General features: G+C 47.1%; 2 protein-coding genes and 4 pseudogenes across 2 annotated transcripts; 3 read left to right on the top strand and 3 right to left on the bottom strand.

Moving 5' to 3' along the window:
* The first annotated feature begins 43,179 nt into the window (after positions 1–43,179).
* Positions 43,180–44,864, top strand: LOC149355915 (innexin inx2-like). Its single transcript, XM_089577716.1, has one exon. The coding sequence runs from the start codon at positions 43,510–43,512 to the stop codon at positions 44,593–44,595; it is 1,086 nt and encodes a 361-aa protein (XP_089433842.1). The 5' UTR covers positions 43,180–43,509; the 3' UTR covers positions 44,596–44,864.
* Positions 44,865–73,182: 28,318 nt separating this feature from the next.
* LOC149355914 (uncharacterized) lies at positions 73,183–81,109 on the top strand (annotated as a pseudogene).
* A 12,016-nt stretch (positions 81,110–93,125) lies between these two features.
* On the bottom strand, positions 93,126–101,803 carry LOC149355913 (uncharacterized; annotated as a pseudogene).
* Positions 101,804–108,074: 6,271 nt separating this feature from the next.
* On the top strand, positions 108,075–111,244 carry LOC149355912 (uncharacterized). The gene is made up of 5 exons (XM_089577715.1): positions 108,075–108,444; positions 109,003–109,164; positions 109,383–109,644; positions 109,813–109,923; positions 110,206–111,244. The coding sequence occupies exons 1-5, from the start codon at positions 108,263–108,265 to the stop codon at positions 111,112–111,114; spliced, it is 1,626 nt and encodes a 541-aa protein (XP_089433841.1). The 5' UTR covers positions 108,075–108,262; the 3' UTR covers positions 111,115–111,244.
* Positions 111,245–112,555: 1,311 nt separating this feature from the next.
* Positions 112,556–117,143, bottom strand: LOC149355911 (uncharacterized; annotated as a pseudogene).
* An 8,066-nt stretch (positions 117,144–125,209) lies between these two features.
* Positions 125,210–129,776, bottom strand: LOC149355910 (uncharacterized; annotated as a pseudogene).
* Positions 129,777–144,179: the final 14,403 nt, after the last annotated feature.

Below are 144,179 nucleotides of genomic sequence, written 5' to 3'. Positions count from 1 at the left end.
AAAGATAACTCTATCGAAGTGTGATTTCCAAACGGGTTCTTGCAGATATTGCCTGCCTCCAGTTGGTGTCTTGCCGCTCGCTTATGGGTCTGACCAATGCCAAAATTTTCTCGAAAGTTCCCGGAAGCATCTTCATGTAACTTAAATACAGTTAAATATATATTACTTAACTCACTACAAACGCCGAAACTTCTCTTACGCGAAAAAATATTGCGGGTCCGATTGTCGCAGCAACGGGATGAGCAGCCCGGAATGGCCGAAGTTCCGATGCCTGCACATGCTGCGCATCCACACCCTTCTCGGCCGTCGAGTAGGCTTGCATTTTGTTGTCTCCTCAAACGGAGCAGCACAAACGGAGAACCGCTGTCTTGGTGGCTTGTCATAGTCACATGAAGGGCACGAAGCACCACGCGCGATAGTTTGAAGCTGGAATATCTGGTGAGATATTACTTTGGGAAAACGGCACGGAAAACGTACTGTGAATCACACGACCCAGGCGGTGGCTAACAACTGAGGTTCACTCCACGCACAGAGAAATACAGAAAACGGCACGCCGGGTCAACGCCCTTGTTCACATTTAGCCCAGAAGGAAAAGCCTGTTCACAAACAGCGCCGACTGCAGCACTCCGCTTGCATGCTACAAGAAGCTCGCAAACCTAAGACACTCCAAATCAGGAAAGCCTGGGAAGGTGAAACGGTGAGGAACATGTGGCTCAACAGTTCAGAGGCGAGCCATAAGGTAGAAAAAACCTTGAAAAAAAAAACACGGCCCGTGGGCCATGGCGAACAGAGGGAGTTCGGGAGGGTAACGAAGTGGGGAACAGAAAGCCTGTTGCCAGGTTTAAACGAAGTGAAGGGGATGGCTGATGCAAAGGGAAACCATCCAGGTGAAGAAAAGAGAAAGGGGCGAGAGAGGTAACTGCGGAGATAAAAAGAGCAGAAAAAACAAAATTCTCTTCACCCGTTGCTAGCTCTTGATGCCTCATTGTTTTTATTAGCCGTTTAAATTGTTTTCCTAGCTTAATTCTTGAATGGTTGCATGACGACCAATCTGGCAAGCCATTGATAACAGAGTTCATTACCATCCTACATATGTTCAATTTCGTGCATATTGGCTTAAATACTGTGACTGCAGCACTCATTTCTGCAGCGGCTTTAAAAGTAGCTTGCTATACTCATATATATTTGTTTTGGTGCTGTACGCGTGGTGTTTCGCTGCAAAAACTGGGGGGTTGCGTAGAGTTAATAAACAAACTTCAAACTTTTTACACCGCTTGCGAGATCGCATCGATTTTTTTGTGCGATAAGAGCCAAGCGAACCAAAGCGCAAGCAGACGACAGACGACTTTCACCGCTACTTCGGCATGTCCTTCGGACACCGCTGAGCAGCGTTTTTTTAGCGCAGAAGGAAACATTTGCTGAGGTTTAGCTTTGGTTAAACCTGGTAGGTTGCATAAGCATCCATAGCGTTCCATTCGGGATCATCACCGGTTGTAGACGATTCGGTTTCGATAGAGGCGCGGTGCGCCCGTCTAGCAGCGTCTTGAGCGTGCCGCTTAGCAAGGCGCTGTTCGCGTTCTTCTCTCTCTCCGAAGCCCATTGTCGTTTCCTGGCTTCGTCAAGCCGACGTAGCCTCCCTTTCTGTTTATCAGGCGGCATAACGACGGAGCCGTCGTTGTTGCTACTGAGAGAAGGATGAAAAGGAAATTCCACGGGCCTGCCAACTGGCTCCAGCCGAGCCACCGCCGCTGCCACGTGCAGATAGAGGAGAGTTAAAAGATCAGAGGAAAGAGAAAAATAAAAGAAAAGACGCGCGTCGCAGAAGCAACTACCGCGTCCACCGAAGGGAACGCTGGCTGAAAAAAACATAAGCGGCCACGATTCGTTGTTGTTGTTGTTGTTGTGACTGAGAGAAGGATGAAGAGGAAATTGCACGGGCCTGCTACTGGCTCGAGCCAAGCCACCACCGCTGCCACGTGCAGATAGAGGAGAGTTAAAAGATCAGAGGAAAGAGAAAAAGGAAAGAAAAGACGCGCGTCGCAGCAACAACTGCGTCCGCCGGAGCGGACGCTGCTCAAAAAGAAGCGGCCGAAGCCGCGCTCGCCGAAGCGAGAACAGATACTCTCAGAATTCGTCACCAGTTGTTGTTGTTGTTGTTGTGACTGAGAGAAGGATGAAAAGGAAATTGCACGGGCCTGCTACTGGCTCTAGCCAAGCCACCACCGCTGCCAACGTGCAGATAGAGGAGAGGTAAGAGATCAGAGGAAAGAGAAAAAGGCACGAAAAGACGCGCGTCGCAGCAACAACTGCGTCCGCCGGAGCGGACGCTGCTGAAAAAATCAGATAAGCGGCCGAAGCCGCGCTCGCCGAAGCGAGAGCAGATACTCTGGCCTTCGTCACCAGCAAGCGAGCGAACGCATTTTATACCCCCCCCCCCGTTCTCCAGCCTCCTCTCCACACTACGTAGCTGGCAAGAGCGCGGCGAGGGCAGCGCCTCCACTCGGCAGCGTCGCGGCTACAGCTGTATAGTGCGCCGCGCCTCGCTCCGCCCTTCAAGGTCAAACGTGCCTCGCGCCGCCCCGACGCGAAGGGCTGAAACCTGTCGTAATATTGCTTACGTAATAAAAAAATGCACTCACGTAGAGTCACGTGGGAGCAGCGAGCGCCCGCCCAAACTGGTTTACCGGTGTCCGACGCCTCTTTCGATTAGAACACAAATCCGTCCCGTTGCGGCCGCGGTTTCCACCTCCGTCGCCACCGTGCCGTAGAGGAGGCCGAAGTTGGACGCGGCTTCGTAGGGTATGGGAATCGCGGGTAGGGCATAGAGTAACATAAAAGTAAAGAGCGGACACTCGGGCCCTTTCGCGGCCGAGTTCGACGCTTCCCCGTTTCCGCCAGATGGCACTGAACGTGCAAATAAAAAAAAAGAGTATGATCTTGGCATGTCTTGGCTTGCAGTGACGTGCGCTGCGCGCCTACGGCCGCAGTTACGTCAGCAACAGCGGCGTTTTTTAAGTGCGTCAAGCCAACGGGCAAGCACGCCCAGGCGGCAGTGAGCGACGGACCGACGGTGTGAGCGGCTGTATTTTTTTGCGGCGTCTGCAAGCTTCGTGGGCACGTCCGTTTTGTGTACTGCTGTGGTGCTGCGGTGGTTGTTTCTTCCACCCCGTGAACTGTCCAACAAGAAGCTGCAGCTGTCGGCCTTAAAGGCGGCGGGGGCGGCGGCTTTTCCTAAGCACTTCCAAAGAGGCAACAAAGCTGCGTCAAGGGCACATGCCCCCCACCAGGTTTTGAAAGTAGAGCCTCCAAGATTCATGTTATCGCCTCTCATCTCTGAGGCCAGTGCGTTTCCCCGAGTCCGCTAGGTGCGCTGTGCACAAAAGTCGGCCGCTGGGGCCTACGGGAGTGTCCGCTCTTTACTTCTATATTACTCTATGGGTAGGGCGTGTTGTACAAGCTTTTCTGGGTGGAGGCGTCGTTTTGAAGGCAGTTCGGATCGTGCTCGAGGTTGCCATTGCGTGCGGCGTCGGCGCTTAGGGTGTTGCGTCTTCATGCGTCATGGCTGTTGGATAATCTCAGGCGTTTCGCTCACGAGCAACCTAACCTCTAGAGGTTGCTGTTTTTAGTTCCCCCTACGGGGGCTGAGAGACCTTCCTCGTACCGCGGCTGCGTAACTGCGGCGTGGCACCGGAAAACGCTAGGCTGACGGCGATGGTGAGTGCGAAAGGCGGATCGGCCCATACTCCTCTCAACGAAGGTGCTCGTCGATTTCTCGAGGATGTTGGCCGAAGCGTGGCCGTGGTGTGTCAACGGCAAAGCCACGAAGACCGATACGGTGCTATGGGCAGTGACAAAGAATATTGCCTCGTTCACCGCAATGGCAGCACAGCGCAGCGGGTGGTTGTCTGAAGGCCTCCAGGCGTCGCATTTCCTCGGGCTTGAACGTCATTCATAGCTTGGACGGGCGGCGGCTGCGGGGCGACGATCGGGAACAGCTGGTTCACGTCGAAGAGGGTATGTCGCTGGGGCTGAGGACTGCGTACTGCAGCGGAACGCCTTGAGGAGCTCTCGCTTAAATTATTGCCACGTCGCCAGAGAGCCTTTGTGGTTTTCAAACCCAATTCTGGCTGGTCCTTCCAGGGCGCAGAAAATGTGGATTACTTTAGTCTGGTCATCCCAACTGTTGAATATGGTGACACGGTCAATCTGTTCCGCCAATCTTCAAGATCCTCGCCAGGTGAACCGTTGAACGTGGGCGGTAGTCGGGGCAGGTGCAAAATAAGGGGGCCTGGTGTCGTAGCGATGGTTGACGTCGGAATTGCGGAGTTTTTCTTTGCTGGCGTGCAGCCCAGGTAGTCCGTGTTCACTTGAACGCCTCTGGAGATGATGGCAGTGCTTCGAGCTCTGTTGGGACGGCTTCTGCGGCTTTCACGTGATCTGCTTCTTCGAGACGGCTCCGGCTGCTTTCGCAGCTCCCAGGGGATGAGGGCGACAAAGACATCCGTTAGCACCTCCACCAGATGTCAGTTTGTGGAGACTGCAGTTCGGCGAGCAGGGAGACAGCGAAAATAGCTTCTAAAGGGAAATATTTATTTGTTCTAACTTGTGCCCACAATAGACTGAATCACTCGGCGGCGGCGTAGCAGCAAGCGTGCTCGGAGGTTGTCGAACAGAATGCCCGCCGCTCTCGGCCATGCTCAATTTACAGCTGATAGCGAACTTTCGAAATAAAGCGTGCAACAGTATGAAACAACGTAGAAGCGGCTCCGGCTGGATGCGATCAATCGAGATAAATCTGGTCGTGTCTTGCGTTGCAAACAGTGCACGCGGCGTGCCGGCAGTATTGGTGAATGAACAAACACTAAAGATTCGCGTCAATATGTATCAAATACATACTGATGACAAGAACAGCATGTTCTTCTTGTAGAATTCTTTTCATATATTATAAGTGAAATTTTCCTGAACCATTCGTGGGAAAATTTTTTCGCAAGTTTTAGACGACTCGAAAAACCGCAGAAATTGCCCTCACGTAAATCCACTCGTATAGAGTATACTTTCTGTATGGCCTGGTTTTCTAGTCTCGTAAAACGAGGTCTAACAAAAGGTATGCTAATGATCTGTGGCAGTCAGTATCATTCTTCCACTAAAGTGCGCATTCAAATAATTTTATTGATACATTTTTATGTGTGATGGATTGTCCGGCCTATGAAGTCTTGTGTGTACACAATGTAATCCATTTTCTAATGTCAGGTCCAGTGTCGGGAATCTGCAGGTTACTCTCAATATTTAATTCAAAGTGCCCGTGAAAACATCCTACAGTAGCTGAACAACAGAGAAAGGTGCGATGCCGGCTCCAAAAATGATCGTTTCTCATGATGGGAGTATAGGACCTTTTGGGCGGAACCGAAAAAAGTAAACGATGAACCTTCGCCGAAATCAGTTTCCTGAATTCTGTTTTAACCGAAAAAGGTTGTTTCTTTATTATATACGCGCAACAACTCGTCGTCTATCCATGAGTGTTGCACTCGTATAAAGGAGAACATGAACAGGTTAATCAGCGCTGTTGCGCGTTTTCAGATATCAGTCCGCTACTTTACTCGCCTCTGCAAACTGGGAGCATCCAACAGTCAAGCCGATGGGCCTTTGTGCAGAGGATCAAAAAGCAGCTAAAGCACAGTGCTTCCTTTAGCTATTCCGTTAAAGGGCAACTGCAGCACTTTTTTGAGAATTTCGCGATATTCAAGGATTCAAGTCTACAGGGTGTCCCAGCTAACTTGGACCAAGATTTATAAAAAAAACTAAGCGTTCTTCAGAACTGAAATCGCGTGGATGTTGTTGAGGTTTATCTAAAGTTATAGTACCATTTTTTTGCTCCTCCTATTTGAATAATTAGTCGAGATAAATAAATTAACTTTTGAAATATAGCTTGAAACGTTCAGGCGTCAATAGGAAAGTTGTGGAGCATCACAAATATCGTCCAACCCAGGCACTTCCAACGAGCTAGACCCAGCGTGGCCATTTTTATTCGGGAAAAACGAAAGCCCGCGGAGTTTAAAAAATACCACGTGACAGCGCGCTGCATGCGCACGGTTACTCCGCGATTACAGCGCTCTCATCCGTGCTTCGTAAGAAAGATCACCCGCTTCGGGCCTTTCGTGCTGCCCAAGACAGGGCTTCGCGATGTGCTTGGTTCCAAGATCAGCGCCAGTGGGTACGGGCGGCAATGGAAAGAAAGCGCGGCTCCTGTTTTTCAGCGTAATTCACACGACGTTATCAGGCTTGTTATATGCGTCGTTGCTTGTTGGGATCTTGCTTGTCATTGTTCCTCCGCATGCATTGTGCTAACGTGAGTGTGCAGTTATTGCCTCAGAAACGGGAGCCGCGCTTTCTTTCAACTCCCGCCCGAACCCACTGGCGCTTATCTTGGAACCAAGCACATCGCGAAGCCCTGTCTTGGGCAGCACGAAAGGCCCGAAGCGGGTGATGTTTATAACAAAGCACGGATGAGAGCGCTGTAATCGCGGTGCATCCGGGCGCACGGAGCGCGCTGTCACGTGGTATTTTTTAAACTCCGCGGGCTTTCGTTTTTCCCGAATAAAAACGGCCACGCTAAGCCTGTCTCGTTGGAAGTGCCTGGGTTGGACGATATTTGTGGAGCTCCACAACTTTCCTATTGACGCCTGAACGTTTCAAGCTATATTTCAAAAGTTAATTTATTTATCTAGACTAATTATTCAAATAGTAGAAGGGAAAAAATGGTACTGTAACTTTAGATAAACCTCAACAACATCCACGAGATTTCAGTTCTGAAGAACGCTTAGTTTTTTTTATAAACCTTGGTCCAAGTTAGCTGGGACACCCTGTATATAGGCTGTAGGTAAAGCATGCCAAGTGTTTTTGCACTAGCATTTGAAATAGTGACGTAATCGACGATTTAATTTCGCGCTTCTCCTCAATGTTCCGGAGGAATGCAGGCAAATTCAGCGTGACGTCATGGAAGGTATTATTTAAAATTACCGCTGTCGTCAGCCGCACCCTGCCCTGACTCGTTAGACGCTGCTCGTTAGATATGACATGCTCGTTAGACATGACATGACTCGTTAGACATTGCACGCGGCACAGGCGCTATCAGCACAATTCCGTTAGCTTTATATCGCTTTTAGTGTCGTATAATATCAATTAGACACAATTGCTCCTTGAGAAAACGTGACTTTGTTTTGTAGTGCACTGCCAAAACAGGGGAATAGGTTCATATAGGGACAACAAACGTTTATTATTTCAGTGAAATCGAAATGAATGCTAATATGCTGACGGTATGTTCAATTTGACTTCTCGTCTTTTGCACGTCTCCTCTGCCTTGCTATATGAGCGTTGCTGCCAGATATCACCTGCTTATCAGCGCAGCCTGGTTTCGCTCTCCACACTACCCAGTTTTCGTTCGCACTTCTGATGGAAATGCAATTCGTTTTGCAGACACTATCTCGGCGTGACATAACCTCAATTCGAACGTTGTTTTACCTGCATGTGTGGATAGGACTTCTGCGTGCTGAAAGAGGAAGCACCCATGAGGAAACGGGCCATCCAAAACGAAAGGGAAAAGGTCATTTTGAATAATAGCTTCATAGGAAGCAGCAGTCAGCGTTCTCTCGACCCTGATAAGTGGCCCGAGCCCTTGGTGCGTAATGCAACCCCACACGTTAATGGAGCGACGTCCGCTGAATGCGACGGCCTGCGCGAACTGTGGGTCATACCTGCAAAAAATAAATACGACTGTGCAATTTGTCTGAGAAAAGCTGAGCACCTATTGCCCAAAGCTTCTCGTTAGAATCGAGTAAAGGTTGCAATTTCTATTAACTTAAGCATACTCATTCATAACTCTAAGTGTTGAAGATTAGAAAGCAGCACCTAAGTGCACCCAGATTAACTGTTAGCGATGAAACCGAATAAAAATAACTACAGAATATAATGCATTTCACTTGAAAAGGAGCACTAACCATACCCACTAGCCAGATCAAGTAAGTGCAGATAAGAAAGGATTGTCGTGCACCTACCACGCGCCAACCGGTCTCCAGACGCGCAGCTGCTGGTCCCAATTCGTGGAGAAAGTCGATTCTTCTGAGAATATGACTGCCCTCCAATCTTCTGCAGTCCAAGTGAGGTGGCTTGTGGCAAAGTCGAGACGGAGTCGTTTGTGATGTGCAGTAAGAAGTGGCCTGTGACAAGCGTCGCGACTATACAGTCCGTCTGACCGAAGGCGTTTCCTAATCGTCCACAAAGCGACTCTCTGGAGGCCCAGTTCCTGCTGTATCTCGGCAGTGGTAATATGAGGGCTGCGGAAGTCGCCGGCAATGATCAGCCGATCTTGCTCCTCAGATAGGGCTCTCGGACGTCCGCTACGCACCGCGTCACCAATCCCCTCTTCTTCTAAAAAGGCACGCACAATGCGGGTTACGGTCCCTACTGCGCACCCTACCTCGGCAGCAATGCTTCTCCGGGACTTACCTTCCTGGACTAATGTCCGGATTTCCGCTCTTGTAGCGAAGCCGACGCGTGGCATGTCTTTTTTCCTTCTGGCGAGATCTGTAGGGCATGGGTCTATTTTATAACACCTGTTATCGCCCAAAGCGAACATGGTGAACGATATCACCGTTTTTCTTCGCCTGGTCTATCGCTTAGGCAACATCCAAAAAGCCGTTCTTTTTCAGGCAATTGTTTCCTCTTCTTTCATAGTCGTTCTTCCGCAGCGCGGCTGAGGCTGCTCGCCAAAATAAAAGCCAAACAAGCAAAAAACAAACAACTATCCTATTCTTCACCAGTCGCCTCCGGGAGCAAGGCTGTATTAAAAAAGAAAGAGAGGGCGAGACAGAAAAATAAATTTTGCTTGACCGTGAAAGTCCGCTGAACCCCCCTAATACTGTAGAATGGGAATGACCCGGAACTGGTTATCAGCCTCTTCGTCGCGCGCAGCGCCACGCGTTGTCATTCCGGCGCTCCGGTGTTCCGTCTTGTGTGCTAATCTTTTTTACTCGCGACTTTACACGTGCCCTTAAAGTTCTTTTTATGCCTCGGAATCTGCTTACTTGGTGATTGTGCTTTTCTTTGCGCTGTTTTTGACCTTCATAAGTGCAGTAGTTTTCTGGCACTAAAATCAGTCTGCGTCATTGTGCGAGCGTGCTTGTGTTTGTGTGCGCTTTGTCCTCGTTCTATTTGCGCAGTTGTATTAATCTACAGCTGTTGCTTCAAATAGGGAGACTTGACGATGGAATAATCTTAATGACACGCTCCCTCCCCCTCTACGCCTCGCCCTGAGACCTCCTTCGTTTTGATGACAGTGTTGAATTTTCACGATGCAACGACAGCTTTGGCCGAAGAGCGCCATTGCACAAGGCATATTCGTCTACGCAAGGTAAGATCAAAGAACCATCTCCCAAGCAATTCACTCCTGAGAAGCTGAACATTGTATCAGCTGTGGGTACCCGTCACACTGAGCATTAAACTCCGCATCTCCGGCATGTGAAGTGGATGCTCAAACCACTACAGTCCATGGCTGCGGTGCCTCCTTCGCTACGTTGCCGACTATTTTTGTATAATCAGGAAGGCCGCTCTAGTAGCATTCCCATCGCATCTGAAAGAACATGGAACCCGCAGTACAGTTCACGAAATAAGAAAATGTCGCCTTGGTAGTTGAGAAAGAAACAGCGCGCAGACCTGTCATTTTGTGTATACACAAGCAGTATGCACGCCGGGACGTGCCTCGGGTTTCGGGTATGTGTTCCCTGCCTTTCCTGCAAATTCGGTGGTCGCTAATCTTGTACGACGTGCCGAGAAGTTTTCCTTAAGCCTGGAAGATCGATCAGCTGACCCGGCTACCATGCTCCGTGACGTTTCGCCATCGAGCTACCCGCATTTAACTTTCGCAAAAAAAAAAATGTGACGGTTCAGCTTGTGGCTTGACACGAATAATTCAGCGAGAAACCGACTCCGTTACTCTGCTTGGATAATGAAGTCTATCACATTCGCGCTTGGCTTCACGCACGGCTGGGCCGCTCACAATTTCGCTCCTGGTCAGAGAGGGAACTCCAGCCAGTTTTTATTTCTACCCTTGTTTTAAAAGGAAACATTACTGTGCATGCAGCATTTTTCTTTTCTTTTTAACACGCACATTGGTTTGCTCATTATAGTGCCAGCGCAGTGCTTTCACAGCTGCTGCGAGGAGAAGCATTGCTTAAACCTGGTTCCAAAAAGTGCCTAATACTGTTTCGGCTGCAAGCAAAACCAGACAATAATCTTTCACACACTCCAGTTTCTTTGTTTTTACATGCAACTGTGATCAGGACAAGTTCCCAGACTTCACTTTAACAGCACCGAGGAAGCACGAAGGCAGACAACACGCACACACAACACTGTTCTGACAGACTGTAAATATCAGGGCCTAGTTTTCCCCTTCGTCTTCCTTGTTCGGTCGGGCTTTTAACCAGTGACCGCCATCACTTTCGCAGTGGTGCATATTTTATGGCACTCTACACTGAAATCGTGCTACCATTTACAGTCGTTGCTTCGCAACCACAATTAACGCGCTCAGCTCCCCGTACTGTATGCGGTTGTGCTGTGGATTAGGCGGCAACATTTTGCACATCCCAGGCACCGCAACAACATTGGATGAACGTCGGGCTATCATCTGCAAAAATTGGAATGACGACGGTACTACACTTTCATTTAGGCAGAGCGCTACCATAGTGACACATTGGCCTGACTTTCAGGCCTGTTTCGGGGCAACATTCAACCGATCGAGCGGCCAACGCAGGCCTGGCGTTCGTTCTTGAACATTTGTATTAAGGTTTCAAACTCTGGCATCCAGCTTTCGAAAATTGACACATGCAACATAACCCACTGGCCAATGACTGGCACTGTGGATATACTACCTACCTAGCAAATATTCATGAATGAGCGTGCCAGAGAATTCCTGGAAAAAACCCTTTTATTGCATCGAGTTACAAGGATCAAGCATCTAGCGCATGCAGGATGCATTGCGCTACCACCAGCCATCCTGGGGAGAAAAAGGAAAGGAGGGCCCAAGAGCATGGCGGCAGAGGCTGTGGGAAAGTCATTTATTTTTCTTGTTTGCAGCGTGCCGATCGTTCAGGTTGGACAACGGAGCTCGGCAAGCTGCTTTGGCACGGCTAAGTCATCCACGAAGTGCGTAAGGGAGCTTTCTTCCAGCGAACTGATCAGTCATATCGAAAGTAACCGTTGTACTCCTCTTGCAAGAGGGCTGTTACTCTGCATTCAAATTCCTTGTCCACCTCTTGCACGATTACCTCACGATGCGTCGAGACTGCAAAGAGATGCATGATGTCATGATGAGCCTAATTATGGCCGGAACAGGACGAAAGCAAAAATGATTAAATAACACTGAATTTTTTTAGACAGTCTGCGCGAAGACACTTACAACATATTTTGCAGGATAATTTTTAGTTTATGCTTAGGAAACAACAACACGTTTGTTGCACAAAGTGAAATTTAGTTTACTAAACTTGGCTTGTACGAAATGGTTCATTTTTAGTTTAATGCGCCGTGTCGCACCCTCAGTGAACACAATCAATGCGACAAAACCGAGGTAGTGTGATATCGAAAACAAATTAATGTATTATTTTGTTTTAATATCATAATTCTTATCTAGCTTATTTTTTATTCAAGCTAAGATGCACAGTTTGCAGCATCTCTTCCACACGGATGTCAAAACAACATTTTTTAAGTTTTTTTTGCGAAATACGCTGAACGCAAGAAACTCAGGCCGCCCTTGTTTAAAAAAAAAAAATCTAACAGTTTATCTTAGTCGCTTCAATTGCATGCCGTATGGGACTCGAAACTGCGACTTGAAAACAACGCAAAAGCACTCATCTGATAGCCCAGGGTAATACCCTTTTTTCATTGAGATAACCTGGGCAAAGGCATTAACCAGAAATTGCGAATTTTCTGTTGCGCTTGCAAGTTTGGAAGCCAAAAAGAAACAGTACGGATGTATGACACATAAACTCACCGACTGGTCTGCAGTGAAAGAATAAGCGGTCCTGATTCCTGTCGTGCATAAGCGGTAAATGACAAACGTATTGCCGAATGCATCGAGTCTCAGGATAGATTGGATGCATTCCCGCTATTAGACAAAGTAGTGAATGTTTGGTAAATTCATCTCACCAAAGACGAAAAATAAAGTCTTTACCATTCGGGCAGATTTGCCCTGCGCACGACGTCAAGCCAGACATTTCGCAATGAGAGTAGGTACCCAGAAGTCATCCGCGTTCTTTGGCTCGCTGTCATTTCCTGCCGGAAAATTAAAACTGCATGTAGTCAAAACAACATTTACTCCTTAAACTACATTAATTTCTAGACTTGTATCAAGATAAAAGAATTGTAGTACTTACAAATAAAATCTTCCAGGCCAGGGTAAGAACCGCGTCGGAGCTCTTCTAACATATGAGATATGGCTTGTTGCTTGCACACACTATGAACGGTGCTAGCTGGAGTGGGCATGCTTTTTCATCGCGCTTGTTGTGTGGTTGGGCGCAGCCGTGCCAGCCAAGGCAACACCCGTCCAGTCAAGGACGTGCCATGGTGATGAACTCTAGTTTGGGCTAGTTGGTTTATGATTCAGGAGGAAAAAGGCGCAATAAAACGTGAACAAAAGAGAGACAAACACGACAGGACCAGCGCCAACTTGCAACTGAATTTAATTTCGCGCCAAACCAGCCTTTACATAAGCCAACACGCCGTAACATCCGTGTAATCACGCACACGAAGCAGAATAGATCACTGACAGATATCTAACACATGAAGCATGATAGCAACCACGTAAAATACTATCATGGCTATTCGAAAAAAAACAAAACAAATGTATAGCAAACAGCTCTACAACACTAAACAGTCATAACCAAGCAACTCTTAAAACACCGAAAACGATACAAACGCATGAGTGATACGAGACGACCAACAAGAAAAATGAAAGAAAGGTGAAGAATGAAGCGTTAAGACCAAAGTAGTATCAAAGGTAAAAAAGGGGGTCAAATGGATGATGAGTACAAAGCCTTAAAAATTGGTAACGAACAACCAGCAGCCATATGAATGATAACCGATGACCAACCAGAAACATGAAAAAGGATGAACGTGGAGCTCAGACCAAAGTCACGTCAAAGGTATAAAAACGAGAACATAAATCCGCGCAAACAACCGCACATCGTCGAAAAAGAATTGCACCCAATGTCAAAGGGAAGAGCGTGCACAACAAAACAAAACGAACAACCCACAAAAAACTTTCTAGAAAAGTGTACTCCGCGTTGCTAAGCGTGATGGGTGGCTTGCTGACGCATCTTCTCCCTTCTTTCCTGATGTAAAAGGCTTCGACCACCTCTCTCTCAAATCTTTCCTTTCAACTGCACAAAAAAAGAGTTTTCTTGAACTCCGGACCGCGATCCCTGCAGGCTTTGCAGTGATCCACTAGGAAACTTCCTTCGTTATTCCGCAGATTCCGGCTGTGCTCGCTGGCGCGCTCATTAAAACATCGACCGGTCTGGCCAATGTAGCTGAGCCCGCAAATTAAGGGAACTGGTAAACATCCAGCGTCCTGCACTGTGTGAACTTATTTTGATGTTTCACAGTACAAGCCGGTTGTTGTTTTTTCGTTAGTCATGGCGCAAAGCTTAGAAAGTTTGCAGGGGGCTGAGAATGCGACCTGATCATTATGTCTGCCTGCTACTTTTTAAGGTTGTGTGAAACCTTGTGGATGTGCGGTATTACCGCCACACGGTTGCGTGAAGCTGGATCTCTGCTTTTCGGATCTTGCTTCAGCTTTTGCAGTATGGCTTCACACACAGAAGAAACCATACAAGAGGGGTATCCTGCTTCTTTTAACCGCTGAACTTGAGCGTTGAAACTTGACGAGACCATAAGGGGGCATGACTTGTTCAAAGATGCTTACGAGGAGATCGAAACAATTTCCCGCTTCACAAGCTTTGAATGAGCACTGTCAAAGGGGAGCAAACCTTTCTTTTAACGCGGATTATACATCCAACACAAAAAAAAGAAAAAAAGATAAAAGAATTGTAGTACTTACAAATAAAATCTTCCAGGCCAGGGTAAGAACCGCGTCGGAGCTCTTCTAACATATGAGATATGGCTTGTTGCTTGCACACACTATGAACGGTGCTAGCTGGAGTGGGCATGCTTTTTCATCGCGCTTGTTGTGTGGTTGGGCGCAGCCGTGCCAGCCAAGGCAACACCCGTCCAGTCAAGGACGTGCCATGGTGATGAACTCTAGTTTGGGCTAGTTGGTTTATGATTCAGGAGGAAAAAGGCGCAATAAAACGTGAACAAAAGAGAGACAAACACGACAGGACCAGCGCCAACTTGCAACTGAATTTAATTTCGCGCCAAACCAGCCTTTACATAAGCCAACACGCCGTAACATCCGTGTAATCACGCACACGAAGCAGAATAGATCACTGACAGATATCTAACACATGAAGCATGATAGCAACCACGTAAAATACTATCATGGCTATTCGAAAAAAAAAAAAACAAATGTATAGCAAACAGCTCTACAACACTAAACAGTCATAACCAAGCAACTCTTAAAACACCGAAAACGATACAAACGCATGAGTGATACGAGACGACCAACAAGAAAAATGAAAGAAAGGTGAAGAATGAAGCGTTAAGACCAAAGTAGTATCAAAGTAGTATCACTTTTGCACTTCTGATCCAACACAAGCCATCTTTGCAAAACCGTATCCTAAGGTCCAATAACTGGAGTTCGCCATTTGTCGGGACCTCTTTAGTGAAACTGAGACCTTGGCTGTGTTCTGAAAACACGTACAGAGGGCAAAACGCATGCCTAGAACAACCAAGCTGTGTGTTCCGGAGCTCCCAATCCGCTGCGACCAAGAAAGCAAAAAATGACGATGAAATTCTATGAGTTTAACTTCACAAGTTTACATCCAAACCATTTTTAACCAAATCTTATCGCTAGTTATCGCGTGTTACGCACGAAACACGCTAAGCGCGTGTTCTAGACATGCGTTTTGCCCTCTGTACATAGTCCTTGCGACCGCAGCGTCTAGCTCATGCTCAGAAATGTCTTTAAGGATAACCAAGAAATCGTCCACATACCTGTGTACGGAGACTACGTGCGGATCAACAAGGTGGCATCTGATGTCGGCTCCTACAATGGAGAGAAAATATTACGAAGGGCGGGAGCTACAGATAGCCAATGCATATTCCCTTCTTCTGAACAAAGAACTTTTCATCATACAGAACAGCAGTCGAACTTAGGTAAAATTCTAACAATGATTTGCAACTGTCAACGCTCACTCCTGCTGTATTTTGAAAAGGGACTTCGCCGGTGGACTGGATGGTTTCCCTGACAGCCTTTAAAAGTCCTTGATGGGGAACGGAATAAAACAGCTCTTCAATGTCGATGGAAAACCCTGTGTAGTGCTTGGGGAGCAAAGACTCCAGGTGGTTTTGCAGCTCGCACGAACTGCGCACAAGAAAAGGGGCATTGCCTACCAGGCATCTAACGTGGGTTTGAAGGTAGCTACTGACAATACGTTGCCACTTCCCCCTTTCAGAAACGATGGTGCGCAGCGGTAAACCAGCCTTGTGGGTTTTCACGGTGAAGAAAACTTCGAGAGACCTTCCTTTTTCTTCCTGGGCCAGCCTTTTTTATGCCCTCTAGGTGCTTGTCTTCTAGGATCTGAAGAGCATGAGTTTTTTTTTGTTTCCGCACTTTGAACGGTACCTGCTTGAAGTTCTTATGTATTGCTGCTAAAGCCTTGTCACGAAATAAAACGGATGCCATAACTGCAAAGCCACCCCCCTTGTCAAACTGCAGCACAACGTGGTCCTTGTCTTTGAGAATGCTTCAAATCTTCTGTAGATGCGGCTTTTTAGGAAGACTGCAATTAATGCTCGCCTTCAAGAAGGCAACACCGTCGCTTATGATCCTGCCTTGTTCTTGGTCCGTGGCATGGCTAGCCACCCTTATAACTAGGGCTAAAAGTTCCTGCCGTTGTGCAGAAGGTGCGAGGCTGAACTTTGGTCCTTTTTCTAAGACCCGCTCGACCTCTTCTGGCAGCTCTGCTCCGCCTAGCACTGTCACCCGGTGAGGGCTTTCAACAGAGGGCTCATTTGAACGATGAAGCAGGTTCGAAAGCGCACGTTGCCAAAGAAACTCTGTAGAATTCGCTGCCAGCCGCTTCAGCTCCTGAAAGCGCCTGTTTTCTTTCACAGGTTCTTTACCTAGTACAGCAAGGAGACGAAGCCAATCTTGAAACATTCGGACTTGCTGCCAATACTCAGACTTGAGTATTCTTCAAACAAGCCTGTCGTGGCCCCAGGATGGCTCTAAAACACCAAAGAGAGAGTGGACTTCGAAGGGAACCAGTTTCCTTTTCGAGCAGTAGGAAACGACTCGGGACTGGCATGTAGACACGGCGATGAGGTTGACACACACAATGGCTGGTTCGGAACGAGAGCTTCGAAACAGTAAAGGGCCCATTGTAGAAGAAATATGCTCAAGAAGAACTATAGTTTGGGCTACTTGGTTCATGATTCAGGAGGAAAACGGCACAGAAAAACGTGGACAAAAGAGCGTAGAAAGAGAAGTTTATTTTTTCTAATGTCAACAAAAGTACAAAACAAAACGGCTGAACTCAAAGGTCTTATGTCACATGCACATGCGCAGTGCCGCTGCACTCAGCACGTCAGTAGGGCAATAAGAAAGCCGATACTCGACCGCCGCGCAGGACGATGAAGTATGTCGACCACTTGCGCAAAAACTCCGCCTCGCTCATTGACAGTGCGTCCACGCATGCTTGCTCAAAGAGGCGCGTGCGGAGGCGCTGCAACATCGGAAACATTGCTCTTTGCGGACGCCCATTTAAGGAAGCCGCTCCACGCTGCCGCCACATAACGAACATGCCGACACACAAAAGCACAAAAGAGCGACAAACACGACAGGACCAGCGCCAACTTTCAACTGAATTTTATTTCGCGCCAAACCCACCTTTATGTAAGCCCACACGCCGTAACATCCTTGTAATCACGCACACGCAGTAGAATAGATCACCAAAAGATATCTAACACATGAAGCACGATAGCAACCACGCAACATACTATCATGGCTATCAAAAAAAACAACAAATATATAACAACCAGATCTACAACACTAAACAGTCATGACCAAGCAACTCTTAAACACCGAAAATGGTACAAACGCATGACGGATGCAAGATGACCAACAAGAAACGTGGAAAAAAGGTGAAGAATGAAGAGTTAAGGCCAAAGTAGTGTCAAAGGTAAAAAAAAGGGGGTGAAATGGATGATGAGTGCAAAGCCTTAAAAATTGGAAACGAACAACCAGCAACCATATGAATGATAACCGATGACCAACCAGAAACATGAAAAAGGATGAACGCGGAGCTCAGACCAAAGTAAGCGTCACAGGTATAAAAACGAGCACATAAATCCGCGCAAACAACCGCACATTGTCAAAAAAAGAGTTGCATCCAATGCCATCCCATTTTTTGAGGAGTGGAAAGGACAGATTTGAGAGAGGTGGTCGAAGCCTTTTACATCAGGACAGCAGGGAGCAGATGCGTCAGCAAGCCATCCATTACGCTTAGCAACGAGGAGTACACTTTTCTAGAACGTTTCTTGTAGGTTGTTCGTTTTGTTTTGTTGTGCATGCTCTTCCCTTTGGCATTAGGTGCAATTCCTTTTTGACGATCTGCGGTTGTTTGCGCAGATTTATGTTCTCGTATTTATACCTTTGACGCTGACTTTGGTATGAGCTCCGCATTCATCCTTTTTCAAGTTTCTGGATGGTCATCGGTTATCATTCATATGGCTGCTGGTTGTTCGTTTCCAATTTTTCAGGCTTTGCACTCATCATCCATTTCACCCCCTTCTTTACCTTTGACACTACTTTGGTCTTAACGCTTCATTTTTCACCTTTTTTTCCATATTTCTTGTTGGTCATCTCGTATCACTCATGCGTTTGTATCATTTTCGGTGTTTAAGAGTTACTTGGTCATTACTGTTTAGGGTTGTAGAGCTGTTTGCTATGCATTTGTTGGGATTTTTTTTCGGATAGCCATAATAGTATGTGGTTGCTATCGTGCTTCATGGGTTAGATATCTTTCAGTGATCTTTTCTACAGCGTGTGCGTGATTACACGGATGTTACGGCGTGTTGGCTTACACAAAGGCGGGTTGGGCGCGAAATAAAATTCATTTGCAAGTTGGCGTTGGTCCTGTCGTGTTTGTCTCTCTTTTGTCCCCGTTTTTTTGCGCCGTTTTCCTCCTGAGTCATGGTGATGCTTCGCGCTGTTCCAAGACGAGTGGCAATAGGCCGACGGTGGAGGGTGGGGTGGAGTCATTATATCTTACACAGGTTTTGTGGTAGCGAGAAAAGGCCCCCAGCTGAAAGGGAGGTTGTGGGAGGATGCACGAACGGCGAAGCTCGTAGCTGCGCGCGAGAGAAATCAGCTTCGAGAAGTGAGCAACATAAAAAAACAATAAAATTGCTCTTCGCGGATTGATGGATAGGAGCGCCCCCTTTGAAACGGGGTGGTGGCAATTGCCACCATGCTCAGCTTTTCTTTCTTTATTATTTTTTGTTTACTGTGTGGGCAATTTTCATTAAGGTTCGCCATCATTTTTCTCTACGGTTTCCTACAATTCTAACCTTATTCCACATCTCTGCTTTTCAGCCACCAACCGTCCAATCGCTTTTTGCTAACTTCCACTGCAGATTTATTTACATGACCATTGTTATCTTTAAACTTTAGGGCCTCAGGAAGAGTGACTGTGCCTGCATCGACATCCGGATGGATACCATCACATTTGATTATGAGGTGTTCAATTATTTCCACAGATCTACCACACACTGCACATGTGTCATCTTCTTCATTAAATTTCTTTTTGTAGCTGCGCGTTCTAAGACACCCTGACCTAGCTTCAAAAAGTAGGGCACTGCCTCTTGAGTTATCATAGAAAAATTCTTTCCTGATATGCCTTTTTCAGTATATATATAGTTCTACACTATGTTTCTTTTCCATTGAATTCATCCAATTTTTAATTGTGCGTTTTTAACCTGTCGTTCAATGCTCTTTATTTCTCCGTCCTCATGACCGGCATACTTACTGGTTGGTTTTCTACTTCTTTTCCGCCACTGTGAGTCAACGCTCTTTTTGTATAAATATTTAAATACCTTAGCTTCCCACCTGTTATCGTCCAATTTCCTCAGGCGTTCTTCATATAGTATAGCTTCATGGGCTTCGAACGATGCCCAGCCCATATCCCCTTGTCCTGCCTCGTTTGTGGTTTTGCCGTGGGCACCTAGTGCTAATCTTCCAACAGCTTTCTGATTTACGTCTAATCTCGACTGAACTTCTGCCCTTAAGCACAGAACCGCATTGCCGAAAGTAAGTCCCGGCACAATTATTCCTTTCCAAATACCTCTCAGTACTTCATATTTGTTGTACCCCCATAATGCCCCATGTTTCATTATCCCGGTGTCTCTTCGTCCTTTTGCCCTAAGAGACTGTTCATGCTTTTCGGTCTATATCTATCTGCCCTTCGTTTAGCCATATCCCGAGGTATTTGTATTCGGCCACTTTGGGTATTTCGTGGCCTTGTATTGTAAGCACCTGATCAGCTGTAGCGTTAAAAATCATCACACCTGATGATTGGGTGGGTGGTTAGCGCGCTACTTAGAAAAAAGCGCGGCCGGGAAAAGAGGTGAGCAGATAGTGGACTTGAAAGGGAGAGGGGAGGGGGACCAAAACAAATGAAAGAGGTTTGGACTTTTTCAAGAATGAGTCACAGGCAGTTCAGAATACCTATAAGAAATAAGGCAATGACAAACGCGGAAGCGTCAAAGTATTGCTACAAAGGCGCAGAAAGAGTACCATCTTCGGCGCACTAAAACTTTGAAGAGAAAAACGTGGAGCTTCAAGATGGATTTTGCCAAAACGTCTTCAGACACTCGCGTATTTTGTGGGGCCGTGTGACGTGGCTGCTGTTAGTTCGGTGGCTTAAAATGTTACCACAAAACAACAAAAATATGAAGCAACCAAAAAACAATACGCAAGGAGAATGCGCGCTCTTTCATAGTTTCATATACGGCACATGTGACAAACAAGCTTGGTTAACATTCGTCTAACAGCAGTTGACAGTCTATTTATTCGCTGATCATCGACGAATCCTCAAGTTTTTTGTTGCGGTGGAAGTTTCACGCAATAAAAGGAAAACGCAAAAGAGTATTGAAGTTTTCTTTGCAACTACTCCCGGTGGTTTTCATCAAAAAGGCGATTTTCTAAAGCAAAAAAAATTTCCGAGTTGATAAGCAAAGACATGAGAAGAGTTATAGCCGTCAGTGCAAATTATGCAACACAAGAATAAAATGCACAAAAACAACAATTTGCTTCGTTACGATTTGCAGAAAAGGAAGCAAATAGCAAGTCGGAAAACACGGGAAAGACGCGATCAGAGGTCACGACGTAGGGAAGCGTAGGAATCTTAGCGCGTGGCTGCGTGCATTTATGAACCGCCGGGCTAATGTTTCGCGCGTGCGCAACGCATAACTCGAGAATACGAGGCGACTGCTTCGTTTCTGGGTGTTGCTAAAGCTGCGCAGAAAGTCGGTTCAGCGAATACACTTGCACTAAGCTATTACGTTTCTTTCGCGATCTCCATGAAGCCGACGCCCACTGCGCATTGCGACAGTGAATTCCTAGAGTGAACCAACAAAAGTGATTTTTTTCATTCAAAAATTGAATCAAAAGAAACATATTGGATTCCCCTAAACATTTGACCAATATTTGATTTTTATTTGATTTCAAATTTCAAACTTATTTGATTTCAAATACTCAATGTTCCATGACAAATAGGTGGGTGTAGAGCCATTGAGCTTAAGACCGCCACGCAGCAGCCGAAATATATGTGTTCTCGCCGGCCTGGAAGCTGTTAGTCGACGCGGTTGACACGGTCGCGCCGACGAGTGCCCGCGCCGAAGAGCTAGCCGGGTACGCGTTACGTGAATTACGGCGCGCCGGCAGTCTCGTCTCGGTCCCTTTGAAGGATCCCCGCCGCGAGAAACCCTAAACGACACTTGGGCCCGCACCGCTTTTCGGGGGAGCGCTCCTTTTTCTTTTGCTTGTGCGGGTGTGCGCCGACTCCGCGTATTCACCGTGAGGGAAACGGCGCCGCTTCTGGGCGACGCGCGGGAAGCCGGGAATACGGACTCTGCCTGGCCGGTGTCAGTGGCGCGCTTTCCGAACGCTGGCCTTTAGGTTTATTTTTCTTTAAAGCAACGGGCGGCTTCGGCGGCGGCATGCCATAGTTCCTGAGCTGCGCGCACAGATATACGCCTCAGCTACGTGCATTGCCCGAACCTGCGGCCTAACGGCGGCGCCAAGACGAGTTTTGTTTTGGCCGTGCGCTTTTGTTTCCGCTAGCTGGCGCCGCTTCGGGGAACAGGGGGCAAACGACGGTTCTGTTCGTGTGTTTGTGTGTATTCCAGCGCAGTCCGACTTCCTGAGGGGAAGATAGTCTGTTATGGTTTCGTTGCGTTTTGCTTGTGTTGTATCTTATATCAGTCACGTGCACTGTGAGCCCGCCTAAATACACGGCCACAGGCAACTGTTACGTCACGAGAAGGCCGGCCCAATCAGCGATGAGCTGAGGGGTTAAGAGGAGATGTTGGCGGGAATCTGGGGGTTCTCGCCAGGAGCTTTTGACCGGGAGAGCTCTGGCGGCTCCATTCTGTTGTTGCTCTCCCTTTGTTTCGATTCTGTCTACACTGTACCATCATGCTAATCTCATGTGTATAAAGTTTTTTTTGTTTGCTTCTACAACGAAAATCGTCGTCATCGTCCTTCGCGCTAATTAATGCCAATCACAAGACAGGGCCGTAACGACAACGAGACGGCCTAACCTCGCTAAGCAACAGCAAGCGAGGAGAAGAAAAAGAGAGAAGAGAACCTGAACTGTGGGCCATTAATTATGCCCAGAAATCCGACAAAGGCAACAGCGTGAGCACTGTCTATCCACTTCTCAAAGAATATATTTGGTGATTAGCGGCTTTGCTAGGCCATATATAATTACACAAATCATTACCATTGGGTCACGCCTGCGCGCATTGTTTGTTACTAAATTTACAGGACCTTTTAAATGAAAATTTTGTCTTTAGTCGCAGTCGCAGTTAGCCAGTATTAACGATAGAATTCTTTGCATCTGTGGTCGTTGGTCTGGATGGTGCCGTCGTCGGTCTTATGCGACAGACCGGTTCCTCCGTGGCGGAATAAGCACAGCTATATATGCTAGCAATTATTCTGTACACCAGCAAACTTAATAGTAACGAGCCACCGAAAAACAGTGCCTCCAATGGCTGCCTTTTCACGCGTCCATTCTATTCAGTCGCAATAATGAACTAACGATGTTTGCAACATGCAGCTTGATTCGTGTCATAACTCCTATATGATACGAGCGCGAGACGACGACTTCCAAGGCTGTGTGGTAGTCTCGCGAGCTCGAGAAGGGAATGCGCTAGTGGTAACCGTCACTTAAAGGGACTATGAAATAAATTTATTGAGATTACGTAAAGATAGGCAATCCATCACTCGTCACCCCAGCGCAAGAATTTTTGAGCTAGCATCAATAACAACGAAGTTATATTCGATTAAAAATCACGCTCCTCCTCTAGGAGCGTGAATACGTCATTCGCTGACGTTCGGTTTACGACTTCCGGTTGTCACACTCCCGAGGAGCAGCGTGCGTCGGCAGCGTCTCTCCTGTCTCTGCGCTTTCTTGGCTCCCGAACTCGCGACAGAAAGAGGCGGCAGAGGTAAATTGAAACTATACGCGCGAAGGCAATGCCTAGCTGGCTCGCGCTTGCCCGAGGGGGTCGCGCGGCGGCTCGAACAGACGATTTTCACCGCTACCGGAAGTGTGCCCGTGACGTCGTAGCTGCCGCGGCTCGAGCGAATGACAGCGTGTGGTGGCCTGCCGACGTCATGGGACTAGTGACGTCTGTTTTCCCGATTTTGGTTCCAAAATGGCTCCCTACGAAGACCCCAAACGGCCCGCGAATTTAAAAAAAACACGATTTTTAAAAATTCATAATAAATTGCCGGCTCAGTTCCGAAGACTCATACTTGGTGTCAATGCTTCTGAGCATCACTTCTAACATTTACAAGCGGCTTTTAATTCTTTGCATGGTCCCTTTAACACTCGCAGCGTCCAAATCACTGCGAAGAAGTTGTGACAAGAAGTTCAAATGCACTTGCAGCGCTTCAGTCATATTACGGAAATATGGTAGACTGTAGACAGTGGACCGTGTTGAATGTGTTCTCTGGCTTCTTTTCTTGTAAGTCTGCAGAGCGCTTGCAATGTACTGCAGTGTTCATAAACTGACCCAAACAAAAATTAGTCTGAAAAAGAGTAATTAAACACCTCCTCTCTAGCTTGTGTCTAAACGGAAGATTCTCCCACTTAGTCTAGCGAATTATCAAGCAATCGCTACCAAGGAGAGTGGTGAATGTAGACTCATGCACACTCTGGTCTGAGTGGGGACATCGCGGCCTATACGAGTGCCCGACAGATGGCTAACCGGGCCTCGCAAGAAAATGAAGCGTGCGGGTTCACACCCCTGATCACATTGCGAGATACCACGCAACAGTGCAGGCTATCACATGGAATAGATCCCTCTGAACACAGCTCAGTTGGCAATACACAACAAATAACATTACGACAGCTCAAAATAGCCATGCACTTCCAAGCAAAAAGATAACGTGCCACGTTTCCCACGCAACGCGAACCACACTGCCCCCTCCGAGGTCAAACTACCACATTATACCACATGGTTTGGGCATGTCAAAGAAATAAAGCAATAGATCCAAAAAAAAGCAAACTTCCGATCAGGCTGTTCGAAAGGGCCCGAAGGTGAGCAAGAACCAATCATTTCCTGAACTGATGACACCGCCCGCGTGATCGTATATAAACAAAGCTCCTTTTTCTCCCTAGAAGCGATGGACACGTTCTTCAGTCTTCACCCTAAATTTCGTCCCAGTCAACCATTCCTCTTTCCCTCTTCCTTCCTAAAGATAAGGCAACACCAAAAAAAAAAAACAAAGAAAGCAGAAGCATGACCGCACGCTCGTCGCTTTCATTGCACTCAAGACGGAAACTAGTTCCGAACACAGCACATTGACTTCCGTAGCTATCTCTATTGTTGGAAGCCGCCGAAGCGGATTATTTATTGCTTCGGTGGTCTAGGATCGACCTCGGCAGCCTGCGCTCAGTAATATTCGCGCCATGGGCATTTTCGCTTGCTCCCCCCTTGCCCTGTGGCGACGACCGTAACCAGGCACCGCTGTGCCCTCAATTGACGTAACCTCAAGGGGAGTGCCTGTGCGGGCTCCTAACTAGTGTTGAACTCCGACGTGCGCCATCCGGAGCACCAGCGCCCCAAACACAGGCTTACATCGTGCTACTTAGGGAATACCTGCTCGTGACATTTGCACCCCTGCCTGTCCATCGAATACCCGCAAACAACGTCCCGACAGCGCAGGACACCGGTAGTCTCAAACGCACAGTTCTAATGAATTGTCACCACTTGCACATTGGTTACACGCTGGCGCAGGCTTGCCGCACGTCTTTCCTGCTTTCGAGGCGCCGTATCGAGCGTACCGGAACCCAAAGCTTTGCCGACATGAAGAGATGTGGTGCATTTTAATGAAAGTAATTTCAACAGTAAATAACTACCCCGCCGCGGTGGCTAAGTGATTATGGCCCTCGGCTGCTGACCCGAAGGACACGGGTTCGATCCCGGCCGCGGCGGCCGAATTTCGAAGGAGGCGAAATTGTAGAGGCCCGTGTACTGTGCGATGTCAGTGCACGTTAAAGAACCCCAGGTGGGCGAAATTTCCGGAGCCCTCCACTACGGCGTCCCTCATAGCCTCAGTCGCTTTGAGACGTTAAACCCGCATAAGCCATAAACCAAACCAGTAAATAATTATTTGAAAAGTAAATAATTTTTTTCGGTGAGAAATTAAGGTAATTCATTGCAGTACAGAAGTACTAGACCAGCAAATTTATTTTACTCCATATTATCAATAAAGTTAATAAATTACTGCTATTTCACTACAGTAACTGAATTACTGTCATGTCTGTCCGGTATAATATGTAATTCGAATTCACTCTTCGTGCTCCATTGCCAACAATAAGGCTCCCAGCGGAGCCGAAGTGTTGTTTTAAGTTCTCAGTAATTGGTCACCTTTTCTTTTTTACTTTCGGCCGTCAGCGGGATGTTCACGGATAATGCGAAGCGGCTACTGAAAAATTTCAACCATGCGAGAGAGAGTGAGAATAAAGTTTATTTGCGCGAGAGACCGCTTGTGCTCGCCGAAAGTGCGTGCGTGCTTTTTTATGGGCACTGGAGCGCATGACCTCCACAGAGCCATTTCAGTTCATGTTGCTTATGAGTGCCATATTTTCCTCCGTTACTGGCTGTAAACTGTTGGACATGTGACGCAGGCGCCTTTATGTGTTTCGAATTTAACTTTCGCCAAGAAAACAGCGGTGTAATCAGGAGCGTGCTCTGAGCGCACGCTATGAGCACTCCCCCCTTGCTGCTGACAGTGCTCTGTGGCCCGGTATTTAGCTGCGGTCCGTGACTTTGCTTCGAACAGTTTCGCTTGTCTGGAGGAGTCCCGGGGCGGTCAACAGTCGCGACCGGTTCTGAGAGAGGGAAAGCAGTTCGCCGCCCCGTGAGCGCGGCAGCTGCGCCGAAGCTGTCGCCCGGCGAGACGCCCGGCAGCTTTCTTTTCTGCTCTCCAGCCGTTTCACTTCACTCTTCAACTCGGGCTACTTGCGTTGGCCATGACAGAAGCTTGCCAGATGGTGGTTGAGTGCGAGGTGCTGCGTTCTCAAAAAATTTCCCCCTCACATTGGCTGCGAAATTTAGTGGAAATCTCAGGTTAGAGGATAGCGACCTTGGTAGTCATTATTTTTCGAGGACATGCGGGCTGTTGCAGGTTAAGAATTACGAAGGAGTCCAGGTACGGGTGGCCTGACAATAACATGAACTGATTTCGCAAAAATATAATATTGGATTTCATCCACTGTTTTTCCATCTAGACTAGTTTCCTCTTTAAGAGGACGACTATTTTTTCATTAACGTCTACACTGCAATTAGAACTGCAGAGTGTGCCGCTTCTGGCCGGGGCATCGTTATCCGGATTGTCGTTTCCGACGCGTTGAGTATTTCAAATTTAAAACAACAGATGCTCTGACTAAACCACGATTAGCTGCTTGTGGACACGCATGAGAAAAGCCCTCCATCTAGGCTTGTCACTGCAGGTAAAGTAAGCGCAGAAATAGGCGGTCCTGACTATCTCTCTGCTCTTGTTTCGCGGCTGTCACGGCTCTGTGAAAGAAAAAGCTGCTTCTTCCGTGACCTTCAAAAAAGGAGTATGTTTTTCTTGCCACCTGCTTACGCACTCATTGTCGATACGGCGTTAACGGAATTTATTGACAGAATGCCAAACAGTCGTGGCCGTAAAGGCTTTAATCCCTAATACTTTATAGCTCAACGCTAGTACCATTTGCTTTAGCCTACTGCACCATGCCTTGTATATCGACGATCAACAGCTGCTATACAAAGCGGGTATTCAGGACACAAATCAAAGTATAGAAGGCAAATTTACACGCAATATTTGGTTTGGGTACTGCTACGAATAGAGTACTACTTAGATTTTACTTGCACCATAATTATTCCCATAATCGCTGTGAACTTGTTTTCATTCCTTATTAATGTTAGACGTATTCTTACAGTATTATAGGCACCTAATTTTAGTTGCATGTTTTCTTTTCTGAGTTGATGCATAACACATTAGAATACATGAATCACCACGTGGTATGCGCCAACAATCCCTAAATAATTTATCACCCTAAATTTTCTCAAGCACTTCGGTTTCACCAACCTAACGACGGCTGTGACGTGTAAGAAGTTTTAGGTTACGCGAGGCATAATAAAAACAAAATTATTATCACTGATAGCTAGTTTGAATTTATTGGCGTTTGTTGGTATTTCAACAGCTGAAATACAAACGCCCGACGTATCGGCGGTTACATTGTATAGTCTTTCCTTGTTTCACGTGGCCTCAACACTCCCTGAGCGTTACCACCACCGTTAGGTTAATGAAACCGAGACACCATAAAGAAGAAGTTGTTATGAATCATTTAGTAGCCGTAGGCGATTACTATGTGGTGATTCATATAATCTAATGTCTAACGCACTGTTTGTGCGAAGAAAAAACACAAGCAAAAGTTAGGCATCTATGCTATTTTAGTTCGAATTCAAACCTTTATGCTTCTGCACATTACCACAGAAATTAAACTGAAAACGATGCTTCTTTCTATTGCAGTCAATAGGTCACAGCTATAAATAATAATGTGCCAGTAATTAATAAAGATAACATTAGCACGTAGATATTCTGTCAAAACCGCTACGAAACCACTTCTCTAGTCTGTATACTACTTTGAATTGTTAGCTTTTCTGAGAAACACTGCGACATTTCCAATTTTTTAATCATTCCTTTTCCATCATGTTGCCGTTGTTTTCTGGCGCCTTTGTTTTGTAGCACCATCAGTTGGGAACCAATCTTTCTAAACCTTGTACTTGGCGCATGATAGCCTTAGCCGCTTATGCGCCATTAAACCGCACACAACACAACGCAACACAAAACCATCAGTTGGTTTGTTGTGTAACTGCTTCCTGGTCGAGTCAAGCTGCTATATTTGCACCTTTTAGCCCTGTCGACCGTCCAGTGCCCCCGGCAATAAATAATGATATTTAACTTTTTCGCTCGGACAAAATAAGAAATGTGTCTCAGGTATGGAAAGGGCCTCAGCGCAGTGAAATGCACGCAATTAGTGTGCTAACTTTGCTCTCGTGAGAACCTTCTTTCAGGCAGGTTGCAAATAGCCGCGCCCATCGCGGTGGCTTAGTAGCCATGGCCTCCGGAACGCCGAGTCTAAGGTGACGGGATCAAGTCCAGGCCGCTGTGACCGCATTTCGATAGAGGCAAAGTGCAAATTCGTCCATGTACTGCTCAATATTTGCGCATGCGAAGGAAACCTCGGGCGGTCAGGAATAATCCGAAGCCTTTCATTACGCCGACCCTCACAGGCCGCGTCCAGTTTCTGGGCGTTAAACCCTACATGCTGCCCGGCCAGCCACTATGAGCGCAGCTCGCCGTATCTGAGAAGGAGATCAGGCGGGCGCAACCAGCGGTCAAGAGCACCGGCAGGAGAGATGCGTTGCACTCGAAGCGTTCTTCCTGGGACGCAATTAGAGGGAAGGGCCGGTTTCGCTCGAGCACCCTCTCACCCCGCTGTCTGGCCCGGCCGCGCCCTCAGCCGCCTTCTCGGAGGCAGCAATTACGCGAGGCTGGCCGGCTCGTCTGCAGCGCCATCGGCGCGAACGGGGTGCCTTGGGATCAGCACAATTGTATAGATCTATGCCGTATTCTATAGGGAAAACAGCTGCTGTGAAGTTCTGTTCGGAGAACTTTCATTTAAATAAAACATTTTTAATTTCCATCACTTAGCGAATGAGGCGCTCTGTACGAAGCGCACCGTGCTGGGCCTTCACTCGTTGCAATAAAAATTACCCCGTCTTCACATCGGCTGCTTCGGCGACTTGTAGTGTCCTCTCTAGAAGGGCGAATTTCAAGACAAAATATATGGAATCCAACCAGATTATCGTTATGGCTTGCAACAAAGTACTGTACTCGAAAAACATGCTCCAAGCCTGCAGACGTAGTTGCCACGTCGAATAAACATTCACTACCGAGAGCACATGGGACGTCGGCTCATGTGAACAGAGGATCTCAACAAGTTTTACCATAACGAAGAACGCAGCCGCGATGCAGAACAGAACGACTACGCTGCATAACTTCGCGATGGCTACACTACCCAGCAAAGGAACGACGACGGCGCGAGTAATGTCAAGACAACGGGCCCCGGCGACGACTTGGAATGCGACGAAGTCGTAACCTAAATCGAGAGTCAAATATCAATCCGCTGATCAGGAAGTCGCTACGGTCGGGTGCAAGCCATTCTAAAAGTAGCCATGAGACTAGCCCCCGTATTCACAAACCACACTTGCCCTTATCTTTAGCGCCCCTTCACTTTTCTGCTCCTTAACGCGTTTCAGAAACAGACCTTACCCTTAACGGTCCCCTTTAGCCCAACTTAAAATTCAGGTAAAGGGAGCCATTTAAGGTGCCAACCCAGGCACCTTAAACTGCTCCTTACCACAATTCAACATGGCGGCGTGCTACGATGACGACTTCAGTGATGCTGAATTCCAATGGCAGATCGAGACCGCTCCGTCGGATCGCATACGGAGCGCGTCGGAGCGCGTAGATTTGCCACCTCCCATTTTGCGATTGGAATGCCAGTGCTCCCTCGGGAGCGCGATGCCAGCGCCGCAGCGGCGAGCCGCGGAAACTAGGCGCGCCACCGGAGCGGACGCCCTGCTAGCTTCGTGTTCGAGTGCGACAGGAGTTGCGCGAGGCGCGATCTCCGCGTTGACAGACGCCGTCTCGGCGAAACAAAAAGGAGGTAGTACGAAGGCCGTAATGTAAAACCAAAACCAAAGCGTATGTACAGAATGGTCCACTCTCCGTGAACACGCGAGTATGCGGCCGCGGTCTTCGGAGAGCCAGTGAGTCTGTCCCTACCGTTCACGAAAGAAGTGGCGGACGACGCGCAGGCAAGTTGCTCGCTGCTCGATTTTCCAGCCTTGCGACTGCGAGACGCAAGCCGCTGAACCAATCAGCGGGACTGTCGAGCTTTCGGCAACGACGCCGCCCGCGGACACGCCGAGCGACGAACTGCCGAGCGACGAACTGCGCTGCCCCCCGGCAAACGTTTCTCCCTGGCTGCCGTAGTCGTCGCTAAGCCTAACTGTTTTTCATCGATGCCGCAGCTGAGGGCGCTTCGGAATTGGTCAGCGTCCGGAGACCTTGTAAACGTGTTCCAGCCGACAGTTTCCCGGATTGTAACTCGATTGTCGAACATGATTGTCGAACCGACGTCGAGAAGCAAACACTCGCAAAAGAGGCGGGCGACGTGAAATCAACAAGCACATTATTGTGACGGCTACACTACAGGGTGGCCTGCAAAAGAAGAAAAAAATGTCAAAATTAGAAAATTGTTTGCCTAAAATCTCTGATGCTTACTTGCAAGCGTGCTAGGAGAAATTTTTATTCACTTTTTGTCGTAGGAATAAATTATACGTGTATCTCCAGATGATTCCAACATAAAAACGCGAGTAGCCTCGCTCCCATATCACCAACATTTTCGGATAGGAGCCCCTTTTCGTAAGGCGCCCTTAAAATCGCGTAAGGTTGGTTTTTGAGGCTGACTTCAGCCTTATCTTACGTTTCAACTTAGGCCGTCCTTGCCGAAGGCCCACTTAACGCTTTAAGGAAAGGAACATTTGTGAATACGGGGGTAGATCACTGTATCTTGCGCCGGGAATTTCAGTAATATTACGCGGATCTGGGACGACCCGCCACTTCGTTCTCTGGTGCTTTCTTTACAACACCGTCAGTATGCTGCGTAGCACGCGTAACGGTTGACGACCGTATTTCCCAAACTCAGCTCCATAGAGCCGGGAAAATGTTGCGCGGATGTAGCGTAAGCATGGTCATCTACCTGCTTCGATCGAAGCTGATGGCGTTCTCGATGAATCAGGCTGCCCCTTAGTACTGCCCACGAGCACTGCACTACCATCGAATAAACGGACTGTCGGACGGTATCAGCGTTCCTTTGAAACGGGGCGGTGGCGGGTTCCATCACTCTCGTTTTTTTTTTTTGCATTTTATTTCATTAACCCATCTTTAAAGCGCAAAAAGTCCTTACCAAAAAATTCACCCTTTTCGAATACGGATTCCACTTCTTTTCACGCTGTACGAACTCTGCATCATTACGTGGCTTGCCTAATCTTTCAACCATTACTATAGCGCATGCCTTCATCTTACCTCGTTATCCCGGAGCCACAGGGTTTCGGAGATATTAATTATGCCTGCCCCGACATCCTGATAAATACCACCGCATTCCTGAAAAATATGCTCAACTGTTTTATCGGCTGACATTGTACAAGAGTAATCATTCTGCACATATTTCCTTTTGTAGCTGCTCCTTATAATGCATCCAAATCTCGATTCCAACAGTGGCACCTTGTTTCTTGAATTGTTGCAGAAAGACTCTTTCCAGATTTTCCTTTTCCTCCTTCTATACAGGTGTAGAGTGACCTTGTTTCTTGTCGAATAGATCTTCATTTCCCCTTGTGCCTTTTCGACCTGCATTCGTTAAATGTTCTTTATTTTCACGTTTTAATGTCCTGAATACTTCCTCAATGTTCTCCACGAACGCCATCTTGTGCAGGCCGAGAATTTTCAAAAATTACTACCATTCTGCAGTTTTTTAGTTTCTACAGTGCTGCTGGCTCTAAACTTAAACATGAAAGCGAATTTTCATAAATCAGGACAACAAGCCTAACTGCCTCTATAGTAAGCAAGTTTTTTTTTTTCTGGAAGCTCCCGTACTATGCCAGTTGTGTGGACCAGAATTCAGTCATTTACCAAGACATCCGACTACTGGAAATGACCGTGATCGACCTCGAGGACAATTATTGTTATGTTGCCAATCTGTTGTCACCAGCATCTTGGTTTGTCCATTCTGGAAATGAGGGATGCCCCTTGAGATTCAAGATCCACGGTCGAATTGTAACGGCGCGTTTCCTTCGACGATGCCTTCGGTTGTTTTGAAAGTCACGGCGCCTACGGAGATTATATGACGTTTTACATGGCGGCGGGGGCGGGGGGAGGGGGGGAGGGGGGGGGGGCTCGTACAATTCTGTCTTGATTGCACTGAGGGCAGTAAATATTCGATATTCGTGTTCAATTGAAAGGTCGCTTTGGGAGAGAACGCGGTCGACTTCGATCATGCGTCAAAGACAGGTCGGGGCTAACAGTGAGAAAGTCCATGGCGAAAATCATGTCTCGTGAACAGTGTTGAAGTACTTCCATAGTTCTCAAGAATGATACGTATGACTATTTATCATCACTGTTGCAGTGCACCATCCTGTCGGTGATGACCTCCAGCGGGGAGGACCTTGGAGCCATCAGCTTTATGAAGCCCTTATGTTTCGGCCAAAAAGAAAAAAATTCCATCTATACCTATCCATCAAGATATTTCTATATATTCACGAAGCAATGAAACAGTAGAGCATTCCAAATGCCTGCGAGCACGTCTCCCTGCCTGACGACTTTTCTTATTAGAATTTTATTGCTGACTTTATGGATGACTATGGTAGCTGTGCACCCGCTATTATCTTCAGGCATTTTTTTAAGGATCGTCTACACCTTCATTCCGCGATGCCTCCATGAGTTTCGACTGAGTCAAATAATGTCTTGTAATATATAAGGGTTTGTTATAATATGGGCATTTCTCTACCACTTGATCGATACTGTGAAACTTGGTCTATGGTCCATTACTCTTTACAACAGCCAGCCTGATCATTTTGTTGATCGAAGTCTGATGTTCTCCTGGCTCTGCTAACGATTACCTTAGTAAATACCTTATAGACAACAGACAGTAATCTGATCGATGCATAATTTTTGAAGTCCTTGATGTCTCCTTTCTTATAGATTAAGATGATGTTAGCGTTCTTCCAAGCTTCTGGTACTCTCGAGGTCATTGGCATTGCGTGAACAGGGTAGCTAATTTTTCTAGCACAATCTCCCCTCCGTTTTTCAAATGATCTATTCTTACCTGATCTTCACCAGCTGCTTACCACCTTTCACGATTGAATGATTCGGGATACAATGATTCGTAATTAAGAGAAAATTGAAGAGCGCGATGAGGTGGTGCTAGTGTTAATACTGGTAGCCTACTGTACTACGCGCTGCGCGATCTGATTTATAAAATTCCCTGAGCTCGCACGGACTCATTCTGGCAGCCATAGGAAATAAAGGTTCCAAGTATTCAAAATACGTGCAGTAATTTTTAATGTCCAGTGCCATACAGTACGTGGTAGCCACCGCGCAAACTATAGTCGCATTGCTCCAGCTTTTCTGTGCTTGTGTGAAATATCAACAACTGGCTACTGACGACGACGTGATCGAATCGAGCACCCACAATACATAATACAATCGCTCTTAAAATAGTATGATTCGGACCACTTTAATCTGCTTAAGTCATCCTATAACGAACTCAGGCTTCTGCATGTATATGCAACTACAGACGCTGCGATATCTCAGGGGTTATGGTGCTTGTTTGTTTACCCAGAAGACTTGGGTTCGACCCTGCCCGTGGTGGCCGCATTTCGGTTGAGTCGAAATGCTAGAGGCCCGTGTACTGTCCGATGTCAGTGAACGGTAAAAAATCTTAAGTGGTGGAAATTATCCGAAGAACACTACGGCGTCCCTCACATCCTTGTAGTGCATGCGACGTTAGACCCGATAAACCAAACCATATGCATCTAAAATGAAACAATCTTGGCAGCGTGTTAGTTCTGCCTATTTATATTTGCTTGCATGATGACCTCAGGAATATCTGATTGATGTACAAACGCTTCATATTGCGAGAGCATAGGTGTCACCATACATCGTCACATGACCGCTCGGTATCACCGGCCTTCGGTCCTTCAATTTTCCGTGGATGTCGGCGTGCTGGCGCCCTGTTGCATGTCGCTCTCTGGCTGTGAATAACGAGGCGGCGGACGGCACAAAAATTTCTGTAAATGCGCAAAGTATGCGTTGGTGCTGCAAAATGTTTGATTTAATCATTTTATATGCTCCTCTCCTCGTGACTGCCGGCATCGCCCCAGATGTGGCGCAAAACTACTCAAGCTGCTACGAGTTTCTATTTGTTTAGAAATCAGTGAATCACAATTCATTTAAAAACTGCACGTATTGAAGACGCAGTATTTCTACTTGCTAGTTTTCCAGGACTCGGTATATTTACCGAAAGGAGGAATGTTGCACATAGTCAAGAAGATGTCCACCGCTTAGCACTCTACAAGATTTACGCCTGAACGTGGAAGCAGATGTGATTCTCTACTTATTGGCCAGTTAATATTGTATCTCTTGCTGATGTTCCAACCCCCAAGGAGAGCGTATACGTCTTCCTTAAAGGCCGATTCTAGCTCTCAGCGGCGCTCCTGCGCGGACGCAAGTCTTACTGGAAATTCCACAGTAGTTCATTTGCTGCAGCTGCGTAGACAGCAGGAATCATCTGAAATATACAAACCTTAACTTCAAAAACTTCGCCTCTATCCTATGCATCTGCGCAGATTTTCTACTACCGCCGCGGTGGCTCAGTGGCTATGGTGCTCGGCTGCTGTCCCGAAAGACGCGGGTTCGATCCCGGCCGCGGCGGTTGAATTTCTTTGGAGGAGAAATTCGAGGCCCGTGTACTGTGCGATGTCAGTGCACGTTAAAGAACCCCAGGTGGTCGAAATTTCCGGAGCCCTCCACTACGGCGTCTCTCATAGCCTTAGTCGCTTTGGGACGTTAAACTCCATAAACCAACCAACCAGATTTTCTACTAGCACCGATTAATAGAATTATCACATCGCTATCGTCGGTAGTGAGCAAGGTTACACGTCAGATTAATCTCCTTTTCTACACCACGACTGCACGGCATACACCTTAACAAAAAAAGGGGCTCAAAGGGGGTGAAAGGCTAGTCTTTTTGGGGAGTAAATGACCTTCCACTGCTATTTGTCCTTTTCGGGACTAACTGCAAGGGGTCAAACCGTTGGTCCCCTTGGAAAGGGTATAACAGTTAATCCCCGGGAGCAGCCATGTAAAGAAAATACCCAAACTAAGCATGACTTCCATCGTAGTTTAAAGCGGAATAGTTACCGACAACACATAACACCTAATAACGATGAAGGAAACAGAAATAAACACGCATGAAAGTACCGGGATTGAAACCCACAACCTTTGGACTGGGAACAGGGTGCAGATATGACTACGCCACCACAACAGACGTTGTGAACGGGAAAATAAAAGCCTTATATGCGAAGTACGTACATTGCCTGTCTTTACCGCTCGCATTTTTGTCAAACGTATTGCTGTTTAAACCAAAGTAAGATGATTTTACTTCCTTATGCATTTGAAACAAGCTACGGTATGCCTTATTGCGTACGCACTGCGGTCTACATCGCCTTTTTGGCCAAAAAGGATGTGCTCGACTGTGTATACATTACAACCAGTGCTGCAGAGCCACGACAGTTCTTTTTTTTTCTGGATAAGGTGGTCTTGTTTCTGGCAACTGGCAGCTGCTCATTAAAGTCTCTTAAAAACAAATACTATACAAGGCCGTGGTTCGCTTCGTTTCGCGGACAGCGGCGACAGGGAATTGGCTGCTTGTCACTCGCCGTTTCGCTAAGGTCGCCGATACTTAACACAGTATCACATAAGCTCGTAAACAAACGGCAACGAAATGAAACTACGTATACTTGCTTGACCCTAACATTTACAACTCATATCCGACACGTATTTAAGCTCGGAGAACTTGTTTATGCAGTGGCCAGCTGCCGGCCGCTTCGGTACCACGAAGTCCTGTTCTCAAGCAAAAACGTCTATCTGCCCAGCCACGGACAGCGGCGGTGCTCTGTCTGGCATAGACAACATAATGCGCTTCAAATATGGAGTACTATTGCAGTCGAGGTGTTCCGAGTGATTATCGCTTGCTGCTGTGCTGCCCCGCTAGTCTTTTTCTCAGCAGTTAGTCCGTTGAGTTCGCCCGCGGCTTGCATTTGTGGCAAGAGGAGTGCTGTGTGAAAATTTAGGAACTAATGGGGGTTTTGACGTCTAAAGATGTCATCGCTCCTCTCTAGGTCAGTTTTTTCTTAGAGTGTAAGTTTTCTCGCTATATTGATGAGAAGATTCTTTGTAATAGAGCCGCCGCGGTGGCTCAGTGGTTATGCTGCTCGGCTGCTGACCCGATAGACACAGGTTCGATCCCGGCCGCGGCGGTCGAATTTCGATGGAGGCGAAATTCTAGAGGCCCCTGTGCTGTGCGATGTCAATGCAGGGTAGAGAACCCCAGGTGGTCGAAATTTCCGGAGCTACGGCGCCCCTCATAGCCTGAGTCCCTTTGGGACGTTAAACCCCCATAAACCAAACCGTCTTTGTAATACACTGTGACAATAACGTGGTGACATTACTGCGGCAGAGTATGTTACTGCTGCGAAGATCAATAGCTCATTCCCGCATTCCCGCAGCTACTGTCGCCGATGAAAGCTGTCGCAGAGGGGTTGTAATATTTATGCACCTTTTTCGCTGTAGCGAAACTTATAAACCCTCTGTGTTCACAAAAACCTGTATAACTCGAGAAACAGCTCTCAAGAAAACGTGGACATGCGTCACGAAATTACCCGGACAGAAGCAGCCTCGTACAATTTACCACCAATGCAACAGATTTTTCTTTACTGCCCTGCATGTTGTTTTAAAACTACTCTTGGAACTCGTACCACAGAAGAGCTGTTAAGAGCAGTTTTGACATTTGTACAAAATTAAGCGACGACGCAAAATTTTTCCCTGGACACTAATGCTAACGGCAGCTGAGAAGCCCGGAAATTACGACTGTTTTTGAGGTGTTGTTCACAGCGAGCACTGCTCTCTGCAAACGATCTGAACGTATGCTGATGAATACAAGATATTACCTCTCTGCCGAAACATGACCTTCTGGACTGGACAATGTGTCAAAGGAAGTTTTTCCTTCCACATTCCGTGGTGTGTAATGTTGACAACGTCGTAAGTAAGCAATTTTAGGTTTTGGTTCCGATGTACTAGTCACATTGCAGAATTAGGTGGTGAAAGATCCGCTGTTGAGGCAATCTTCTGTTTTCACGTTGGTCAGCGCAGTAACGCTGTGTCCATCCATGACGTCTTCCAAGCCTGTTCTTGTCTATACGCGCTGCACACCCGTCTCTTTGTCGGGCCACTCCTTGGTCATTTACTCGTAACGTGAATGGGGAGGTTGGCGTTGACAGCACTGAGCTACGTAGCTGGTATTTTACAGGGTCGTATAGTCCTTGTCTTTGTCGTAGTGTGTGGCACGTTATCGTCGTTTCGCCGAGCAGCAGCTTCATCTCTAATGGGAGCACCCTTCAGTTTCACATGTGGGGCTGAGAGAGTATTCGGGTCACCTGGCGATACGCAGCGAGATGTGAATGGGAATGATGACTCAGGTAAGCGAGGCGGGCGGCACGCACACTCCTCGATGCGGGTAGTCGTCGATTTCTCGTGGTCATAGAGCGCAGGAAAATCACCGTCGCCTGTATGCAGGCAAGTAGGCAAGGGGGCGAGGGGCCCAAGAGGACCCGGGCTTACTCGCCCGAAGTCAAGCTCACCCCCTAGCCCCGCTGACCGTGCGCATACTCCGAAGGCACCCCCACATTAGTCCTTTTATTTCTGAACTATTGTTACCGAATTACTATGAACAAGCCTTCGAAGTGCCACCAAACCGGTGACCAGCTTACACCACGCAGCAGGCTCGGAGGCTCCCAAGAAGCGACCGCACATATAGCTGCCTTGAAATATATGGACTCTTTCTCCGGTTACAGGGGTATTATCACGTTGCCGTTCTTTTCTACCAACAAGAATAAAACTACAAGTCTACAATGCCTTGTTTGCCTCCTACACTAACTATTGCAATTTAGTTTGGTTGACTACATCACAAAGAAATGTCCAGAGGATATACGTACTCCAGAAAAAAAAAATATTCGTAACATCGCCAATATAGACTTCCTGCCGTCAACAGCAGAATATTTTCAGTCCTACAATATAATTAGCATCAAACGTGCTTACGAGTTTCGAGTCCTGCGATCATTTTATTTAGCAACGGATTCTTTCAGGCATTTCCTTAAGTCATTAGCCTCTTTAGAACTCAATAAAAACACTCATACACGGAACACTGATCTATGGTTCATACCTCGTTTCCGCACAAATTATAAAGTACAAACACTTCAGCATAATCTTCCAGTCATCCTAAATAAATACAAACACATAACTAAGCCTACACTAAAACAGTTACTTGACCAATTCTTGTCCACATATCTGTACCTTTCTTTACAAATTATACCAGATGTGCACAACTGTACTGATTTTAGCTATAATTGTATAATGTAGGTTTCGAGATTGTGTGTATTATGTGCTGCTTTTTCCTAGATATATTAGCGGTTAATTATTTGATGGATAGTTTGTTCATGCTATTATTTGCTTAGCCTTAATGTCTTTTATTTTTTGTATGCCACATAATTGTATTTCTAAAACAATATGTGTAAATTTCCTTTGAAGTTATAATCGATACTTCGTCAATACTGTTTTCTGTAAAACTGGTGTCAAGCTCTAAAATGTAATTCTTGTTAATGTATGTTCTTGTTAATGTATATTTTTCTACTCAGCTATTATCCATGTTTGTAGTCATACATTGTGTGTTAAACATATTTTATTCTTCTTCAATATTCTGCATCATCAGGTCATCACCTACTGCCTCGTAGGTGGTTTTGTAGGCCTTTGTCAAGCTGTCAGGAACAGCTTTTTGCCTATGAATCCGCCAAAATCTTTCTGGAAAATAAAATGAATTGAATTGAAAAATTGAAAAATACGTGAGACTGTGTATTGCCGTGCCCATTCCCGCTTCTTTCTCGCGGACAGGGGGCCATTGAGAAGGGCGCTCTAGGGCGCTTGCGGGTTTGATACGTCCATCGCTTCTAGGAAAAGACGCACCCTTTCCTCCATTATGAAACTTGCTGCTCGGCATTGGGGCCAGAACGGTACCTTGCTGATGTGTTTGCAGTGCGTATTATAGCTATACTGACGATTAGAAAGTATTGCCTTACAAAATAAGGATACGTTGTACTTTCTGCGCTGGGGTTCAGAGTCCCGAGTTAGGAATGCACCGCGAAGGGAGTCGTTGACTACGTTAATTTGTACTGACGCCTACCGGAGCGTGAAGGGCACGTGAGCGGAGGCGGAGACTCCCGAATCGTGAAGTGGTGCGCGGTGACCGGTGGCACCCCGTGGGAAAGCCTGGACACCCCAGGGGGCTAAGCGTCAGAAGTCCTGCCGCCCTCCATAGTGTCTTCAGTTCCGGCTCATGGGACGCGACCCGCCGAGCTTCTTGGAATAAATACTTTCTTTCTGGCCATCTAGCGCCTCCCTCTTGGCGCAGAAGTTGACTGCCGCTGGACCATCACTTGGGAACGGTGGAACACATGACGCTGGCAGTAATCCAGGAGCTTTTAGCGTCTGACGCTAAGACAAAAATATAAAATATTTTTATATTTATATATAAAAATGCAAAACCAGGCCATAAGCAACGAAATTTCTCCATGACTTGAAAGGACAAACGAAGCCTGTTGTGCCGCGTTCTCGCCAGTATCCAGCGCTGACGTCAGAGCTGCTTCTTTGGAGGTGGCCAAATGAGATCCCGCTGTACTACCACGCGGTTACTAAACACTGTGAGGTGGACAATGTGCACTAGGCCCCATGCAGAGGATCAGAGGGCAGCGTCGAAGCATAGACATTGCCGATTTGAGGAAAAAGGCGAGAAGAAGCCAGGAAATGCTGTTAATTACGCACGAGGTTTTAGTTCGAATCCTCCCCTCGGAGTTAATGTGAATAAATTTTAATTTACTTCGACTTTTATCTTTTCACTGTTCACTTTCATGCCGTCTCCTAGTCTTTATTCCTACGCATTATTCCTGAAAAAGCCACCTTCGATCCAGATTTACGAGTGAGCAGCGACAGCGCAAGCCGTGTTTTGGCAGCCAAGAAGCATCATGGTTCTTTGCTCGAAATAACAATCTTCCTTAAAGTGACAAAAACAAAGGGGTGAAGCTTGTTTGTTGTTTGTGCAAGCAGAACGCGATTTCCTGGCGGGGAGGTTTGGTTTATTCGGGTTTAACGTCCCAAAGCTACTGAGGCTATGAGAGACGCCGTAGTGAAAGGCTCCGGAAATTTCGACCACGTGGGGTTCTTTAACGTGCACTGACATCGCACAGCACACGGGCCTCTGGAATTGCGCCTTCATCGAAATTCAGCCGCCGCGGCCGGGATCGAACCCGCGTCTTTCGGGTCAGCAGCCGAGCGCCGCAACCACTGAGCCAACGCGCCGGGGCCCTGGCGGGGAGGTCTGCGTCGGTGGCGGTAGGAGTCTAACAAGTGAGTGGTAGAAAAAAGGCACGCTGCAAGCACGTGAAAACTAGGATATTCCCATGTAAGGTCATCCCATGGTAGCACCTGATGAGCGCAGTTAGGAAATGAGCATTAATTGGGGGACCTGTGTAGCGCGCGTAAAAACTTCCTGTTTTGTGGTCTCTCATTTCGGAGAGCACTGTTTCTCCATGTTAATACACCTGCATTGTTACCGTTGTATGTAGTGCACGTGTATATTTCTAAGCTGTCAGCATTATCATCAGCACCACTACAGGTCGAAGGCCTCTTTGATGAAGCTGGTCGGCCGAGTTGCAGCTGGACAGCGCCGCTTCCCACTGGTCCAGGGAAAGGTTAGGAATCGGGGGCACCACAGGATTGTGTGGGCACCCCCAGATGAGGTGGTATAGGGTAGGGTGATCGTGACACCACAGGCATGAGGGGGATTTGCCTCCTTACAAACCCTGTCAGCCTAAGTTACCTAGCACGATAAGCTTAGATATTTTTTAGGGCCAATCCAGCTGCCAAGTTTCACCTTGTCCACTGCCCTGACTTCTCTGTGTATCGCCTAGTTAATCTCTCTGCTTTGAATTATTCGGTCCCTCTCTTAACTAACATCCTTGGTCATTCTCTTGTTCGCTCATTATCCCACAAAATCGCTTCCCGTGCGAGGTTTGGTGATTACCACATACGAGAGGTTGAGTCTGCTACCCGATGAAGGCCCTGCCTGCGAGAAACAAGGGAAACAAAACAAGTCAGGAGCACTAGCATCCACCGGCAGTTGACTCCGCTATGAATGACACTTCAGAAGCGGTCGCGGCGTGCGGTCAACGAAGGATCGTCGCAGCAGCGGTAAGGTGATTTCTTGTTGCACTCCTGCGCCCACCCTAATAGTTCCTTCAACGGCTGCCCATAGTAGCGGCTTGCTTTCGGAATATGGGGTGCCTTTCTTCCTATCCGCTGAGTGACGCGCCTTTCACTGCGAAGACACGCGCAACAAAATAGCGCCTCTTTGTCCGCGCAAATAGTGCCAAACCGTTCGTCCCAGCTCCGCGCTGATAAAATGCGACTCAGCGCAACAGCACAAAGTAATCACGAGATTTGCGGTAAAATTTGAACAATAGCCAATAAAAGAGTGCATAGGACATGAATGTGATGTTTCCAGACAACGTTTACACAGAACCGAAAGTATGACAATGTGCCAATTATTTTGGCGATTTACGTTATACACTCCTGTGCTTAACGGAAACGAAATTATCTGTTTGCTTAATAATTTGAGGGATATTATGATGAATATATGGCTGACAGTCAAGTAGTGTTAAATTGTGTCGTCGCGAACGCTGCCAACAAATTACTGTGCCTTAATATGAATATGCATGTTAGATATCAAAGTTCTCAGTGGTGTAGATCGTTTCTTCTACAGAGTGATACCGCATTGCTTGCGAAATAAAAAATTGATATATTAATTTCCATTTTATGCCAAGAAATTTGACGATATTCAAGAACATCATCTATCAGAGTGATTTTGTCTGCAAAAAAGTGGGGCAGAAAAATGATCATGAGATGCAATACGCCATTATCTGTAAGTTTTTTCAGTCATACGCGCAACTTTGGAGTGTTTGTGAGGGAAGCGTTTCCTGTACTACCAAAGTGACAACAATTTGGATGAGAACGTAACAATGAAGTATGCAACAAAGCTTTTTTTTCGCGCCGTTCACTCCTCTTTTTTTCTTTAGTTTGTAACGCTGCATGCAAACATATTAGGACACTCGCCAGTTATCCGTTCTCGCCATGACAATCTCTGTCTATATAGCTCTGCTGCGCATAACGGCTGATTTGACAGACTGGTCTATAGTAGTATATTAAATATTACCTCTCTAGCTATCAAATTCCCAATATCCAATTGTGGCCACTGAAATTTACTCTAATCGCGATACTATAGTAGCTTTTATTATATTTTGATCCTTTTCGGAACGAAGAGCGGTAATATACAGAATATATTGGAAGCATGCTCATCCAGGATGCATAGAAGTGCATCCTGAATAAATACTAAAGAGAAGTGCAGTGTGCATTCTGTAATGCTAAGGCTGAACATCCGTTTTTGTGAAGGACAGCGTCGATAAGTAGCCTTTAATGGGCATGGTGCCTTGTACTTTTCTTTATTGGCTGTGTCTGATACGCATGCTTTGTCCGACTATCTAGCTTATGGTCTCTTGGAGAAAATATTACTCGCCAGTGCTGTACTGCCCTGTCTCCATCTAGAGGTGTTCTTGTTTTCCTTTTATTTTTCCCCCGTTGCGCCTTATTGTACTCACAGTGAACGCATTATACTCGTCTGTTCACGAGGGTCCTGTCAGGCTCGTGCTTGCAATTCTAATTTAGTTTGAATAAAAACAAACAGCTTATCTGGATTTGAAAACATCTTAGCAACGTATACGTCATGCGAGACGCACTTGCTACCGTGCGCGCTATCTGTCTTCTCAAAACCAACGAAAATGACAGCAACACACCCCCCATAGTCTTCGCAGTCGAGGTGCTCGCTCCTCGAGCGTCGGAGTGCTCTGCTCCGAGTCGACCTTGTTCCTGCCGACGACCGCTCGTTTCTCGTGTGTGCCAATGTACGCGGATGCCGTCGCAAAGGCCCTGCGGCGGTGTTCTCCAGCCCCACTCTGAGAAGACGAATCACCTGCTTTTTGGCGTGGATGTTGCAGTTAGCCGTCGCCGGGCTCCACCGCGAAAACTGCTCGTTAGTTCGGAGACGACCCCTCCGCGCAGTCAATGCCTTTTCTTGGAAAAGGCGTCGAATTGTCTTCCTAGGCCCGGCCGGCCGCCCCCTACAGGGTCGGGGGAATCCCGCTGACAAGAGCGCCGGGTCCGGTGCGTTCCAGCGCTCGCCTCCTCTCTCGAAGCTGGTGAGGAGGCAACAAGTACCTGGGGCAGCAGGAGTTGAAAGCGCGCATCGCGCCTCTACTAGCCAATAGCTTTCACGTGGTCCGGTTACAGCCGTTCCGGTTGGCTCCACATGGTCACGCCCTGACGCATCAACACTGTCGGCGCCGCTCTTTTGAAAGCAGCGCCTGCAGCGAGGGATCTGAGCTTCTCCCGCCAGTGCTTCTGAGAGCCGGCGGCTAGCGGGGATTGTGCGCCGGCGCGCCGCTTAGTCCAACGCTCTTCTGCAACGAGTGAAGCAGTTTGACGTCGCTATGGATAAGATATTTGGAGGGCTCAAGAGCCTCGTCAAGATCGACGCCATCGTCACAGACAACCATGTATTCCGGCTGCACTACAAGGTGACGTGCGCCCTTCTAATCGCCTTCAGTATTCTGGTCACCAGCCGGCAGTACATCGGCGACCCCATCGACTGCATCACCAAGGACAGCGTGCCGACGCGGGTGCTGGACACCTTCTGTTGGATCCACTCCACGTTCAGCGTCAAGGATGCCTGGAACAAGAAGGTCGGCGTGCAGGTGCCCTACCCCGGAGTAGACAAGTACACGCCGGGAGAGCAGCGAGTGTACCACGCCTACTACCAGTGGGTGTGCTTCGTGCTCTTCCTGCAAGCTGTGCTCTTCTACGTGCCCCGATACCTCTGGAAGGCATGCGAAGGAAACAAAATCAGAACCATTGTGCTCGACCTCGATTCGCCAATCCTGAACGACGACAAACGAAAATGCAACCGAAAACTCCTGGTCGACTACTTTGTGAACAACCTCGGCCAGCACAAAATGTACACCTGTTACTATTTCCTCTGTGAGATCCTCAACTTCGTCAACGTTATCGGCCAGATCTACCTAATGGATGAGTTCCTGGGAGGCGAATTCTCCACGTACGGTACCAAGGTACTCGAGTTCACAGAGTGGGATTGGTCTGTTCGCTTTGACCCAATGGTCAAGGTTTTCCCGAGGCTCACCAAATGCACCTTCCACATATACGGTTCTTCTGGAGACGTGCAAAAGCACGATGCAATGTGTGTTCTCCCAATCAACATCATCAACGAGAAGATTTATGTGTTCTTGTGGTTCTGGTTCGTCATCTTGGCCGTGGTGTCCGGATTTGTGCTGGTGTACCGTGCGGTGCTGTTCATTTGGCCCCCAGCCAGGTTCTACGTTCTCAGATCTAAGGCACGTCTTGTAAACGTCACTTACCTGGAGCGGGTACTTGATCGTTGCAACGTAGGCGAGTGGTTTTTACTAGATCTTCTTGTCAAGAACCTGGACCCCGTCCATTATAGAGACCTTATCTCTGACTTGGAGAAGCACCTTGAAGGCAAAGGCCTGGAGCTCGCCTGATGGGACTCCTCCCTACTCGCTGCGATTTTCCCGTGGCCATCAAACTCTTCTCTACTTTTCGTCAGTTATCATCATTTCGTACTTTTTTGTACTGGACTGGTTCCTGTATTTTTTTTTCATCCGTAGCTGATTAATGATAGCTGGTGTCGTGTATGCCGAAGTGTTCGCTCTGGAACTTCTCATTGCGTTTCAACTCTCGTACCTTTCGTGTCTGTGCCAATCAGATATTACCCACGAATTAAAGTGCCTCTCAGCAGTTCAAAAGTCGATTTGCCGGAGGAGGAATACTTGAACAATCTAAATACTTGCGCACTGTTTGCCGCAATAGAACTGAAGACATCTTGGTGCCGCACAGAGGAGACAGAGGCACAGAGACACTAAGTCTCTGTCTCATCAAAGCTGGCGTCAAGTTTGTCGTCATCGTTTTTGAAGTCATGTCAATGTAAAAAATCGCTTTGCCTCTATCGCTGTATGACGTTTTTTGGAAGCTCATATAATTTGTCCAAAAACCTACATTCGGTCACCCTCAGGGTAAGGCGAGTACAGCGCTAGCTCGCGGAGTCACGGATGACGCAACGCGTGACTACCACTGGCCCTGAACTCGCTTGCCACTGAGCTGCCACTGAACAAACGCTGTAAGCGCTGTTGTCTGAATGATTTTTCCGATCAGTGACCGATGAGAAATGTACAGTACTCTATATCTCCTTTTGAGTGAGTGCTCTGGTTGGAATTCGGTTCCCGAAGATGGCATTCGCCGTATACGGTCGAGTGAGGGGTATGGCATCTCTGTACGTACATGTATTCTTGCCTAACGTTTTGCTGTGCAATGACATATGGACTGGCGACAGCAACCAGCGAAACCAAGGAAACTACGTAGTAATACAAAAGCGTAGTAATATATCACGCGGTTAGAGATCAGTGTTGTCAGATGCTTCGATCCGCGGCGTTCCTGTAATTGACCGCTTTGCATGCATGTTCAGAAAGGTATTCCATGGCCTAATCTGCCAAGCTGCTATACAGAGGCTCGTTCTCCCAACTGAACTCGTTTTAAGTGTCGCATACACTTCAGCTCGCGCTCTTTAAGCGAACTTCCGCCAGACAGATGGGTGAAGTAGGGGGGGCCAGTCGAAGAGCGTCTGAAGAACATACTACGTTGCCGTAACTAATCTCTCGACTGGGCCTCCCTGCACTCTTAAAGGGGTACAGACACAAACTTTCTAACGCCAATAAATAATATGATTTGTTTGGTGGGCTTGTAACGAGACGCGTTTGAGAAAGTTTCAGTCGCGGGCGTTAACATGATTCACCTCTCTTCTGACGTCCGTCAACGCCGCTGTTACTGTATCCATCTTGTTTACTCAAAAATCCTTGTTTTAAAAATTAGTGTCGTGCATCCCTGAGGACCTGGTGTAAATGGTTCGTCCTATAAAATTCTGAACACGTACTGCTATCATGGGCGTACAAGAATTCTTGTAGCAAGTTTCAGTCTCTGGCGTTGAGTGGAACAAAATTAAAATTATTGTAAATGCTGTCGAAGGAGCCGCTCGGCGATTCCACTCGCATCCATGATGTCAAAGTGCACTCGCCTCAATTACTGCGACATCCCACATCAGACCTTTAGAAGTACATGAGCAAAGTTTTATATCGAATCGTTTACAGCAGATGCTTCAGGCAAGCCGCCACTAAGTTTTAAAACTTGGCTTTTCGAGCAAACAAGGCGGCATCTGCGATATAGTAATGTCAGTGCTGGCGGACGCCAGAAGAGAGAGGAGTCATGCTAACTAGTAAGCTGGTTAACAAAGTTCAAATAGTTAGCATTTTAACTATTATAGATGGGATCCTCGTTGCAAAAAAGAGATTTGTGGCTGGCCGTCAGTAACAGCCGTATCAGTTTTCGGAATTTTTAAGCGTAATTATCCAAGGCGCTGTGGCTCCATACATTTTGGAAATTTCAATCGCGATTCGAAATCGCAGAATGGTGATGAGCGCGCATTGACACCCACCTGTTACATCTCTCCATGGCGCACTTGCCACGTGACCGCCTCTGTCTCGCCCGGGCTTTGCTGCCGCCGCTGCTCCAGCCAAGGGGGGGAAGGGGGGGGGGGGGGAGGTCACGTCACACTTGGGCCACGGAGTGACGTAACTGGTGGGCGTCAATGCGCGTTCATCACCCGCGCGCGATTTTGAATCACGCATGAAATTGCCTAGATGTATTGAGCCGCAGCGCCTAGGATAATCCCGTTTCAAAACTGCGACAACTGATACGGCTGATACTGATATACTGATGGCAAGTTACAAAACTCTAATTGCATTCGGAGTCCTATCTGTATTGGTTAAAAAGTTCAAGTAGTAGAATTGTGTTCACCAAGTCAATATTTAATATGAGTAACATGACTGAACTCATTTCTGACGTCCGCCGACACTTGTATTACTGTATCGCAGAAGATATATTTCAGCTTAGAAAGAAAGTTTTTAGAAATTAGTGGCGTGCTACTCTGCAACACCTGGTATAAGTTTTACATGGGATATTGATCTTGCAACTCTCTGCACTACAGTGCAATGCATCAAAATGCTACAGCCATAAGTTTAGCATGAAGTAGCCACCGATACCAAACAACGCGTCAAAAATTAACCTTTGCCTTGTTGCTTGAAAAAAAAAAAGCGCTTCAGGGATGGGGATCGCGGGAATTTTCGATTTTAAATTGTGCATGTATGGTAATATTTTTTTATGCTTAGCAAGAATAGCAAAAAATACTGGCTGGCATAACAAACCAAAGTAATATTGAAGGGCAAAAGAACAGGTGTAAAAACGAAAATAGACTAGAAGTGTGCGAATATTCTAATTTGCGGAAAGCGAATCGAATATCCTCCTATTCGATTCGCTGAACCATAGTCCTTCTCCGTAACGCTATGGGAGAGCTTCATATGTTGACCGCGCGTTACACGAGGCGGCGCTAAGAGTCCTGTGAGGGCAACGACGCGAGCAAGCCAGCGTCCTAATGGCCGCGAGGCTACGGGCATAATGGGACGCCGGTGTTGTGGCAGCAACTATTTTCACTTATGATCTTGCCTTCGTTTGCAAACAAGTACAGTGCACGTGAAGCGCAAGCCTGCGGTGCCGAATACTTGCTGCGTAACGGGTTGCCGCTGCGGCTACGGATGTGCGCAGGAAAGGACTCCGTGTTCTGTCTGCCCAGCGACGCCGAGCAGCGCGTAAAATATGGAAGCGGGCGATACTCCGACAGGAAAGCGGTGGATTCAGCTTCGACTCCAATCAAGTCCGTCTCTGCGAGAGGCATTTTGCCCCACGGATTTATTTCGGCCTGTCGAATTTGTGGTCAAAGGAGAAGCATTGTCACTGCAAGGCTAGAAGCTGAAACTCACGCCCGGCGCCATCCCCCGGATATTCGAAGGCCTACCGGGGTACCTGAGCAAGAGAATCTGTGACGAATGACGATGTTGCATTTCAGACAGCTGTACTCTTCAATGTACTTATATATGGCTTTTGGTGAGAAAGCACTACTTCACAGGGTAAGACCGAGCAAAGAATCTTGTGGCGTCCCTGACTATGAAGGTGCAGAAATAAAATAAGTATTGCCCCGACTGCGTTTCGAACCCACGGCGGCGCGAGCAGGTCAGCTTCGCTGGCCACTGCACGAGAGCACTGCGCTATCGCCATATTTGTTTTCTTTATTGCATAGAAATAGTGCCGAACAGAAAAATCTAAGCATGCCATCGCCGCAGCCAATCACGCATCGTGTGAAACTGCAACACACTCTCGCTCTGCGCGTTGCACGTCATCGTCTTTATCAACTTCCACCTGTGGAGCGAACAGATCAGATCAGCTCAACCTAGGTAAGAGGTTAACCTGAGTCGAATATCGTCTCCAGACGTGCCGACGAGCCAGCAAAGCAAAACCATGCGCCAAACAGGCTAAACACATGCGTTCGCACGTCTACTCGGTTTAACAACGTAACCCCCTACCACTTTTTATTTTGTACATGTTGCTCAGTGCTTCCTGTCATTGCTCATTTTTGGCTTATTGCTTGGCCGCTCACAGCTTGTCTCTCATTTTGGTAGCGACAGTCAGTACATGAGCAATGAAAAAAAAATTCAAAATTTCCTTGCACTCGTCAGCGCCACCGTCGTCACATCGTGACAAAGTGTAAATAAATATCTTATGTTGCAAGAGTCTTCAGCAGCTGGCTTTGCCACCTTCGAATGTGTCGGCAAACAAAACAAAAAAAGAGATAGCACCATCAAACTGCCGTTGTACTCGTTATGCGATCGCTTCTGTTCTTGAAATGCCGTCATAACGTCTTGTTTCCAGCATTAGTGAGATTGCTGTATTTCTGACAATGTAAGTGCCAGCCGAAAGCAGTCTTATGCACTTGGATTAAAGCAAGGACTCGGCCGAGAAACGGTCCCACTGTGACGGTGAGCGGGAACCATTTTTGGTGATATTTGTACTTCGACTGTACCTCGCTCATTCGCTTCATAAATATGGTTCAGATATTTCCGAAAAGCTACTTTTCTCTACTTTCAAAAGATGCATTTTGTTTAACGGTAGCTGCAAATTTGTTTCAACTGTAAAAGAAAACGCAAAGATGAAAACTGGCAGTTGAGCTCAACTTGTCTCAGGAAATGCAAAATTGTAAAAAACCTCTTGCACCTAGAGAAATATCTTTCGAGATGCTTTGAGATCGGATGCTAATGAACATATTTAAGTATTTAGAAATACGTGTATAGATTAGTTTATTAGCCATGCATGTTTGAAAAGCATAGAAAACAGAACAATGTAATCTGCAATAACTTTTGGAATATGCATTTCACTGCGGCGAATTTTTGTACAGTTTGAGATCGTCTAATCGCTCTTCCATTCTGAAAATTTGATCCGTCTGCCTTGTTTAGTTTAAAAGTTATTCCTGATCAAATTTAGCGTTTTTTCGAAATAGTTAAAAACGGAATGCAATACTGTTCAGGTAAGCAGCGCGTGGCAGTTTTGAGATTTTGCGTGAAGAAACTTAATACTTCGCTCTACGCGGCTAAGCATCGGCTTTACTCTACGGCTTTTGGGGAATGCGCAATGTCTAGTTTATTTTGGCTACTTTTTTTTCTCCTCATGAAGGACACACGCTCTTGAAACGTTCCGCGGCTTCTTTTTTTCTGGCAAATATAGTCTTAAAATGTCGGTCTCTCATTCTTTTAATCAACTTGTAACAATAGACGATATGCGAAATTGCTTGGAGGTCTGGCAACACCGCGCCCACAACTTCCGGTTTCCATCTTGGTTCGGTCGAGCTCGTCGAGCTGGTGCATCGTTTGATATGCGTACTATCTTCTTGCGAGTGGAATTTCAACAGGTAAGCTTCAGCTGCTGCGTTGTTTTCACAGCTGATCTTTGACCAAATGTAGGCGCTTTCAATAAGCGCCAGCTTACTCCTACCGCGTCCTCAGCTTCGCTTGAAGTCTGGCGCTGATGACCGCAATAATCGGCACTCGAAAGTGGGTTGGAAAGTCGAACCGTGACCGTGTGCCGTTGTCGTTTTAATGCTCGCATTAAAGCCCAGTTCAAGCATCACGCATTATCATGGCTATTTTATTCCCAGGTGGCCGAGAATTCATCTGGTAGAGTAGCGAGCGGTTATTTTGCGCTGAGTGCGCACGTGTGTTGACAAACTTCTGTGACAGTGCGAACTTTCGTTCGCGCCGACGCCAGGAGCTTCGTGCATTGCAGTATAATTACACAAGACCCTCGACCAGCTGCGTAATTCGATTCCTTTACTGTAATGTGCAATGCGCATCCGCGGTTTTCAACGTCACCGTTTCAGAGCCCGGCGTCGGCTGATTTTCGCCACAATTCGTTGAAACCGCGTCCTGCTTAAGACACAGTCAGTCAGTCGACATTAACAAGAGGAAAGTAGGCATGCACATATAATTCAAAATATGGTTAGCAAAGACGCAGATTTTTTTTTTTTCAGATAAGCACTGAGCCACCGCGGCGGCTTGATTAGAGAAAGATGCTACAGCTGTAGGTGCATGCACGGACTCGATACGCTGGTCAAGCTGTGTGTGCAGGGGCGAAATTAGCATGTTCGGTTGCTTCCGAAACTAAATTAGCTTACTCCCAAACTTGGACAAATGGCTTTGTTGCGAAGCAAGCTGTTGGAGCTTGCTTGCTATATCGAAGGTATAGGAATCCTCAAGTAATAAAGCATTCGCGCCTGATTTTTTATACGTAGGGTGTATTGCTTCACAAAGACTCCTTAACGCGTATAACATATGCGTATGGTCCAGAGAGTTTGCTCGCCCTTCTAAAACTAATTGAACACGGGAAAAACTTAACTGAACACGTAGCAAACTAAGCAGTAATCGGCATATGGTTCTTCGAGTGAACTTATTTCGCCACGGCACGAGCGATTGGCCCGCTCAAAAAAATTACGTTCTCTATTACGTTGTTCAAGTATGCGTCTATATATATTCACGCCCGACCGGAGAGTTGATAAATGCACGAAATCGGCTTCTAATTTTGATCAGAGACAACAAAGGCTGTGGTCCCTATCTTAATTTAAACGCAAATCACCTCGAAAGCTTTGTCAAAAATCAGCGCATAAAGCGAAAGCTGCTCACTGATCCGCGTGCTGACACATGATACCTCGCATGGCGTTTTGTGTTACTATAACGTTTTTTTTTTATAAAACGTTGGGACGGAGTAAAAAAATAGAAAAGCGAAAAGCTGGAACGCACCTAGTTCTGGCACGCATCGTAGTGTCTTTTCACAGTGGAGAGGGTAGCGCAACACTGCATCGGCATTTTACTTTTCAAACGAAGCGCAGCCGTTTTAACCCAACGCTGGGCAGCAGTTTCGTTTTCGGTACCGAACCAACATGGAGGACTTAGTTCTCGGAGCGCCGAGAGATGGCGCTGCGCATTTCGCATATCGTCTATTGCCAATAACAAAGTCCACAGAATACAAACAATAATAGCAATAACACAGCTACATGCGATAAATGTAGATAAATGTAGTAGGTAGCGCCATCTACACACATGCACGTGTACTAAATAATCACAGTTCAAAAAAATAACGAGTGTGGCGCTGCTAAACATTTACAATCAGGAGGTGTTCACGAGAGGGAACGATACCTCTACGATGTTTGCACATTTCCCTCGATTTTGCCTTATGTAGTGTGTGTCGAACTTCCAAGCAGATTTCCGCCATATTGTTTTGCTGGATTGTTTTGTAGCGTAAAGCTAGTAAAGCCACACTACGCGGGTCAGAGCCGAGTTTTGCGCGAGTGAGCGCCGCCTGTTATGCGCATGAGCGAGAACCGCGTGACGTCACGAGAGACGCAGGTCCGCAGGTGCGTCGCCTCCTCGCCACAGCCGGTGCGAGCTCCTCGCTGCCGGCGCCGCCGGCGTGCGCTCCTCTCCTACGCGTGACCTCGTGTTTACGACAGTTGCGCCGCGCGCTACTGCGCATGCGCGAGGAGGGTGCGCGGAGAAATGACGGTCGCGCTCAACATGTAAGCTCTGGTGAGCTAAGGAGAGTCAAGCCGCTGCCAAACGGCGCAGAAGACTGGAAAATGTAAATTCTTCCGATCCCGAGGTTGTCGCCTGGCAGTTCGCCGTCGAGCAGCCAAGGCGAAACGTGCGGCCGGAACACCGGAGCGGTTTACGCTACGTCTATCCAGGCATAGCAGAGCTAAGCCACTGCCAATTTTTTTCACCTGACGCTACGAAATGCATTCTGGGCGCCGTATTATTTTTCGAGGACAGCTTTGGCATTGCTAAAGCGACAGGAAAGAGATGAGACAGGCTTTCGCTTCATGCTGCCGGTTGTTCGTTGTTCCGGCTAGCGCTGTGGAGGGGAAGTTGGAGAGCGCTCGATTCGCCTGCACTAAATGCACCAGTTAGGCAAAGTTCTGCGGCAGCGGCGGTGCGGCGGGTGTGTACCGCTAGTTCCGGCACTTTGAGCGCAGTTTGGCACTGTCTGCTTCCAAAACGGATGGTCGAGTGCACGCCTGGTCGTCGCTGGCCTTTGCGATGCCAATGAATTGCAGCCAGCTGTTTACAGCCTACATCAGCGCAGCCAACATCTCGTATCTCATGAAGAAATGTGCAAACAGCACATCACAATAACATGTTGCCATGAACCAGCCTCGATCCGTTTCTTTGGACAACTCGAGCAGCGTTCTAGCTTGTCGACGAGTGAAAGTTACTTGAGTCTCCGCCGTTTATCACCAACCCGTAAACCATCACCTGCTTCCATGGCGGCTGCAGCTGCACTATTTCAGCACTAACCATCGAGAAGGAGCAGTTTTCCTGAACTAGACTCGCACTTCTTTCAAACGAATGCCGTGGTTCAGATGGCGCCATGTTCCACCGCTTAAATGAATCCATGTGGCATACAAGTCGGGTACAACTCGAGAACGAAGCAGCACATGCCCATCAAAGGAGACCGCCCAGCCAAGCGCGTCGACCGAAGTTTTCTGTTCGGTCTCCACAGGTGCGCCGCGACAGCACCGGTGGAGACTGAAGCTGCCACGACCGTCTGTTGCCGAATATGACCCCACCTGTAAGATTCAGCGCTTTTGCGCAAAAGATGCTCTCGCGCGGACATATGCGAAAGGTGAGCACCCCAGCCCTCCCCCCCCTCTCTTTAGTGGCCAGTGCAGCTGAGACAATAAACGGGGCTCCACACCTACTAGTACCTTCGCCTTTCTCCCTGTCTTTTCCCCTGCTCCAGCTCAGGTGCTCCTAGAGACGATGGCAGATGCGGGGGCAGCAAAATCTTTTCCTTTCTTTTTGCGTTATTATTCTTTTAGCCTTATCCCGAACAAAGGACATCCACCGTCGGCGACACGGGAACAAAGCGTCGACTCGTTCGCTCTATTTCGCAGGCTTGGCTGCATGCACAGCCACACAAATCGACGTGATTGGCTGGAGAGCTCCCTCTGAGTTGCGTGTGCTGCTTCGTTCTTTAGTTGTAACCGACTATAGTGCTGAGAAGTCCCCTCTTCAGGAACTGGCACAAAGGAGAGCCCGCTCCCCTTGCTGCGCGCCCCTCCGGCAGGCGGGGTAGACTAGTGCCGCAGGAAAAGGAATTCTCGGAAAATGATTACAAGCACGTTATAAGCGGAGTTTACATGACGGGTTGAGTTGAGGATTTGAGCTGAAAACCGGTTACTGGTTTCATGTAAACACCTAAGAGTCGGGTCCGGGAGTCGAGGGAGCGAGTCCAGTCAACTCCGCTGCAGGGGGTGGGTTGACCCACTCGACCCCAACAGCAGATAGCACGTAAACCGGTCTGAGTCGGGTTAGTGGAAGGAGTGGTGATAAATGCGAACCTGTTATTCGCATGCGCCGTAGCGCCTCCGGCTCCGAGGCAGCCGTGCAAGCCGCAATCTTCCCGGCTGCCACTGCCCTTTCCCGCTGCGCCGCTCGACGCTTGGTGCCGCTGCTGTTGAACCGGTCGCGACTCGCTAAAATCGAGTTCATGTTAACATGCAGTCAAGTTGGGCTGACCTTGCTCAACTCGATCTCCTGGCTCGACCCGCTGAAGTCGGGTTCATGTTGTTAAGGTCCTAGTACACGGGCCTGGAAAGACTACTTCCCGACGTGTGTCATCGGGAAGTCAGATGCGGTGTCAGGGTCGAAGAACGCGGGTCTGGGAGAAATTACCACCAAACGTGGGTCGTCGTTAAGCAAGGTACGGCGAAGGCTAAGCAGCGGCGGAAGCAGCCAGCACACATATGTCTCCTGGGTGGCTGAGAGTACCTGCTTTCTACTCGGCGACCGTTGCCCCAAGCCTGCCGTCATGGACCACACACGGGACCCAGGTGACAGCTGATTCCATTTACCGAGCCCTTCCCGGTCGGAGTACAGAACCATAAAGAAGGGGTTGAAGTTTTAGCAAAAACAGACCGCCTTTCCGAAATCTCTTCAAGTGTCGCCGCCGCCGCCGCGGGGAGACCGATGTTATCTTCCCCAATTGCTGTGAGCATGCCGGGGGAACAAAGGGCTTCGTTGGCTGTGGCTCTTTGGCGTGCCAAGCGCCGCGACGAGCTGGTGGGCAAGGACAAAGGAGCACTTTCCGGCTTTTCATGACCTCTTCGTTCCGGCCTCGAGCGGCGGGTACCAGTTGATGAACCACAGATGTCGGTGACCCGCGGGGCTTTCAGCTGGCCAGAAACCACCACCTACCGCATTCAACGTCTCGACGGCAATCTTCTTTCCCTCGGAATCAACACGTGACAGGGGCGTGACCCTAAGTGCGGTGTTGTGTTTGAGCGCAGAGGTGAAAGTTATAGGCCCCTCCCACTCCGGCGTGGGCGTCCTCAACCTAGGGAATTTGGGGACCAAGAAGGGTATAAAAGTCGACAACGAATGCGGCAGAATCGTCTCCCACTTCAGTCTCCCACTTCGGTCTCTCACTTCTCTTACGCTTGTAAATATGTGAATAAACCTTCTGTACACTTTCCTCCTAAATGGAGTTCGCCATCGTCCTTCCGAGTCGGGACCTGCTGCCCTGAACGACACCCTCTACAACTCGCTGGGCCCCTCCGTCCTCAACAACTGGTTGGCAGCGGTTGGATCGACCATGCTTCGTGGTGCTGCTTCTTTGGGTGAGTGCTCGGACTTTGCTTGAGATTTGCCAGGCTTCAAATGTTTGGGTTAATACTTTTGAACTGCTGGGAATCGAGGGAAGTTGTTCGGTGAGGCGTGTGTGTGTTAACCTCACGACAACAGTGGAGCAGCAAAGCCGGGGCTAGGAGCAGCAAGCATGGATCTCATGACATGGCCGGAGGCGGATTTGCTAGCGCTGTGCGAGGAGTTGGGTGCGGTTGTTCAGGAGGAGATGGAGAAAGCCGATATTTGTAAGTCGCTTTTAGAAACTGCCGATGAGGAAACAATCAGGTTTACGTGGGAACTACTCAAACCCGAGCTGAAGAAAGCAGAGGATGAGCGGAAAAGGGTCGAAGAGCAACGGCTAAAGGCAGAGCAACGGAAGCGGGAAATAGAGAAACAGGAACGGGAAATAGAGGAACAGGAGCGGGAGTTAAAAAGATTGCAGCTTAGAGTTGAGATGCTACGAGGCGCAGTGAAGAATGAAGGATGCAGAAATTCGACAAAGGCAGAGAGCGAGAAAGCAGAGTGCCAAGAACATGCACGAGAAGGTAGTCATGAACTGCGCAAAAAGGCTCAACAGGCAGACCACAAGCGCATAATAGCAAAAGTCGACCAAAGCATTGTCAAGGGAGACTGGGATGTGACGCGATCTCGGCTGCGAGCTTTCAAGACAGGCGAAAGCATTTCAAAATTTCTTGACATATTTGAAAGCATCTGTGAGAAGACTAAATTAGACAATGAGATTTGGAGCCACATGCTTGTGTCCCTTTTGCCAACTCAACCTGCTTATGTCGTACTGAGCCTGTCCGATGAGGAGATGGATGACTACAAAATAGTGAAGGCAGCTCTCTTCCGTCACTTCAGAGTTAGGACAGAGTGCCTAAACGGCCGGATGCGCTCCAATGCTAGAGTGAAGGAACCATTTAGGCGCGCTGCGGCTTCTGTCCAGAGAAAGCCCGATAAGCATCAGACTGTCTCGGAATGCAAAGATCTCAACGCTGCGAAAACGAAACAGGCACGTGATCGGCCCGAGTGGGAACAAAACGCGAAAACTCCAGAGAAACGTTCCAAAGAGGCCAGAGACCGTTGCCGAGCTGGATCGACGCGACGCTCGGATAGAGGGAGAAGGTGCAGGAAAAGGGGAGAACCTGACACCAGAGTATAAGAAAAAGGCACGCGAAACCGTTGCCGAGCCGGGTCAGCGCGTTGACATGAAACGGGGGTCAGTGCAAGCGTGTGACCGGCAAAGAGGTAAAGCTGAAAAAAGGGAACACCCGACCCGACAGCTTAAGGAAAAGGCATGCCAGACCGTGGCCGAGTTGGACAAGCACGACGCCACGAGAGAGAAGTTGGTTTGGGCGTCCAAGCGGCACGGGCGTGAGAAGGAAAAGGTAGAGGTGCCCGAATTTACAGGTTCTAAATGTAAAGTCGAGGCCAGCCTTAAAAAGTGTGCACAAAACAGTGCAGAGCGGTGTCACCGCAAGGTGTGTGACAGAGATGAGCCAGGCGAGCTCGAAGGCAGTGAAGACGCGGAAACGACAGAGGACAATACTCAGGGGAATGAGTCGCCTAAACCAGAGGCAGTGAAACGTCCCGCGGTCGATTGCGTAGAGGTAGTGCGTAGCTGCGACGCCAGCGAGATAGCGCGACAACCCGGAGAGAAGTGTACCCTTAGTGAGTGCGGGGAACCTAAAGAAATGGTTGTTGATCCCGAGGTGCACGCGGGAGGCTCGCAGCTAGGAGAAAAGAGCGCACCACTGCCGGAGCAGAAAGAAATGAAAGGCTCTCATCTTGCAGTGCTATCTGTCACTAGCGTAAAGAGAGATGGGGTTGGTTTAAAACCTAAAGGAAAGAACCGCATTGCGTATAAGAAAGCAAATTCTGATCGTGCGACGCGTGCGGATAGGTCAGAGAACAACCCCTCCAAAATTGCCAGGAAGTTGTCATCCAAAGATGAAAGTGGCAGTAAGCCCACAAAAAGGCCGCGACGTGCGAAAGAAGCAAAATCGTGTTGTCTAGAGACAAGTGCGGTCAGCTCTCGAAGGGGGAGAGAAGTAAAAGTAAAGTACTCTCGCTGCAGAAATATCCGACCACACGATTCCCTGAAAATGAGCGGAACGATCCCCAGGCGAAAAAAACGACGTCGAAAGCTATCACGGCAAGTTTGTGGTGCCAGGCTACTGAAAAGGGCGCGCAAAACTCGTTTGCGTCTGCCGTGTCAACAGACGAGTAAGAAGGGGCACACTGCAGCGGGCTCAAAGTGGGAAGGGGGGACAAGCAATCCCCTCGCCGGAAGACCATTGTTGTGTAGTCGGGTTCGGCACTACACGCGCTACCGAGGCTGTCACAGTGTCTCGAAGGAGCACGGAGACAGAGACAGAAACGCGAGGGGTGGCTTCATTCGTCACGCTTCCGCAACTCGAGGGAAGGTTAGACGGACGCGACCACGCAGGGCGCGGCTGAAAGGATAATCCTTGAGCGCAAAGGAGAGGGAAATTTTGCTTATCCTTTTCTTTTTTTTTGTGAGCTTTTTTAAAAGCTGTTTGTTTGGTTCGAACATAAGAGGACAGGCTACGACTCAATGAGAGTGAAAGTTTATGCTGGATCCTGGAGAGTGATTTGTTCGGACCAAGAGCTTCCTTTTTTGTTGTGTATGATTTTGCCGTAGAAAGAAAGGCAGACAACTGTGAAAAGTAAATTTACTTCAATTTGTCAAAAGCTTAGATCCCTCTCACATGTATAGTGAACTGTCATGCTAAGACAGAATGTGATGTTATGGCAAATCAGGGAAATTGAGAATAAATTGTGTCTGGCGAGTGCATTTCAGGTGCAGTTTTGCAACACTGCTTTTACAACTTGTAGCCGATAGTGTAGCCATGGACTCTAACGGAAGGAAACCGGCAGAGCATAGTGTACGGGCACGTGGCTTCCATGACAGGGCGCAGAATTATATCTGCATGCTTCAAGGTACTCTCAACTCGAGACAGCAAGCTTTTCGACAGTGTTTCCTCGAAAAGCTCGAGTAGGACAAACTGGGCAAAATTTTGAACTTAGACAGAACCTTTTTGTTGACAGAGGATATTGGGGTGGTTTAAGCTTTGCAGTTTTGAACGAAATTTTAGTTGTGGGTCAAAGCTTTGAGAGATCACGCCTAAATCGTGCTACGTGGCGGTTTGACTTCGGCCGTTATGAGGTTACATGTAGTTTCGCTTTATGGCCACGACTGTTGTTGTCAACTACAAAATTTTGAGTTCAATTTTAGGCTTCCCATTTGTATTGCTGAACAGCCTGGTGGATCTCGGGTGAAGTTCCTTGCACTGCCTGGGGAGTGGCGCTATGTTGTGTGGTTGTTTTCGACTAATGCCTCCCTTGTGCGAGGATTAGGACTCTGCTGTGTGCTGTGTGCAGAGAAAATCAAGAGAGGCATCCCACTCTACCACTCAAGCCCATCTCTCCTCGGCGAGTGATTGTGACCACTGGCCGGTCGAGATTCTCCTGGCCGCGGAGGAGCTGTTAAGGTCCTAGTACACGGGCCTGGAAAGACTACTTCCCGACGTGTGTCATCGGGAAGTCAGATGCGGTGTCAGGGTCGAAGAACGCGGGTCTGGGAGAAATTACCACCAAACGTGGGTCGTCGTTAAGCAAGGTACGGCGAAGGCTAAGCAGCGGCGGAAGCAGCCAGCACACATATGTCTCCTGGGTGGCTGAGAGTACCTGCTTTCTACTCGGCGACCGTTGCCCCAAGCCTGCCGTCATGGACCACACACGGGACCCAGGTGACAGCTGATTCCATTTACCGAGCCCTTCCCGGTCGGAGTACAGAACCATAAAGAAGGGGTTGAAGTTTTAGCAAAAACAGACCGCCTTTCCGAAATCTCTTCAAGTGTCGCCGCCGCCGCCGCGGGGAGACCGATGTTATCTTCCCCAATTGCTGTGAGCATGCCGGGGGAACAAAGGGCTTCGTTGGCTGTGGCTCTTTGGCGTGCCAAGCGCCGCGACGAGCTGGTGGGCAAGGACAAAGGAGCACTTTCCGGCTTTTCATGACCTCTTCGTTCCGGCCTCGAGCGGCGGGTACCAGTTGATGAACCACAGATGTCGGTGACCCGCGGGGCTTTCAGCTGGCCAGAAACCACCACCTACCGCATTCAACGTCTCGACGGCAATCTTCTTTCCCTCGGAATCAACACGTGACAGGGGCGTGACCCTAAGTGCGGTGTTGTGTTTGAGCGCAGAGGTGAAAGTTATAGGCCCCTCCCACTCCGGCGTGGGCGTCCTCAACCTAGGGAATTTGGGGACCAAGAAGGGTATAAAAGTCGACAACGAATGCGGCAGAATCGTCTCCCACTTCAGTCTCCCACTTCGGTCTCTCACTTCTCTTACGCTTGTAAATATGTGAATAAACCTTCTGTACACTTTCCTCCTAAATGGAGTTCGCCATCGTCCTTCCGAGTCGGGACCTGCTGCCCTGAACGACACCCTCTACAACTCGCTGGGCCCCTCCGTCCTCAACAATGTAAACGAGGCTATAGCTTCCTGACAATAGACGGTGTGAAAATAGCAGCTGTTCCTTCAGTTTCCAGGCACGCGCGCGTGGACACGCACGCATACACACGCACATACGCGGGCGCACTTTTTAAATCTTTGATCCAACCAAATCGAAGCAAATCGACGCAAGGCAAGAAAGATATACATTTCAGCACACGATGGAAAATTCTGGAGGGAATAAGCAACCTAATGATGCAAACTGGATACAAGAAAGACGTACGTCTAAAATGAATAAGAACACGCAGTTGAGGGTCCAAACGAGAGAGGGGAGGGGGTCGCCCTAAGTGCCTACAGAACTATCGCTATGTAGCCGACCCCTTTTTTTTGGCAGCATTCCTGCACACCTCGCCCCCCCCCCCCCCCCTTCTTCTTCGTACAATGTCTATAAAAAAGTCTCGAGTCCGCCTCGTGAATGGTATGCATCTGTATACTGCATTTTTGTAAGCCTTGGCAAAATTCCGTCTATGTTGATCGGAATTGGTTGCAAGGTGCCGCCGCATGTACGACGAATATTTGTTTCTGAGGTAAACACATTCCGACACCCTGCGGTGCTAACCCTCTCAATAGCAATTTCACGTCTCTTGCACAATGTCGATTCATCTCAAGGGTAAACAGAAATTGACAATTGCCCACTTCTCTCTGCCTTTTTTCTTTACCAACCATAGTTTATAAGATTGGACAGGCATACGCTGAGCGTTGACTGAATTGTGTAGCTGTCTTTGTTATAGTTTTCTTATCATAGATGCAATTATCATTTGATAAAAAAATATATTTTTTTCAGCGCTAGAGTTTGCAGGTTACACTCTAGACCAGGAGTGTTCCGACTACTACTAATATTACTATGCATCAACAGTGACGAAGTGATTGAACGCGCAAAAGACCAGGGCAGAAGGAAGGACACAAGAAAGGCACCGATTTCAACTATAAGGTTCATTGAAAAAAAAAAAAAAACGCTAGAAATATATACATGGGACATAAACATAATTAATTTTCTTTATTTCACACCTTCCTTATTTTTGGCGTCCGCTTCCTCTTTTCGCTTACTTACTAATTTGCGCTGTGCAATTATGTCGACAATTATCACTAACTCTCCCAAGTTTCCACTGTATCGACGTTGTGCCTTTTGCGATGCGGGCTGGGCAGCATTATTTTTTTCTTTTTCTTTGCTCCCACTAATATATGTCACGACATGAAAACAGGAAAGTCTGTAGTCGGGTAAAACACAAGAACGAAACGGCACATTCCCTCAAAGGAGGCCCTCCAGATAGTAACATCGACGGTACAGCTTTCTGCGGCTACTTAGCCAAGGCTAAACAAGAGAGAGAAGGAAATGGTCCTCTGTTCCCTTGCTGGGCATCCTTATCCCGAACAAGGATCACCCCACCTCTGACGCCGCTTGGACAAAGACGGTACCCTCTTTGCCCCGGCTCTCCAACTTTTTCCCTTCACCCTTCCGGAACCATAGACCGAATAAAGGAAGCCCCCCTCTCTTTGGCTTTGGCAAGGGACAGGCAGAGAAAGAAGCATGCGGAACCACCCCAGCCAACACCTCCCCCCTCGCACGACGGGGACTAGCAGCCGGGTTTGCCATGGTTCGTTTGTAATCCTCTGAAGGCAGGCGCAGCAGCAAAAGAAAAGCCTTCACGCAGCAAGAGTGCACAGGTCAAGAAAGGACCGGACACGTATCTCAACATCTCAACCAAAACCAGTCTCGGGTCGCTGGGGGCTAGACGGGTAGACACTTTCTCAGTGATGGATCAGTGTCGTAGCCTGGTGGCAGAATATGAACTACTCGCAAGATGGCGGCAGTGGAACCGCCACCTTAAATATGTTACTGATCGCTACGCTAGATATTCCAGGGTCGCATAGCAGGCATGTTGCAGTGAAAATGAATGCGCAGGCTGGATCCATGTACAAAAATCGCTGAACAACGACTGAAAGTAAGCAAGGTAATTGTTAGTCGGAAAAAACCGCTAGCAGGGTTTACTCACAGCCGCCCTCGATCGCACAAGGTTTTTAGTGTCTAGATGTTGTAGCCAAGCATTCAGATGATAGCCGTTAAAGTAGCGTCCATGCTAAGCGCAAATATCGATCCTCACAAAGCACAAATGCCAAGCGAATAAGAGCCTGCTGGCCGCAAAACCGCCGCTGCGAACAGGGCTCACGCAGCCATTCGTGCCCCCTCTCCGACAGTTGCGCCACTAGCGGCGCGCGCTGTCTCCATATGAAAGTTTGGCCGGAGTTTCATGACCAGAAAAAAAAAACATTGAAAGACTATGGCTGAACAAATCAAGCAGGGCGTGTTCAAAATCATTGAAAACTTTTCGAATAGCATTTCAACAAGTGGCACAAAAAAGCGTCGCAGTTTTCTTCGACGGCTGTTATAAAAAGGGAACAATTCCGACGCCGAATAGCATGGCAGGTTCTGAGCTTCGATGAGGCCGATTCGTGTAGAGGAATCCAGAAAGCTCTTACACGTGTGACCACCGCCAAGTGTTGCGCGCAGCGCCGGCTGAGCGCTTTGCCTGACGTGGTCCGGAGAGATGCGCAAGTACATCGTACTCTTGTGCACCAACACTAGATGGAGGCTTTGAACGCGGAGGCTGGCATCGAAGTATTAAATTCAGCAAGCCGGCCTGTCAGAGGTAGTCCATCCCGTGTCGACAAAAGTTCCGCGACCAGTTCCGGGAAGCGGAAACAGATCGCCCAGCAAAGCACGGGCGAAATCAACCCTGGCGGTGTACTGCAGTGCAACAGATGACATAGCTAAAAAGACCATCTATGACAATACACCAGGGAGCGGCCTTCTGTGCGAGGCACGGAGCGGTGTTCTGCGCAGACAACAAAGGCCAAATACACAGAAGGCTTAGATACCTAGTGCCTCAGGTGCGGTGCGGCCAATGATACCATCCAGAAGATTGTAATAGAGTGCCCAAAACTGCGGCTGGACACTCTTTTGATAACACTCGGTCTGCGGTCGACGACAAGACCCCAAGAGTCTAGGGCAGTGGAGATGTGACAAAGCGCCACCTTGAGGACCGGTGGTGTAACCAAGAAGCCTGTTGAGAGACTCCCCACCCCTTTATTTCTTGACTGTTTGATCAACGCAGAGCATTCGGTATAGTGTTTTCATACCTTCTACTTTTAATCTTTATATTTTCCTTGGCCTGATTGAGAACACTGTGTTCCTCCACGTCTAAGGGGAATGGCGTACCATGGTACGCCATCAACGTCGCCTCCAAGATTATGCATGTGACACGGAACGGTTCACCCGTGTTTAGAACGGTTCACCCGTGGTAAATTTCCTATCCGTATCACACGACGTTCAGTCGAACAGGAAATAGGAATACATCGATTGCTTGTTGCATCCCCCCACTGGAGGTCAGTGTTGAGCGTTTTGATAGCTATCGCTACAACTACAACAGCGTTGACATGGGCTCTTGAGTGTCTTTTCTCAGTGCCACTCGTACCGAACATTCTATTCGTATTGGGTTAGGTTCTTTCTGCTATTTTATTCTTTTACTCGGTTCCGTTTTCGTCTACACATTTCGCATTTCATTTTGGTTTGAATAAGTATAGTACTGGGAAAACATTAACGAAGGGTATTTTTGCATGTTCTACCAAATTGCATAAAGCGGAAGAAACATTCAGACCCAATTTTTTTGCAACAATTAATGCTGAGGTTCTTTAGCAGCTTTGCAGTAAACTTAATGGTTGCCAAGAATCTGCATAAGGACGAGCCCCATTTCGAGCAGGTTAATAAGCACTGCTCAATCCTTAAGGCCGTCTGCTTCAAAAAAAAAATGCGCTGTTTTAGTTCTCCGTAGCTAATCAAGATATTAAGATCCCATAACGCAATTTCTGGCGCTGCTTTTGCGTTTTCTCTATAAAACCTCGTTATATGCAGACACAAAACCAATGCTGCAAAAAGTGAAGCAATTAAAACTCGCCACCCAGTACGGGTTACGCAAGCCGGTTTTTGAAGACAGCTGTGGGAGCTCTCTGTATACTCGCTCTTCCACCCAGAGTAGTTGAAGTATGTGAGGCAATAAAGATGCACATCGTCAATGTTCCCTCCTTCAGGTGGGGCTTCCTGGGCGCCTCGTTTTCTCGCTGCTCAGCCCGAGCAGGAGCATATATAGGGGGATGGGGGAGAATGGAGCGCTGAAGCGATAAATTTACGTATAAAAAACGCGGTTAACCCAGCTTTTTTCGACGCGGAAGACCAAGAAATGCACAGTTCAAATGGCACCGCCTTTCAAAAGCCGCGTCCAGAAAGGCCCGGCCCAGTACACCAGCCTCTGTATACTTCTGCCACAAATTGCGCGCAATGTGCAGGATCTGCGGAGTAATTTCATCCGGCAGCGTTTTCAGGATCGCGTAACAATCGAGCTCTGAGCATTTGCCCATGCCGCATTTCTTCTCCTATATGATATTGAGCAAACACGTCCTCTTGCGATCGGTTTGTACTTTACCTGGCCTGACCGTGGCAGAATAGCCGGTAACTATACCATTTCAGTTCCTGAATTGCAACTGACCACATCGAGCACTTCTTCCTGCCGCCATTTCTTGTTCTTCGCCACCACGCAGCGCGACTCCCAGAGTGGCCCACAGTAACATATCGAGCTGTGGTGTGGGTTTGTGTTTAGATAGCCGACGCGCGTGCCGAGCAGTGTTGGCCATACGGCTATAAGAGTAAAAATATTTGAAAGGGCCTCTTAGCGAAAGCACATACAATTCTTCCAATTCAACTACCATAAAAAGGCGCCTCGCAATAGGAAGACTGTACTAACATAAAAACTCTAAGATCGGTCTTTCCCCTGTGTACTAACGGGACTCCTTACACGGCTCCTTTTGGATCTATGTTTAGCATGGGGTCAAGAAAACGCTTTAAATTCTACTTATTATATTTTCAAGAAACTGTATTGACCCTATATAACTCATCTCAAAAATAAGTTCTTTAAGCAAGCGTTTTATACTTTCAAAACATCGCGATTGTAGCTATTGATAGAGATGTTAGGATCACTGTTCTTTTCCAGTGTGAATAAACTCTTACATATGAACGCAGGCCAGTGTCAACAGTCTCCGAGCACAAATGGATTATTTATTCCAGAGCACCACGTGCAAATCCAACGGCATGAGCACGTGTCTGCATTTGCGGATAGTACATAGAATGGTCACTGCACGGCACGTATCACTTCTCCGTCCGTCGGTATGTCCTGCGTCCCCTTGCGTCCTGCGTTCTGCTTCCCTCGGTACGTCCGTCGTAGTGCCTAGAAAAGCATCGTGTCTCATCCATAAACAGTCAAATCACGCAAAAAAAAAGAGGGAGCAGGGAAGAAAATTAAATGGCAACTTCTCACCGTTCATAATTCCACTCTTGACACCATCTAGTACACAAAGAAGTATAAGGGAACAGGCAGGTATACTAGGGGAGCACTTCACTGCAATTTCTAGTTCGGTACACTATACCCAGTCATTTCTAAAACACAAAAATATAGCCGAAAAGCAGAGACTCCCAACCAGCGGAGGTAGTAACCAACCATACAATAGCTTAATTGCCCTCCAGGAAATCAATAGACTACTGTCTGCCGGCCAAAGAACTGCGCCATTACCCGACCAAATACAGTATGAAATGCTAGCAAATCTTTCCCATCCTGTCGTAGAGGCACTTTTAAGATTCTTTAACAAAGTTCGTGCATCGGGGAAAATACCTGAAGCCTGGAAAAAAAAACCAATATTGTACCATTTCTTAAACTTGGGAAACCGCCACCCCTACTAGCAGTTATATACACATAGCCCTGACCACTTGCCTCGAAAAATACTTTGAAAGTGGCCTTAATATAAGAATAACTTTTGTCCTTCAATCCTGTGAACTTCTTGACAGGCATGAGTGTGGTTTTAAAAAGGAATGCTCCACTACAGATCACCTAGTTCGTCTTGAAACTAGTGTCCGAGAAGCTTTCGTTCATAAAGAACACTGTCTTGCTGTATGTTTCCATTTCAAGGAGGCATATGACACAACGTGAAGGTTCAGGATTCTTCAGGACCTTGCTGAGCTTGGCATCCGAGGCAGATTGCTGAACTGCCTAAAAAACTTCTTATCTAACTATTCATTCAATGCACGGCTAGGTTCAGCCCTTTTGAAGAATTTCATATAGGAGAATGGGGTACCTGAGGGGTGCATTTTAAGCTCCACGCTATTTATTGTAAGAATGAACTCTGTAGGTAAAATAATTCTAAGGTCAATTATGAACTCAATTGATATAGATGACCTCCAGATAGCCTGCACATCCTCCAACATATTAACATGTGATAGACAAATACAGTTAACAATATATAAACTGGCAACATGGGCAGACAGAAATGGTTTCCGGTTTTCTCCACAAAAAACAGTGGCCATTTTTTTCTGGCTAAAACGAGGTTTACCGGCAGATCACACCCTATACCTGAATGAAATAGAGTTACCTGTAAAAAACGAGCATAAATTTCTAGGCATAACATTTGACAGAAAACTCACTTTCCTGCCTCACATAAACACATTGAAAAAGAAAGCCTCCCGATCCCTCAATATACTTAAAGTACTCTCCCGGAAACACTAGGGTTCCGATAGGACATGCCTTTTACAAATTTGTCGCTCTGTAGTGCGCCCTTGACTAGATTATGGATGGATAGTATATGGGTCAGCGAGACCATGGTACCTGAAACGACTGGACCCAACACATAATTTAGGTTTACGTCTTTCCACTGGTGCATACAGGACGTCGCCCATAAAAAGTCTTTGTCTAGAAACCAACGAACCATCAGTTAAAGACAGAGGAACAACGCTCACGTGTTCATACATTTTAAAACTCCGTTCACAACCTAAACAAATCTGTCACCAAATAGTCATAAAGTGCCCATTAAGAACACTATTTAACAACTAACCGCAGACTACTAGGCCAGTGCTCTTGCGTTTTGAAGAGATGTGCGAAAACCTCGGCATACTAGACACATTACCTGGCATTGCTCCAAGACGAGATCTATTACCTCCATGGTACCTTATTCCTTCAATCTGTGCTTTCACTATTAGACAGTTCCGTACAAAACAAACTGCACACACAGCAGCATATAATAAAATAATTTTTTGCACTCAAGGATAAATACAGTACTTTCACATCTTTTTATACAGATGGCTCAAAAACGGATGTTTACGTTGGAAGCGCAGTGGTACAAGGGAATTGGAATGAAATAATAAGGCTTCAGCAATGTGCATGAATCTAAACTGCCGAATGTTACGCCGTCTCTGTAGCCTCTCATAAATAGTAAACGAGAAGTTCACAAACAATATTATTTACGCAGACTCCCTAAGTTTACTTACTGCTCTCCACTCTAGAAATGCAATCACTCCTATACTTGGGGACATCATACATAACACTGTAATAGCTACAGGTCAAGGACATAAAACTCTGCTGGGTGCAGAGTCATGTTGGAATAAAAGGAAACGAGAGAGCAGACTTCTGCGCTGTTCCAGCTCGTGACAAGCAAATCAGTAAAGCAAATGTACCGTTTAAAGATTGCATTAGCTTAGTTCACCTAAACATAAGAAAAAAAATGGCAGTCAGTATGGAACAACGAAGCAAATAAACTACACTTAGTAAACCCAGTTTTATGTTAGTGGAAGACCTGCACCCACCAGGAACATTTCAAAGAAGTGATTATCTTCCGTCTTAGCACAGGACACACGCACCTCACACATAATTTCCTACTAACAAAACAAGACAAGCCACAATGTGAATTATGCGAAGATGAGCTAACAATGAGCCATGTTTTATTTTCATGCAGAAAACTCGGAACACTGAGGAAGGAGCATGTTACAGTTTTTAATAATGAACACATGCCAATCAATCGAACTTTGCTCTTAGGTAAACATGCACTTCTTGACAACTCACAGGTTTTTCTGTTTTTAAACATAGCAGGGGTTTTAAACAAATTTTAGATTTAATAAAATATATTCAATTTATTAAAACAAGCACACTGCCTCAGCCTTCATGCCTCAGCCACTCTCTCGTCCTGAGAAGAAGTCTGAGGTCTTTATTCGGTTTGTTGGGAGCCTCGACATCCTTGGCCAGCCAAGGATGGTTTCAGAGGTTATCCGACTTTCTTTAAAGGGATACTGAAGCAAAATGATAAAATTGAGCCAAGACACTGAAAATAGATTCTCGGAATGCGATTACACCGACATCTAGTCGTCACTGCGCATATTTTTCTGCGGATGGTTTTATTTTCGATGTTTCACGAGCGCGCGCCAAGCGGCCAAGCCATCCCTGCCGGCGCGAGGCGAAGAGCGTGACGTCATGACACCCCCCCCCCCCCCCCCCCGTGCATTCCCGCGGCGACAAATATGGCGGCGCCCTTCGATGCATGAAGCCTCGCTTGGGACTGGTTGCGTCGTTGTAACTGCCTACTTCAGCGCGTTCAGTGGCCATAAATGGGCAATTGGTCTTTCGCTTGGTCTCCTGTCGCCGAAAAGAAGACGTACGAGTAATAAATTTGCTTTATTTTTTATTTAGAGCGACGATTCTGCCCCCTTTAGGCTTGAGGGGCGTCGGTTTGTTGACAAAAATGGTTCCTCTCCTAACCACCAGATGGCGCCACTAGTCTAAACATCGTCGCGCCTCTGTTTTAAAAGTGAGAATGTTAGAAATGGCGTAAGGTACGAAAAAATAGGGGCATTTAGCGTATCGTAACCGTGCATACGGTTATGGTATTTAGACAGCATCGATTAACGTCTTGACATATCTGTGTACGCCGTGAGCAGACGACAGACAGACGACGAGCGGCCGACGCGATGGCAATCGTGCTTCTGCGGGAACGGTGGGCGCGCGGGTGTAATGACCTCTATAGTCGGATACAACTTAAGTCTGCAGTGAAGCTCCGCCCACAGTCAGCCTCCGCGCACAGAATTCTTCCACGACGAAAAAATAGTGCACTGCTTAAGAGTTTCTTGTTACGTAAACAAGAAGCTTAGCACAAGAAAAAAGTTATGAGCACTAGAATTTTGTTACGTGCAGTGTTTGATATAGTCAAACATTAAAAAACTGGTTTCGTTTACTTTTTCGATTGGCCAGCGGAGTAATACAGGACGCCGCGGACCGCGGCCCAATGTTAGCAACTGCTGTTTTTTAAAGTTGTATCCTACTATAGTCGCAGCTTCCACAGGCGGCGGCCAGGTGCAACGATGCGCAATCAATCGCAAAAAAAACGTGTTATTCACCTTCTTCGCTAAAATGCTTGTCAGATTTATCAATTTTAGCAGTCAAGCTCTTGTATACATGTAAAAGGGCACCTCCAAAAGTTTGGTTCAGTATCCCTTTAAGGCTTTTACTAGTGGCCATTTTTAAAATATCATTCTGTTGATGTCGCTAAGCAGTGAAAATAACATTTTAGGCCCTCTGCACCACCGATCACTTCATTCTGTATAGAATTCCGCAGAAAACTTTCCTATACCTTGTGATCGGCACATGATGGCCTTAGCTGCCTATGTGCCATTGTCACGGCTTAGTACGAGACGCCCCGCCAAGAAAGGAAACGAAGATAGAAACTGTGGCACGCAGCGGACGAAACCGACGTAGCCACGGGGACAGCCCTAGGCGCAGTGCTGATGCAGGAGGAAGACGGAATACTTCACCCTGTGGCCTATGCTAGCAAGAAGCTCAGGGCATGCGAACAAAACTACTCGACTGTAGAAAAGGAGTGTTTAGCACTTGTGTGGGCCATAAAGAAGTTTCATTTGTACCTGTATGGAAAGCATTTTAGGGTGCAAACAGACCACCAGCCCCTACAGTGTTTGACAAAAACCAAATGGTCGAACGGAAGATTGATGAGATGGAGCTTAACACTCCAGGAGTACGAGTTCCATATCGAATACATAAAAGGAAGAGAAAACTTGGGAGCAGACTTCCTTAGTAGGCTGAACTAAGGGTGGCTTTCAGCGTGTTTAGCATGCATATATATCCGCAGGAAAGAAGTATCTATATATGTTCGTGCTTTGCTGTTCTTTGTGTGCATACTGTGTGAACTGTGCGGTTTCTTGTGACTTTTGTGTGTGCGTGTTTGTGCATATTACGCGAGTGAGCAGTTTTCCTTCGTAGGAAAACTCTTAAGTGGGGGGGGGGGTACTTGTCACGGCTGAGTACGAGACGCCTCGCCAAGAAAGGAAACGAAGATAGAAACTGTGGCACGCAGCGGACGAAACCGACGTAGCCACGGGGAAAGAGCGAAGCAGACGGTGCAAAGTGCGCGCGTTTGCGCGGAAGCAATAATCGTTTACACGGAGACCGAAGAAAACCAGACGGCGTGGGCGCGCGGCTTTGGGGACCGCAAGTGCGTGTGAAACCACGGCCGCGAAGATACATGGGCGCAACGCACCCGCGGGGCGAGGAGGTCGGTATGCCACGGCGTCCCCTCCGTGCGGCCGCCCCGAGGGTAGACAAAGGGACTCGAGTTTTGACGCCGGTGAAGGAAACACGCTCTGAGGCTGCCCTCCCAGGCCGACACACCCCGGCAACGATCCGGACCGTCGTGACGCTCCTTCGGCTACGCACCGCAGGCCCCGGCGAGGTCTCCTCTGGCGACATTCCTCACCATCATCCACCTTGAGTACTGATTGGACTGTTTTCATTATCATTCATTCGATTTCTACATGGACTCAAAAGACTCTAATTAGAACTATTTGATGTTGTTCTTTAAACCACCTGCGTGTGGGAACTCTGCCTGATTGTTGCATGTTTATCTATGTGATGTAACCTCTGCTTTTTAGTTTTGTAGTTGATTTTTATTCTTGCAGTAAACATTGTTTTTGGAGACGTACACCTCTCTGGTTTTTTGACTCACGTCCTAGACAGACAGTGACATGAAATTAATGGCGAGCCTGCCAGGATCCTCATTCGTCACTCTGTCGTAACGTTAATGTCAACACGCTTGTGCTCGTGCTGAAGCCAGAGAGATGGACCTCCACAAGCTTATGTTGAGAGCCGAAAAGCTCGGGTTCACGAAAGAGGAAACGATGGCTCTTTATGAGGAGGAGAAAACGAGACACAAAGAGGAAAGGGAGTTGGCGCATAAGCAGGCGCTTGAAGAGAGCGACAGGGCTCGTGAACAGGCAGTTGAAGCTGAAGAGAGAGCTAAGCGAATGGCAGAACTAGAAGAAAAGAGAATGGCAAAGGAGAAAGAAGTGCTTGAGCTCAAGTTACGCCTTGCTAACACTAGCGTGGAAGCTGTGTCAGAGGCGACGGGAGTTTTGTCAGGTGTTGTGGCACCGCGATCAACAGCTGTTTGTCCAAGAAAGCTGATGGCCCCTTTTGACGATAAGCGAGACGATTTGGATGCTTATTTGCATCGCTTTGAGAGAATAGCAGTAGGACAAGGATGGGATAAGAGCGAGTGGGCAACAGCTTTGAGCCTTTGTCTGGTGGGCGAGGCCTTAACAGTTTTTGGGAGAATGCCCGCATCAGAGTCGACAGACTATGATAATGTGAAGAAGAGACTTCTGCAGAGGTTCCGCTTAACCGCAGAAGGCTTTCGTGAAAGGTTTCGAGGTAGCAAACCTAACGATGCGGAAACAGCTAAGCAGTTCGCATCTAGATTGTCGAACTACTTTGAACGATGGCTGGAAATGGCCGAGGTAGAAAAGTCGTACGAAGGGGTGGAAGACCGCATGGTGGCAGAGCAGTTTTTGTCCTGCTGTCACCCAAGGCTGGCCGTATTTCTAAAAGAGAGGAAGTTGAAGAAAGTGGAAGAATTGACTGAGTACGCAGATCAGTTCATGGAAGCCCAAGGCCATAGAAACCTAAGCAAGGTTAATGAAGACGTCGGCAGAAGTTCCGATGCAGACGCGGTAAAGCGAGGAGTACAAAGTGGCGCATTCAAGCAGCCCCCGAGGTGGTTCCTGTGCAATCGTATTGGACACCGCGCCGCGGATTGTAGGTTTGGAGGAAAGAGTGGGCAGACACAATTAATCTGCCAAAACTGCAACAAAAGAGGCCACCGAGCTGAAGAATGCAGATTGCGAACGCAAGAGAAGGCCGCGTGTATCGTACGTCCCAGAGAAGGTGACACGGGCGCCGAGGAAGCCCGAAAGACAGACGCAAAGGCCGAGCGGGAGATGCCGGAAAGTAAAACAGCTAAGCACGAAGCTGTCAAAGAGTTGTCGATGCCAGTGGTCGAGGGCGAAATTCATGGACAGCGCATCACCGTTTTGAGAGACAGTGGCACAAATACTGTCCTAGTGAGAAGGAGCCTCGTTGAAGAGGAGGAGCTTACTGGTCAGTTGGCGTCAGTCCTACTGGTGGACAGCACGGTTCGCTACCTTCCGGAGGCAATTATTTGCATTTCTACTCCGTACTATTCGGGACCTGTGGTAGCAAAATGCTTAGACGAACCGCTGTACGACTTAGTGCTAGGGAATATCAAGGGCGTAAGAAAGCTTGACGACCCAGATGCCAACTGGACCCCCAGTGCGGAACAAGACCCAGGCCTGAGGGAGAGAAGTGAAGAGGAAACACTTGTAAAGACCCGCGCGTACGAAGTTTCGCTCGTGGGAAATGGCAGCTTGGAGCCCACGGAAGAAAAAAGGGACGAAACACCGATGATTTCGTCAGCTGTACAGACCAGAGCAGGAAAAGCAGCGCAGGGAAAGACATCTAAACTGAAGGTACCCGCGGCAGAGCTGCTGAAGGTTACTCCCGAGAGTGTAGCGGAGGGGCAAAGAGACGACTCGTCACTGGCGGACTGTTTCAAAAGGGTTGGAGAAATTCTAAAAAGAAAGAAATGCCGAACGACATTTCAGTTTCTCATACGAGACGGCATTTTATACAGAAACTGTCAGTTCAGCTCAGGAAGAGAAGTGCTGCAGCTAGTGATACCCAAAGAATTGCGACCGGCTGTCATGTGTCTAGGCCATGATTCGATTATGGCTGGTCACCAAGGGGCCAAGAACACGACAAACAGAATAACAGAAGAATTCTACTGGCCAGGCATTCAAAGTGACGTGAAGCGATATGTCAAATCTTGTGACATATGCCAAAAGACGATACCCAAAGGAAAAGTCGGGAAGGCGCCACTTGGAACTATGCCTACCATTGAAATGCCATTCCAGAGTGGCAGTCAATATTATTGGACCCATAGCTCCTGCATCGAGGAAAGGAAATCGCTACATCATCACCCTGGTGGACGTGGCGACAAGATATCCAGACGCCATCGCGCTAAAATCTATTGAGACAGTCGAAGTCGCAGAAGCGCTGCTTGAAATGTTCTCGCGGTACGGAGTACCGAAAGAGATGCTCACGGACCGGGGATCAAATTTCACTTCAGACTTAGGAAATTAGTCGTCTCCTGTCAGTGAAGCAGCTGCTGACAACCCCATACCACCCGATGTGTAATGGCTTGGTTGAACGCTTCAACGGGACCATCAAGCACATGTTGAAGAAAATGTGCCAGGAAAGACCTGCTGATTGGAATCGTTACCTTCCAGCACTGCTATTTGCATACCGAGAGGTTCCGCAGTCAAGTTTGGGCTTCTCGCCATTCGAAATGCTGTACGGCAGAGCCGTCAGAGGACCACTGACTATCCTTCGAGAGCTTTGGTCAAATAAGGAATTGGAAGCCGAACAGAAAACCACGTATACTTACGTGCTGGAGCTGAGAGAGAGGTTGGATAAAACATGCGAGATTGCGCACCGCAACCTTGATGCTGCCAAGGAGAAGTACAGGAAATTTTATAACCGCAAGTCGGTGAATCGACAGCTAAAGCCAGGTGAAAAGGCCTTGATCCTGCTGCCGAGTGACAAGAACAAGCTCACTATGCAGTGGAAAGGTCCATTTCCAGTAACAAGGAAGAAGAATGAAGTAGACTACGAGCTGCTAGTGAACGGAAACAAGAAGATCTTCCACATAAATATGCTGAAGAGATATGAAGAAAGGAGCCCTAATGCCGACCAGATGATCGCCTGCATGGTCATCAGTGAAGAGCCGGATGGAGAGGAAGTGCCCACTTTCAATGCAAGGAAGACATCGGGACCAGAGGACGCGATGATTAACCCCGCCCTAGAAGTAGAAAAGACGGCGCAACTCAAGCGTCTTCTCGAACGATACGACACCGTTTTCTCAGACCTGCCTGGAAAGACGAAGGTTCTTGAGTGCAAGCTGCGCCTGACCACTGAGCAGCCTATACACGTCAGGCAGTACCCTTTGCCACTGGTTACACATAAGACAGTCGAGAAAGAAGTAGAGGAAATGCTTAGACTGGGCATAATTGAGCGCACGGAGTCCGCCTATAACTCACCCCTCGTAGTCGTCAAGAAGACAGATGGCTCCAATCTACTGTGTGTCGACTTCAGGCGGCTCAACAACGTCTTAATCCCCGATAGTGAGCCCATTCCAAGAATTGACGTGGTGTTTGCGAGCGTCGCACAAAAGAAATTTTTCTCGAAGTTCGACCTCGCGAAAGGGTATTGGCAGATACCTATGGAGGAAGGTTCCAAGGAAAAAACAGCTTTCTCATGCGCTAACGGCCTATTTCAGTTTCGATTCATGCCATTTGGCCTGAAGACTGCAGCGGCCACGTTCACAAAGCTAATGAGACTGGTACTGGGTGGTCTTCACTATATACACCACTACATAGACGACATTCTGGTTGCCACAGACACGTGGGAGGAACATTTGATGGCGCTTGAAACCCTTTTTGAGAGACTTCGTGAGGCGAACCTGACGGTGAAGCCCACAAAGTGCGAGGTCGGATTTGAATCGGTATCCTTTCTAGGACACGAGATAGGGATGGGGCGGATAGCGACGAAGCCAGATATCGTAGAAAAAATCCAGGTGGCACCAAGGCCGACAACCAAAAAGCAGGTGCAGTCCTTTTTGGGATTAACTGGATTCTACAGAGAATTCATTCCACATTATGCAGACATAGCTCTCCCACTGGTGGAGACGACAAAGAAAGGGGCACCAAATACAGTAAACTGAAGTGACCGACAGCAGGAAGCATTCAACAAGCTTAAAGAAAGAATGGCGCAACCGCCCGTCTTGCTGGCCCCTAATGTAAACAAAGAATTTGTTTTACGCACAGACGCATCAGGGACAGCCCTAGGCGCAGTGCTGATGCAGGAGGAAGACGGAATACTTCACCCTGTGGCCTATGCTAGCAAGAAGCTCAGGGCATGCGAACAAAACTACTCGACTGTAGAAAAGGAGTGTTTAGCACTTGTGTGGGCCATAAAGAAGTTTCATTTGTACCTGTATGGAACGCATTTTAGGGTGCAAACAGACCACCAGCCCCTACAGTGTTTGACAAAAACCAAATGGTCGAACGGAAGATTGATGAGATGGAGCTTAACACTCCAGGAGTACGAGTTCCATATCGAATACATAAAAGGAAGAGAAAACTTGGGAGCAGACTTCCTTAGTAGGCTGAACTAAGGGTGGCTTTCAGCGTGTTTAGCATGCATATATATCCGCAGGAAAGAAGTATCTATATATGTTCGTGCTTTGCTGTTCTTTGTGTGCATACAGTGTGAACTGTGCGGTTTCTTGTGACTTTTGTGTGTGCGTGTTTGTGCATATTACGCGAGTGAGCAGTTTTCCTTCGTAGGAAAACTCTTAAGTGGGGGGGGGGTACTTGTCACGGCTGAGTACGAGACGCCTCGCCAAGAAAGGAAACGAAGATAGAAACTGTGGCACGCAGCGGATGAAACCGACGTAGCCACGGGGAAAGAGCGAAGCAGACGGTGCAAAGTGCGCGCGTTTGCGCGGAAGCAATAATCGTTTACACGGAGACCGAAGAAAACCAGACGGCGTGGGCGCGCGGCTTTGGGGACCGCAAGTGCGTGTGAAACCACGGCCGCGAAGATACATGGGCGCAACGCACCCGCGGGGCGAGGAGGTCGGTATGCCACGGCGTCCCCTCCGTGCGGCCGCCCCGAGGGTAGACAAAGGGACTCGAGTTTTGACGCCGGTGAAGGAAACACGCTCTGAGGCTGCCCTCCCAGGCCGACGCACCCCGGCAACGATCCGGACCGTCGTGACGCTCCTTCGGCTACGCACCGCAGGCCCCGGCGAGGTCTCCTCTGGCGACATTCCTCACCATCATCCACCTTGAGTACTGATTGGACTGTTTTCATTATCAATCATTCGATTTCTACATGGACTCAAAAGACTCTAATTAGAACTATTTGATGTTGTTCTTTAAACCACCTGCGTGTGGGAACTCTGCCTGATTGTTCCATGTTTATCCATGTGATGTAACCTCTGCTTTTTAGTTTTGTAGTTGATTTTTATTGTTGCAGTAAACATTGTTTTTGGAGACGTACACCTCTCTGGTTTTTTGACTCACGTCCTAGACAGACAGTGACAGCCATTAAACCCAACACAACACAACCATTTACTTTGTAAAATCACCTCGTTAAATGGGAAATCTGAGGTTTAGAAGCCGCCACGCTAACCGGCTTCTACGAGGCTAACGAAAGTAACCTGCCCCGGCATGGATGCAGATATGCTTAAAGAAGACTGAACAACGAGCTTTTAAGCTTCCATGAGGGAGCACAACATTCCCACAATATATCGGCTCCATGAGAGTTTGCACAGCTAGGAAGTCTCATCGAGACCAGCAGCCGTTTGCCAACGCGTCTTTAACATGCCCGGCTGGAGTTGTGTTTACAAATGCTACTAAACCGTCTTGTTTCATTAATACAAAAGAGATGAAGGCGAAATCTACGTTTGTATTCCTTAAATACGTTTTTGTACGCACGCGAGCCACCGCCTGCTGCGCTCCTGAGGGTAGCAGACGATGCGCCCATCCTAAACCGACCGCAGCGCCATCGCCTAGGCGGCGATCTCATGGGTCTGCGCCGCTCCCTCACGTGCTCCTTTGCTCGCCGCGGCTGTTTTCTAACTGTCCTTATCTAAAAACTTTGGTTCGTTTTGACGGCGGCAAGTTTGCTAAGTTCTGTGCTTTGATTTCTAATCTTAGGTGTGGATCACGGGGGTTTGTCGAAGGTGAGCGCATTATACCTGCCAACCGCTTCTGCCAAATCGCATTGGAGTACCAAGCTGATGACCACGCCGAAATTGTCGCCCTGTGCAGCTTTGCGCGTAGGGACGTCAGGATCGCGGCGTTAACCGCGTCAGATCGCTCTCAAGATACAATACCTCTTCAGAGAGTCCGACGTGTTAGAATGCCAGCGCACGTGCACTACTAGCTTTTCTGAAAGCTGTGGCTCCCTGTTCACTGCGGTATTTACTGCGATATATATTCACTGCGATAGGCAAGTCTGCGGTTTTGACCAACCTGCGCAACGATAAACGTTCACTTTCCACTGTTCTCAGCCGCTTGATTGATGAGACGCTGAATTTTTGTGCAGCTAGCTGTGGTTGCCTTATTAGAGCAGCATGGAATGATGGCAAGAGAAATAGCAAACTTGGTCCGCTTGCTGCAAATCTGCAGTTCCGTAAGCTAGGCATTGAAGCCCACAATTCTAAACCATGTTTTGCCGCCTTCTGTGGGGGTCCGAGCCTCGTCGGCCTTCAGCCACACGCTGTTCCGTGGAAACACCGGCCCTCGTATAGCTTTTTTTTTTCTTAGGGAAACTGGTGCCATGCCCGATACAGCATTATAAGGTAAACGACTGTTTGTTGAGGGGAACGTATGGAGAAGTCGGTTTGCGTTGGTACTTGTTTACATGGACCAATGTGCCTCCGCAGTAACCGCTATTTGAGTATTGCGTGAGCCATGCGAGATTGAGAAAGGCAGGCGTGTGGGCAGTTTGCAACTTCCTCGTGCATGTCCAAAACAAGAGTGGATTTCGAAGGAAGTCAGCAGGGGCTGGGGAGGGGTCGGCAGGAGGTCGAAAAAACAAAATAAAGATAACTCTGGAGGTATCGCCTATTAACGCGCTATATACTTGCGCCCCTCTAATCATTTCATTTCTTACTTGTTCTCCATTACATCGGCCCAGTTCTGCGCTCGCCGTCGCTCATACGGCCGTGCTAAATGTTTGTTAGCATGATGGCATTTTGTCGAGGGCAAGCATCAATTACAGCAAGGTAAAAACAGCTGTAGATACTTCCGAAAGCTCTAGAACAAGTTCCATTAGAGGCTTTTAGTATAGCATATGCGCGTTTACGTACGTTATACGCAAGCATTTAGCGGGAGGTTACTGTGGTAGTCGCAAGAGCACTTTTTGTTTAGCTCACAACAATCCGAACGCAACAATAGCCAACGCCGCAGTGGCGCCATCTGGTGTTATAATGTAAAAACATTTTCTGCCTCATTTTTCGCTCTTAGCCAAGGTATTGGCCAAGCTTATCCAAGTCGTATCACGTAGATAGCCGGTTGCATGGCGTCCCCATAGGGGTCGCGCACTGCGCAGTCGAGGCAGGGACTAGCTTTTTTATTTTTTTTAGGTAACCGAATCGAGCAAGCTGTGATGATGCGTGAGCGTGAACAGCAGTGCCGACAATATGCATCCAGACACGGCCTCCTGAACCTGGACACCGTGCCCGACAGCACGTTGGGAAGGCACTTTAGGTTCGAGAAGGTGGACTTACGGAAACTTGTAAAAGCTTCAGAATTGCCCGAATACATGATCATGAATTGCAGTTTACCAGTATCCCTCAAGACAAAAGTATACAACAGCTGTATCTTACCGGTACTCACCTATGTGGCAGAAACGTGGAGGCTAACAAAGAGGCGTCAGCTTAAGTTAAGGACAACGCAGCGAGCTATGGAAAGAAGAATGATAGGTGTAAGGTTAAGAGATCGGAAGAGGGCGGTGTGGGTGAGCGAACAAACGCGGGTTAATGATATCCTAGTTGAAATCAAAAGGAACAAATGGGCTTGGGCAGGGCATGTAATGCGAAGGCAAGATAACCGCGGGTCATTGAGGGTAACAGAGTGGATTCCAAGAGAAGGCAAACGTAGCAGGGGACGGCAGAAAGTTAGGTGGGCGGATGAGATTAAATAGTTTGTGGGGATGCAGTGGCCGCAACTGGCGAAGGACAGGGTTAATTGGAGAGACATGGGAGAGGCCTTTGCCCTGCAGTGGGCATAGTCAGGCTGATGATGATGATGATGAATACGTAACAAGCGCTCAGGGAGTGCGAGTGTCTGGGCAAGAACCCTTCTGCATCTTTTTGCGGCGATTGGCCTAACCGAGCAGGCTGTGCCATTTGCAGGAAATATTTGGCCGTCACTACTAAGTGATATTGAGCATTTCAAACAAAACAGTGCTGCACATTGAGCAGAGATTTGGATTCATACTTGAAAACCGGCCGTGTCAGAAGTGGCTGACCCCGTCTCGTTTGAAAGAAATGAGCAACATAAGTTTTTCAGTTTGCTGGTTTATTCTGCATATCGCATGACATTCGCAGTAGAAGGAAAGAGAAAGTAATTTACATGGAACTGTGAGCAGAAGTCACAATATATAATGGAGGAGTTGCAGAAGTCAGATCCCTCACTGCGAAAAGTGCTCGATTGTTGTGACATCAAATATACTCAGGCGAAAACAACTCAGGTCTCCCTTATTTCTGTTTTGTTCCTTAAAAGGTGGTCGTACGGGAACAGATTACGTTTGCCATTTTCGTCGGATAATGTAAAACTAGAGGCCCGTGTACTGTGCGATGTGAGTGCATGTTAAAGGTGCTCAAAATTATTCGGAGCCCTCCGCTACGACGCCTCTCATAGCCAGAGTCACTTTGGGACGTTAAATCCCATAAAAACAAAACCAAATCTGTAATGAAAAAGACAGAACACGCGCTGTTGCCCCCGTAAAGTCTGATGTTGTGGTTGTGTGTCAACACTTCAGCAGTTCTGATATCTCAGCTGCGTCTCACGTGACGTGGTGAATGAGCAAGGCAAGAAAAATTGACAGACGATAGTAGCGCTCACCAAGCTGTGTGTGATACTACTGCATGCCACTGCACTAACTCAATTGTCACTACTTAGTACTTGCCATCTCTTTCCGTGGTTATCACTTACCATAACTTTTTTACTTTGGTTACCAAGGTTTAAACAATAACATGACACTCCTTGAAGTCCATCATAAAGTCCATAAAGTCCATAAGCTTAAACACTTTACACTGTGTCTAACTGATTTTAGGCGGTTCACTTAAAAGGCGCCCCCCTGGACCACTGCTGGGCATTTATTGACGGAACAGCACCGCCTATATGTCGCCCGTCAGATGGTCAAAGAGTGTACTTCTCTGGGCACAAGAGGGTCCACGCACTGAAATATCAAGCCCTCATGTGCCTCAATGGGCTCATCTGTCAGCTTGAGGGGCCATATCCGGGCAGCAGGCATGATGCTGTTAAGTTTCATTGCGATAAAGTAATTCCTGTCAGCATGCTTGTTGTATCTCAGTTTTGCACATGTTTGTCTTGTGACGATTTCCAATTCCTCTTTGTCTCCTTTCTCTTCCTTTGTTTCCCGTTCCACTGTCGGGTAGCATACTCGGTGTCACCTAGTTAACCTGCCTGCCTTCCCGTTCTTGTGTTTTCTCTGTTGCTACCTCATAACATTGAAAACATAAAGAAAGCATGGCGTGTTTATAACTCAACATTAATTTTACTCTGATTTAATATGCAATAATATTATTGCATGATGGCCAGCCAAACAATGAGACAAGATGACCGATGGCTATGAGATGATTTGATGAGACGAGCGCTCAGTCCCGTGCCACTGCCAGCCTCGTCTCCTATATTACGTAACCAAGTGTTACGTAATGGCTATATGCAGAAGTAATCTGCTAGGCAGGGGATCGACGGCTTGGGACATCCGAACAGCACACAAGCGCACACTTCCAGCTCCGTCTTATTCGTCACAGTATTATTACAAACTGTTCTACTCAGTGTCTGCTTGCCATTTGTGCTGCTGTGAACATTGTTTTGGTGACATTACAGAACATGGTATGCGCTAGTTTTTTTTTTTTTCATTTCAAGAATCTGGAGGCGCTGGTCCCAAGAAATGATGCAGTGATATATGGGGACCCTGCATATCCCCTGCGGCCGCTTCTGATGAAACAATATTGAGGTGCATGGCTCACAATTGCTAAAGAAAACTTCATTGCTGCCATGAGTAGAGTTAGGCAGGCCGTAGATTAGGGATTATGGAGAGTAATTTCCCTGTTTGCTTTTCTCGAATTCTTCAAAAATCAAAGGCTGCTTTTGCAGGCTGTGCATAGTATTTGCAGGGCTGCCGTCATTCTCACCAACTGCCATGCTTGCATGTATGGTAACCAAGCCTCTAATTACTTTGACTTGGAGCCACCATGTCTGTTTGATTACCTCCACCAAAAGCAGTCATAGATAAAAATGACGAGGATTGGTCCAAAGCTTAATAACTGAACATTTTTTTATCGTGCACAGTGCTTGCTTAACTTTAAACCCTTGTTTTTTTTTACGTGAACTAAATGAGCTGTCTTAGTATTAATAAAGTGCTTCATCTTGTTTTTCGCGAGCAACTTCCCGAAGCCACTTGAGCTATGAGAGACGCTGAAGTCCATTAAGGGCTCCAGGTAAATTTAGACTCCCTGGGGTTCCTTAATATGCACTTCCATTGTACAGTACAGGTTAGAGTACAGTGCTTGCATTCTAGGAGTCAGCCACTGAGCGCTATAACTACTGAGCGGCCGCAGTGGGCTATTTATTTATTTTATTTATTTATTGATACTGTTCACCCTCGCTTGAGGGCCGTTACAGAGAGGGTATACAATGCAATGTACAACAGACAAATTTCACATCTCATAACATCATGTTGGACGCCCTCGACACAAAATATCGATTGAACTTTCGAACTTGTGCACGTCGGATTGCTCGACAACTTCAACAGGCAAAGCATTCCAAATTTCGATCACATCAGGAAAAAAGTAGTAACGAAAAACGTCAACACGCGAGTCGTAAGGCTTAATTTATCGAGTGTGGTTTGTTCTAGCGCTCCGTCTTCCCGGGGACTGAACATATCTATCTGTTTTTATCTTAAAGTGCCCTTGAATTATTTGAAAGAAAAGATTGTCTTGATTTTTGCCTTCGATTTTCAAGTGACTCGAGACAACATGAGTTTAGAATTTCCGTCACTGAGTCCCTTCTCTATCTTGACGAAATAAAACGAGCGTCCATTCTTTGAATTCGTTCCAGTTTATATTTTAGAACTTTTTGGTGCGGGCTCCAGACAACACAAGCATACTCCAAGGATGGCCGGATGAATGTTTTGTATGCCGTTAATTTGACATCTTTTGTTGCATGTTCCAATTTCTTCCTCAGAAAGTAAAGTTTTGGGAAGCTGTCGAGCACACGCATGTTTATGTCACTGCAGGTTATGTGTAATTGTGAAGCCTAAATACTTGAAGGTATCAACACTTTATAGATTATTTTCTCCAACATTGTAAGAAAATAACATCACAATCTTCTTATTAATATATGCGTAAAAGTTGATTTTGTGTAGTTAATTTTCATGCCTCATTTTTCGCACCAAAGATGCAAGGAAGGAAGGACACGGTTTATTCTAATCTGGTCGGCAGCTTGTGTTATTCGAGAATAATTTAAACAGTCGTCTGCAAAAAGCTTAAATTCTACAGGAGACTCGATAACCTTGTTAATATCATTAATATAAATTGGGAACAATAATAGAGCTAAAACCGATCCTTGAGAAACGCCAGAAAACACTTCTAATGCAGAAGAGAAACAGTCACCCACATGCACTACCTGCCTGCGATTGGCTTGATTACCTATAATAGTCTGTAACAGCTCAGCTGTCTTAGGTCCGGGATTTTCTTCTGTCTCCCGACATTAGCAGTATCAGCACAGACAAACAGTCAACAACAATGCAATGAAGCCGACCACGGCACGGCAGGACAACTAAAAATCTATTGTCACTCCGGTAACAGCAGTCTGTGGACGGAGAACCAACCTGCACAAACAGCAGCAGCGGGTGAGCCATGCTGTCCGCAGGCCAGATGCCTTGCCCTCTGATCTGGTCGGTGTCGCGTTGTTCCTTAAGTAGTTCGGCTGCAGATGACTTCACACCTCGTCGTCGAAATCCTTCGAATGTGCCATTGCTTGTGACGTGGTCCGAGGAAAGCATGGGGGTTGTATCGCGCTGATGTTGGTTGTTGATACCGGGGTGGGCGTCGCATGCAAAATCAGCGGCAGAACCTGCGCAAACAACAGCAGCGGGTGAGAGATGCTGTCCGCAGGTCAGATGCCATGCCCTCTCAAGAAGCAGCTTTGGCATGTATTGGCTGCTGGAAGTGCTTAGTCAGCTTGCAGTGTGATATGTGGACCAATTTCATCGCACTTCGAGGAGCAGTGACGTGTTCATTTCTTGCATTCAATTTGTATAGGCGAGTTCTGATCGATGCAGTTACGAGCATGTAGTTCTGTCAAATAATGATTTTATTCTCTTTTGATATTACTCTTTGTACAATTTCTGTGCAATCACATTCAAAAAGTGTACTAGTGTTGTTTGTGTTATGTTCGGTTTAATGGCGCATAAGCGGCTCAGACTCTCATGCGCCAAGCTCAGGGTATAGAAAAATGTTTTGTATAGGATGTTATACGAAAGTGTAAATCAACAGTGGTGTAAGGGGCCCAAAAAGTCATTTCGTTCAACCCAGTAAAATAAGACAAAATTTTAGAAGTCACTTACGGTAAAAGCTTTAAAGAAGGTCAGGTAACCTCTGCAACCATCCTTGGCGGCGCAAGAATGTCGAGGATCCCGACAAATCGAATAAAGACCTCAGCCTTCTTCTCAGGACGAGAGAGTGGCTGAGGTGTGGTTAAAAAAATCTGCTTGTTGTGAAAAACTTATCATTCATTACCTCTACAACTTGTCTAAAACACCTGCTATGTTTAAAAACTTAAAAACCTGCGAAATGTCAACAAGTGCATGTTCACCTAGGAGCAAAGTTCGGTGGAATGGTATGTGTTCATTATAAAAAACTGTAAAATGCTTCTTCCTCAGTCTTTCTAGTTTTATGCATGACAATAAACTATGATTTATTGTTAGCTCATCTTGACATAATTCACATTGTGGCTTGTCTTGTTTTGTTATTAGGAAATTATGCGTGAGGTGCGTGTGCCCTATACGAAGACGACATATAATGACTTCTTTGAAACGTTCCTGGTGGGTGCAGGACTGCCACTCACCTAAAACTGGCTTTACTAAGTGTAGTTTGTTTTTACCTCATTGCTCCAAGATGACTGCCATTTTTCTCGTAATTTACGCTGTATTAAGTTCACGCAATCCATATAGGGCATATTTACTTTCTTTATTTCCTTGCCACGACCTTGAGCAGCGTAGAAGTCTGCTCTCTCGTTTCCTTTTATTCCGACATGACTCGGGACCCAGCAGAGTTTAATGTTCTGTCCTTGACCTGTGGCTATTAATATGTTATGTATGATGTCAATAAGTAGCGGAGTGATTGCATTTCTAGAGTGGAGAGCTGTAAGTAAACTTAGTGAGTCTGTGTAAATAATACTCTTTGTGGGCTTCTTGTTTACTATTTTCTGAGTAGCTAAACAGACAGCGTAACATTCAGCAGTGAAGATTGATGCACATTGCGGAAGCCTTGCTGTTTGATTCCAGTTCCCTCGTACCACTGCGCTTCCAACATAAGAATCTGTTTTTGAGACATCTATATAAAAAGGTATGAAAGTGCTGTATTTTTCCTCGAGTGCAAAAAATTCTTGTAATGTATGCTGCTGTGGCGTTTGTTTTTTACGGAACTTTCTAAGAGTTAAATCGCAGATTGAAGGAAAAAGGTACCATGGAGGCAATGGATCTCGTCTTGGAGCAATGCCAGGTAATGTGTCTAGTATGGCGAGGTTTTCGCACATCTCTTCGAAACGCAAGAGCAGTGGCCTAGTAGTCTGTGGTTTGTTATTAAATAGTGTTCTTGATGGGCACTTTGTGAATATTTGGTGACAGATGCGTTTAAGGAGGAAACGGATTTTTGAAATGTATGAACACGTGGGCATCGTTCTCCTGTCTCCAAGCGATGGTTCGTTAGTTTATACATAATGACGATTTATGGGTGAAGTCCTGTATGCACCAGTGGAAAGTCGCAAACCTAAGTTATGTACGGGGTCCAGTCGTTTCAGGTACGATGGTCTCGCTAACCCATATAGTATAAATCCATAATCCAGGGAAGAGCGCACTACAGAGCGATAAATTTGCAAAAGACATGTCCTTTCGGGAGAGTACTTTGAGTATGTTAAGGGATCGGGCCGCTTTCTTATTTAATGCGTTTATGTCAGGCAGGAAAGGGAGTTTTCTGTCAAATGTTATACCTAGAAATTTATGTTCATTTTTTACGGGTAGCTCTATTTCGCTCAGCTGTAGGGTGGGGTTGAGTTGAGCTGGGTTTAATGGCGCATAAGCGACTAAGGCTATCATGCACCAAGCTCGGGGTATAGATAAATCTTTTAAACAGCTGTTATACTAAACTCTAAATGAACGGCGGTGTAAAGGGCCTAAAAAGTTAATTCGTGCAACCTAGTAAAAATATAAGACAAAATTTTAAAAGAGACTTATGGTAAATGGTTTAAAAAGGATTGGCAACCTCAGCAGCCATCCTTGGCTGTGCAAGGATCTCGAGGTCCCCAACCGATAGAAGAGTGACCTCGGCCGTGTTCTCACGACGAGAGGGTGGCTGAGGTGTGTGGTTCGAAAAAAAATCGCAAGTTGTAAAAACCTGACCATTACTCAGAGTTTCGAGAGTACACTGGCGTCTTTTAAAAAGTTAAAAACGCTTTACTTATCAATAAGAGCTTCTTCACCTAAAATCAATGACGGATGAAAAGGGATCTGCTGGTTGTAAAACGGGGTAAAAAACTTGTTCTTGAGTGTTTCAAGTACTATGCATGAGATTATGATATGAGTTACTGTCAGTTAATCTCCGCATTTTTCACAGGTAGGTTTGTGTTGTTTTGTTAGTAGGAAGTTGTGGATAAGGTGTGCGTGTCCGATACGTAAACGACAAAAAAAACTTCAAAAATGCGTTCCTGATGTGTGCATGATTTCCATTCTCCTAATATTGGTTTTATTAAGTGTAGCTTGTTATTTATCGGACTATTCCATGTGCTCTGCCATTTGTTCCTCAGTCTGCTCTGAACTAGCTTCATACGATCATTGTGGGGCATTCTTATTTTCTGTATTTCCTTGTTGTGTGCTTGAGCAGCACATGCGTCCGCTGTCTCGTTACCATGAATTTCAACATGGTTTGGTTTGGTTTGGTTTATGGGGTTTAACGTCCCAAAGCGACTAAGGCTATGAGAGACGCCGTAGTGGAGGGCTCCGGAAATTTCGACCACCTGGGGTTCTTTAACGTGCACTGACATCGCACAGTACACGGGCCTCTAGAATTTCTCCTCCAAAGAAATTCCAGCCGCCGCGGCCGGGATCGAACCCACGTCTTTCGGGTCAGTAGCCGAGCACCATAGCCACTGAGCCACCGCGGCGGCGAATTTCAACATGGCTTGGAACCCTTACTTTAAGTATATTACTTTAAGTTCTTTAACCCCCATATTCACAAACCTGACTTTTCCTTAACTTTCCCCTCTAGCCACTTAAAACCTCCTTAAGCTGTTTCATAAACTGCACTTATGAGCAAATCTGTCCTTTCCTTATACTTTACTTATCCAAAGATGTAGGTAGGTTCATGGTGGAAAAAACAGCGCAAACTTAGACAGAAAACACAGAAAAGAGGGGAGACACTACAAGCGCTGACTCGCAACTAAGGTTTGTTAGAAAGAACAGAACACAATATATACAAAAACCAGCCACGACTGCGTACGTCATAACAGATTACGTGCAAGCGTGCAAGATAATCTAAACAGAAGCATCGCGCGTGTGCACCCGGTTATTTAAGTACCTAAATTCCAATTCTGACAAGGCCACTGAAGGATCACTCACGCACCGTTTGCCGGTTTTTCGGATAAAGAACGCTTCCATCAGCTCCCGGGTCACCTTATCTTGGTGGAAAAAAAGCACGTCAGTTTTTGGGAAAAGGGGTGTGCATTTGCAAACCCGGCAATGTGCGGGAAGGTTGTCTCGCGAGTCACTGCCGAGTAGGTTGCGGTGCTCAAAGAGCCTTACATTTACACAGCGCCCCGTTTGCCCGATGTACACCTTACCGCAAGACAGTGGCAACCGATATACAACACCCTTTTTGCAAGGAATGAAAGGCGCCACATGTTTTGTTGTACAGGCCTTGCGATTCTTGTGGACACCAGCCGCCAGTTTTTTGTCCACCTGTGGGCAAATTGCAGCGAGCTTCTTAGGAGCCGAGAACACCACCCTAACATCGTACCTCTTTGCCACGCTCTTTAACCCATGGGAAAGCCTGTGAGCGTACGGAATGACGGCTGGCCTACGGCGCTCACTGTCAACACGGCCTCTTCCGTTGGCTCGTCTTAACCCACCTCAGAACTTTTTCTCCTGCCCTGGAGATGACGTGGTCGGGAAAACCGCTGCTTTTCAATCGTACCACTTGCTCTGACACACTTTCCGCAACACGGTGGTGGCACGACCTAGATGTGGCGGCTTTAAGGCACGAAACCGCGATACCGTCCTTGATTAGTTTTGAGTGCCCTGACTCATAACCGAGGAGTGGCTTGACGGTGCGCGGGCGATACATCCAGCAAAGGTGTCCCGGAGTAGCTCTCAAAGACAAGTCAAGAAAGCGTACACCCTGAACACCCTCAGAACGTCAGCCATTTTCGCTGCAGGGTCAGACCCTTCCACGATGACTAAAAAATCATCCACGTATCTGAAAGCCCTCAAGAACAATCCCGCCGAGGCCGCAGCTACCTTCCTATCCATGTCGCTCAGAAAAATGTTCCTAAGCACAGGTGCAACCCTCGACCCAATGCACACGCCTGCCTTCTGTACAAAAAATGAACCGTTCCATCCGATGACCGTCGATTTAAGGTAAAAAGACAAGATTTCGCAAAACGTTTCAATGGACACGCCGCATTTGCTTATAAAGCTGACAGCATCATTGTCGTCGGTGATGCACGCTTGAACGCTTTTCATCAGTTCATTGTGCGGCAACGAGTAAAAAAGGTACTCAATATCAATGCTAAACATGCCGCACGTTCCCGGATTGTCGTCCAACAACACTTCAGCCAATGCTCCAGAGTTCGGCACCAGAAAGGGATCAGGCACTTTTAGAGACGACAAGTGCGACTGCAGATATCCTGCAACAGCATACTGCCAAGTATCCTTCTCCGTCAGAATGCAGCGGAACGGTGAGCCCTGCTTATGGGTCTTGGCAGTGAAAAAAGGCTCTAACTCGAAGCCCTTTGCCTTCTTCACTCACGAAGCCAACCGCTCAAGGTTTGAGCTCAAAAGAAGGGCGACCGCCTTATCTCTCACTTTGGAACCGCGGAAGTCCACTTGCCGAAAGTTCTTGTTGATCGCTGAACACGCCTTCTCCTCAAACAAGGTATTCGGAAGGAGGACAAAGCAGCCTTCCTTCTCCGACAAAAGCACTCGAGTCTTATTCGACTGCAAGAAGTCCACCAGTGGACGCGTGTCACGGCGCATACGAGGCCTACCTTCTGTCTTTTCCAGTACGGAAACACATTCCGTGGAGCATCTTGGCTGGTCTTCCCCAGAGGCAAGTCGGCAGATGGACTTCGAAACGGCAAGTTTTTCCGCAGGGTGAAGGGCCGGTTCAAACCCGAACTTAGGTCCCAGTCGAAGCAGCTCTTCGTGTTTGCTGGGAATGTCGATGTCACCCAGAGTCACAATCCTGCCGTTAGCCTTGGGAGGAGCCTTCTTGGAAGGAAGCCTTGGACGCGTCGTGTTCCAGAAGAACTCGGTCACCCTATCAGCCGTTGCGCACCAGTCACGGTAGAACCTCTCATTTCCGCTTGTACTGCAGGCCAGCCACAAGTGATCCTTGAAGAAGCGTGCTTGACGCCAGTACTCAGCGCGAAGGATTCGTGACAGCCTTCTCGTGTGGCCTCTGGAAGGGACGAGCAGCCCGCAAGCCACCTGAACATCCACCGGGCATAGTCCACGCTTGACATGCCAAGAAAGCAGCCGCGCCTTGCACACACACACACAGCTATTAGCGACGCGACTACAGCAGGGTTGGTTACGTTGAAGTTATAACAAAAAGGAGAGCCCACTGTACAAGAAATTAACTGTAGCAAAGCAGACATTTGGGCTAGTTGGTGTGAATTCATGGTACTTAAATAACCGGGTGCACACGCGCGATGCTTCTGTTTAGATTATCTTACACGCTTGCACGTAATCTGTTATGACGTACGCAGTCGTGGGTGGTTTTTGCATATATTGTGTTCTGTTCTTTCTAATAAACCTTAGTTGCGAGTCAGCGCTTGTAGTGTCTCCCCTCTTTTCTGTGTTTTCTGTCTAAGTTTGCGCTGTTTTTTCCACCATGAATTCACACCAACTAGCCCAAATGTCTGCTTTGCTATAATGTAGGTAGGGGCCTGCCTACCTTAAGCTGTACTTTAGCTGCTTTTCCAACATGGCGGACTACGATCAGATGGACGACAGCATGAGTGAGTTCCTGGAGTTCTACGCCCGTGTTGAATAAGTAGAGGAGCGAAGAGCGTATGTGTACGCGCCATCGACAGGGCGAATGATAAGGGACCGCCAGAATCCAATGGAAGTGTTTGGCGAGATCGAGTTCACCTGCCGCTACCGTTTTTCGAAGCGAGCTGTGCTACGCCTACTCGAGATGCTGCCCTTCCGCGCCAGCGCGGACCAACGCGGCAATCCCCTGCCGCCGCTCCTACAACTTCTGGTCGCGCTCCGCTTCTACGGAGCCGGGTGCTTCCAGATCGTGACCAGCGACCTCGTTGGCATTTCCCAGCCCACCGTGTCGCGGATCATCGGACGAGTGTCGCGTATGATAGCCGCAACTCTCTTCCCTGCTCTCGTTAAACTACCGAGTGCTGCGCAAGCTCCAGCCGTAATGCTTGCATTCTACAGAATCGCAAGTTTCCCCGGCGTGACAGGGTGTATAGATTGTACACACTTACCGATCAAGAGCCCGGGTGGCGAAAACGCCGAAGTTTTCAGGAACAGGAAAGGATATTTCTCCTACAATGTGCAGGTAAGTGCACATCACATGATGAATGTATTCACTATCAGGTTAACCATGCTGTGCCTCGGCGCGGTGGCTCAGTGGTTAGGGCGCTCGATTGCTGAGCATGAAGATGCAGGTTTGATCGCGGCCACATTCGGGAGGCAGCGCCCGGGTGGGAGTGGTGAACGGGAGAGCACATTACTGTTGTGTCGCTGTGAAACACCCTCTATAAAACTTGCCGTTCCTGCAATTGTTTGAGTACTCGCCTTGGCTATGTTAACCGGACAGGTATGGCTAACTTTACAAGGTGGTAGTTTGATTCTAACATTGTGTACAAACACTTAAAAAGTTTCAGTAGCAAAAAAAATCCATAGAACGTCATTTCGTCTAGGTGATGCCTATCAACTAATTTTTTAACTTTTTCTCATTCTATTGCGTCCCATGCAAGCTATGCGAGCCAGTGGGAAAACTTGAGTGCAGTAAAGTTCTTTCTAGTAATCTGTTCAAGAAAATCTGCAGCAGAACTTTTGGGTATATGTTTATTGCATGTAAACATACAGCATAGCTTAATATTGAATAGTTTACATTTTTATGCCCAATCTCAGGCCATAACAGGACCGAATTTAGAGTTCTTCGACATTGTGGCGAGCTGGCCTGGGTCAGCTCACGACAGCCGTATCTTCGACAGCAGCAGTGCCTGTGTACAGTATGAGAGTGGGAGTATGCCCGGCCTGCTGCTTAGAGACCACGGCTATGCCTGCCGCTCCTATCTTATCACGCCAACAAGAGACCCTGGACAAGTGGGCAGCCCAGAACACAAGTAAGCTGATGCGATCGATAGTGTTTGCTGTTAAATCGTGCATAAAAATATTTTGGAAAGGTATCTGCACAAGATAAAGATGAACATACCAACCAGCAACTGAAGCGTGTAAATATAGCACTCTCCAGGCTTTAACCATTTAGCTGAGTGAAGTGTTGCACAGTTTTGCAGTATGTTTTCTCCCTTCTCTGTTGATATGGTTCTAACTGAAATGCCGCATCATGTGCAAGTTACTCTAGTTTAACATGCAAGCAACCAATCCATATAAATGACAGTGCATGTTAATGAAAATGCAACAGTGCTGAAATAAATGAAGCCAGACACTCAACCTGCCACCTAAGTACGTGAGTCGAGTTATTCCCTTTTCTACATGCACGTACAACAAGTCTCAAATCAAGACAAGAAACACGGTTGAAAGAACGTTCGGCATTTGGAAGAGGAGGTTTCCATGCCTGGACATGACACTACAAATCAAGACGACAACAACACCCATCCTGATAACTGCCTGTGCTGCCCTACATAACTTGAGCCGGCTACTCAGCGATCCATACCCACCTGCACCACAGCAGCCTCCTCCGGCCAACCACAATCAGCCATCGGGTCACCGGCAGTCATCAGATGGCTTCGGAGCACGCACAAGGCTCATTCAAGAGCATTTTGCATGAGGCTATGCCAAGCAGTAACTGGAACCTACAGAATCCGTGCAGCCTGTATAACGTTTCACAAGCTCTTCGCAGTAAGCAAGGGCAACATGAGGCAATGAAGATGGCGCACACTGCATGATTGTACTCGCTCTCCTGTTCCGCCGACAGTGACAGGAGCAGGATCGTGTAGTGCTAAAAACAGCTTGTGAAACAGAGTATAACTTAAATGTAACAGCAGTGTCATTGTCACTATCATCACCAGCCTGACTCTGCGCACTGCACTGCAAAGGCTTCTCCAAAATCTCTTCAATTAACCTGGTCACATGCCACCTGCTGCCACCTTACCCAGTAAGCTTCCTGATCCCGTCCCCTGCTACACTTGGCTTCTTTTCGAACTCCAATTACCTACTGCCACCATCAGTCGTCCTGCCTTTGCGCTTACGTGGCCTGCCCGAGCCCAATTACTTTTACTGATTGTGGTTTAAATATTATTAACTGCTTGACATTGTATTAGTTTTCCGCATATTAATTTTTAGATCCATCGTTCTCCTTTGTTTGTTGAGGTCGGTAACCATGCGCTTCAATCCATCCCCTGAGTTACTAATCCAGGGAATGACATCAGCAAATCGCAGTGTTCTTCATATACTCTTTTGTCACTAATTGTTCCGAATCCAAGCCTATCTATGCCTTTGTTTACGTAAATAATAAAAATAACCCAGAATGCTTCCTTTATTTATTTATTATCAATACCTCAAATTCCCCAGGAATGTGGTATTACATGAGGGATGGGCTGAGTTCCACTAATGAGAGATTGGATGGCAGCCTTGAAGTGCAGTGGATCGGAGTGGTGCACGGAGTCGATTAGCAGGCTGTTCCAGTCTTGAGCAGTTTGCACGAAGAATGAGCGCAGATGAGCTCGGGGAGGGTAGACTGCTTTGGGGTAGACTTGCTGTATACATTGCAAGAAACCTGAATAGCTTTCAGTAAAAGCCACCTATATCTAAAATTTGCTATTTTTTCATGAATGTTAAAATTTACCCCCAGCTTTTCCCAGCCCAGATATCTGAAAACATCCTGTAAACAAGTTGTAAATAGTGCTGAAGAGATTGTGTCTGCCTGCCTAACACCCTTCCTTACCCGTAAAGTCGCTAAGCAGCCACTGCAGATACTTTAAGACTTTTCGATACTTTAGTTCCATAACGCCTGCATGACTGCAGAAGTTTCGACTGAATCAAATGCAGACTCACTCTATGAAGGCTATATATAGGGTTAGTTGTATTCTGTGCATTCGTCTGTCACCTGCTTGATGGCATGAATATGGATCACTGTCAAGCAAACTTAACAAAAACCTGCATGCTCTTTTGGATGACTGAAGCGCTTACCTTAGTAAAAACCTTGAAATAAATGGACATTAAGCCAATCGGTCTTCAAGCCTGCATCATCATTGTACGCAGCATTGTACTGTGCATATAAATAAAGTTTTTTGTCTAACTACCAATAGATTCAAAATGAATTCAGCAGTAAAAAGCCTCTTCTGTATATTTCCAGGTGACGTCTGGCTATGCAGACGCTCACAAGTGAGACCATGTGCATGCTAAAGCTACCAAAAATTACTGAAACTGCACCAGACATAGCATGAAACAAAACAGACCAAAATGTTTTTGACAGAAACTTTTGAAAGCTTTATTCTTTTTCCCCTCCCTCCAAGAGAGCGCTTTTCGTCCGCAGGAGCTGGAGCTTTGCTTGCTTTATTTCGATATTTAATTTGTGCTCCTTCAGCTGCCCCCTCAACAACTTCATACGGAGCACATGCTCCTTTTTTTTCTCTGATTTTCATTGGAAAGCCCCAGCAATCGAGCCTGGAGCTCTGCCTCTCCAAAGGCAGTGCTGATCCGCTTTCGCGCTTGTGGCACCTCTGGGGGTGGGACCACTTTGGATGGGACCTCTGGGGATGGTACCACGGGGGGTGAGGCAACTGCGGGTGCAGCATCTTGAGATGAGACCACAGATTGTGTTTCAGGCCCACCTGTGGTCTCCTCGGCTCCACATTCTATCTGTGCCTCATTCTGCGTAATTGCCTCATCGCTGAGGCTCACGCTATGGTCTTGCCAGTCAGCCTCTGCAAAGATGTTAGCTATTTTCATATCACAACGCACCTTTCTCGCTAAGTTTTGCTGCAAAGAAGCAGCACCAACACCAACAAACAGTAGGATGCCACAAATAGTAACTCGTAAAAACAAGTGTGCGATTTACAGAATTTTAGAACAAGGAAAGAAAGGAATGCAAGTAATCTTTCCTGGTTTCAGAGTGTACAAGCAAATGAAAGAATATATATGGAAGTGTGAAAACCAAACATACCAAACACAGCTGTTTAGCTTAATAACTGCAGGTGGTCATGTATTTTCTTAAATTTGTTTTGTTTTGTAGCTCAAGAGCACAGACTGTTCGGTGGGTTGGTTTCGGATTGGAGATCACGTAAAAATGCACACAGGAGCTTTTTTTTAACTATTGCTTTGTATTTTTCTTCAAGATTGTAGTCAATTGTAACCAGAGTGGCTTGACGAAAAAAAAAGCAGAAGGAAAAGCATATGCGCAGTGTGGTAAATAAACGACATGGACAGTAGAGGCAGCGAGTAATGTATATTGACAGCTTGCATTAGTGGCCAGACCGAAAGGAGAAGTCGCTCATGTCAGCTGCTAAAGCTATACATAGCTTGCACGTGACGTCAACTCCGCCTCCAAGAGATTGCGGCCATGCTGCCGAACCATTCGGCCGTTTCCGCCCGTCTCCCCGGCGACGCCTGACCACACCTCGGACGCTTTGGATTATTTTCTCATCTTTCGGCCGCGATGACTACTCCACAGATGAGTGAACCATTCAGTGCCTTCTAATCAATGGAGGCACACAACGAGTTCTACAGTAGATAGGTGAGAAGCCTGTCTGCGACGCGCCTACGAGACGAAAAGCTCAGCCTCGGCACACCGCTTTCTCTGCCGTCATTGCTCGCTGCAGTCGTGGCGATCCGAACCGGCTTGCCTAGTGCTGTAGCTAGGATGCAGCGACGCGGGACCCAGTCTGGGTTTGTGTTGTCAGACAAATCGGATGGGGTCAATCAAAACAGCAACATTCACTTCAGGGTGTAACCATTGCTTCCCACGTTTTCGCAAACATTTAGTTGACGACACAAGCCTCTTACCTGTCACAAAGTGCGCTGCGCACACAAGTAAATTTGAGTTATTGGGGTCCAAATTGTCGCGCTTAATGCCAGCCAGGCACAGCTCGCGCAGATTCGTACCGAGTCATGGAGCGCTCGCACTTGCATGCCTGCGATTATGTGACGGATGCAGATGAAGTTCGTGTTAATCGGCTTCTTGTTTCACCTGGACCTGTCGCTACGGTTGGAGCAGCCAAGGGTGGCACACAAAACCATACTGAATCTACGGATGGACGAGAACCAACACGATGCGAGCTAACATAGGCAGCGGTAAGCTAGAGGCGGTCTGGCGGTGGTTCGGCAGCATGGCCGACTAGCAGCCGACGGCCACCGGATGGGGAAGACGGTAATGCAAGTAATATGAGTAATAAAGAGGATTGAAGCAAATGAAAACATAAGTATGGAGGAGTGAAAACCAAAAATAGCAACAAAATAAAGGCGCATGGCAAACTGAACTTTAGATGAACGATGAACTTGAACAAACCTTCAAACTAGTGCAATGGTAATACAACAAACAAGCAGTTCTGTTCCTGTTCCCAGTATCTCTTTCTCTATTCGTTTGTGTGCACTCGTAAGTGCTCTCCAATGCAAAACCAACTCATCCGACAGTCTACGCTCTTGAGCTATAAAACAAAACAAATTGCAAAGAAAATGCAAGACCAGCTGCAGTTTTTGACCCAAACAGCTTTGAAGCACTTGTCAAGAGCGTACACAACTCGCTGCGTGTACACTTGAGCATAAGGCACGAAGTATTTGTATCCATGCTACTTGTGAAATACCTAGCATGGCATAACTGATAGGGCTTATGCTGCATGGCTAGAAGGCACACATCTAGTGTGGCAGGATTTTAGCAACAGGTCGATGTGAAGATGCATTGGCCACAATGTTTTGTAAATTTATATGGTGTGCTTTGACATTGTGGCAGAAGCTCAAGCTCATAATGTTTGAAGGGCGCACATTTCGGAATGAAGTGAAAAGGGGGACCACGCAGCTCAGCAAGGAGCACACGAAAAGCTTACCATTCGCCTCTTGGGTCGCTTGTAAGAGGGCCACGACGCCAGGAGTGAAACTGCTGTTGCTGCTGCTGCTGCTGCAAGGGTTGGTGCCATGCCGTGCGCGGTCACTGTCGTAACAGTTGACCACTCTCACATTCATGTCAGATGCCACAGCACCAACACGTTGCAGCTCGTCGGTCATCTCGCTGCGTTGTGGGCTCCCACCACCTGGCACAGTGCATGTTTTACAAGATTAGCAACCGCATGGCAGCATCTGCCACAAACATTGTGACACAAATACATTCACCACAGACCAGTGATGTGATTTCAATATTTCATGCACAGCTACATGTTTCATCGTTGAAGCAGTAGCAACACTGAAAAATGTTCAGTGGCCTAAATGCTGTTTACATTTGTTCCATCAATGTAGATTTATCAGGTTCCTGAATGCACAGTCGGAAGCAGTTTGTACAGAAAGTGGTCCCACAGTGAGAGACTAAACCAGGACCCCCCGTATTGGCAAGTACCAATGGGTGTCAAAATATGCAGGACAAAAATGCAATCAGATGTTCACCGTAAATTTTTCTGAACCTGGTATAGGAGCACATAAAAACATAACAACGTGCTAATGCCGTAATGAATTCCTTTTCCGATATTTGCATTAGTTGTACCTCAGCCACACGCCCGTCATAAAATATAAGCAAACATCGTCACCACTCCTGCTCTACATGTACCGCTTCCGTTCATACCCGCCGTGCGTGGCCACTGAGTCTTTCCAGCCCTGTCGCTATTAAATCGTACCGTTTTCCTTCGAACGTGCTTGGCGGCGGCAAGACGACCGATCGGGTACTGCGTAATCAACATGCAACAAACTTGTTCAGGTCTTCACACTGCGCTAACACATTTTGCATCCTGTCTTTTCATATCTGCCGACCCAGGTACTGCACTGTGATCTCAATCACAAGAGATCGCAGTCTGCAAAGAAAAAAACGGGACACACGCGCAACGGCCTTTCATCTGGTGGCGATCTCTCGTGTGCGTGATACGGTAATCAACAAATCACTAATCGGCACATCCGTGGAGAACACAGCGATCAGACTAGATGAAGCGGCAACCACGAGGGACACATCTGACGGCAGATGCGAGCAGGATCTTGAGCGCCCGTGGCTGAAGGCCAGATAAGCAGCGCTTTGCTCATAGCAGTACTCGTCGCTCGCTCTTGTAGCCGCTCGCGTCCTTCATTTGCCGCTTCATACGTTTTAAAACAAAATGAGAGCGTGCAAACATACCTGTAGCAAAAACTTCACGTGTATCAGCGGCATTCTCTTTCCTCCACTTCTCTTTGAGGTTATCCCAACATTTCTTGAGTTGTTTCCCGTCGCGCTTCGAAACACCGTGACGGCTGTTGAATTCCTGCTCGATCGTGAGCCACGCTGGCCTCTTCCTGCTCGCGCTAACGGCATCAGTTTTTTTTATTTTCTATTATTGGCTTCTGTTTCTTGACAAGGTCCAGAAGGATTGCGCGCTCTGCCTCGGTAAAATTAACTTTCTTCCTTTCCATTTTCGGTGCACAAAATTGTGTTTAATTATAAGTAGAGCGATCGACGTGAAAAAAGAAAAAGCAGGACGAAAAAAGCACGTGCAGACTGCAACAAACAAACAAACGAGAAGGACGGTAGACGCAGCAAGCGACGTTATATTGACGGCTTGCAATGGTGGCCAGACCAAAAGAAAAACTCGCTTTATGGCAGCAGCTAAAATAGCTAAAAGTATACTGCTGGCTGCGAAACTGTTTTTAAATCGCTTTTTCTGCATTTTGTTAGCCGCTATTCTCATATAAAGTGTATAATAGGTGTGTAATCTTTGAATCGCTGAGAGTAAAACATCATAACCTCGCTCCCATGCTATTTTCTTAGCCAGAAAAGTGCTCCTTCTGAAAGGTCGCTTTAAGGTGGCGTGCGGGGCATTTCTGAAATCCACGTCGCCCTTTTCTTTTGCTTATACTTTAGTTCTCCTTACCAAAGGTCTCTTTGCGTGTTAAGATAAGAAACGTTCTTGAATATGGGGGTAAGTATATTAAGGGATTGGGATGCTTTCTTTTTCAATGCATTTATATGAGGCAGGAAAGTAAGTTTTCTGTCAAATGTTATGCCTAGAAATGTGTGTTCATTTTTTACGGGTAACTTTATTTCGTTCAACTGTAGGGTTGGATCTGCCTGTAAACCTCGTTTGAGCGAGAAAAAAATGGCCACTGTTTTCTGTGGAGAAAACCGGAAACCATTTCTGTCCGCCCATGTTGCCAGTATTGTTAACTGTATTTGTCTTTCACATGTTGATATGATGTGCAAGTTATCTTGAGGTCATCTACATACACTGAATACATAACGGATTTGGGGATTACTTTACCAAGAAAGTTCATTTTTACAACACAGAGTGTTGTGCTTAAAATACACCCCCTTTGGTACCCCATTCTCCTGGACGAAGTTCTTCGAAAGGGTTTCACCTAGGTGTACATGGAATGAGCGGATGGACAGGAAGTCTTTTAGGCAGTTCAACATTCTGCCTCGGATGCCAAGCTCTGCAAGGTCTTGAAGAATCCCGAACCTCCAGGCCGTGTCATATGCCCTCTCCAAATCGAAAAATACAGTAAGACATTGCTGCTTGTGAACAAAAGCTTCTCAAACAGTGTTTTCTAGACGAACTAAGTGATCTGTAGTGGAGCATCCCTTTGTAAAACCACACTGATGGCTGTCAAGAAGTTCAGACGAATGAAGGATAAAATTTAATCGTATGTTAAGGACACTTTCGAAGGATTTGGCGAGGCAACTGGTCAGGGCTATGGGTCTACAACTGCTAGCAGAGGTTGGCGGTTTCTCAGGTTTAAGGAATGGTACTATAACGGCTCTCTTCCACTCCTTAGGTATTTTACCTTCTATGAATATTTTGCTAAAGAAATTTAAGAATGCCTCAACGGCATGCTGGGAAAGATGTACAAGTATTTCGTAGTGTATCTCGTCGGGTCCCGGTGCAGTTTTTTTTCCGGTATACAGTACTCTATTGATTTCTTGGAGGGTAATAAGATTATTGTACTTTTCGTTAGCACCTCCACTTGTTGGGAGTCTTTTTCTTGGCTGTGTTTTTGTATTTTAAAAAAGACTGCGTATAGTGTGGTGAACTTGAAACTGTAGGGAAATGTTCCCCTAATATGTCTGCCTGTTCCCCTATGCTTGTTTGTGTGCCAGGTGCTGCGAAAAGGGGAATTGTGAACGGTGAGAAGTTGCGATTTAATTTCGGACCTGCTACCACAATCATTTAAACGTGATTTGACTGTTAATAGATGAAACATAACTCTGCCATGAGGTTTTCTCAGCACTCCGGCGGACATACCGAGCTTTAGCTCTTGTCTTTTTAAAACTTAAGAGGTTATCATGTGTCGGATACCTTCGAAACTTACCCCAAGCTCCATTTTGTTGCTTTTTGGCTTCCTTGAAGTCTTTTGTCCACCACACTGCGCGGTTTGGTGACACCACTCCTGACGACTGCGGAATAGATGACTGTGGGGCAGTTACGGTACAACTCGTGAACATTTAGATTATCTCATCGATGCTCAAATTTTCTAACACTATAATTTCTAAAGTGGCTTTTGATCTAAAAAGTTGCCAGTCTGCTAAATGCAGCTTCCAGCGTCGCGGCCTTGTGGGGATTATTTCCGATGGAGATGATAAAGTGATTAGTTAGGGAGGTTATCGCTGCCATGTGGGTTGTCAATGGCATCCCATTTAAAATCTTTAAAAAGAGAAGGTGAACTCAACGACAAATCTAAGCCGGTCATTATTCACGAGGTAGGGGAACAGTATCTGGCCTTTTCTCTGTTTAAAAGACATACATTATTTGTAAAAATACAAGTGTACTAGTGCTTGTTGACCTGCACTATTGACCTCATTTTGTTTATGCCTTTCTCTCAGTTCAGTGGCACGAGCCTCCAATTCTAGCTCGCGCTGCTTGAATTTCTTTTCCATTTTTAAGGCCTTCATTTCCTACCTCTTCTCCCAGCGTCTGTTTCGTTTCGACGCGCATCTTTTCAAGCGCTGACATCTTTCTCTTTGAGCGCCCTTTCGTGGCTCCGTCTTTTTCCAAAACCTCGTGATATTCGTCACCTGGTGCCTTTGGCTTCCGTTTTCCTGCAAAAGCATATTTCCCAAAATGAAATTATTGCATGACAATGCATCAAATGAACAAAAGCAAGGCCGGAGAGCAATACTGATCAACGTTTTTCAGTTGGCAAAAGAATTTAGCACATGCGAGTAGCACAAACTGATCTACTGATGACACTGTTTGAATATGCAACCTGGTACGATACAGCTGAAATGAAAAGTGCCCTTACTTGGCTTCATTACAGTCATGGATGCAGGCTCACGTTCCTCAGTCTGCTGTTCTTCCTCTGGTGTTACAGCACTTGCACAAGGCATTTGCTCTGCGCTGAGTGCGCACTGAAAAATGTCAGCATCAGTGCTGAAATATTCATCTTCGACAGCGTCACTGCCCTCGCACATTTGTTGGTTGCAGCAAATATGATGCAGTTGCGGCAGTGTTGTTGAGAGTCCCAGATGGTGTTGGATCTGAAAAGAGCATAAAATGTGAACCCTCTGTTAGACCACTTATAGGCTGTTTTCCAATACGCTGCATTTCACCCCAAATACGCCACGACCCTTGCCACTTGCTACCCATGAAGCGCTGACATTGGTTTGACTTATATACACCTTTAAAAAATAACACCACCAAAATGGAGTTTGCTGCATACTTCCAGCCAGTTCTACTTTTTCTTTTATTTATATATGTCACTTTTATTTCCTTGTTGTTCATTTAGTCCAGTGCGCATTGTTTATCTGCCACATTAAAGCAAAATAACTCTCGCTTACATCATGTTTAGCAAAATGATGTTGAGCAAGCGAATAGAAAACGAAATTGGTGTATTCTCACAGGAGTCGCTGTGATGTGGTGACACTCCTGCAGCAGCGGCGCAGGCATTGTCGCGCACTCCTGTAGCAAAAGTTTTGCATGCAGCTGCTTGTGCCCTGCGGGGTTCAAAATTCTTCCCAAATTATCTTACGATGACACAGATCTCCTGCAGGAGCCTCTCCTTCTCTTCATAGTCTTGTTCTCTACCTAACCTGTGAGGATTCATATTACAGTACAAAATAAACTTGCTGATTCATACTGTAACCTTGCTGATTCATACAGAGAAAAATGGTGAGCACCATCAATACACACTTCACAAGTGATTCAAGGCTTTCAGGAGCAATGTTTTGTTCTCACTCAATTTCGATTTTAAACATTGCAAACAGTGTACTCAGGCGTCACGAAACACAATTAGTTCTTTTCTAGAAGAAAACAGCTAGAAGTTTTCTTAGGCCCACGCACAAAATTGATTATGAACTGTTTGTACTCTGAGAAACAGTAGAAATCACATAATTTATGTAATGAACACTTTGGGTATAGTGGACCTATTTCCAGTTTCAAAGGATGCTGAGGACAAAAGTAACCAAGATAAAAAAAAAATGTTATTGGTTGCAAAATCTACCTACAAGAAAATGGTAGAGGACAAGTTGCCAAACGCAACGTTGTATGAAATATTTGCTGTTTTCGCTAGCATTAAAAAACACCCTATCTGCTAAGTGAGGCGTGCTATGATCTCTTGACGCAAGAGTCGGTGCTGGGTACACTGAAGACCGAGAAAAAAACCGCCTCCGCAATTTACACAATTGTGTACAGAGCACTAGAAAGGGTTAATAACAATGCACAAGAGTTCTTTCGGCGAAAAACGTCGGTTACAAAAATCGGAAAGGGGCAGTAAACTGTTTATCGCATAGTGGGCACTCTGATCACGCCGGTATTGAAGCGACGCAGTAAGCAGTGAAAAAGTGGCCGTAGTGGAGAGCTTCAGGGGTTGGGTGCATCTACTGAACTGCGAGTATGGTAGGGTATAAACATTACATCAATGAAATCGGCTACTTACTTGCGCAGGGTCGTTCTGTCGTTTGCAATGAACTGGGCTAAGAGAAGCTCGAGCTTTTCTCTCAAGGCACGGACAGAGAATACCGTCCCACTGGCGAAATGCACGTTCTTCAAAATGGTTTGCCACTGTGTGGGGTCCTTGAATGAATTTTCAAGGCTGACTCCTCTAAGTAGCTCTAAATCGTCTGCTAATATAAAACGCGGGCGAGGAGCGGAATTTGTCCGCTCTGTCGACACGGTGGCTGCCATTTCGCAAAGCACGAGGACGATGTCAGCACCAACACTTACTACGAGCACTGCGACGATGTCAGCACCAACACGAGCACTGCGACGGGCCAGCCACAACCGGTCGTGGGGCACCTGACCGCCGAAGCGGTTACTTTTGGCAAGGCTATGACTACCTTGGCGGGAAAATCCAAATCAAGCCAATCCACAGTCAGCGGTGTTTTGTTAGCGTTAGGAACGGCTGAATCGTTACACAGAATCCAAAATAGGGCAAGTTTATCACTCATTTGTTCTGCTGTCGGCGAAGGGAGGCAAAGCGAATATCACGCGTACCATTTAAAGTAATTGAATATGCTTAAAAACCGAATAGCATTGACAATTTCTCTCCGAAGCGGGGTTGACAACGCTATTCTTCCTAGCGTACGCAAGAGCACGCACGCTAAATTCGAAAAATATCGTACGTAACGCGAACGTACGTAAAACCTAGATTTGAAATAGCGTTTGGCGCATACGCAATATGATGACGCTATTTTATAGCGTTCGCTATGCCTTTGCGTACGCGCGACGCGCGTGCCACCAACGGCACCGCGCGCGTCCCTGTCAGGTTGGCGGGGGCAGTCTGACAGCTCCCGTTGTGTTGAGCGCGCCGTCCCGAAGCAGTTGTGCGCCTCCTTCCCGAGCACAAAATGGCACATAACAGCAGGACACACTGCTGTTTTGCAGAATGCGCAATAATACATACATAAATTTGCCTGGGACACGGTTTTATGGATTTCCAACGCGACATTGGGAGACGGCCCTCCCTTCGCGACGCTCAACGCGCGCGCGCGGTTCCTCGTCAAACAAAGTCAAACCCATGCGGAACCTCCTGGACAGGTTTTTAACTCTAGGCACATTCAACAGACGCGGAGGAATGATAATGGCTCTCTGGGAACCCTTCCCTCGTCTTGCACCCACGATTTCCAGTCATTGACTTGGATGTCAAGCCACGCCGCAACTAGCCCGCAGTCACACCTGAGGAAGAAGCCCAAATTTTACGCAGCAAAGAATCGTTTACCTTTGTTCTAGTTATGCGCGGAATCCTTGCTAGCTTCCACTGCGCCTTGTCGTCCAGTGTCTTTTTGCAACAGCAACATGTTCCTGATAAATCTTTGCCTCCACGTTTGAACAGCTAGGTGATAATATAATACAATAATCATATATTTTAATGTCGAAGATTCAAAGCACTTGTACTAAATGTGTAGAAATTAATCAAACCTTGCAATGAAATTCCGCTGTTTGAGCATGAGCTTTCTGCTAGAATCCTGCATGAAATAGGTGGGATACTCCTTTTTTGCATAATCCCAGTAAAAAAGTTTCTTTTACAAAGGAGTTTCAGTGCGCACATACGCTTCGTCGCAGCTTGCATACCCTTTTGCTTGCAAAAGCTGATTCATTGTACACCCTCCCACTTTTTCAACCTGAACGCGCGAGCGTCGACTGCCCGGCGCTGCGGCGCCAGAAGAAGAAGGAGAGGAGAACGCCTGCGAGGGCAACGGCACGCCCACAATTCATGCTGCTGGAGTAAGGTTCGTCTGTTAGGCTGTTCTGAATAGTGCGAAGCAACCCCTGCTGCCCATCATCGGCTGTTATGCATTGGAGCCCCAAGAAGCTGCGAGCGATTGATTTATCCGCTGCATGTAGCGTGGGTGATTCTGAAAAGAGCATATATTTGGGAACAGCCTAGAATGCCCAAGAAACCAGTTGCAATCGTTGCTTTAAAAAAACTGACTGAAGAGGACCCTCGCTATTGACGCTTTAATTTCGCTCTTTAAAGCAAATGCTCTCGAGATGCTACCCGCAAATGCAAGACGGGTCTAGAGTCGTGCCTGGAACGCTACGCATTTGCACCATCCCAGAGACATATGTACAGGTGCCCCAAAAGTAATACGGAGCATGCGAGCGGTGGCAGAAATGGAAAAAACTGCATGCCAGCGCGCTCTATCAGCAGATGCGCGGCAAAGAACTAAGGGGCGTCGGCACATCCGGCTGACCCATCTCGATAACTTGATGCTCGCGTTATCGCCGGCACGAGCGAAGTGGCGCTGCTACCGTCAGTGCTCGCCAGGGGCCCTTTCAATACATTGTGCAAGCGTTTGTTGTTTGTCCGCGCCGTGTAGAAAGTGGCGTTCGGCAGGTTGCACTTTTTGCTTTTTCAGGAATGCCACCATTTTCGGCCTGCGAGACCGCCGTGGTTCGCTCTTCGCTTCGCGGCGAGTCTGTGACAGTGAAAACTGAGCAAACTTCACGAAGGACACAAGAAGGGAAGACGAGACACAGACGCTGATATAACCATGGAACGTCTTACTCTGATCGTCTTCTCTTTCTGCGTTCGTCATGAAGTTCGCGCTGCTTTTATCGTGATGAACAAGCTCATGATGTGTTCGTCGAGTTTGTGCGCAACTGAACTAATTAAAGATCACTTCCGCTGGCACAAATTTGCTTTCTTAGAATGGAGGAAAAAAAGACAAACAAAAAACGAGCTTGTCTCTCATTTAGTCGTCCCCTATCGGCTATATTTTGCAAACATGCAAAGAAGAAAAGGCAAAAAAAACAACTTCCAAAGGCACTTTTCATGCAAACTTAAACTTTAATGACGGATGAAGCTCCCGCTCACGTTAATGACATCGACCATGCGTCGATGAAGGGACCCGTATAATAAGTCGACGTATCCGGGTTGCTCTCGAAGGTTGTCCAGTGTAAGAAAGTGAATTTGTGTGGAAGAAAATGGTCTTGAATTATTAGCCCACTTGCTATGCCGTTCAGCACCTATTTTTATGAGACAGCACATACATGCCACTGTTTTTGGTTTTTTTTTGTTTGTCATGCGTTCCCTAGAGCGAAGCAAAGTTGTCACCGCATTTGCCGAAACGTTGCTGGAGTGGTTATACTCGTCAGCGCACAAACTCGCCGCCATGTGTAGCACAAACTTCGGCTGCTCCACAGACAAAGATAATGAAGGACCTGACGAAGCGTAAAGCGCACGGTGCCGATGGCAAATATTTTTTTCACGGCCCGGACGAACAGCAAACCATGAGGTATTGAAAGCGCCCCTGACGGGCAGGGATGGTAGCAGCGCAGCTTCCCTCGTGGCGGCGATAACGCGAGCGTGAAGTTATCGAGATGGGTCAGCCGGATGTGCCGACGCCCCTTAGTTCTTTGCCGCGCATCTGCTGATAGAGCGCGCTGGCATGCAGTTTTTTCGATTTCTGCCACCGCTCGCATGCTCCGTATTACTTTTGGGGCACCTGTACGCGTCAGACAGAACATGAAACAAACGCCCTCAAAACCCTGCCTCATAAATTGCTTCGCAGGGGTTGCTTCGCACGCAGCAGAAGAGCCAAGCAGACGACGATAGCTGCAGCGACATGATCGGCGCGCATGCTCGTCCTCTCTCCCAATTTCCGCTCTGCTTCGCCTGTGCACCGCTGCACCGGGTAGTCGACGCTCGCGCGTTCAGGTTAAAAAAGTGGGAGGGTGTACAGCTGCAACGGAAAAAGAATGACACAAGTGAATCATGACCGGAGCGAAAAAATCGCGACACGCGGCGCTATTGTGGCCGAGTACACCGATAGCGAGAGTGCCAGGAACATTCCATTTCCTAAAGCGGGGGTGGCCGGCAGAAAGCAACCCACCTAGACATTCGCCCATCAGAAATGCAACATCTTAAACGAACGCCTGTAGATGTCTTATCAGCCAAACCATGTGCTAAGGTGGCTAAGCACATAATCTCGTTTTATTTCTTAATTTTTTTTTTACGCTGGCGTGGCGACGAACGTGATCTTCATCACCGTTTTCCTTTAAAAATCTGCTGGGGATGCACTGTCAAAAGTAATGTATGGCAGTGGCTGCTTTCGGATGGGCTGCTTTCTGTCGGCCACCCCCCCTATGGAAAGTGGAATGTGCCACGCACTCTCGCTATCTGCGCATACGGCAACAATAGCGCCGCGTCTCGCAATTTTTCCGCTCCGGTCATGAGTCACTTGTGCTAATCTTTTTCCGTTGCAGCTGTACATCTCATAACAAAATACTGATGCACATGTTGGAGCGATAATGACCTGACAGTTGCTGAAAAAATGAGAAAATGAGTGCCAGATTACGCAATGGGCACATTATTTCAAGGCGTAGTTTGAACAGGGCATTTCACATCGAGCACCGAAGGTGCGATAAACGAGAATGTTAAGTCAGGTTTGCGCCGTTCGCTCGAAACCTGGAGTTTTCTAGTTACCTTCAATCTTATGCCACCTGGCCGTCTTTGAAAGTGCATGGTAAGCCTTTTGAAACGCCGGAATACTCCAGGCTTGCGGGTGGCTTGTTTTGGAGAGCGTTTCACACCGCTCCAAAAACACGGCAACGGCAGCAGCGTGTTTCCATTTGCCTGATGCATGCCTTGCAACTGCAGCTCGCGGCAACAAGCTGTCTACTGAAAGATAGCTACATGATAAAAAGTGAGTGAGTGTGCAGTGCTAACAGGTATTAGGTACAAATATTTCTTACCGTTAATTTGATGATTTTCGATGGCGCAGTGATGCTTGTGAGCGCAATGCTCCGGGCATCTACTTCACTCCCGTCGCACGACACCAGCTCTTTCACGTTGTGTACACGGTCGTCCACTTCTAGTTTGAACACGGCTCCGGGCAGCCGGCGTAGGGTGCCTCGATGCCAGCGCTGCTTTAGGCACCCCGGCTTAGGCACCCTAAGCCGGCGCTCCGCGCAGCGCCTCTCTCGGGCGCCTGGGTAACTAGCGCGCAGTAGCAGTGGAATCCATAGGCGCGGCTTTCGCTGCGTCGTCTGCTACAGCACGCCAGCACCGCCGGGTTAAACTCGCCTTGCGCTGAAGGGCACTGAGCACGCAAAGCGCCCGGATGATCACTCTTTCCGCCACAGCAGCTTCGAAGCACACCACCTGCGCGTGGTCGAGAGCTGCATCCGCGGTGGCTAAGGCTTTTCCTTATCGTTTCTTCTCGCAATCAACACGTAATATAACCTGATACGGAGAAAGACATCGTCCAAGTGGGAGTTCAAGCGGTTTACCCTGAGGCCACTGCCATTACTTAGCTGCAATATTTTATCATTTTAAGCTATTCGTGCCCAGCAGCCAGAATAAGCCGGCGACTCACGGGTGCTTTCATCCGCTCAAATTGCCATTCTGCAATGTCAGTACTAAATGTATGGCGCGCTACGCTGGAGGGAGATTAACACAAAGCCAGTATGAACACGTGCACTTCACGGTAAGAATCGTGAAAAAGAGTGAACGAACGAACGGAAAACATGGTCATGTTTTGCTCATATGCCCAGAAGAGTGGTTGCATATGAGCAGCAACCAAGGCCGGCGTAGAGACCATTGAAAATTATTTCCAGAATGCATCGGTGTGCGAAATCTTCAGGCTTTATTTTAACAAATTCGAGAAAATCTTTACCAACTTAGCTCCTTCTGAGTTAAGCTAAAGAACCGAACAAGCGGATTAAAGCACCCGTTAGCGGATTAAAACACTTGAGCGGATTAAAGCACCCGTGAGTCGAAGGCTCATTCGGGCTGCTGTGCACGAATAGCTTCAAATGATAAAATATTGGAGCTAAGTAATGGTGGTGGCCTCAGAGTAAACGGCTTGAACTCCCTCTTGGACGATGTCTTTCGCCGTATCAGCTTATTGTTACGTGTTGATTGCAAGAAGGAACGATAAGGAAAAGCCTTAGCCAGCCCGGATGCAGCTCTCGACCATGCGCAGGTGCTGGGCTTCTAAGCTGCTGTGTCGGAAACAGTAATCATGCGGGCGCTGTGCGCGCTCAGTGCGAAAGTGCTCTTCACCGCAAGGCGAGTTTAACCCTTTTACCCTTTTATTGGTCCTCTAAAAAAAAGGTAAAAAAACATAACCCGGCGACGCTGGCTAGCTGTAGCAGACGACGCGGCGAAAGCCACGCCTATGGATTCCACTGCGACTGCGCGCTAGTTACCCAGGCGCCCGAGAGAGGCGCTGCGCGGAGCGCCGGCTTAGGGGTTTTACGCCGGCTGCCCGGAGCCGGTTTCAAACTAGAAGTGGATGACCGTGTACATGCCCTTCCAATTTTTTAACGGTATCACGCGGGCGTCGACCGTTCGCTTGATCAGCACCCTATCACGGAACAAATCGTCAAACGCTGAGAGTTGCCGCATGCGAACGAAGACCAGCTCACGGTGGCTGTCGTCTGCTAAATTGTTGCAGGAGCTGCGCGCAGCCCCCAACCCTTTTCTTCGTTCGTAATAGGGCTCCGCGGCTCAAGTTTGCTGGCCATCTGGCGGCGACAATGTGAACTACTGGGGAGAGAAGCTGCCAGCGCGCGCCGTTGCGCGCCGGCAGACAAGTGTGTGCGCACGCGATCCGAGGGCGTCCTGAGCGCAGCAGGGTGCTGCGGCGTCGCCAGTTTTGTGCTCTTGTTCGGCGAGCGTGTTGTACAATTTGCACAATGGCAGAAGCGGCCCTACCTAAGCGGAAACGGGGCCCGAAGTATTGCTGTGTTGTCGGCTGCCACAACAGTGCTGAAAACACCAAGGGGCTTGATCCACCAGTAAAACTCTACCGATTTCCGGGGCGATGGTATGAAAAAGAAAGACGTCAAGCGTGGATCAAGGCAGTGAGGAGGGTTAGGTAAGTCCCTACAGCCATGCCGTGCTTTCGGCTGCGGCCGTTTGTATTTTGTGTTCGTTCGTTCAGGTTACAAGCCGGTACTCAACGCTGAGCATGCACGCGACGACTGCACTGACGATTACGGGTACTTGTTGCGTTCTCGCAAGCACAAGTGTAGTGGGTTTTGATTTTTCGTATTGTTTTTTTTAGGTGTGGCCGTCGTTGTTGCATGTTCGAACATGAATATGCTAGCGTGGTTTAACAAACATTGCGCTGTTAGGTGATTACAGTTAGGTGCTGTGAGAGCAGTTTTATCACTTCTAACGCCCGAAACCAGCTCAGGCAGTATGATAGACGCCGTAGTGATAGAACATGCACGCTTGCTTTGTTTTGTTGTGAATTTATATCCTATTTTAACCTGTGAATGACACTCGTACTTAATATTATGCTGTACTCGAGGAGCTCGTGAATTCTTTGAGTTGCTACCTTCGGAACTTGCGCGATGTCGTCTGTGTCTGTGCGTGTGTTTGTGTGTGTCTTGGCAATTGCTAATATACAATACTATTCTTTCTTATGCAGTCCTGATGGAACTGTTTGGTTGCCTAAGGAGCACACACGAATTTGCAGCAGACATTTTGTAGGCAACTGCAAGAGTGACATTAGCCAACATCCAGCCTACATCCCTACCGTTTTCCCTCCGATCTACAGAAAAAAAGCACCTGACAAGGAAAGGATGCAAAGGTATGAAACGAAAAAGTGAAACTGCCAATGTAAAATGCAGCTTTGTGTTTTTAATAAGTTCTGCTTTTTTATTTGATACTTTCAATCCCGTCATGGATTGTTACTGGGAGGGCATTCAAAATGGCAATGAGATGCAAATATAAAAATTAATTGCACGATGAGTTTGGCTGCACCCTTTTAAGGTTGGTAGTAATGTTACTTTTACCGGTTCAGTGCAGGTGGCAAAGGCGTCTCAACCAGGCAATATCATCTAGAGAGCTTGGAGCAGGAAGTGAAAATCCATCACGAAGTACAGACGATGAAGCGACAATGCATAAACCAGGAACCTCCATTACAGAGGACATTCACATGATGGATCTCAGCCATGCACCTCTGGAGATGAGTGCAGCTGCGGCTTCGACGATCAGCACAAGTTACTCGCATACTTCAATGAGTGTGTGTGGCGCAGGAGAAAGTCATTTCATTGCAAAGACAGATGCTGTGAGGACACCTTTTAATTATGGGATCATATTTCTGTGTATACAAAAAACGACACAAATTCAACTTTAATTTTCTATTAATACTGCCCTTTCAACACTGTTCACATGTAGCACTGAAAACATGTCAGTGCAATACAACACAGTCATTTATACATAATGTTTTTTCCAGGCATGCCAAACCAAAGAGTGTGTGGCTCAAGGAAAGCTTACTATACTTCTTTCTGGGACAAATGGAACTGATGCATCTACTCAAGTTGTGCATGCAGAAATGAGTCACAAGGTAGGACTATGCTGCGGTTTTCCCTTATCAGTTGTGCTAAATTGTAGCTAACAATTTATTAGGGCTAACAGAGGAGTTCTGGATTCAGTGCGATTACATTTGTTGTTAATTTTTATTCCTGTATAACATTCTCTTATTTTATAGTGGTGGTGCTTATTTTCTTTTTTTAATGAATGAGCATAGTTGCAGGGAGATGTAAATACCAATTTTCATTGGTTAGTCCTCTTGCTAAAGTATATTTGCCTGTGAATTTCACCGTGTTCTCTGTTTATTCTGCTGAAGGTTGCAAGTACGGATGGCAACTGGAAGAAAAACTGTGGGTTTCAAGGCTTTCAGTCTCTAAAGCAAAAAGAAAAAGCGCTGCAAGATTTGTGTGGAGTGACGCTACAAGTATTCTGCCTTCTCTTGAACCTGCTGCCTCCTCCGAAGTACAGGCGCAATACTATGTCAAAGGAAGATAGGCTGTGCTTGTTTCTCGCCAAGCTACGTCTTGGGATAACATATAATGCACTAGGGGTAATTTTCAGTGTTGCACCCTCAACAGCATCCACTGTTTTTAGGAAAACACTTGGTATTTTAAGCATCGCTCTGAAGGATTGGGTCTTCATGCCTTCCCGGAAAGCGATCAAACTTTCTTTGCCTGCCCCATTTAAGGAAAACTACCCGAACTGCACCTTAATAATAGATTGTACCGAGATCCGCACTGAAGCACCCTCAAACCCTGACTGTCAACATATTTTGTATTCACATTATAAGGGAGGATACACGCTGAAATTCTTGATTGGCATAATTCCTAATGGTATGATAAGCTTCGTATCCAAAGTTTATGGAGGGCGACACACTGACTCATTCATTACCCAAGACTCTGGCTTTCTGGAGCTTGTTAGACCAGGCGATTTAATTTTAAGTGATAAAGGATTTCCAAGCATCCGCACAACGGTAGAAGGGAAAGGTGCGGTGCTCCTTATGCCTCCTTTTAATTCAACGGGTGGTCAAATGTCTGATGATGACATAGACATGACTTACAAGATTGCCTCTGTACGTATCCATGTTGAGAGAGTAATCCAAAGGTTGAAAATTTTTCATGTTCTAAAGAACAGGGAACCGCTTAGCCTGATCCCACACATGAAGAAAGTATTTTCAGTGTGTGCTGCCCTAGTAAATTTGCAACCTCCAATAATTAAGCAGTAGGCCTGCTTTGCTTGATGTAGTCCATACATTACTTTCTATGAATTACATTCATAACAGTTCATGTTAGCATTCAAATGAGTTCATAACTCTTTAATTGTATGCATCCTAGCCAATAAATGGGTATGCTAATCACAGCACTGAGGACTTCTGTTTGACTTTCATTTGTTGTAAAAGGTTCTGTGTTGGTCACCATGTGTTTTGCACAGCTGATCTGTGCTTTTCACTTTTTATTCTCCCATAGATGGCAGCAAAAGAGTGAAAGCAGTGGACGCAAGCCAGTATACGGCACTGAAATGATATCACAGAAATATGGTTTATTGAACATTGCTTCATATCACCTCATCGTAGGTGTAATGTTAAGAGATAGGAAGCGTACAGAGTGGGTAACAGGACAAACTTCAGTTAATGACATTCTAGTTGAAATAAAGAACAGGAATGGGCAGGACATGTAATGTGAAGAAAGGGTAACCGGTGGTCACTGATGGTAACAACATGAATTCCAAGGGAAGTAAACCGTAGTGGGGGGTGGCAGATAATTAGATGACATTAAGAAGTTTGCAGGCAAAGGGTGGATGCAGCTGGCAAAGGACAGGGTTAATTGGAGAGACATGGGAGAGGCCTTTGCCCTGCAGTGGGTGTAGTAAGGCTGATGATGTTGATGACTTCATATTACAGAACTCTGATTTATTGAACATGAGCTACACCCGACTAAACTTAAATGAGACATCTTAAACTTAGACATCTGGCTAGCCTGAACAGTGCGACACATCTGGGCTGTCAGCCTGATGTACAATGAAAATGCAAAACAATGCACTGAAATTTAGTGCAGTTAACGCTTGTGACTGTTGTTCTTTGGACATAAAGCTCTTGCAAACCAACGCTTGACACTTCCCCTAATTGGTCATGTGGTCTTTGCATGCTACTTTCAGTGGTATATTATTGATAACTTACATTTTTCAGTTTCACTATTGCTTTGTTAAAAGTTTATTTCATGCATTACTCTGCTTTTTTATTGAAATGCAATTTTATTATGGATGAATTATGTTAGAGCTTTATCTGGCGAATTTTTCTATGCTATGACTAGGGGACACTAGGGCTAACAAATGAAAAAGCTACCATTAGAACAAAAATTCATGCTCAAACACTTAAAATCTCCAGGTGTTCTAAATTAACATGGCACGTCCTTTCAAAAGCCACCTGTTATAGCCAGACTTGCTTCATGGCAATAAATATCACATAATGTAACACATTTTAAATACATAACTCCTGAACACAAAATTCTTAAATATGGTTAATTACTGGATATTCCTGGAATAAAAAATGCATAGGTGTTCAAATTAATACAGAATTCGGCACGTACATGATAAAAATGGTGGTTATATAATCTAAAATAACTTGAACAAAGCGTCTTGAATCAGCTAAAGAAATAAAGTATTGAGGCCTAGAACAACAACTGAATTAAGAACTTAAAATAAAAATAATCCATCTTTGGAATCAGATTCCACAGAAAGGCCTCATCCCGGTTTACTTTTACTATCACTGAGTGTTTAGGACTGTAAACATACAGAATGGCCTTGTGAAGGTTCATTATATACATTTGGACTTGGATTTGAGTGTAGTAGCTATGTGTGGTTTTCAATACAATCTCATCCCCGCTGAAAACTAAGTAAGGCAGTAGGCTGCGCCTTTCTTCATACAGGATGAAAGGTTCATCTCTGAACTTATATGTGCACTTAATCTCAATGACCACAGTTTCGTCATCAATTTTGGCTATACCGTCTGGGCTGCAGCAAAGCCATGGTTGCTCTGGAAGTACGATGAGTCCTGTCTGAAAATAACGAATGGGATTAATTATTGCTTTATTTGAAAGAGCCAAGAAAGAGAAGACTTGACGTACAAAGAGAGACTCATGGAAGGCAAAACAGCAAGCAAACTTACTTGTACAATGCAAATACTAAGTTTTTGTTGGAGCTCATCTCATGCAATTGCTTCTGTCTTGATACCTGAAAAAACAATTTTGCGTCTTAGACTTTATTATTATGAAAATAGGACAGAATTCAATCTTGCTGTGGCACAGGAAGCACAGTGATGTGATTTGATGACAAAGCACAGCATGTTTTTCTTTTAAAGGGTCCCTGAAACGGTGTCCATGTAGGCAAAGAGAAGTCGAAGTATTGATAGACATTGAACGATCCATCATCCTACCGCAAAAATTTTTGATCTACCTTGTGCGGAACCAGAGATAATGGCTATTAAAAATGACCACCAGCCTTTTCCCTCTCAACTCGTACACGGGAGCAAACCATAAAAAAATAAAGATTACAGGCCGGGACCATGCTCCGCCCACAAATACGTCATCGACGAGATCGGTTTGTTTACTTCCGGTTGACGCGCTCTTTCGCTCGATCGCTCGCTCGCTCGCTTTCCCGCTGTCTGCTATGTTCACCTGTGTCTCGCAACCCTCGCTGCGGCTTCTCTCGTACTATAGACCCCGAGCTGAAGGAACGACTTTTGCGGATGAGTGCCGAAATGGGATTTCAGCCTTAAGGCGGGGACACATGTGCGAAAAGTGTGTGCGATTCGCTGCGGCGCGCCGTTGTGAACGACGTCGTAACAACCGATCGCAGCTCGTCGCCTGCGTCCAACCTGCTGGATGTCTACGACAAGCCGCGCGCGGAAAACGCAACGACGGGAAGCGGGAGCCAATACGAGTGCGGAGAGCGGCAGCGTCATGATGCCGTACAGCGCGCTGCTCAGGGCGCTCGGGGCCGAGCCACGCCGGACCGGCCTGCCAGCCTTGATGCCGGCCACCGGCGACTGAAAAACGCGCTAGTATTGTTTGTTCTCGTCCATAGCAAGCCCTTGGATAGATGCATGTCAAAAATGCATAATTTCTGACGATCGTTGGCCAATACCGAGTTGCTGGTAAAAGTGATGACTGCGATACAAGCAAATTTCATCCAACAGCCGATTTGGTGCTGCTGCTACTTGGTGCGGTTCGCCTACCGTCTGCTAGCTCCGTTGCTGAAGGCATCGTGGAAATCGAACATATCTTTTATTATGGGACGAGTTCGCAGTAAAGCGATGTGAATAGTAGGCCTTTTATTATAGCGCAGGCAACTTCCGAAGCGCCGTCAGCTGCGGTTTCAATGCGAAACCAGATAGGCCTAGCGACGACTAGGGCAGCCTGGGACCAGCGCGCAGTTCGTCGCGCGGCGTTGCCGCAGGCGGTGTCGTTGCCGAAAGATCCACTTTTGCACAGACATATTTTCGTTGCTCGAATCTAGGAAGCATCCTCGCTGGTATCATGGCTGTTTTGCATTTTCTTGTGCGAACGTGATGTACGCCGAGCATGCCGGCCGGCCGGCCAGCCTGGATCCCGTCTGCCGGCGACATAAAAACGAGCTAAAGTGTGTTCTTGACGTAAATAATAAACCCTGGGATAAGAAATGTGAAAAATGTGTCATTTTTGAGGATCGCTGACCAATACTGAGCTGCTGGTAAAGGTAACGACTGTGATACGAGCAAATTTCTTGCCACAACCGTCTCGCAGCTGCCGCTGGCCCGACGTGGGCTCCGACTCGCCTGGCGCCCGCTCGCTTCGCTGCAGAAGGAGTCGCGGAAAGTGACCATACTATTATTTTATTGTGAGATGATGCTGTTGACTGAAAAGCGATGTGTAGAGTAAGCCTTGTATTATAGCTCAGGCGACTTCCGAAGCGCCGGCCGCTGCAGCTTCGATGCCGAAGAGGCAATAGGCCTAGCGACGACCACGGCAGCCAGGCAGCAGCAGAGCTCGTCGCCCTGAGCGCCCGCGAGCGGTGCCGTTGCCGAAAGCTCGCAACATAAGCAGGCGTGCTTTGTCGCTGCTCGAGAAGTATTTCTGATAACAAGGCGATCTTGCCTTGTGATATTTGTACACCATCCCAAGCAGCGCTCAGGCATTGCTGCACGGCGGCGAAGTGCGACACCGGTTGTGAGCGGAGCTTGGGTAGGGCGGCGCAGCGATGCTCACCGCCCCGTGTCTCCCTGCTTGTAGTGGGGCGGCAGTTCGCAAGCGACGATCGGTGCAGCGCGTCGGCCAAGCTTTTAAGGACACGCCGTTCAGAAATCGAGCGCTGAATCCTGACGACGACGACGGCTCGCTCACTTCCATCTTTCGGCAGACAGTACCGAAGGGCAACATCTTGCCGAACCCTGGCTTTGCAACCAACGACACAGCACGGCCGGTCCATTTTGATTGCGCATGCGACGGAGGTCGCGACAGAAATCAGTAGTGCGGTGACTCCAAATCGCACCTCGATTCTCGATTCGGTTCGACGTCGGCGGAGTGACACAAGCGGCACGAGCAGACGAAAACATTGTAAACCGGAAGTGCAGTACTAATTTCTGACACCGAACACACAATAACTGCGTAAACATGCATATAAACGACAACTCTGCTTGCTGAAATGCGAAATGTTTCCGAAAAGAGTAAGAGTGTGAAGTATCTAGAGCTTCTAGTTTGTTAAATGCGTGATTTCACGTTGGCACCGCGAACCAATCATAGCCCAGCACTTGTGACGTAAAGAGTACAAACTGACGTAATGAGTACGGATTCGGGCGGAAGTTCACCGCCGCTGGTCGCCGCGAGGCTCGGGAGAGGTAGTTTTTGAAAATGTATTGTAAATTATCTACTCGCCTTTGATGTATTGTACGCGGCATGAACGTTCAGTGGCCTACGCTCTACATAATGCAAGTATTTGTTTGCCAACCTCAGACACCCCTTTCAGGGACCCTTTAAATGAAGTGATATGCTGCTGGAAAGCATACCGTAATGCATTGCAGCACTTGTGTAAGATGATTTCTTGCATAATTGTTCAGCTGCTTTCTGCAATCCGTCATCATTCTTTTTTGTCCTGATGGCATGTGCTTTAGTGCTGCTTATGCGGACGTGACGCTCTTCATGCCATCTGCAAATTATAAGTATTATGAACATGATTTCATTCATTCTGTGTTGTGCTTGCTACCATTTGCTGAATTTTTATTACATACCGTGAGCAGTTTGCCTGGCCCATTGTGTGAAGGCATAGGTCACATGGGTTCTCTTTAAGTACCACTTTTTCTGCATAAATCAGAGCCCTCTTGTCATCCATTTCGCTGGCAAAATTTCTCATTTGGGTTCTTTCGTTTTCAAGAACCTCTAGGTATCTGTACACTGGTCTGTGCTTCATTGGCTGAAGTAAATCCTCTAGGGTTTCTTCAATTTCGTCGTCACTTGTTGAACAATATCATTGAGTACTTCCTCACAAATCATATCCTCGGCACTTGTTTTCTCTATTTCCAATATTTGTTTTAGTGGGCACACTATATCCGGATAGGTAAATATAATATTTGGGTCATGAGGCTTTCCTTCTTGAGTGCTAGTGTCCTGGCCTGTTATGAAGGACGAAAAAAAAAACAAGTTAATGGTATACTCAACAAATGCAAACAGCAGCTATTAAGGGCGGCGTGTTGAATGCACAGAAATAAAACAGATAAGCTAAAGTAATTGGCCAGAAAGCATATTTTCAGGCTGCAGTGTTCAAGCATATAATAAAGCAGCGGATTCTACTCACAGGAGAAGAGGTCCGAAACGTCTTGTTCTAAGCGCCTCTTTCGTTTGTCGCTCGGCTTTCCCCATTTCTGGGGCTGGCTGGTGCACGATTTCTCTTCATTGTAGTTTGCATAGAGGCACATAGCAGCTGCATGCTTGCAATGAGCTGTGATGCCAGCTTTACATGTGCATCTCCCTCCTTGAACGACGAGGTTCCGCCTCTCCTGGCTTGACCACGCCAACTATGAGAGAAATAAATTGCCTGGGTATTCCTCAAACCAGCCAGGCATGCTAGACCATAAAACTAATTTTATATGAAAGGCAACGTCAGATTTTGGGTGACCTGGCTTATAGTTGGATGCGCCAAGAACATTGCTCAATTTTGCTAGGGCCACGTCTCCATCTCGTCATGCATGTTTCGTTGCATTACTGTTCGCAAATGCTCTGCTACTGCCTGCACTGTCTCATTATCTTATATCACTCTCTATTACCATCTGATCAGCCGTCCTATCACACGCATTGCTTTCCGTTAAAAATCATTGCGTTAGAATCGAGCCCGATTTTTCAAAGGCGCGCGCGCACTGACGCACACAGACTGAGTTTTATTTTTGCTTAACTGTTTCGTCGTGAATAAAACTAAGGCCACTGTACATTTCCGCGCTTGCGTCGCGCGCACGGCACCCGTGGCTGGGTATCACTCACAGCTAACTACGCGTTCACGCCGCAGGTTTAGCGGCAGTAAGCCGAGTTTCGCAGTGCTTTAATTCAGCCAACCTCGCAAGCGTTAGTGAATTTCCCAACCAGCAACTAAAGCATCTGCCTCGTATTCTCCAGCACAGATGGATCGAGTGCGAGTCATTCATTGCCCTATTCATTGCGAGTCATTTATCGGTAGTTCGAGCATATAACAAAATGACAGACTTACCTCGACGTACACGTCGTACACGATGTGGTCGCTCACTTGCGATGTGCATTTCCCACTTAGCCGGGCTTCATCGTGGTCAATACTCTGCTCCACAGAGTATACATGCGAGATTAGCTTTTCACCTTTATTCAAGTTTGATTTTCTGAAATATCTGTCAAGCTGAGCCACCTTTTTGTAGCCGCACTTAAGACGATACATACTGACGCGGCGAGAGCTCGGCACGTGCACGGAAGCGAGCGCGGCTGAAAGGGCGCGCGCCAACGCGGATACCCCCAGTGTTTGTTTTTCTGTCGGGAGATGGCGCTTTTGTCAAAAGCAGTAGCGCCACTCTGCGACGCTGCGGTTCCCTATACCATAGAGAAAGATATTGGTAAAGAGCGGACACTCCCATAGGGCCCAGCGGCCCATTTGACTGCAGCGCACCAAGCGGGCGGAGTCTCATAACGTTCGGTTTCGGTTTCAGGCGCGCGCAGTTTGAATATCTGCATGCGCTGCGCCTCGCTGCCTGGGGCGACTTCCGGTTCCGGTTTCAGGGGCGCGCGGTTTGAATGTTCGCATAAGCCGCGCCCCGCTGCGCCGTTGGCAGCGTATAATTAAATAGATTTCGAGTGCTTTTGACCAGCCACGAACGCAGCTGCATCACAGCCTTTGCCAAATATTAGCACTCCACAAAAGACACCAGGTGCTGTGTGAAATGAGAACATTTATTTTGTGCAACATAAACAAAGCCGTGGGATGCGGAAGAAGATGGTTCCTGGCCTCCTGCTCAAGGTGCTCCTGTTGCGGCACCACGGCACACAGCAGGTGTTGCCGACGGGTGGCATCACCTGAAAAATTCGCAAGTATGGTCATTCTCAGTCTCCTTATATTGTAACTCTATAAACAGGGGAAAGGTACGAAAGCGGCGAGGGAATGAAATTACGAGCGGAGTCAACATGTTTTTGCGAACCTCGCGTGCTGAACGTCGTTGCGCAAAGTACAATACACATACCCTACTACACGGTAGATACCAATCAACTTTTTGCAAGCATTTCTACATTCCCCGACGTTATTGCCTACCTTCTAAAACCTAGGTGGACAGCAGAGTACGCGGTTTGTTCGAGAATATTTCGTACAAAGACGGCCACAACACGGACTACGAACTAGCAGTACAGAATGTGGTATGAGCACTGAGAAATACACGGGTGCAACGTATGTTTTAAGAAGCATAGAAAATTAAACTATCGGCGCAACAGTTTTTGGTTTTCAAGCTCTTTAGAGTTTAGAAAGCCCGACGCGTTGCCTTTTTTTGCCGGTTTTCAAAAGCGCATTCCTGTGTTGTCAATGCACGGGTGAAATGTGCGTTTCCACGAGCGCAGATAGCGGAGTCTCACACGTACAAACATACGTACTACAAGAGTAAGGCTTTTGAGCTTTTCGTGCGTCGTCTTTTTTTTCCGCCAGTCTTGAAATCTACGGTCCCGTACTTGCTGCGCGGGAACGGTCGTCTTCGCTGTTCGCCCACTTTCAAAGTACATTTTAACCTAACACCGACAAATGTGACCCAAAAGAAATTACATATTGTTGGGGGCCATACAAAAAGATCACGTCCCGAGAAAGCGCGAAACTAAGCATAACTAACTGCTAGGCACCGCGCGTCGGGCCACAGGCCGTGGGCAGGTTTTTTTTTTGTTTCTACGCACCGACCGGCGAGGCTGCATCATGCAGCATCATTCCTCCCGCCGCTCCCGCCCACGGCGTAGCATGACACAGCGTGCGCGCGCCCTTCACAATTGCGCCGGCGTACTAAGCTAGAGTGCTTGAAATTCAGCGTAATTTCGCATAAAGTGCTTGAAGTGTACCGTACTTTTGCAAAAACAAAACATTCCCTCAACTTCGTCACTAAATGCAAGAATGCCATGAACAACAGCCGGCTGGCCACAGAGCGAGCGCGCCGCTCCACGAACTGCAGACAGGCAACGGCGGCCGGCGCGGCCGTCTAAATTGCTTGCAATGCAGCGTACTTCCACAAATAAACATTTGCCGCCGTCATAAACCGGAGGAGTTCTGCGTCGAAGGGCAAGAGAGACGAAAACAATTGCGGTCTGTCCGCACGAACAAATACGCCGCACGCTTTCGCGAGCACAAAACTGCCCCCACGATGCTCCCTCGTCTGCTGCTCGGATGGGTCTGAGCCGCCGCGCCGGCCACCCGCGCGCGCGCGCGCGCGCGTTTAAAGACGGGTGGCGTCATCCCCGTGGCGGCAGAGTACAGCCGGCCAAATCTTTAGCTGGCGTGCGCGATGGCCGCGTTTTCTGTGCTCCTGCCCCTTGTGACGGAGCAAACTTGCGAAAATATCAACTCTAAGCACAGGCTCACTAAGCCCGTGCTTAATAAGGAGATGTCCGAAAGTTTGCTTCGTCGTAAAGAGCAGGAGCGCAGAATAAGCGGCCATAACGCACGCCAGCTAAAGATTTGGCCGGCTGTACCTATTGGAGGAGGAGGATTGCGCGTCATTTCCTGGGGCCAGATTTCGCCGAGTGTCCGCTCTTTACCAATATCTTTCTCTATGGTAATACTGCTGGCATAAGCGCAGCCGACATTCAGAAGCCACGTGCCACCCAGCTGATAGCAGCTTTACTCAGCGTTGCTCTAACGAACCTTGTGACCAGTCTTTATTTTGCTCTTTTGTTGTTTGCAGTTCTATGCGGATGTGGCTGTGGCCCACGATTTTGATAAGCAGGACCAGGTAGTGCGGTAAGCTAAGGAAAGGACCGGGGGTAGCGCGCAGCTCCTGGCACAGCCTGGCAGTTGACGGTCGCCGCGTCATGGGCTTCGTGCGCATGCGGCAACTCTCGGCGAGTTTGCCGATTCGTTCAGTCATAGAGCGCTGATCAAGCGAACGGTCGATGCTCGCGTGATACTGTTAAAAAATCGGCAGAGTGTACATGGCCTGCTTCAAAAAGCTTCGTTCCTTTCCTTATGTGCGCTCCTCGAAATAATTTTTCAGCCTCATGAATAGGGCGAAATCCCGCCTCTACAAACAGCAGCACGCCGCTAGCAGACGCCATCCCTTCGAAGTCGCGGGGCGAGCCTTCATGACAGGGACCAGGAACTGGCCGCGCGGGGGAGCTGAACGCAGCCTCGACGGTGGCGGTGCCTGGCGGGTGCAGGGTGCCTATAGACCTTTTCAAAAAGCCTCCAGGGGCGCTGCCATTTTTAAATCCCCGGTAGGAAAAGCAAGGACGAGGGCGACGCCTAGCGGCGACGCCATATTGGACTGCAAGAAGCTCGTCGCGTTCGTGTGTCTGCGGTTGTTCGCGTGTAGATTGTTGCTTTTTGCCTTGTTTTGGGAGAAAAAATATCCGCGTCTATGTTTATGCGAGCATTTTTTGTGTCCTAATACTCTGAAGAAGACTTGCGCTGGTGATTTTGTGGATAACGGGCCGTTTTGTTCACCGTAAGCGATTGCTCGATGGCGTCTGCGCATCCATCTGTTCACACTCCACCGTCGTGCGCGACGGGGACCCAGCCAACCAGGCTTATTAATATCGGAGGTAAGATGACTGCTTATGCAATTTAGTTGCAATAAATATTCACTCCATACCATTTTCTGCATCTCGTTTGATTGATACAGCTGCCGCGGATGCTCAGCTGCTGCGCGGGTTTGATCCCGGCTGCGGCGGTTACATTTCGATGGCGTCTCCGATACGGCGTGTTTCATAGCTTGAGTCGCTATGAGACGTTAAACCCCAAACCATCATTTTGGGCTGACACGATACTGCGCAGTTTTTTTTACTTCTACGTAAGCCGAGAAAGAGAATTTGTGGTCTTAAAGTTGCTATGCCCGCGGCGCTGAGTACTTCAGGTGATTGTTGCATGCGCGTTATCTTTCGGAGAAATGTAAGCGAGTGCACTGAGTGGATGAGCTCCCTGCAGCGTAAGGCGAAAGCCTTTAATGCCTCATGATGTCGTTAGCAGACGCGTCGGCAGCCGTGTCGACAGACGCATCGGCAGAAGTGTCGACAGACGCGCCGGCAGAAGTGTCGACAGACGCGTCGGCAGCCGTGTCGACAGACGCGTCGGCAGATTCGTCCGCCTTTCGGCGTCACTGCTTAAAAGGCTCAAGGTTCCAGCATGAATAAAGGCGCATCTAGTGAATGCATGGGCTTCATAAATAAAATAAAAGGAGTAAAGTAAAGAAAAGGAAAAAAAAAATAAAAATAAATTAAACAAAAATAAAAAAGAAAATAGAAAAAAATAAAAAGTAAATAAAACAAACTGTGGCCGGGAAACGCTTTCGCCTTGCAGCACTTTAGAGCGCCAAAGTGCCCCCTGAATTTTTCGACATGCATGTCAATAAGAAAATAACGCTCTTGCCATCCTGAAGCCTAGCAGAGAGCATGAGCTAGCGGTAATCAACGTGTGTCGGTAATCAACGTGTGTCGGTAATCAACGTGTGTCGTCGCTTTCAGCTGTAATTAGAAGGGTGTACTGAATGACTATGTTGGAGTTTAATAAAGCTATGGCATGGATAACGTGGGCTGTATCGCAGTCCGTCTAGCGAAGAAAGCCTCGCTTTTGTGCAATTTTTCTTCCTACCGTCAGGCCATGGGAAGGTTAATGGTGCGGTGAGATACAAATGTTTGGTTAGGTTTATGGGGTCTAACGTCCCAAAGTGAGTCGGGCTGTTTGAGACGCTGTACCTGAGGGCTCCGGAAATTTTGACAACCTGAGGTTTTTTAACGTGCACTGACATGGGCGCCTCGCTTTTCGCCTGCATTGAAAAGAGGCTGCCGCGGCCGGGATTCGATCCCGCGTCCTTGAGCACAGTATTCGATTCATTTTAAAACCAGTCAAAAGATGGAACGCAGAGAAAAGCAGAGCCTCTTCTTGTGCTGTTCTCTATGTTCTGTCCTTTGACTGGTTTTAAAATGAATGAATGAGTACCAACTTGCCCTGTCATCTTGTTGAAACACTGTAGTCGACCATCCTAACCACTGTGGCCTCACAAATGTAAAATAGGAAAGGGCTCCGCTTTCAGTTTTTATCTGCAACAGAAGCAACACTTAAATTGACAGTCAAGAAGGGAGGTGGGGGCTCAGTATAATGATCAGCATCAGTGGTCGTGTGAACGGTTTCTTGATTACAAGATCAGCGACGCAAGTTACCATTTCTTCAGATTAATCATTTCACCTTTCTAAACTTTTTTTAGCCACTGTATACAAAAAAAGTGTGCTTTGTAATTATGAATATCCCAAGATCCTTTTCTGCTTTTCTTTTACAGACAATAAAAAGTACGAGCATCCTGATGGGATTACAGTCTGGTCCGATGACATGCGTGAATGGCCACCCATCAGTAGCCCAGACATTTTTTATTACCTTGTAAGCTCCAAAGCCTGTGACCTACAAGCAATGAAAAATTATAGGTCCTTGGAATCTTACAACTACGTTCAGAGTGGTTGGGTGGGAAAAATATATGCACATAGAATTTCTGATTATTTGTGCTACTTAAAAGTAGATGTGTGTCCTTCGCAGTCAATAAATGCCGCCCCAAGAAATGCATGGGCATGCGTGAAGAAGACTGGAGAAATAGTGACAGCTGGCTGCACATGCATGGCTGGCCAAGGCTGAGCCTGCAGCCACGTAGGGGCTGTGCTTTGGAAAGTCGAGATTGCTGTTTCTAAAGGGCTCACTGGCACATCGTGCACAGACACAGCAGCACAGTGGAATCGTGGGACGAAACGAAATGTGGAGCCTGCTGTGCTGGAGGAAATCAGTTTCAGAGCACAGAAAGGGACTGTTGGTGGCTCCCCCAAAAAACGCCGTCAGCCAAGGTGCACACCTATGACCAAAGAAGAGATCATGAAGATGCATGAAGAACCACCGTATGCCGAGCTCTTCAACCTCCCAGGTACCTCACAAAATGTGCCATATTATATTTCTGCCAAAAAACAACAGTAGCGAGCTTTTTAAAATTATAATGTCTGTTTGCATGTGTTAATATAAAAGCATAGGAGGGTAGTAGTATTTGGAGGTTAGTAGAAGCATACTAAACAGTATTAAGCCTGGTGTATTATTGTATCTTTTCGCTGTAGTGTAGCGCTTTTCAGACTAAAATTATGTGCGGCTTGCAAGTTATGTTAGAAGTGACTTGTTCTTGAAATACTGTTAATGCAGGGCCAATATCCACAATGTTGCCAATGTTGCAAGTGTTGTTTTTATGCAGGCACCCTTCTGTATGAGAGCCTTCATGCACCGGAGAGGCACGTGACGTCTCCACAAAATCCTGTGGGGCGGCCACCACATGGTGACCACGTAAACAATACCTGCACGCTATGCAGAGAGTTTTACGAGAAGTATGTGGCTCTTTCACCTCAAGGAGCCAGCGTACTGGAGCTTGAGACTGCAAGCCAGGACACTCCACTTTGGCACTTCTCCCGTAAACTACGTCTGACTGCATCAAATGTAAGTAAAGTGCCAAAGAAGGACGTAACAAGTGGTGAGAAGGCAGCCGAGAGGATGCTGAAGCCCACATTCATGGGAAATGCTGCAACAAAGCATGGTAGGCAGATGGAGCCAGTTGCTTTAAGTCAGTTTGTTAGCAAAACTTATTTCCATATCAAGAAAACTGGCACAGTTGTGAGCCCTGATTTTTCATGGCTTTCTGCATCACCCGATGGGGTTATAGAAAATGAAAACGCAATTTTAGAAATCAAGTGCCCCAATGTACTTGACTGCATGCCTTTGATTGATGCAGGAAAGTACGATGTGCGGAGAGATAGCTCGGGCTGCCTATGTCTGACAGAAAGTGGCGCAAATGGCTACTACACTCAAGTGCAGCTTCAAATGCTATGCACCAAAACGGACATGTGCTTCTTTTATGTATGGAGTGCACAGAGGGATTTAATTGTTGAGGTCCCATTTGATAAAGAGTTTATTCAGAAAAATTTTGCAAGGTTAAAGAAGTTTTACTTCTCTGAACTCTTACCTCGTCTGTCAGACCTTGAGGCTAATGGGGACTTAGATGTTGTTGAAAGATACAGAGAGATCTGCTCGATGTAACCACCTCAGTGCATTTAGTATATAAACTGGTGAGAAATAAGGTACAACATTCATTCATAAGTAATTAATTGGTCTGGATTATAAGAATAGGTTAGCTAAATGCCATTTTGATGTCTGTAACAGCTGTGAGTTGATTTATATGGTTTAACGTCCCAAAGTGGCCCAGGCTATGAGGGACTCTGTAGCAGAGAGTAAAAATTTCGACCACTTCTCCGAAAAGTACCAACTGCGGCTGGAATTCAATCCCTCGTCCTTGGCTTCAGCAGTCTAGCACCCCAACCACTGGGTCACCACAGCAGGACGTAACAGCCGTGAAAGCATTTACAGTGTTGCTTTTGTATACAGTACATGAAGTCTAGGTATGCAGCATTTTTGCCAGTTTGCAATGTATAGGCCAGCGGGCTGCGATCACGGTTTTCATTCTTGCACATGGTGGCAATAACGCCTTTTCTGTGTAGTTGGCATTGCCATTCTGACCTGTTGGCAACTTGCCTGGTTTCTTAGTTGCCATGTTGCATCAGTTATTCTGTTGCTGTTGTTGGAGCTTGCCCTCACTTTCGGAGCATCTGTTGATTGCCTTCCTGCACCATGGTGTCACCAGCAGACAAATTAGCTTTAACTGAGCGATTTAATAACATGGTCGCGAGCCCATTTGTTCAGTAATGGCTAGTTACCTCACACAGAGCATCCTCTGTCTGGTGACACTGTGCTGGACAGACTGTGGCACCTTTCTTTGGTATTGGCTGGAAGCTGTCCACACTGTGGGCATTATCTGGCTCGTGTCTACTTCTGTAGTGCATTCTCAGTGGAAAACACACATGGGTACAAATTTAAATAGAAGACATGCCTGCATCTTATCCTCATTTATGTCCTGTTAATTTCTCGAATATGTTAAGACATCTGCCAGCTCTCCCAGTGTATTACCGTGCAGCTCATACTTGTGACATTGCATTGCTTTCTTCAGTGAGAAATTTGATATATGTTCATTAATATTGTTTATAAATTTTTCTTTTGATTCTGCTCAGTGCTGAAAATGTTTATGCTGTCAGCTTTTTTAGCATTTCGCAGGTACCTTGATTTGCTTGCAGGATTTACATCACTGACAATTGATCGAGTTGTGGCGTGTTGTTGCATGAATCATTTATGCTCTCTTCCTGGCGCTACTAATTAGGGGGGCTTGTAACACTCCAGTACACTGTATTATACATATAGCGAACAATCAGGCTATTTTATACATTGTGAAAGCTGCAGTGCAGCATGGATATGGTTTGGTTTTGATGAAAGCCACTATGCTATAGAATACATAGGGCTACATGCAGTAGTGTTTCAATCTTAATTTCCAAGCATTGCAGCCAAGAATAAACTTGCGTCCTCTCTCAATTGCATGCAGTGCGTTGAGCTACAGCCAGCACTGCCTGGTAACAAAGCTTTCTTTTCCTTGTCACATTGTATTATTGAATGGAGTCCTTGGAGCAACAGTGAAGAGTCACTCCAACCATCCTGTGTTCAGCAGGCTTTTATTCAGTACTTCGAGACTTGAAGTCTGTGTTTAGCACACTTCATTTCGGGGCCTTATCAAATGTACTTTCAAGTTACACAGTCCTGCGCATACAAAAATAATCTTGCTGATTGTCTTCTTGGAGGTGATAGGAAGGGCCTGCTTGAGTATGCGGTATGTTTTTATGCGGTTGATAGCCCGCTCCACGTGGATGCGCTCAGATGCAATGCGGCGTGACTTTGTCACCTCCTTCTCGGTGAGCTGTTTCCGTCCTGTGAAGTAATTTAAAACATTGTGTTTGGAACCACACACGACAAGCAGTGAATACATACCTTTCGTGAAGACTGGTGTGTTGAGGCGTATCCCTTGAACCTCGAGTTCTTCGTTAAGGGTAAACCCCCGGTCTGCCATAATCTCATCTCCAGGCACAAGATAATCCCCAATGCAGCTGTCTCGTGAGATGAATTTATCAGAAGCACGCCCACCATAAGTTTTCGCGATAAACATAATGCACCCATTTGGAGCAATGGCTACAAGGAACTTGACTGTATTTCGCGCCTTGTAGGAACTATAAGTTTGAGCTCTGGCCCTTAGTTTTTTGGTCGTTGCAGAGGCACTTCTGTACAGTCCAATATGCAAGTGGTTTTTTCATAGCCATTCTCAATGAACGACATTGGCATGCAATTCCTAATATCTTTTCTTGGCAGCCAAACAACTGATCTCTGCATTATTTTGTATAGGATATCAAGCATGAGAGACATATAATTGCAGACACATGCAATAGACACTTTGAAAATACGTGCCAAATGGCCATATAAAAGGCCAAGGCGAAGCCTCATGAGACTCATCAACAGCAGGTCCTCTGCTGACAGCCTGCTTGCCTTATTCATGAGTGCATGGGCTACTTTGGCAAGTTTACTAAAAGCTGGCCAGGGCAGACCGGTGTAAAGAGTAATATCATCCCCTGACAATGACTTTACGAATGAGTTCCTCTGAGCAAATTCTGCACAGTCTGATAGCCTTTGAGCATAGGTATGGTCATTGTTTGTTGACACCTGCAAGAAAACATGAAAAATAGCTTGCAAGATAAAACAATACTATATTTCTCATGGCAAGGGCCATTTTGGCTTGCAGTGTAAGCATGCATCTGCATTGTAACACCACATCACTTAGCAACATGGATGAGGCTGGATATGTTCAGTTTTGGAGCTTTTATGCGACCTAAGCTTTGACAGGCTGTTTATAAATTCTGAGTTGGACAATGCCTTCCACAATTGAAATAAGAAGAGCATGATTTTAACATTTGACATAGTACCTTTCATGCATAAAATATGCATGCAGCAACACACTACACCTGCTTGGTTCCTTGATCACTTCTATAAACTGTGTAGAAGTGAATGTGAAGCACACTTACGTCTTCCTTAGAACATGGGTCAGAGCTTGTACCAGCTGGAGTCTGCGTTGCCTAAAAGAAGCAGTAGCACTTGAATGTTCAGTGTATTCTGCAAGCAACACTCATTAGCCTGACAGAAGCAACAGCTATTACAGGCACTTTTTATTCTGCAGAGGAAATGTTAACGCTAAAATATAGCCACAATACTCTTATATCCAGACCCCCGTGGCCCACCAGTATCGGCAGATTTAGGAAATGGAGCTGCATGCAAGCATCACTGCTATGACGTTTGGGGTGAAATGCTTGGGAAAGGGGTCATAGGTCCCAAATAGTTGCGCCAACGGGACAGGGATCCGTTCCGCAATCAAACAACAATAAGTCCGCCTCGCTCTGCAGAAAGCCCATTATGTGACCCCCTTTTTTTGTTTATGGCCCCTTTTCCCAAGCATTTCACTCCAGGAGAGCCAAGCACCGGGCCGGGGGAAGCCTTGTACTCATTAGAAACCGGTGGTTGCCCAGCGGAACCAGGGCTCGATTATGGCACCTCCTGAATGCGAGGCAGATGCTTTTCCACAAATCTCGTTCTGCACATAACCAGCACTGCAATAAGGTGGTGGTGCCAAATACAGCTAGCATGCTTGTACTGCCTTGGCCATATTTCAGAGCCATCCCAATGGTTTACACATATGATACAATTGCTACTTTACATGCTGTATGAATAGGCCGACAGCTTGAGTCATGAGCAAATCAGTGATACTTGCAGCCTGCAATGCCTCAAACAGCAGTGAATGTTTTTTTCTCAGTTGCAACAATGAAAAAGGTGATGTAGAAGTGCCGTCAAAAGTAAATGGAAGGCAATATTCATGAAAAAATTTAATCACTGGCCCCTTAATTCATGCATCCTTGAATACATATGTGCAGCCTAATTTTGATTTTGCGAATTGCACTGTGCACCAACAAGCATGAACCATTATGCTTTAAATTTAAAGAAATTAGATTTTTTTGACAAAGTCGCCTTACATTTACTTTTGACGGCGAGTGTACATCACCTTATTTGAGGCGTACGATAGTACAATCCTGACCAACTTGCGGCATCATTATGGTGATCTAGAAGGTCTGTGCTGCAATTTATATTGGGATGAGGTGGTACAGTCTAATAAACAGCAATTCATGAGTGCACACTCAGGAATTCGTTCATACATGGCTACACATATGGTCCGCACATATGCAACTGCAAATGAAAACGTAGCACAGTACTGAAAAATTCCATTGAAGTTTTAAAAGCATCTGTTGCTCCACTTACCATGTCGGCGCACTCCCATGCGTAGCCTCCTGAACCTTGAGTGCCAAGCACAGATGTCTGTGTGGACTGCACAAAAAAACACCAGCTGGAAAACTGAATAGTCATTGCAAATCTATAAGGCTGAACTAAAACTTGTCTAAACTAAACTAAACACTTACTGAACACAAATGAACAGCATAAAAGATTTATAACGTAGTCTTGATGGGGGTTAGAAGGATGCGCGAAAATTCCACCACTAATCAGCACACTTACCGTCTCTGTAATTTGCATCTGGCATTTTTCCTCATCACACAAGGTGGCGGGCTCCACAGTCTGCATTGTTTTGAAATGAAACAGTGTGCTGTGGTAATGTATAACCAAAAGAGGCAATTTGCTTCAGCATAATTACATATTTAGCATTTTCCCAAAACATTGGGTATGTGTTGCTTGTTAGAATCAGGGAACAATGAAAACGCCTAACAAAGCTTGAGTGACTGATATTCTACACACTACATCTGCTTGCAGCACATAGATGCTTCTCTTGCTGCTGATGCTGCCAGAATCTTCTATTCCTGACTGTACTGCCTGAAATCAATCATTTTACCTCTTCTTAATTAAATAGTGCAGTATAATGTCTCAATGTGACACACGGGTTATGGGGAAGTCATTGTGGATTGTTATGACTGACTTGCACCACCTGATGGTCTGTAACATGCACTGAAATCTGCACATTGCACAGATGCCTTGTGAATTTTGCCTTATCTGAAACAATTGTTAGAAATATAGCATGCTCATTAGGAAAGTGTGCCACAGAAGCCACTGCAACTGTTCACTCACCACATCAGAGTCCAGGTCATGAGTTTGCTGAGGTTGAATTGTTATGAGTACTTTGTCTTGGGATGCCTGAAATGACTCATTGGGCCTAGCACTGGCGGTGTCCTCCATTCCTGTCTCTGTTGCCAGAAATAAATGATTGTTTTTTCACTTGATCAAACAGTGTGGTTTAATGCTCGAAAGTGACACATGGGCTACGCGGGAAGTCAAAGCAGATGGTTATGTTTAATATGGACCACCTGAGGGTGTGCAACATGCACTGAAATCTGCACATTGCACAGATGCCTTGTGAATTTTGCCTTATCTGAAACAATTGTTAGAAATATAGCATGCTCATTAGGAAAGTGTGCCACAGAAGCCACTGCAGCTGTTCACTCACCACATCAGAGTCCAGGTCATGAGTTCGCTGAGATTGAATTGTTATTTCCTCTTGCAATGTTTGCAAGGATTCATTGCTATTCGTAAGTTGAGGCAACCATTCATTCACCACATCAAAGTACAAACGTCCTCGAGCTTCTTGAGACTCAGCTGTGAATTTGTCCTGCAAGGCCTGCAAGGATTCATTGGGGCCGAATTTATTTCTTGAAACAGTATATTTTCCCAAGAATACCAGAAATTTTTTTGGAATTCATATGTTAAAAAATGTATTGCTGACAGTCGGAAAAGAAACCTATTCACTAACTTCTTTGCTTCTTCTGAAGTGAGGAACTAGTGAAACGTGAACATCCTTGCTAAGGCGCTACAGCCGAGACCGGCGGGCAAGATGCATAAGTTTAACGAATGCAGTGGTTTTTGCGAGCAGTCCTTAAGATCAGGTGCTGCTGCGTAATTAAACCAGTGGTGAAGGCAAAATGCAGGGTCTGAAAGAAAATATCTCAAATTATTCGCGACTAAGGAAATCGCTCGAGCGCCATAGACAAGGCTGCGTACCTTTGAGTACAAACGCAGGACATCAATTTCGTTAAAGATGGTTTTGTTTGTCGGGGTTTGACGTCCCAAAGCAACTCAGGCTATGAGGGAAATTTCGACCACCTGGGGTTCTTTAACGTGCACTGACATCGCACAGCACACGGGCCTCTAAATTCCGCCTCCATCGAAATTCGGCCGCCGCGGCCGGGATCGAAACCGCGTCTTTCGGGCCAGTAGCCGAGCGCCGTAACCACTGAGCCACCGCGGCGGGGTATTTCGTTAAAGAATCCTAAAAGATCCATCTTTTTTGCTGCTATTTCATCGCCGCACCAGACCAGTGGTCGTCGCATCTCGACGAACGATTCGGTAGGGAGTTGCAAGCCTCTGAATCGGCGCCGAAAGCCTTGCAAAAGTTACCGGCGGTTTCAGGCAGAATGGTGAACTAAACTTCAAAAAAGAGAAAAGAAATCTTACCGTTACCATGGCGGCATCGCAAAGCACTTGCAACACAGTATTGGAATATGTGACAGGCTGCAAACGCGCGACAAAGATCTGTCAGGTAACTGTATCACAGCTCCCTTTTGCACAACACACACACAAAAAAAGACCGGCCGAAAACAAGCCATACGGTGGCCTTACCTCTGTTGGGATTGGCGAATGTTTTGTGGGCGAACTATTTGCTGCATCCGGCACGGCTGGCGAGTAAGTCGGTACCACAGGAAGACTTTTCCTTGCTCGCTGAAAACAAACGTCCTGTTACGTATGCCTCGCTCAGCACGCATTGTCTTTACAAACCTTTCTCGGCGCAACAGGATCGTGCTTTATTATGCGCCGCCTTCCTTTGACAACCTGCAACGTAAGATTTATGGTGCTCAGCGACGCACTCATTCTACATTCCTTGCATACGCCTTACCTTTCTTTTATATCCGAGCCTAAGCATTGGTACTGGATTGATCTCAGTCCTTTTCCCGTCAAAAAATGAAATGAACATACGAGCGAGGACTCTGAAGGGACAAAATTCTTCCGATTGACTGAGGCAATCCAGCGCTGCCTTAAGCCAGGGTCCGCCGGAAATCTGTGTAACTGAAACATATTGCATCCACAGTCTTCTTGAACAACGCGATGAGCAGCGCAAAGCGCTTTCCTTGCCGCATTTCTTTTTTTCTGGCTGTTTGTGCAGCCGTAAACCGCGCAGTGCTGTCCAGAGGAAGCTTGGTAGCTCTCCGACATCGCAACTAGAGGCAATCACAGCGGAAAACAATCACGCACACTCGCAATGCAAGCACTCGTACCCGTGGCTCGTAGCGACATGCCAGCTTCCCGTGCAGTCCAGACAGAACGGGCAACATTGAGTGGTGCGTTACTCTCGCCGCCAGCAAGTTACGCTTGGCCTCTTGCCGCCTGGTTTGAGGCTTTTGACTGGAAGATGGCGCTCCCCGTGTTGAAAAGGTGTATAGGGAACCCAAGCCATGGCCGGGCTAGAGGGGTGACGCCATGGAGGAAGGAAAAAAAGAGGAGAGGCCCGTTCCACACAACACCCTGGGAGAAAAGTGTGGAGGAAATCACGTGGTTTTTTCTCGATTGGGAGGCCATCTTACTCCGGCAGCTTAGCAACGGCGTCGTAGTTGCTGTTTACAAACCGGGCGATAGCAGACGGCCGCGGCGTAGCATTTGAGGTGCGGCGTAGGCGTGCTTTCCTCAACTGCTCGAGTTTGTTTTTGATCGTGCTCACAGGCTGACGTTGGCGCCGTTCACTCGTATCTCAGGTGGAATTCGCTGCAATACTCTCGTTGTTGCGTGCATTGATTTCAACGTGCTCGGCGACCACGATCGCACGGGCATTTCGTCTACTGCGTCACTGCTCGGAGCCGTCGGGAGACCGCCGCTGCATTCGCGCTGTTCGTTCACCAGTGATTCAATACGGCGTGCGCTAGAGCGGTCGTCGGCGCATTGTGCGGACGTTTCGCGTCCTGTACGTGCAGTGTGTGTGTGTGCCATTCGCGCTCCCGTTTACATCGGCAGTGAAACCTCGTTGCTAATTATGCGTGTTCTTACAACGCTCCAGCGATTGTCACTGACGTCGGTATAACTGTCATTTTCGTTTTTCGACGATTGAGCTTGTTTGAGCGGCGGGGGCCATGACATGGGCGGAGAGCGATATTGTAAAGGAAGCAGCTGCGCTCGCTTTGCTCTTAGTATACAGAAACTTTGTTGCATGCCCGTTTGAAGCGTGTAACGTTTGAAGCGTCTAGCGAGCTATTTGCCTCTGGGACGTGCCGGGCTCAAGTGTATTCGTTCATATTGTAGCGTGCAACGCGAAATCGAACACCGGAGCACGAAAAACTGCGGCGGTCCCTCAGTGGTCCGAGCGCGCGAGCGAGAGCCAACTAACTTCTTTCTCTTCTAGTGCATGCACTACTTCTGTCTCTTCGTATGCATGTATCAGTATCGTGGCCAATTCTGTGCTTTTGGTCACGCGCTATGTTTAGACCGGTTTCCTGTAGCAGGTTTGCAATTGCTTTTCTAGCTGATGTCATGATCAAGAAGTGCGAAAAAGGAGAAGCTCTAACTGAATTTGGAGGCCTTTTCTCACATGTGTTTATTGTGCCCATGTCCTGTGATAGTGTTATTTGTCGTAAAAAGTACGTGGTGAAATGAGGATCCGCATGTGCGCTGAATTTCATTCATGCTTGTGGTGGTTATTGTAATTAAGTAGAACGTGTTGTCGGGCTAGTTGGTTCAATACTTCAGACATGGCAGTTGCGCGAAACACACACACACAAGCTCGTCCCGTAACCTCTCTTGTGTATGTGTGTTTCGCGCAACTGCCATGTCTGAAATGGTTATTGTGTTCAGGAAAGTAAAAACAGCGCTAAATTTTACACAAACCACACAGAAAGACGGACAGCGCCCGTCCTGTCCATCTTTCTGTGTGGTTTGTGTAAAATTTATGCTGTTCTTACTTTCCTGAACATAATGTCACACTAACTAGCCCAGCAAAAGGGCCTGTGGTTATGTTGAAAAATAATTTGATGCATTCATTACGTACAACAGATCGACTTTCATTGCCTGTATTGTCGATCACAAGTAAAGTGTGCTACTATGCAGTGACATTACAAGCTAGTATTTCACCAAGTAGAGAAAAGCGGAGCGTACAGCTGCAGCTCTGCACATTAAATATGAAACACAGCATTGAAATGAGGCACAACACCATGAAACTTATACTGCAGCCACTGGGGACTTCTAAACTTCTAGAAGTCTCAAAAGCTACGGTCATATATATTATGCACAATACTAGATCTGTGGATGTGAAAGATATCCGATGTTGCCATGCTGCAAAGGGTGGATTTACGGAGGGGGCAGTCACATTTTTAACGTATATTTTCTGAAATTTTTTAATTGAGAAAAAGGTGTTCAGAATGGTTGTCCTATGTAAAATTTCAGTCTTTTGGAGGGAAGCGACGCCCCCCCCCCCCATCCACAAATCCTCCCCTGCCGTCTACTATATGCACTTTGGCCCTCTCCGTTTTTGTCGCCTCTATGAATGGCTTTTGGAGTTGTGAATCAAAAGTCATTGTTGGCATGGTCACAACACGTTATGATACTACATTTTCTGTTCAAGGACAAGAACTCAAACTTATTAGTATATTTGCCAATCCTCACTGCTGTATGAGAAAGCATTCCTTGCATGGCCAGCCGCACGAAAACATGCAATGAAGATATTGTATGGTATTCAACACCAACAAAAAATACTGCAGAGTTTTTCTAATCCTCACTGCTGCAACAGAAGGCACTGTTGACACTGCCAGCTTCCAAAACATACGCAATGGAGGCAGATTGCAACATTGACAAGAGCTGCAATAAAAGGCAGGTTGAACTCTAACTTGGGGTGTGGTCATGCATGGCAGCATTGTTCACTGCTTAATCGAAAGCAGACACGTGCACACTTGAGTGACAAAGATTCATTGAAATATTTGTCTTGGCTACTAGCTCCCTTCACGGCCTTTACGTTTTTCATATCAGTGGCATGCACTGCTTTGCTGGTTTCGGACTTATGTAGTTGTAGACTTCACGTGATATTTTGTTTACTTAGTAAATACGCAAAACATGGAAGCGTTGGTATCAGTTAACACGATATTTAAGACATACAAATATACATTCTTTTATTTTAAAGAATACATATTTCACTGTTCTAGACAGTGAGCTTATCTAATGCACAAAGGCATTCTCAATGGCACTGCAGTTATTAATTTTGCGTTTGATCCCTCCGCAATTTCTATGAGGAGGCCGCGCTGCAACACGATCCCCACCCCAAACAAAATTTCTGGCTACGCCAATGCCAGGGAAGCTTATAATCTCCGCCGTCAGAAAAAAAAAACAGCCAAAAGTGGCGACGGGTACTGCATGTCAAGATGGGTCACCGCAGTAACTGAAAGCGAAGGTCACTTCCCGCGCTTGCAGGAGTTGAGATAAGCATTTTTCCCGGCTGCTACTAATTGTGACCAGGGCCGAGCAGTGGGAGACAGCACGAATACGACGCAGTAACTGGAAGTAGCCGCCTGTCTGACGCGGGTATTTCCGCTTTATTGACTTTTCCGCTGACGAACACCAGCATAGGGCACCCTAAAATGGCAAGCAGCCAAGCGCCACTCGCGCGGGGGTCTGTTCCCATGCGGTAGCACGCACCTTCGTTGGATTTGAAACGCGCGCGCAACGGCGCGGCGACGAAATGTAAACAGAAGAGCCCGCCGGAGTAAGATGGCGCCGAGCTTGTTTCCGGCTTCACAAAATGTCACGTGACGGCCTCTCCTCTAAATTTTCCTTCCTCCATGCCGGCTTCACAAAATGTCACATGACGGCCTCTCCTCTTTTTTTTCCTTCCTCCATGAGCGCGCGCGTCACCCCTCTAGCCCGGCCATGCCCAAGCCCATGGAGGAAGGAACACTAAGGAGAGGCCCTTCGTATTCCCAATGCATTAACAAGAATGTGGCGGAAGTGACGTCAAAATTTAGGCTTAAAAAGTCGGGCCACTAGCAACGTTGTCGTTGTTGCTAAGAAAACTCGGGCCACTAGCAACGGCGTACGACGTCGTTAGCGTCGTTGTTGCTAGGGGCCCGAGTGTTTCTCGGTGGCGGTGGACGGGCTTTTGGCACGGTGTGTTCGGCCTTGCGTGTTAAAGTCTACATGCCTGGCGTCGTGACGTTACGCACGCATCTAAGATTGCTTTTAAATGCAGCAAATAACCGCTAATTTGATATTTTGTTCGTCAAACTTGGTGTCGTTACGCGGAGCGTTCGATGGATTGAAATGAATCTCGCGAAAAGGTGGCACTCCGGAACCGCGCTTCGACACGCGAAGAAGCGTTGATTGTTTTGATCAGCGAACTTTCGCACCTCACCAAGCAGCACAGAAACATGAAGCCGCTCTCGGCGATGCTGAGCTCGAGTTTCGAAGGCCACACGGCGGGTGTACGGTAGGCCGATGAGGATGGTGAGCTGAGCTATAAGCGGCGCGTAATGTCGTCTTTCTTCGCCTGGCGTCGGAAAAGGTTCACCGCACCTGTGCGCCGGTCTGTGTCTAGGTGCGTGTTTGCGGGGAGGGAGGTGTAGGAGTGTAGCGGCGAGCGGCGCGGCTTTTTTTATACCTTTCTTTTACGAAGCGCTTGCGAGCCGCGCGCGTTACCCGCCCAGTAGCTCGGTGGAGAAAGAAGATAGTGAGGAGAGCCGAGCCAACTTCCGGTTGCGGGGCGGCTTCACAAAAAGTGACGTCAGGGCCTCTCCTTAATTCTTTCCTTCCTCCATGCCCAAGCCCAAGTTTGGGAGCGAGACACCAGCGCCGCAGCGGCGAGCAGCGGAAAGTAGGGGCGCCGCCGGAGCAGACGCCCTGCTAGCTTTGTATGCACGTGAGACGGGAGAGTCGCGCGAGGCGCAATCTTCGCGCTGACAAACGCGGTCTCGGCGAAGCAAAAAAAGAGGTAGTACGGAGGCCTTAATGTAAAAACCAAAGCATATGTACACGGTGATCCACTCTTACCGCGAACACGCGGGTATGCGGCCGCGCTCTTCGGAGAGCCAGTGAGTCTGTCCCCAACGTGCACGAAAAAAGTGGCAGACGACGCGCAGGCAAGTCGCTCGCTGCTCGATTTTCCAGCCTTGCCACTGCGAGTCGCAAACCGCTGAACATATCGGCGAGACAGTCGAGCTTTCGGCAACGACGTCGCCCGCGGACACGCCGTGCGACGAACTGCGCTGCTCACTCGCTGCAGTAGTCGTCTCTAAGCCTAACCGTTTCGCACCGATGCTGCAGCTGAGGGCACTTTGGAACTGGCCAGCGCTGTAATAAAGGTGCTACTCGCGTCACCGTTTTGCTATGTTCCTCGTCACATAATAAAACAAAGACGTGATCGATTTCCGTGATGCCTTCAACAGCGGAGCCAGGTGACAACAGGCAAAGCGGCCTGGGAAAAGAAATATGCTTGTATCGCAGTTATCACTTCTACCAGCTGCTTGGTATTGGGCAACGATCCTCAAAAATGATTCATTTTTGACGTTGCTGTACTCCAGAGCTTGGTATGAACGCGAACAAACAATAATAGCGTATTTTTCTCACGGCGGCGGCAGGCAAACCGGCCAGCAGGCCGGCCCTGAGAAGCGCGCCGCTGCCGCTGTCATGACGCTTGTACGACTACGGTGCACATTAATACCGTCACGACATCCTCCTGGTCGCCGTAGTGCATTGCGAATCGCACCGAGCGCGAGTGCAGGAGACGCGGTCAAAGCAAACCAAATTCTCGAAAGCGCGCAAGCAATGTTATTCTGGAGAGTTTTCGTTTCAAGCGAGAAGGCGACCCGCAGGTCGCACTTGCAAGTGTGAACAATGGTGTTCGAATGTTTAGGAGAGTCCGCCAAGGTGGAGTAGAATGTTGACGAACTGTTGCCTGGTAGCATGTCCTTTCGACTCGCACGTATTCGTGGATCGCCCTGCGCATCGCATGCAACAACTGACAACTACGATCAACAAGTGTCTCGCTTTATTTCGCAGAGCTGATAGTACTTCGCATATTTCGAGCATATGATTATACAGTGGACTTATCTCTAGGTACATATCGCACAGTACGACGTTATTATTCACACGAGAAACGTATTTTACAGTCAAATAGGCCTGCTCGTCGGCGATCGTCTGCTGCACACAGTAGACGCGACTAATAAATCCCCCCCCCCCCCTTAATTAAGTTTGCAATGCGGAACTGCGCGTCAGTCTGAACGATCTTATTGCGGCTCACGCAGGCGATACATCGCGACATCGCGGGCGCGTGCACGTGCAAGTAAGCGCGCGTGCAAAGAAGCGTGATGAAGGCAGCGCGAGCAGCGCCCCAGTTTTTACTTTTCTCCCATAGATGGCGCTGCCCATCAGGCGCAGCAGCGCCACTTGGAGATGGTTTGGGAGCTTCGCGCCCTCGCTCTCTTTTACGGCCAGTGCATGAGGGGCAATTGCTGTGACATCGTTTCACATACTTAAAAGAACTGAAAAATTCAGGGGGCCCTTTGTTGACCTAGAATGCGGTGAGGCGAAAGCCTTAAGCGCGGTGTTGCTGCTTGTGTCACTGATGTGTGGTTAAAGAGACACTGAGGAGAAATTGAAGTTGGCTTGTATCGACAGAATACCAGCTCCTGATTACTAAAACACCACTCATACTGACAACAAAGCTCTTGTAACGTAGAAAAGAGCAAGAACCAAAATACAGGTATCGCCGCTACAGGCAAAACTCGCAAGTACAAGCGTGATGACGTCATAGGACAAAACAGTGTGGCTAGAACCAATGCTTCTAGTAACACTGGGACACGAGACGTCACGAATTACTGAGGCGCAGCCAATGCATGTGCAAATCTCCTTGACGTCGCCAGATGGCGCCACGTACCCGGCAGCTACGCGCGCGCCTGCAGCATCGGGGCCAATCAGCGCCTGCTTACCGGCGGTAGGCGGGCTCCCGTTATTCCGCTAACGCTAACAAGGTACACGGTATGCTAAAGAGTATGCGGTATGCGAGAACTTCGTTGACGACTTCGAGAACGGGCTCCCTCGTAACGCTGGCAAAACGCCGGTGCAAACGTAAACGAAGCGACGGTAGCGACGGCCCCAATAGCCGATAGATGCCTTCAACGTGCGGCCGGCGGTAGCTTTCCTTTCGGCTGCTGCTAGGCCGCTCTACTTGCCGTTAGAAATCACGGAGTCTGCGTTACGTCATGCCCACGTCATGTTTCACGTCACTTAGTCCTGTGTTGCCATAAGAGAATCCCAAGTTTGAATCAGTGTGGCGGAAAAAACTTTTCAACTTCGAATCCGAATTTCTTAGAAATAAATGCATCTTTCGCTGCCGGCCAAGCGGCAACAACGCCATGAAATGCCGAACTATCGGATTTTGCTATAAAAAAATATTAATAGAGCTCTCCTCAGTGTCCCTTTAAGATGTTAAGCTTCGCCTCTAAGAGTGGAACGCGACAGCGTCTTGCAACGCTGCCAGGAAGTCCACAGAACGCCATCGCCCGATCGGCTCTAGCCTTGCTCGTCGGTAACTTGGTTTTTGAGGAAAGGAAATGTATCTGTCTCTCATATCTCGGTGGACACCTCAACCTCGCCGTAAGGGAAGGGAGGAAAATGGGAGTGAAAGAAGACACCGTTTTCACTAGATGCGCTTTTGTTCACACCAAACAATAGAGCTGGCATGGCGGAGTGGTTAGCGTGCTCGTCTTGCACTTCGGAGACCCTCGTTCGATTCTCCCAACTAGACCAATTTCCTGCTCTGTTTTGTTTATGTTTCTGGGCTGATTATAAAGGTTAATTAGGCAAGTTGGTTAATTAACTAATTAGCTAAACTCAGCTCACTTATTTGGAGCATCACTATACCTTCCCTTTTGTTGGTTCCATGGTTACTAGACAAAGTACAATTGGCCCCGTTTGAAATTCGCGCACTGTGACGTCAAGACCATTTCGACCAATTGAAAAGCGGGACATTTCTGTCGACAACTCCTGCTTACAACGATGAGGCATTAAAGGCTTCAGCCTTAATGCAATAACAGGCACTGCTTGTAATGACCTATACAACATTGTCGTGCGACTAACAGTCCCAAGGGAAGTCAGTTACAGTCCGAAATGCTTTCGCGTTGGCTTGCGGATGAAACCAGATGGCTTGCCATTTTGGTTTCTCAATTAATCGGAAAAACTTGTTAGAAATCAGATGTGCTAAGCGTTTTGCGTGATGCGGTTCAACGATTAGTTACAAGGCTTCGAGAAATTTTGATCGTATGAGATCTTTGACCGCATTTTCAAAAAAACGCCGAAATCATTTCCACGAGAGCTAGATTAATTCCGGCTTTTGATAGTGAATTTCACCATTCTCTTGAGTGCGCCGAAGTTTGCACAAAGAACTGCTACTGTTGTTCGTCGTCACAAGCATGTCAGCAAGGCGCGCGAAGCGGCAAACCTTTTGTTCAAGCGTAAGCGTGAAATTACAGCATTTGTGGTACATTTTATCCCTTCCCATGTAATTTCAGCTTCATCATCTAGGTAGATTTCCTCTAAAAATTCAGTTACCTCATAACTGACACCTATATCTTTCATTATGTTCCACAGGAGTTCCCCGTTCACGTTGTCGTATGCACCGCTTATGTCCAGAAGGGCTAAATACAGAAGCCTGTTTTCCACCTTAGCTATTTCTATGCATTGGATAAGCACGAACAGGCTATCATCTAAGCGCCTACCACTTCTGAACCCATTCTAAAGTTCTCCGAGTATCCTACTGCCTTCTACCCATGACCGCATTTTTAATTTCAGCGCCTACGTTGCCAGCCTGTATATAACAGATGTTATCGTAATCGGTCGGCAGGATTTTATGTTCATCTTATCTCCTTTCCCTTTATAAATCCAATTCATTTTACCGTGTCTCCAGCTGTGTGGAATTCGCTTATTTGTTATGACTGTCTCCAATGCTTTATCAACGTTTCCTTGCTTCTGTGGCCAAGTTCATTAATCAGCCTAATTAGAATTTCGTCTATCTCTGCGGGTGTGGTCTGAGGAATATTTGCTTCCGCCTTTTTCCAGTTAAGACTAGTCAGGGCTAAGCTGTTCTCTATGGTGCTGTCCTGCGTTTCTCCCTCACTTGGGGAGGTTACCCTATTGTCGTTGCTAAATGAAGCAGCGATAACTGACGTAATGTAGTTCACAGCATCGTCTCCCTCTAAACATCTTCCCTCAACATCTTTAATCTATTCCTGCTTTCTTTGATTTGTTTTACCCAACCAGCTTATATGATTCTAGTCTATATGATTCCAGGAAGGGTTGGCTCATAGGGCCCTCTCGCGGAGATCAGTGGTGGTGCAGTGCAGGCGCCTGCTTCGGCCGTTAGGAGAGAGCGAGTGGGCATGGAACAGCAGCAGCAATGCAGCAACGACCAATGTTCTTCTATTTCTTGGTGCAGATGCTATCTTGGAGCGGCCTTTGTCATGTTTCGAGCGACCGGCAGCACATTCCCTGCCTGACATCGACTGAGCGCGCCGTATCAGCTCTTCGGCTGCCTGAACAGTTCAAGTCAGACTCGCTACGAATGAGCGAATGTTGCCCGACGCCACCGGAAGAAGCCATCGCCTTCAAGTGGTCTGCACCTTTGGCCGCGCAAGCCCCATCGTCACAGTCATCAAGCGTATCGCGCCCTTTTAAGCACTGGCAATCACCGAGCGCCTTCAGTGGGCATGGAACAGCAGCAGCAATGCAGCAACGACCAATGTTCTTCTATTTCTTGGTGCAGGTCAGTCCATGTCCTTCTTTGCACTGTAAACGCACAAGTAATGTCAACCTGCTGCTTGTACCATGCCCAAGTGTATTCATGTGCCTAGTGTGCGAATGTGTATATGTGCTGAAATTATTGCTCTTAGGTGGTGATATTGAACAGAACCCAGGGCCCCCTAAAAAAGATGCTGGCCAGTCCAATGATGACGTAGTCACTCTGTTAAAATCTTTAAACGAAAAAATTGATAAGAACCATGGCGAAATACTCTCCCAGCTCAATGAAGTTCGGCAAACACAATCAAAGCTTGAGCGTCAAATGGCCAGTATGAACGATAGGCTTGTTGCCGTCGAAGAAAAAGTAGCTGCCTTGCAAGCCTCCAGCGCCTTTGAGATTACCCGGGAAGTGTCTGAGGCTGTACAGAATGAAGCAGCGGCGTTTCATAAACGACTGGATGACCTCGAAGACAGGTCAAGACGCGATAATCTACTTTTTCACGGCCTCCCTGACGCGCAAAACGAATCATGGGATGAATCTGAAAAGCTCGTGCGTGAAAAGCTTCTTTCTGAAATGGACCTTGAGCTACCCAGCGAGGCTATAGCACGTGCGCATCGGCTGGGTAAATTTTCGTATGACAAATGCCGTCCTGTCATAGTCAAGTTTACGAATTTTAAGATCCGAGAAGCTGTGTTTACTGACCGAAACAAAATGAAAAATGCTGGGCTAAAGGTTACGGAAGATTTCTGCTTGTCAACTCGCAACGCACGTAAAAAACTTTTCGACTTTGGACAGGCAAGTGGAGAGAAGTACGCTATTCGTCAGAACAAATTGTTCATAAAGAATAAGTGTTACATCTACATTTCGGCATCAGATAGCATCTGTGAATATCATATCAATAACGAAGCAACCCCACGCAGCCCTGATAGTAGTGCCTTGCCAGCCGATCTTTCTACCGCGTAGCTACCTGCTCGTGGTCATGACCTTCCAAATGACATATGCGTTTTGTTCTCTAATATTCGTAGTGTTCTTAACAAACGTGATGAACTGTGTACTCTCATCGACACGTGCGATGCAGACATTTTGGTACTCACCGAAACCTGGCTGAATTCAAAGATTTCGAATGATGAAATACTAAACTGCGAAAAGGATTTCATTACTTATCGATGTGACCGTGGAGACAGAATAGGAGGCGGTGTTCTGATAGCGGTCGCTGATCATCTGCATTCTTCACACGTGTCACTTGTCTCTTCACTAGAATTTGTATGCGCCTCTATACGCATTAATCATCGAGACGTAATCTTCTGCGCATGCTATCGCCCTCCAAATGCTCCATCATCTTTTTGTAGTGAACTTCATGATGTGCTCAATCGAATTTTAGTTAGGTTCCCTTCTTCTCCAATCTTTCTACTTGGGGATTTCAACATGCCAAAAATAAATTGGTCTGGCGCGTTTCCTTCCACTCTAGATTCGTCGCCTGACACGATTGGCTTCACAAATCTGTGCAATGACTTCAATTTCTCCCAGCTCATTACCCAGCCAACCCGTACCACCACTACTAGCGCGAATATTCTTGATCTTGTTCTAACTACGCTTCCTGAACTAGTTCATTCATTGGCAATTCTACCAGGCCTCAGTGACCACTCCTTCATCCAGTTTGAGCTTAAAGACACTAACACACGTGTGCGACCCAATCCCAAATATATCAGAGATTATTCAAAGGCAAATTTTCCGTCGATTAACGCAGAACTCGAAATCTTCTTAGGTGAGTGCATGCCAAACTTTTATAACCGTTCTGTGGAAACGAACTGGCATCTTTTTAAAGAAAAGGTTGATTTTCTCGTCCAAAAATACATACCTTTACGCGTCATATCAGGCAAGCAACGTTCCCCGTGGTTCACTACCGCATTAAAACGCCTTTTAAGTAAAAAAAAAACGAGTTTACCGCAGGGTGAAAACCACCGGTTGCTCTGACCACTGGGATTTGTATCGTGCCATAACATCTGATTATCGAAAAGCCTTAAAAAACGCCAAGCAGGTTTTTTTCCAGAGTACGCTTCCGTCTTTGTTGGTTGATAATACCAAAAAATTTTGGAACATCATTTCTGGTCCTAAGCATAAAGCAATAGCTCTAAACGATAGCAGCGGCGCAGCCATTCCTTCATCAGAGTGCCCTCAAGTGCTCAATGACGCCTTCTCTAATGCTTTTTTACAGCAATCATCTGTTTCTCTGCCCTCTTTTCAGTCTGTGCAGAATCCACTAATGGACCCAATTGTGTTTGCCTGTATTGGTATAGAAAGTCTAATTAATAATCTCAAAATTTCTTCATCTTCGGGAATCGACGACATAAATTCTAAATTTTTAAAGAATACAAGTGTTTATTCTTCCATTTACTTGTGTTCACTGTTTTCGCAATCTTTGAATTCAGGACAGCTGCCCGGGGACTGGAAGGTGGGTAAGGTGGTACCAATATTTAAGTCTGGTGATGCTCATTGTGCCCTTAATTACAGACCCATATCATTAACAAGTGTCCCGTGTAAACTGTTTGAACATGTCATTTTTTCTAATCTGGTTAAATTTCTAGAAAAACATTCGTTCTTTTTCCCTCATCAGCATGGCTTTCGTCAATCATTTTCTTGTGAAACGCAACTCATTTCCTTCACCCATGATTTATTTGACGCATTAGACAAGGAACTTTTCATTGACTGCGTATTTTTAGATTTTCAGAAAGCATTTGATCTTGTTAATCACCAACTACTTTGTTTTAAGCTCGGTAAACTGAACATCGACCCAAACATTCTTTCATGGATCGAAAGTTTTTTGCGTA

Source organism: Amblyomma mixtum, chromosome 3 (assembly GCF_055824585.1).
Source record: "Amblyomma mixtum isolate Tamu chromosome 3, ASM5582458v1, whole genome shotgun sequence".
In the NCBI taxonomy this organism is placed as follows: Eukaryota; Metazoa; Arthropoda; class Arachnida; order Ixodida; family Ixodidae; genus Amblyomma; species Amblyomma mixtum.
The sequence above is the reverse complement of the archived record's forward strand: the minus strand, read 5'-3'. Positions and strand labels throughout refer to the sequence as shown.

What these genes read in the sequence shown, in the direction of transcription:
- LOC149355915 (XM_089577716.1), top strand. Translation starts at nt 43,510, where the DNA reads ATGGATAAGATATTTGGAGGGCTCAAGAGCCTCGTCAAGATCGACGCC.
- LOC149355912 (XM_089577715.1), top strand. Translation starts at nt 108,263, where the DNA reads ATGGCAGAAGCGGCCCTACCTAAGCGGAAACGGGGCCCGAAGTATTGC. An exon ending in GACAAGGAAAGGATGCAAAG is followed by an intron (nt 109,165 to 109,382) that starts GTATGAAACGAA and finishes GGTTCAGTGCAG; the next exon opens with GTGGCAAAGGCGTCTCAACC. An exon ending in TCATTGCAAAGACAGATGCT is followed by an intron (nt 109,645 to 109,812) that starts GTGAGGACACCT and finishes TGTTTTTTCCAG; the next exon opens with GCATGCCAAACCAAAGAGTG.